Here is a 120,234-nt window from a genome sequence, read left to right as displayed (position 1 = left end):
GAGGGCACAGGGGAGAGCGGGGCTGTCCCGGCCCAGGAAATCCCGAGGGAGAGCAGCAGAAAGGTGCGTCAGGCTTGGGAGAGCAAGCGCCCAATTTCGTGGGGAAACCCCTCCAGCCCCACCCTAGGGGAGCTGGGCAAGGGAGGGTGGGGCAGCAAAGCCTTTGGGGAGACCAAAAAACCACCCTGTGACCGCCAGGGTGAGGCAAAGCCCCCCCACCTCGAGATCTGGGTGCCCTGGGACCCCCCCAGGGGTGACATCCTGGTGTTGGGAATGGGTTTGGTGACACCAGGCCGGTGCCAGCACATGCCAGCACACGGGGAGGAGGCCTGGGATGGGTGCCAGGGGTGGCTTTATCAATTAGCAGGTGGAGGTAAATAAACAGCACAGGTAATTACAGCCAGGGAGGATGATGCTAAACTGGGAAGGTGTCACCGACACCGGTGAGGACAGGGATTAGCCCAAAAGGAGCAGGGAGGGGGAGGGCAGGGCTGCAGGGGGGTGTCAGTCCCCACCAGTTGTCCCGTTTTGGGCCGGGATGGGGAGAACCAGCTGGAGGGATTGGTGGAGAGGGGAGGCTGCGAGGGAAAGGGGTCACTTTTTGGGGTGCTGGTGGGGTGTCAGGGCACACCCCGAGCCGAAAGGATCCTACTGCATCCCCCTCTGGAGGGAGTTTGGTGCCAGGAAGGTTTGGCCGGTGGTTCCTGCTGCTCCTGGCTGCCACCCCCACTGTGGTGACCCCACCTTGGGGCGCAGGGGACGTGGCAGAGATGGCTCGAGCTGATCCTGGATCTGTCATCCCGATGGGGCTCCGGGAACGTCTTCCATGGAGGCTCTGCCTGGTGTGTCCCCCCGTCCCAGGCACGTGCTGAGGGGGGCAAGTCTGGCCCCTTCCCCCAAAACACTCTGGCCAGGGGTGGGGAGGAAGGAAAGGGGTTCCACGTGGCGCTGGCACAGGAGGACGAGGATCAAGGTGATCCAGAACCATCCAGACCTTCTGCCTCCTGCCAGGCAGCAGAGCTGGAGCTGGGAAGAGCAGGGAAGGATCCCACCAACATCTGCAGCGCCAGCTGCAAAACCAGGAGCTTCTGGGGCGAGGGTCCTCTTCTCTCCTTGACCCCAGGGACGGGGTTCTCGGCTCTTGGTGCTCCTCCTCAGCAGCAAATCCCATCCCGTGGAGAGCTCTGGGGTTCCCCAGCGTCCTGCAAGGCCCCGAAGACCCTCAGCGGGGACCCCCCGGCCGTGCCGTCGAGGAGGGGAGAGGCAGCAAGTTGTGCGGGGCTGGTACGTGACTGGGAGCCCTTCCCTCCTCCCCAGAACGCAGATAGCCCAGAACGGGGATGGAAAGTGCCGTGTTTCCGTAGCAACCAACATTTTTCGTGCAAGGTGCCGCACGCGCTCCCTGCGCTCCGCCACCCAAGGGTGCTCCCGGTGCTCCTCGGCCTCCTGCTCCGCTCTGGGGATGGCTGGGCCTGGTTGTGGGGGGGTGGGCACAGCAGGTGCACCTAGTGGGCTCCTTCCCTCCTCCTCTTCCTCGCCCGTGTGGAAGGAGCCGAAAATGTTGGCGCGGCCTCGGGGTGGCTCCTCGCTGTGGCGTCTCCTGCCCGCTCCCGGTGTCTCCGGCGTCTTCCAGCGCGGTGGAAATGGGCACAACCACCACCACCACCACCACTGCAGCTCCCTCGGGTGGCACCGGGGGCCCACGGTGGCTCTGGGTTCTACCATCCACCTCGGCTCACCTCGGGACACCGCGGGGACCGGCGGCTCCAAAACCGACCCACAGCCCCCCCGGGGGCTGCAGGACCTCCTGGAGGGAAGGACGGTCCCAGTTCATCCCAGTCCAGCCTCACATGGTCACCAGACACTCAACCACACGGGAATCCACTCGGAGGCACTGGAGCACCCCCGACACAGCGCCCATGGGCTCCAAAGCCAAGTCCCCAGTGCCAGGAGGTGCCATCCCTGACCGGGCTGGGTGGGCCCCAAGCCACTGTCAGCCCCTCAAATCCTCCCCACATTTAAGCCCCTCCAAGCCAAGGGGCTCAGCAACCCCCCGGGATGGGCAGAGCTGGCCCTGGGATGGCTGGAGCAGCAGCTCCTCCGGGCCCAACTGCAGATCCGCAGGAAACCACACAACAGTTCCAACGCCTCCGTGCCTCGGGAACGCCGGGAAAGACCACAGAGCCAACACCAACCACCAGCACTGCCAGCAAGGCCTCGGCCAAGGGGACACTCCATCCCAGCAGGGCTGGGCCCACGAGCACCGAGGGATCCCCAGACCCCCGGTCTGGGATCCTCCAGCACAGCCCCAGCTCCGGGAGCCCCCAGGTTGGATCCTCGGGGGGGGACGGATCCAACCACCACGCGCGCCGCCATCCCAAACATCCAAAGCGCCTCCGAGCTCCTTCTCCCACTTGTTCCTCGTGCCAGCGCTGAAACCCGGCGGGTTATTTTTATCCCGAGCCATCCAGCCTGGGAATCAAATCCCCTCCGGGCGCTGCCCTGGGGGCGATTTGGCGGGCGAAGGGCACCGGGGGCATTACCGGCTGAAGCGGCGCGATCCTCTTTGGCCCAACCGTGATCCGACAGCCCCTGGAAGCTGCCAGAAAATAAAATAATGGTGGCGACGGGGTCAGGGCGGCGGCGCGAGCGGGGAAAAACCGGGATGCCAGGCCAAGGGCACGCCAAGGACGCGGATTTTGGGGGAGCGGGGCGGGAAAAGAGCGGGAAGGGGGACACGCCGGTCGCCTTCGGGGTCACTCAGCTGGTCTCGCTGTGCCATCCCTGTGAACAGAACTGAAGGAGAAAGTTGGAGGGGGGGATTGGGGGTGCTGAGAAAAGAAGTGGGTTATTGGTTTTTTTTGTCTTTTTTTCTTTTTTTTTTTTTAAATCGTATAAAAAATAGTATTTAAGGAAATACAACGCTCGGAGGGGAAAGAAAATAATAATAATAATAATAATAAAAAAAAAAGGAAAGTCTGTACAAACAGGTTTCAAAGTCGCCCGTGAAGAGACACAGCACCCACTTCCCTGCACGTTTTACAACCCCCTTACACGTTACTGGTTGGTTTCTGTTGTGGTGTTGTTGTTTTTTTCCTTTCCAAAGCAGTATAGATCATTTTTAAGCAAATAAAGATATTTACTACAGATTTTGATTGTCAGCAAACACAATATATTTACTGCATTAGCATTTGCTCACAGTGCAAATGGTACAACAATACATCAGTTCAATATTTCTGATTTTTTCCCTTAAAAATGCTGTATGCATTAACTATCATATTTGCATTACAACATGACAAATGAGCAAATGAAATGTGTGTGAAAATTGTCACCTTTTCACAATATCAAGCATAATTTTTTTTTTTAACCTTAGTATAAGGTACTATAAATCCAAGAAATAAAAACATCCACAAAATATATTACATCTGGTATGATTTTTTTTTTCTCTAAGTACTCAACTTTATACAAAAGTCTTTCAAAAAATATCATTCCCTTAGGTTTGTGTGGTTAAACCTGATTGTGGTTTGTTTGTTTTTTGTTTGCTTTTTTTTTTTTTTTGTTCCTTTCAGTTCACATAAATTAGACTGCATTCTTCCTCTTCTCTTTATTTTTTGTACGTTTTTAATGTGTTTTTTTTGTAGTTTTTTTTTTTCACATGCAGACATCAAACCTGGATAGCACGACCTTTTGGCAACAAAGATTTTTTTTTCTTTTTAAGTCATTATTATTTTTGCTTAGTTTAGCTTAAATGTCTGAGCACAGTTTTATTAAAACAAAAGAAAAAAATCAGAGCAGTCATGCAATGACATGCACATACCAGAAGGAGAAAGAAAAAAAAAAATAAAATAGAGGACTAATTGATTTTTCTCCTCCATAGTTGGGTGGTTGTTTTAAAGTGACCAAATAAAATAAAATAAAAATATCTCACATTATAAAAAGTATTCAGCAAAATACTGGGGTGCTTTTTTTTTTTCTGCATTTCTGTAAAGAATTTCCCTTCTGCTGAAAAAAAAAAATAAAATTAAATAAAAAAAACAAACATAAAAAGGAAAAGAAAAAAAAAAATAAGAAAACAAACCCAAAAGCTGCTGCTGGGACAACACCCCCGAAGTTGGGGGGACCCGCAGAGCCGCCCCCCGCCCGCCAGCCCGGCTTGGGGGGGCCGAGCCCTCTTACCTCCACCACGGGGAGCCGGTGCTTGGGGGGCATGGGAGGGAAACGGGGATGTGGGGGGACAACAGGGGCTCCAGGCCCGGTGAGGGATCGGCTCCTTCCATCCATCCTTCTGTCCATCCATCCGTCTATCCATGCGTCCATCCAGCCATCCCCACACGGATCCTGGAGTCCCCAGCCCTGGGGGAGCCAGGGGGGTCGAGACCGGGGAGGAGGGGGACGGGGGGGCGATCCTGGAGCACCCAGCCCCAGGGGGCAGCGGGCAGCTCGGGATCGAGCCCTGGGATGTGGGTTAGCGGGATTCCCGGGATCCGCAGCCCGGGCAGCCCGGAGCCGGGCCGGGAGAGTGCGGGTGGGATGGCCCCGGGAGGAGAGGGGTGCAGGAGGTGGGGTGCAGGAGAGCTGGAGCCAGGAGAGCCGGGACTGGGCAATCCAGCCGGGATCCGGGCGGTGCAGGTAATCCAGGTGCGGGAGCAGGGATCCAGGAAGAGGGTGCGGGCAGCCCGGCCCCGGGTGGTGCGGGTGTGGGCAGCCGGGATCCGGGAGCTGCGGGAGCAGGAGGCCGGGATCCAGGCAGTGCAGGCGGCCTGGCCCCGGGAGGTGCAGATGGAAGCAGCCGGGGTCTGGGAGGTGCGGGAGCAGGCAGCCAGGATCCAGGTGGTGCGGGCAGCCCCCGGTGCGGGCAGCGCAAGTCCGGGCAATCCGGGTGCGGGCAGTGCGGGTCCCGTCGATCCAAGTGCAGGCAGGATCCGGGTGCGGGCAACCTGGCCCCGCTCAATCCGGGCGCGGACCCGTCGCAGCACAACCCCGGGGTATCCTGAACACCGCGGGGGTTCCCCCCGGAGCGGCGCCGAGAGGGCAAGGGGAGGAGAAGGGGGTGCCACCGCGCCGCCCCCCACAATCCCTCAAGCGCACGTGGTGACGGCGGGGGCGAGGGCGACGGGGGGCGAGGTGGTGGCGGCGGCGGCGGCGGCGGGGGGCGCAGCGGGGGGCTGCCCGCCCGAGCCCTTCTCGGCCTTCTTCTCCTTCTGCTTGAGGTGGATCTTGGCGTGCCGTTTGCGCTCGTCGGAGCGGGCGAACTTGCGGCCGCAGAACTCGCAGGCGAAGGGCTTCTCGCCGGTGTGGGTGCGGATGTGGGTGGTGAGGTGGTCGCTGCGGCTGAAGCTCCGCATGCAGATGCGGCACTGGAAGGGCTTGTGGCCCGTGTGGATGCGCAGGTGGCGGGTGAGCTCGTCGGAGCGGGAGAAGCGGCGGTCGCAGCCCTCGGCGGGGCAGGCGTGGGGCCGCTCGTGGAGCGGCGTCTTGCTGGGCCGGTTGGGGTACTTGCGGGGTCGGATGGGCTTGAGGGTGAGGGGCGGCTGCGGCAGCCCCCCGAAACCCGGGTGGATCTGCTTGTCCTTGAAGGCCTTGATGGTCTCCAGCGGGGTGATGGGGGGCGGGTTGACGCGGATGGGGTCCAAGCTCTGGAAGGGTTTGTGCTCCGTGATGGTGCCCATGTCGTTGGGGTGGTGGTAGAGGTTATAGTCTGGGATCATGGGGAAGAGGTTGCTGTCCAAGGCAGGCTTGGCCGCCTGGTAATCCTGGGGGGAGTAGGTGAGGCCGGGGTTGCTCTGAGGGTCGTGGAAGGAGACGGGCTCTGGGTAGAGGTCACTGCAAGAGGAGTAGGGCGGCAGCGCGGGGTACATCTGGTCCACCTCGCCCTGCGGCGGCCCCATGCTGCCCGCCGAGCTCTGCGTGCTGGTGAGCGCGCCCGAGGACGGCGGCACCCCCAGGATGCCGGCGCTCATCAGGCTGATGATGTTGTCCTGGCACCAGTTGGAGGGCGAGTCAAAGCGAATTTCCCCAGGTAGGTGACAGTCTTGTTGCCCGGGGCGGGTTGAAAAGTGCCCGAGTAGGAGGACAATTCCTGACCGGCCTTTTCGTTCGCTAAGCCAATGTCCATAACATTATCTGCAAAGTGCGAGAGAAGCGGGGCAGGGTGAGCCGGGTGGGCCCGGGAGGGGGAGCACCGGGGATGCACCGGGGGATGCTCCGGGGAGCTGGGGATGCACCGGTTCCCTCTCGCCTCGCTCCCCCGCACCACTCTCTGCTTCCACCCCGCGTATGCGGCGCTGCCTGCCGGGGTCCCGACGATGTGGGGCCGCCCCCGCCGCCCCGCGGGGAGCTGCCCTGGGTGGGTGGGTGGGGGACACCCCACCGCCGCCCCGCCGGGGAAGGAGGTACCTGCGGCTACAGGTAGGCTTCCTCCCCGTCCAGCCCCGGCAGCGCTGGGCACTCCGCGGAGCCGGGGCTGCGGCCGCCGACGCCGCCGTTACCGACTCGCCGCCTTCCCTGCGCCGAGCCCCGGCGAGGAGAAACACGGGGATCATGGAGGGAGGGGGGGGGGCGCTCAGCCTGGCGGGGCTCCGCGTGGGAGCGGGGACACGCGGGAGCACCGCCCCCGCCGCCCTCGGCGCTCACCTGTGCCCCCCAGGTCCTCCCTTCTCCTGTCCCCCCCCCTCTCCTTTTTCCCCTCTCAACCCCGCGCTCCGGGAAAGTCGTCGCCGCGTCCCGGAGAGCCCACGCCGCCGCCGCTGCGGGGTGTGGGGGGGCGGCCGCCACGGCCCCACGCGCGTCCGCGGCGCCTCCGCACCCGCGCGGAGCCCGGCGCGGGCGGGCGGCCCCGCTGCGCGACACCGGGGTGCCCCTCGGCCTTTCCCCCGCGGCTTTTCCACCCGTGTCCTCCTCCCCACGGAGCCCCGGCCGCCGTGCCCGTACCTGCGGCGGCGGCTCGGCGGCGGCAGCGCTCGGCGGAGCCCCTGCAGCGATCGCGCGGAGAACACGGCGAGGAAAGGGGTGGGTGGGTGCAGGGGGGGGGACGCTCCCCAGCCCCAGCTCTTCCCTTCCCTCCGAGGCTCCATGACACCCTACCCACAGCATCCTCCTCCTCGCCCCACCGGCTTCCACCCCAGCCCCCCATTCTGCGCCGCTTCTCCCCATTTTCCTTCCCCCCCCCTTCCCCTTTTACCTGCAGCCATCTGGTTGTAGTGAGCCACCGAGTCGCTGGTGCTGGAGAAGATATTCAAAGAGTTGGGGATCTCCTCTGGGTACAGATTGTCAGGCAATTGGTTCATCAAAGTGTTCATGGTCCCCGGCAGCTTCTCCAGTAGTTTGCCTGTCATAGCACTGGAGGAAAAGGCTGGTTCAACGTGGCTCCGAGCTCAGCTCCCGAGGAAACAACATCCAGTGGCAAATCCGTGCGAGGAAATCATGCAAGAAAAAAGTTGGGGCGGGGGCGGCGGGGGAGGAGGAGGAGGAGGCGTGGGGTGGGGGGGGGCCGAGGTGGCCGCGGAGGAGGAGGGCGCGGGGGGCGCGGTCCTCCGTGGGGTCCCTTGGTGGTGTTTCCTCGAGGGAGGGGGCGATCTGGCTGGCAGATGTGATTGTAGAAGCGGGGTTGGGGGGGTGGGGGGAGGATTTAACCCCTCCTCTCTCTCTCTCTGTCGCCGGCTCCCGGCCCCGCTCCCCCCCGCGCTCGGCCCCGCTCCGCTCGCCCGGTTCCTTCGCTGCCGCCCGACTGCTCCGCCGGGGACTCCGCGGGGCCTTTATGCGGGAGCGCTCCGTGACGTAGCTGCCCATATATGGACAGACAAAGCCGAGCCGAGGCCGAGACGTCACAATGGAAGCTCCGCACAATGGAACGTTTGGGGAGAGAGAGAGAGGGAGAGAAAGAGAGAGCAGGAAGCGGCGACCGGCGCGCGAGGGGAAGGGGGGACAAGGGGACAGGGCAAAGGGGGCACCACCGGGGACCCTGCCACTGGGGCAAGGGGGACAGGGCACCGGGCATCCTGCACCGCGAAAGGGGCATCCTGCACCGGGAAAGGGGTGCCGGACACCGGGCATCACGCTCCGGGTACCGGGTGTCCTGCACCGGGAAAGGGGTACCGGGAACGGGGGCCGGGAACGGGGCGTCCTACGCTGGGAAAGGGTCACCGGGAAAAGGGCATCCTGCACCGGGAAAGGGGTACCGGACACCGGGCATCCTTGCATCGGGAAAGGGGTACCGGGAACGGGGCGTCCTGCACCGGGAAAGGGATGCCGGCACAGGGTACCGGGACTCCTACACCAAGCACCGGCCATCCGGCACCGGACAGTGGGTACTGGGCACCGGGTATCGGGCATCCTGCACCGGGGAAGGGGTACCGAGCACCGGGCACCCTCCACAGGGCACCGGGCATCCCGCGCTAGGCATCGAGTCCCGGGTACCGGACGTGCATCAGGCATCCTGCACCAGGCATTCCGCGCTGGGCACCGGGAACCCTGTTAAGGGCACCGGGCATCTTGCACCGGACACGGGGCACGCTGCACCGGGCCGGGGGTTTCCTCCCCGCACTGACATCCCTCACCGAGAGATGCCGGACCCCCGCGAAGGGCGGGTGGCGGCGGCTCCAGCCCCTCCCTGCCCGGATCATTCCCCCCGGGAAGGAACGGGGGCGCGGGGACAGCCCGCCCCCGCCGTGCCTGACCCTGCGGCCGCCCCCGGGGCTGCTCAGAGCCAGGCTCTTACCGGGAGGGGTTTTTTTCCCCGACTGGAGACCAGGAGCGCGGGGGAACCGGCCACAAACCCCATCCCGCAAGCCGGGATGGGAGAGAAACGGGATGGGAGCTGTGCGTGGAAAACCACAGCGCCAGGCAGTGGAGTTTGGTGGGAAGGAGAGGGTCAGCGGGGGGGGCTGCAGAAGCCTCCATCTCCTCGCTGTGGTGGCAGCGGTGACAGAGGGGGTGGCTCTGCCCCGAGCCGCCCCCTCCCCATGCCCCGGCTCCCGTGGAGAGCAGCGCTTGGAATACTTTAAAAACAGGTAACACTTGTTGGTCGCCTGTGATTTTAACCTCACCTCCCCCCTTTAAAAGTTTGGCACTTCCAAGGCGTCAGTAATTAGGTGGTTTCGTGCTAAGTGTGCCAACTGATGCTATCTTTAAAACCCTCCGAGTTATATAGCAAATGTATGGAAAAATGCTGTGTTGCAATAGCTCCACTTACCCAATTCCTGCAGGGCCGGCTTTGCCATGGGAGTGAAATCCGGGCTACGGGAGGGCTGCGGCGGGAGGGGACCGGGCACTCGCTGTGGGGAGAGTGGGATGGACACACCAGGGGGGCTGGGGAGGTGCTGCCGGGCTCGGGGTGTGTCGCCCCGCGGTGCCGGGGTGGGTGGGGGGATGCTGCGGAGCGCAGGGCGGGGGGAGCGTGTACCGGGAGCGGGGGGGGGCAGCGAGCCCTGACTTGGCTGTTTGTGAGTGCGGGGGGAGGAGTGGCCTGTGTGCTCTGTCAACTTCAGGGTCACCATTCACTTCAGGGCCCCCCGCATCCTCTTCAGGGTCCCCCATTCCCTGCAGCCCCCCAGCCACTGCAGCCCCAGCCACTGCAATGGTGCCCATCCATCGATGGACCCCGATTTCATTAGAAGCCTCCCCCTTCCACTACTTAGAACCCCCTCTATCCTTGCAGAGTCCCTTTACCTTGCTTATATCACCCCCTTATCCTTGCAGAGCCCCCCACCCTGCTTAGAACCTCCATCCTTCGCAGAGCCCCCCCATCCTGTGCAGATCCCCCCCACCCTCGCAGAGCCCCCTTATCCTTGCAGAGCCCCCTTATCCTTCGCAGAACCACCCCATCCCGTACAAAACACCCCCACCACCCACCCTGTACAGAATCCCCCCATCCCTGCAAAGAACCCGCGCAAAGCCCCCAACTCTGCAAACAGACCCCCATCCCTCTCAGAGCCTTGCACCCTTATCACTCCCATCCTTTGCAGGGCACTCTCCTTCTTTACACCCCCTCTTGTCACTCTCCCCCACACTCGCCCCCATAGCCTCAAGCCCCCACCCTCCCCATCACCCGCCCCGCCCGTGGCCCGGCGCGGCCCGGGGAGCGCGGCGGCGGCGGCGGGAGGCGGGGACAGGGGAGGGGAGAGGGCGGCGGCAGGCGGGCGGCCGAGGGGAAGCGCCATACAAGGCCTGGATCCGGCCCCGCCTCCGCTCCCTTCTTTGGCCGCCGGTTCCGGCGCCCCCGGCGCTGCCGAGGTGCGGGGCGGGTGCGGGGCGCGGAGGGGGATGCGCCGCCCGCACCCACCCTGAGCAGCACCGCCGTGGCCCGCGGGGGTGAGGAGGGGATCCCGCCGACCCCCTTTTTACTCCTCCCCCGCGAAGTGCGCCCAGCGCCTTTCCCCGTCCCCGCGTCCCCGCGGCGGGAGCGCGCCCGCATCCGCCGTGTTGGGGATGCTGCGGGTCCGGCTCCCCGCAGCCCCGCGCGGGTCAGAGCTGAGACCCCCCACCCTCTCCTCCCCAAAACCGAACCGCCCCTCCTCGGCCGTCAGTGGTGTCCGGCACCACCACCTCCACCACCCCGTTCCTCCAGATGGAGAGTGGAGGGGTGTGGGTTTGCTCGGCCTTATCGGCACCCACGGGCGAGGGTCCCGTGGGGAATTCCTGCTCCGGAGCAAGCAGGGACTGGCCCAGCTTCTCACCCTGCGCTGGAAAACCCAACATTCCCCACGAGTGCCAGCCCCACACTTGGCTCACCCCGACCCGGGTGGGCATCTGCCTGCCACGGGTGACAGTGCCACGGCACTGTGAACTCTCATCTGTGTGTTGTCCCCCTCCTCCACGACACGAGTGGCGTCTGCTTCCCGCTGGGAATGCAACTGTTCCCTGCCGGATCGGGGCGGCTGGGGCTGTGGGTGCAGCGATAACACCCCACACCCTCGCGGCGGGGTTTAGGCTGGGCTTAAAGCTCCTGAGTCACCCGGACCCGCCGTTAAACCCGACCAGGGAGAGCGGGACAGCTCAGTTACTAACAGTGGTTTGATGCCAATTGATGGGGAACGGCCCGGAGCCAAAATAAACCAAGGCAGCCTCAGACTGGCACGAAAACGGCCGCATGGGGGTTGGACTGGCTTAGTTACAGCTCAGCTTAATGGGTCGGAGCATCCCGAGCAGTTTTTTACCCAAAGGAAGGGGAAAGAAAAGAGAGTCTCACCTGGGATGCTCTGGATGGTTTTAAATAACAGCTCGCGCTGGATGGAGTCTGCAGCTGAGAGGTTTCACTTTGTTTTCATCATCCCACACACCTGCCTCGCGTGAGCCCCATCCTGATCCGGCTGTGCCAGTTAACTGTCGTTGCTGCCATCTGTGATTCCACGGGGCTTCATGCACATGGATCTCCTCTTCTGCTCCACTCAGGTGGGACCCCACCTGCAGAGCTGCCTCCAGCTCTGGGGTCCAACATCAGAAGGACATGGAATGGCTGGAGTGAGTCCAGAGGAGGCCACGGAGATGCTCCAAGGGCTGGAGCCCCTCTGCCCTGCAGCCAGGCTGGGAGAGCTGGGGGGGTTCACCTGGAGAAGAGAAGGATCCAGGGAGGCCTTAGAGCCACTTCCAGGGCCTAAAGGGGCTCCAAGAGCTAGAGAGGGACCTGAGATAAGGGATGGAGGGATGGGTCACAGGAAATGGCTTCAAACTGCCAGAGGGCAGGGTTAGATGGGATACTGGGAGGGAATTTCTTGGCTGTGAGGGTGGGGAGGCCCTGGCACAGGTTGCCCAGAGAAGCTGTGGCTGCCCCTGAATCTCTGGAAGTGTCCAAGGTCAGGTTGGATGGGACTTGGAGCAACCTGGTCTAGTGGAAGGTGTCCCTGCCCATGGCAGGGGGTGGAACTGGATGAGTTTTAAGCTCCCTTCCCACCCAAAGCATTCCAGAGTTCTATCAAATGCTGCCATACCCTCCTCAGTGCCAATGCCAAGTGCCCCACACCACGCATCCCCCCTGTTCCTCCCTCACCTCAGCTCTCCCCCACAGCCTGTGCAGGGGTTGTGACAATCCCTGTGACACCCACCCAAGTTTTGGCAGCCTCCCCTCAGCAAGGAACTGAGAGCCCCCAGCTCCTGCTGCTCCCACCCCAGTCCTGGGGCTGTGGGATGCTGAGAGCAGTCCTTTCCCTGTACCAACACCCTGCTGGTCCCCCGTGGAGCTGCGACTGTGTCCCTCCGGATGCTGTCAGATGATGAGTGACTTCTCACTGCTCTCAGTCTTGTGACCGGGCCCTGACTCATGTGCCGTGAGCCCTCCAGGGACCACCGGCGCCTTCGAAAACGGGAACTCCTCAGGGTTTTTCACCTAGTTAACGGCGGTGGAAATGCACTTACAGGAGGGGAGTGTTAGCCTGGGTTTTGTGCCTCGTGGTGAGGCAGATGGGATGCTCTAAACCTTGCTGGTGAGCTTGAGATGCGGGAGCCGAGCCTTGGAGGCTGAGGGTCATCACGAGGTGCTCATCGCCGTGGTTTTCAGTGTCTCGGGAAAGCTCTGCTGTGGGTTTCAGGCTTTTAGGACTCACTGGTGGTGCCTCTGCTCCACAAAGAGAGAGGTGGATCACTGGTGATGATGATGATGATGATGATGACCATCATTGTCACCTCATCCTGGATCACAAAGGATTCTCACACACGAAGCCCGAGGCACAGACTTACCAGCCCACGGTGGCTTTCCTCCCCAGGCCCTTGGATTCGCTGGAGATGTAGATCTGGGGCTGGTAAGGTCACAGAGTCGTAAACAGAGTGTGGCTGCTGGGGACCTGAAAGGTCACCTACCTCCCACCCCCGGGGACGATTGTGCCAGGGCCATGAGTGTGGGCGGCTGCCTGGACGGTCGACGACACAAACCCTTCTCGAGCAGCTTGGGAGAAGGGAAAAAACACACCCCGAGCCACCCAAACCACGGGTGGGTGTCGCAGGGCTATCTGATGAAGCCGCCGTGGTTTCTCAGGGCTGTGAGTGTTTTGTTTGCGAGTGGTGAGGTGGGATGTGGCAGTCCGGGGGTGTCAGTTCCCTCTGGCAAACAGCAGCTGCCCAGATGTGGCTGCACCTGCAGCAGTTTTATTCTCTGGGCCTCCCGTGGCCTGGGTGTGAAGAGATGCTCAGCACTGGCAGGGATGGGGTTCAGGGCAATCCATAATTTCTGGAGGAGGAGGAACTTTCTCCGCTGCTCTTGGGCGTGGGAAATCCTCATTTTCGGGCCAAACTCTGCCTGAGAGAACTCCAGCCAGGAGAAACTGCAGCAGCCTTCCTGATCCTGGACCAACACCCTCCCAGCACGGGCTGTGTCCTTCCACAGCTCCGGCTCCCGCCTCACCTGGGTTTTCCTGATTTGCCTGTGAAAACTCCACACCCTCCTCCTCCGGAAATATTCAGAAAGGCTCGCACTGAAATATGCATGGAAAAGGAGACGTGCATGTCCCTCCTGGAATAGGAGACGTGCATCTCCCTCCTCCTGCGGGGGGTGGAGGGACCCACGGGCAGAACTTGCTGCCCTGGGGTGTCCCTGGGTCGATCCCAAAGGACAGATCCCCACAAGCCAAACCCCAGGGAGGCTGGTGGGGGAAGCCAAGGGAGCGCCGTGGGTGGCTGTGGGAAGCCCTTTCCTGCCTCAGTTTCCCCTGTGGCAGCTGGAGAGGGATCAGCCCTGCCCTCACCCTGCAGAGCATCAGGATGAAAAGCTTGGGGTGGGGAGAAAAAGCCCTTTCGGAGCAGAGAGCAGCTGCAAACCCATCCTGCTAAAACTAAATATTAGGCCCAGGAGTGAAAGCCCTGGGAGCCCGAGGGAGCAGCACCACTGGGAATGATGGGGTTCCAGCCAGGGATCGGGCATGGAGCAGGCTGCAAAACCTGGGATGATTTCATGGGAGCAGCAGGAACCTCAGCCTTGGTGGCCCCAGGCAGGAGCCCCGGAGTGACCCCAGAGAGGGGTTTGCAGAGAGGTGCCACGAAGGCTTTTTTTTTTTGGATGTGAAACCAAGAAAGAGAAGAGGAAACAGACTCTTGCATGTCTGAGAGCTGTGCCATGACACCCCACTCCGGAGACGTTCCCTGACGGAGAGGAGCAAAGGAGGGCAGGACTCCCCGAATCCACTGCGTCCCACGGGAAAAGGGCTCAGTTTGGTGTGAGCACAGCTCAGAGGCCTCAGAGCTGGGGCAGGGGTGGATCCAGCGCTGGGGTATCCATGTCATGATCCCGTGTGAGGGGTGGGCGTCCTCCCAGCCGGCGAAATCCGAAGGCTGCGTGCCTGGGAACGCGCTGCTCCCAAGGGCTGCGCTTCAGCCGCCCCAGAAACTGGTGGGAGGCCAGAAAACCAGGGATCTGTGAGCCATTGAAACCGGCCCGGGGGGAATTAGCCATTTCCTAGCAATGAGGAAATGTGAGGTTGGCTGAGGACCCGCGGGGCTGCGGGCAGGGAACGGCAGCGAGAGCTGCTGACAAGTGAGGACAAGCCGGGCTGAGTCCATGAGTCCATCCATCCTCAGCCCTGGTGGCTGCAGGGGTGGCTGGCAGAGCCATCCAGCACCTTCCACCACGCCTTGGGATGCAAATCCCTGGAGGCATCCACCCCAGTCCTGCAGGAGATGGGATAAAAGGGCAGCTCAGGCACAGAAGCTTCTGGGCAGGAGCAAAGCTGGTGGGCCAGGACCACCATATCAAAAACCTCTTTTTTTTTCTGTTCTGCTGAGGGTTGTTTTGGGGCAAAACCACATCTGAAGGTGCTCCTGCTCCCGGCGGAGTGGGAGAGGCTGGGAGCTTCCCACTGGCTGTGGACAAACCCAGCCCAAACCACCTCGGGGAGCAGCTGAAAGAGGAAACAAAACCTGGGCAGAGTTTCTCCCAGCTGAGCATCCCTTGAATGCTCATCCCGGGATGTCTGGTCAGTCTCTGGGTACAGCCAGGCAGCTGCTTTCCCTCAGGAACACTTGGAATTTGCATCCCAGGATGCTGCAAGAGCCTGGCTGAACGGTCCAGCCCCAGTGAGGGGATGGAGGCAAGGACCCCCAAACCAAGCAAGCTTTGGCAGGGCTCCCAGACAGCCCCACAAAGCTCCTCTGATATTCTACAGCATTTTGGAGGCCCAATAATGATTAATTACTACTAATTAACGAAGACATCACTCAAGGACCAGCCCACGTGCCCCTTGCTGCCCGCTGGTCCGCTCTGGGTGCTGGCACGGACACAGAGGTGGGGACACATCCTCTCCTTGCCTGCCTTCCCTATTACTTCAGGAGCCCTAAATTCCTGCCCCAGCCCAGCAGCCTCTCCCAGGGCCCGCCCGGCTGCCAGTCTGTGGATCAGCAGGGAGGCAGCTGCTGCATTTGGCAGCTCCCAGTGCTGGCACCCACCCCCACCACCAGCCCACGGCACTGGGGACCCCCGGGCTGGGGGCTTTGCGTGTCCCCCTCACGAGGATGAGGGACGGGAGCAAAGCACCGGGAATCGGAGCATCCCACCGTGGCTGATGTGGAGGGCAGGGTGCCTTTGCATCCCACAGGGATGATGCTGCTGCTGGAAGATCTCCCACGCTGGCTCCCCAAAAACGGGCAGCCTTGTTTATCCCCGCCTTGCGCCGCCGCGTCCCCACCGGCACATGGGGATTATCCGTCCTGACCTATTTCCCGGGGGGTGCAGCAGGGCTTAATTCGGTGGCTGCTTTGAGGAGCGCAGAGATGTGCAGATAGAGCCACTCCAGGGTGCGAGATATCATTAATTAATTCACAGGTTGATATAGTTATGCGCTTAGATCATCATCAGCTGATCCTGCTAATCCCTTCTTGAGCAAGTCCCCGGGTGAGGGGGAGCTGCTGCCTGGCACTGCTGAGCTCCTCCAGAGCTGGATCGTCCCTGTGTCATCCCCACATGGCACTGAATCACTGGGGGTGCAAGGGGTGACCCCCAGACCCTGCTCCTTAACACCCCCCACTCCTAAATCTGCATTTTCCCACCAGAGGGGAATGAGCTCTCCATCGGGTGATGAGATCCAGGGCTGCCTCCCCTCGAGCCAGGGGCTGAGACTTTCTCTCATTAGAGTAATTATTTCAATGATTATTAAAAATAGGTAATTGTTACCCTGCTGATTTAGGGATTGTGTTTAGCACAAGCTTCTTCTGGCCTCCAGCCCGGTTTTGGGAAGAAACAACCCCCTATGCTCTGCTGGGCGCTGCCACTCCTCACCAGGAACATCCAATTTTCACAAGTTCACTATCAATTTTTCAGACTCCAGGTCCTCCTCTTCCTCAGTGATCCCACAGAGTGGGTGGGTTTGCTTTGGGAAAGGGCTGGCAGCGCCCACACCCACCCCATAACACCATCCCGTGGGAGCAAAGGGGAGCTGTGTCCACCCCACAGCCACACCAGGGCTCAGCTCAACTCACAGCCCCCCAAAATCCCTGGGACCATGTGTTTCCATGGGCCTGTGGCCTTTGAATCCCGTTGGGCCCTGCAAGGCTGGTGAATCCCTGCTGGAATTCCTGTGATATACTGGCAACATGGGTGCCACTGACCCCAGGCACACCTGAGCTCACCCCGCCGTGTTTTCTCCCAGCCCTTCACACGAAAAAACAGTCGAGAAAGCCACGGCAGTGGAAATTCGAGGTAACAAATACAAATAAAACTTCCTCTGGAGGCTAAAAATGACACACGTAGACAGAGAAAAAAAAACTTCCCTGGGTGACAATAACAGAGCGTGGAGCTATTTCAGTGCTGGGCTGTTCCATTGCAGCGCCCGGCGCTGGGGTTGTGGCTGCTCAAAACCAGCCACTTCCCCAGGGACGTGACGTGTTTCCTTTCCATCACAAACTGATTTAGAAGCAAAACTTTCTACATTTAGGCAGCGAGAGGCTCAGCTTCTCTTTTCTCTCTCACAATCGATGGTGAGCGAATGGAAGGAGAGAGAGAAAGGGGGTGGGACCAGCACGAAGTGACTGTACGTGGCTTCCTCCTTTTTTGCCTTTTTTTTTTTTTTTCCCCCCTTTCATTCTTTCTAAATCACCAAAAAGCGAACCAGAAAACCACAATTAATATTTTCCATGCCGTGAGGGCCCTGGGTGTGCATCCCAGTGAGGGTCTGTGGCTCGGGGCTGGCCAGGGCTCCTGCCACACTGGGCGTTTGCAGCCCGGGATGGGCCCCAGTGTCTGACACAAGGCCACTGGTGCTTCATCCTGTGTCCCAGCAGGAACTGTCCCACCACCAGGACACTGCAGACACCTGGGCAGAGTCTTGATGCACACCATTCCCACCCCTGTCCCTATCTCCACCTCCAGCCCCATCCTCATCCCATCTGCATCCTCATCCCATCCCCATCTCCATTTCCATTCTGCATCCCCATTTCTGTTTTCCCATCCCCATCTTCATCCCCATCTCCATCCTTATCCCCATCCCCATCCCTGTCCCCATTCCCATTTCCATTCTCCATCCCCATCCTCACTCCTACCCCCTGTTCCCCATCCCATTCCCACCCCTATCAGGGTCACACAGGTCAGTGGATCAATCCGGGCTCTGGCACCCAGCGATCCCAATCCTGGCTCATCCCCTCCCCTCCAACTAAACCCAGGGACAACGGTGCTAATTTCCTAGAAGGATAAACATCCGATGGCCTTTTCCCTCCCCTTCCACCAAAAATATCCCCCCCCAGGCCCTGCGGAATTACAGGTGGGGAGCAGAGGCCGCCGGGAGTTTGGCTGCAGGATGTCAGCAGAGCGTGACCTCTCATTTACACCAGTCCCTCTCACGGGCCAATTACACCCTCCTGCGAGGGCAAGGAGAGGAAAAGAGCAGGAGCAATCCAACTTTAGCAGACTTCCATGACACGGCGCCGTGTCACTTCCTCCGCTGCTAATCTTGGTGCCGGCGACCGCGGGTTTGCTGTTTTTTTTTTTTTCCCTGGCTTGTGGTGTTACCCATCTTCCTTTTTTTTGTTGCTTTCCTTCCCCCCCTGGGTCCTGCAGCTTCACCCAGTGTGCCCACAGGGTGAGCTGGGCCCCTGCTCGTGCATCCCTCTTGGATATTCCCATCATCCCGATCTTTCCTGGGGATGTGGGGCCGTTGTGATCCCGCCCCTGGGAGGTGAACAGCCTGTATCCTGCTGGAGGGGAAGTCCCAACCACATTTAACCCCCCACGAAGGAGTGAAATCCACTCTCACTGCTGGGGAGCCAGGGAAGGTGACCAGCAGGATGTTTTTTTCACAGGAACAGGTTGCTCTGGGATAAACCCAGGGAGTGATGCAGCAACAACAGCATCATTGCCACCCCCTCGGAGGGATCCCAAACCTCCCTGCGTGGCTGCCAGCGAGTCATTCCCTCGTGCCTCAGTTTTCCCTGCCTGCTAAATGTCCCCTCGTCCCGGGATCTTGCTCCCCACGGTTTTTCCAAGTGGAATATTATTCCTGGCCACGGGCAGGACAGAGTCAGCTCTGTCACAGCGCAGACACCGGGACACACTTCAAGGAGGACTTGCAGGCGGGTGAATCGGAGCCTCAGAGAAAACCGAGTCTTAGATGAAAGCCTAATTAAGGAGCTAATTACAGGGGAGGTCCGGCTAAGTGGCCAGTAGGCAGAGCTCTGCTGATTTATATGCCTTTCATTTCGGTTTTGCTTTCCAAGAGGAGCGGGCTGAGGGCAAAGGCAGGGCAGGGATGGAGTCAGGCCGGGGCAGTGCCCGGTTCCCACGCTGCGTGGTGCCGCTGAGAGACCCCCTGGCTGGGCACCACCATCCCATTCCCACTCCTGGGTGACACTGGGAATGCCTGGGATCACCTAGGTGAGGGTCCTGATGGCAACACCCCCCCATCACCCACAGGGGGTCTCATCCCAGGCAGTGGGTGCAGACACCAGAGCAGCCGGATCCACCCTGCCAGCAAGGAGCCTGAGACTCCCCCGTGTGCTCCATCCATACTTTATTCTGGAAACTGCAGGCATTAAAACTACTCAAGGTCCCCAAAGTGCAGGCGGGACATGCTGGGGGTAAGGTCTGGAAAACGGGGTGAGGGGAGGAGAAGAGGTGATGCCATCCCTTCCCAGGATAGCCAGGGGTGAGCTGGGACACCGCTGGGGATGGGAAAGGGGCTGGGGCTGTGGATCTGGGTGGGGAGCAGGGTGGGTGCACCCTGGGTGGGTCCTGGGGTCCCCTGAGCTCCGGGAGGAGGTGGCTCTGCGGTGTGAGGGCGTGCAGGGGAAGGACGTGGTGTCCGGAGCTAATCCTCGTAGTATTTGGTGAGGAACTGGGTCTTGGCCACAGGGTAACCCAGCCCAAAGTCATCCACGAAGCCCTTCAGGTCCCAGGAACCTGGGGAGAGAGGGAAAGGGGGTTAGCCAGGCTGCAGGGTGGGGATGCTCTGGGATCAGCTCCAGGCTGGAGTTTAACACCCTGTGCGGCTGCTGCTCTGCCCACACCACATCCTGCACCCCTGGGAGGCACCGGGGCCAGCAGGGAGCCCAGGGCACCCCAACCCTGAGCATCCCCAGGGGGCACATGGGGCTGGTTCCTCTCCTGCCTCCCTGGCCTTCGGAGCAGACCTTTCTGTGGTTTCCTACGAGCCCATCCCAGGGGTGGTTGGGCTGGAAATCCCCTGAGAGCATGTGGGGGTGATGCAGGAGATCCCCGTGCCCCTCGCTCCTATGCACCGATCCACAAATTGCAGGTTCTTCATTCCTGACCTTCCTCCTCTGCCCTGACCTGAGGCTGCTGGAGGTCTGGGGGCAGCCCGTGGCTGGATCCAGCTGTGGTGTTTCCTACGGAGGTGGCAGGGAAATCCTCTCCGGGGCAGGAGGGATTCCCTTGTACCCTTGTGGGCCAGAAATCCCCCTGCACCCTGCCAGGGCTTGACACCCAGCGTGGGTCTGGCTGGTGGCTGCTGGAACATCCTGCTCCCAACCAGAGGGGCTTTCCCAGGCACCAAAACAGCTCACACTGCCACCACTGCCCCTCCCTGTGGGACACTGGATGGGACACTTGGGCCTTGGTGTCACGGGGCGGGAAAAAGGGGCCCATTGTTTATCTGAAACCTGCCCTCTCCTCTTCCTGGCTGCTCTTTAATGTCACACCACAGCCTGGCAGCCCTTTATCTGCCGTCACATCTCAGCCCCAACTGGAGCAAAGCGTCCTCTTTGCTCTTGCAAAAGTGCTGAGCAAAACCTGAGCTGCTGCATCACCTGCATGGGGTGGGTGGGGGGGTGGTGGTGGCTCAGGGTGCTGGTGGAACTCCCACCTGCTCCCCATCTTGGGTTCTGAGCTCCAGGAAGCTCTGGAGATGCTCCTAGTGATGGTACTGCACCCTGCAACCTCGTGGAGCCAGAACAGGCCGTGGCTGGGATACTCCAATGCCCAGGAAGGAGGTCACAGGATGCTCAGGACAGACCCTGCACCCCACATTCCAGCTGGGAGAGGTGTTGGAACGCATCAGGCTGATGCTGGTGTCCCCACATCATCACTGCCACCCTCTGAGGGCCCAAACCAAGCCGAGAGCAAGGACAGTCCTGACGTCCCGCACTGGTGTCACCCCCAGCCGGGACACAGAGCCACAAACACCTCCATCCCCAAATTCCACCCCTGGCAGGAGGGGAAGCTGCTCACTTCAGGGTCTCAATCCACCCCCTCCCTTCCGTGCCAGGGGGGTCCCAGCGAGTGTGGCACCAGGGAAAGGGGTCTCCAGGGGGGACGCTCCCACTGCGCCCGCAGCCTCTGCCGGGTGCCTTTCATCCAGCAGCTTTCAAAGCGCTTGGAAAACCCCGGGGGAGAGCAGCCCATGCCCCCTGGGACCAGGGTGGGAGCGAGACGAGGCACCCCCCGACTCCCAGGGGGGGCTGGAGCTGCCACTGATGTTCGTGGAGCCCCGGGAGAGGCGCGGGATGAAAGGAGCCGGAGGAGGCAGAGCCACTGTGGGGCTGCAGGCGCTGGCCCCGGCTCTCGCCCCGCGCGTGGGGCCGGGGTTTTTCCTGACCTACTTTCCTACCTGCCATGGCACTGGTTGTGCCCGGCCCTCTTGGGCAGGGAAAGCCCCGGGGCAGCCACTGGGGTGGCAAAGGGGATGATGCACCGGCAGGATACGTGGTCTGGGGTCTGGACACCCCCCACACCCCAAATCCAACTGCTTGGGAGCGTCCCCGAAGCGGGTGCCCCATCCTGGCATGACCACCAGGGTGACATCTCTGTGCCAGCCATCCCAAATCACATCAGCCGGCTCCCAGGGCCGGGGACTGTGAGTCACCGGGATCACGGAGCTGGGAAGGGAGCAGGATGGGCCAGGGGGCCGGCCAGGGAGCTGAGGTCGTGGTGCCACTGTCCCCTCTCCCTGCCACAACAATCCAGCGTTTCATCCGTGGCTTGGTCCGTTTTCAAGCTCGTTTCCCGAGGATTATATCATCACACTCGGCCCTTATCTGAGCGGCTGCCGGAGGAAGGGGAGTGCCCGCTGACACCCACACGTGCCTGGCCGCCTGATCCCAGAGCACCAGCCAGGGAAACTGAGGCACGAGGCACCCTCTGTGCTTGGGGAGCTCAGCATCCCTCTGACCCCGCGGCTCTCACTGCCCCCTGCCCCCCCATTAAACACTGGTGCCCTCCTCCCCTGACTGTAATTTATCAGCCTCATCAGCGGGAATGTTCTCTTGATAGGAGCCCTGATGCTTCTCTGCCAAGATTAATGATGTCCCGGCAGAGGTGGGCGGGAGGGAGGGAGGGAGGCCGGTGGCTGCTGCACTGGTCACCATTAAGTGACAACCCGGGGGCTCAGGCTGGGACCGTGAGCTCCCCTCGCAGCCCTTCACCGCCTCCTGTCCCAGCCACAGCTTTCCCTCCCTGCTGGGTCCCAGTCCAACCCGATTTTCCAGCTGGGTGGATCGGATTTGAGGAGCACAAGGTTGGCTCATGAGTCAATGCCGTGGCCCTGATCCCGAGCTGGAGCTGGAGAAGGGATGGAGACATGGGGAGAGCGGCTGGTCAGGCTCATCCCAGTGCCCGGTCCCCAGAGGGGGCTCACTGCTTCCCTGAGGCAAAATTTCCAGGAGGAGAAAGTCCACATTCCCAGCTGTAAAATATCTTTCCAGGGCGGGAGGAGGTTTGGGATGCTGGAGCATCTCTCCAGGATCACCGGAGCTGGTGGGCACCAGGACAGGGTGGAAGCAGAGGGAGGCACTCGGGGACCAGCAGGTGCAATTAAGCCTCGAGGTTTTGTGCTAATTAAAGCTGCCCCTCAATGAAAGCACTGAAGGGACTTCAATTCCCCTGCACCGCAGCCGGGGTCTGCCGGGTGCCTGAATTCCCCAGGCCGAGGGATTTTCCAGTGGCAGATCCTGCCGCCGGATCGAGAGCTCACGGCAGTGCCCCCGCCCTGGGGATGCCACGGGTGGCTCTGACATTTCACACACACCACCACAGACTCTTATCTTGCATCTCCCCAAAAATGCAACCGAGGCCTGTGACACTCCTGGCTGGGAGGGAAGTGGGGAGAGTAGGAGGAACAGCCACAGGGACACCCCAAACATCCCCACCTACGTCCCCAGCAGGGACAGAGCCGGTGCTTGGTGACAATTTAGTGGTCAAAAAAGTGAAGTGGATCAGCCTCCAGTGGAGAAACTGAGGCCCTGAGAGAGCTCTTTGCCCGAGGTCACTCAGAGCCGGCTGGTGCCAGCATCGATCAGAAACGCTCATGGAGAAGGATCAGGGTGGTGTTGTTTTTTTTCTTTTTTTCCCTGATGAAACAAGTGTTTTTTTGCTCAAGAGCCACCCTGGAGAAACTCTTCAGCCGTAAACAACTGATTTCCTCATCACGGGAGGGATGTGAGAGGGAGCTGCAGCCCTTCCAGCTCCACCATTGCCAGCCTGGGTGCCCTCAGGCACAGCACCCGACCTGTGCCCACCGGTGCCACCCCAGCAGGGACATCCCCACGGCAGGGCGGGCACCAGAGCCACCGTGGAATTGTCCTGGCTCCCTGTGAGCTGCTGGCCTTGCAAAGCCTGGCGGTGGGGCAGGAGGAGGAGCACGGGTTTATTTTTCACACTCGCCGCTGCCCCCTCGCCCTTTTGAATTCCCAGGGATCTTTCCCGGGAGCGGGGACAGGCGACACGGGCAGGTCCTGGTTTAGTGCCCTCTTCTGGAGGCTCTGGCTGAGCTCCTGCCATCCCATCTGGCACATGTCACCTCCCCCTCGCCCCCCCCACCATGCCCTGGCCACGCTTGGCCCAGGACCTTTCCTGGCTTGGCCTCCAAAACACACCCCGTGCCAGGAGGGAGTTTTTCTGGGAGCTGAGCGGTGTGAGAGATGCTCTGCCAGGGAAAAAAGCTGCCAGAGGGATGGATGCGTGGCACAGGGATACAGCTGGGTGCATCTGCAGGCTGGGAGGGCCCAGCACCGCTCCCTGCACCACCAGGAGCTCCGACCAGGACATCTCCCTGCCCGGGGTGGCTACCACCCTTGGCGAGAGGGAGGTGTCGCTGCCACCAGATGTACAACAAAATAAAAGCAAAAAAAAAAAAAAGGGGCTGGTTTAAGGCCAAATAAGATGGGAAGTCCTGCTGCAAACTGTGCCTGCAGCAGCATCAGCAGGAGAACCTGCCTGGTTTGCACAGGAGAGGACCAAAGCAAAGCCGTGGAGGAGATGGCTGGTTTCTAATCCATGATCCATTGGGGCTGGGGTCACCTCCTCCTTATTTCCTACAAGCTGCCAAAGGCATTTGTTCCTCTCCCCTGAGCGCTGCCTTCACACCACAGGGCTCAGCCACACAGGGCTGGATGGATCCACTGGTGTTCATCCCACTGCCAAAGGGATGGGTTTATTTAAAACCCTTGAGACACCAAGAACTCATCCTTTGGCTGGTTTTAGGGCTCATTCCCTGGGAATAAAAGCAACAGGCTGCCAGTGGTTCAGTCCAGCAGCACCCACTGGACAGGGCAAGGATGTGATCCAGCAGTGAAATAGTTAAAAACAACCTTCAAAACTGAAACACCAGCCCCCACCAGACCCCCGCAGCTGCCTGACAAAGGATGATCCAAAGGATGATCTGAACATCCGCTGGGTCTTTCCCAGAAACCTTGGGAAAGGCTGGGAAACTCAGGCTTGGGACGGAGACAGCCCAGGGTGGGGAGTGCCTGGCCACCCCCCTACACACCTCCTCGGGAACAGGGGGATGTGGGGGATTTTCCACAGGGTGGCTGAACTATTTGGGCATGGAATTTTGGGGTTTGGAGCCAGATATCCTGCTAATGAGAGGATTTATCTGGAAAAAGCTCTTTGGTGGGTGCCCCGGTGCCCTGCCTGTCCCTGGGATGCTGCGAGGGGGATGTGGGGACAGCACAGAGCCCCCTCCTCTGACCAGGGTGGGCATGAGGGGCTGGGAAGGGGGGGGAGGTGACATCAATGGTGTCATTAACACGTCGAGCTAATGAGCCAGAAAACAAATCAAAGGGCAGGGAGAACCCGCAGAGAGATTTGCAGGACGAGCATCACAGGGAGGTGTCGGGGTCTGTGCCAGGGACACTGAGCCCCCTCATCAGAGCTGGCTCCCCCCTGCCCCCCCCCCAGGGATGTGCAGTGCAGGGTTAACAGGCACAGGGTGAGTCAGGCAGGGACACACCGCCCTGACCTGCCTGTCGGGCTGTGCTCATGTGGTCCCGGCCGGGAAAGTTTGGAAATTTCCCTTGCTGAGGCCACGTGAGCTGCAGAGCTCCTGCAGGGGGGGAGGCAAGGAGGGAGGGAACCCTCACCCTGGGGGGTCCTGCAGGTTATCCTGTGCCCCAGGGTGAGGCAGCAGGGATGGCGTTCAGGGGGTCTCGGCCGCTGCCTCCATCCCCCACCGTGCAGGATTTTGGGAGGAGGCAGCGGAGGGGAGCTGGGAATTGAGGAGCTGGGAGTTGGCGGGCGTTGTGTCAGCCCGGGGTTTGAGCAATCCCTTGCTAAACCATCCCCACGGCTGATCCTTATCCCAGGTGGGGGTGATGCAACTCCCGCAGCTCCAGGTGGGGAAGGGGGGGAAGAATGTGCCAGCTGGATTTCACAGCCCAGATCTCTCCCTGCTTCCGATCCCGCTACCCAGGCCATCACCAGAAAGAGTTCCTGCTGCTCTGCAAGGGTTTAACACCCCATCCACGTCCCGTGGAAGGATCCCAAGTCCCTTTGCACCAAGGGAGCATCCCCAGACTGGTGCTTCTGGCGTGGCTGAACTCATGGCACTATCCATACCCCCGGGAAAGCCCCGGATCAAGGGCCCAGTGGATCCTTACCCAGCGAGGCGTCCTCCTCGGGGCTCAGGGAGATGTGCTCGTGGGCTGGCTGTGCGTACAGGCGGACCTGGTAGCGGTGGTACCCGCTGTGGGGAGGGGGCGAGGGCCGGACGTACCCTGGGGGTGCAAAAGGTGATGGCTGAGCATCCCCCTGAGCCGAGTGGGACCTGCTTGCCACCGTAACCAGGCCCCCTCCATCCTCCTCCAACCTGGGGTTGCTCTCCCACCCAATGTCCTGCACCCTGGTCAGTGGAAACTCAACCCCTGTGGCCACCCAAACCCCCCCCCCTCATCCCCTCCCTGAGTGCCCAGGGCCCAGATCCTGGTTTTTGCCTCTCCTGAAACAACCTGCCCCAAAACCTCCTGCTTCGCCAGCCACCTCCCCCTCTCCTCTTTTTCTTCCTCCTCTTTCAACTTCAGAGCCCCAGGGTGCTCCTTGTCATCGTGCCAGGTGCCCCAACCTCTTCTCCACCCCCCTTCCCATCCCTGCTCCACCCCACCAAGCCCCCTCCCCATGCTTGGGGCAGCACCCCCTGGGTAGGGGACCCCCAGCACCCCACCAGTACATGCCCACCCCTCACTCTCCACCAGGGACAGGAGGATGTGACACCAAGGGCCAAGAGGCCAGAGCTCCTGCAGGGCTCCAGGAGAGTCCCCCAAGCCCCTCTCCCTGCTCCCCCCCGGGGTGTGAACTCCCTGAGCCACATCTGGCCCGTTTTGAGCTGGGAGTCTTTGTTCGTGCAACATCACAGGAGTTGTCGGGGTTCACCTGCTTTTATCTCGTGTTTTCCTTCAGGACTGAATCCCTTCCCCCCACCCACCCCGACTTTTTGCACTGGGTTGGAGCGATTCCAACCGCTGGGGAGTTTTTTTTAAACCACTTTTGCCTCTAGGAATTAAAAAGAAGAGAAAAAGTGGCTCCTGTTTCAGACAGTGCCCAGCTGTGCCCCGAGGAGCCCCTCGTGTCCCTCCCTCGTGTCCTGGTGTGCCACCACCTCCTCCCAGCTGGTGGAGACCCCATCCCCTCTCATTTGGGGTCTGCACTCACCTGACAGCACACGCCCCTTGACCTTCCCAACTCTCAGATCCGCACCCTGAAAGGACAAGGAGAGGGGGGATGAGCTGCTATCGGGACCCTTGGGGTGGGGATGGACCCCTCCTGCCCTCCCTGCTGCACCCACTGCTCCCCAGGGATTCCCTTTCCAGCATTTTGTGCGTTTTCCTTGTGAAGATCATTAGGGAACAACTCCTCCAGGATGGATGCTGGGCTGGGGTGGGTGTGAAGGGGCACAGCAGGGATTTCCTTTGGCTATTTAGGGTTTAGGGGCTCGATCCACAGCACACAGAGGGTGCTGTCACCCACAATGGAGCCCATCAGTCATCAGATGATCCAGGGCAGTGATCCAGGCTGTGGCCCAGCAGGAAAGCCACAATACCCCTGTGAAAAGCCTCGGTGCTGCTCGGCACACCCGTGCTCAGGAGGGGTGGGAAGGGATGGGATGAGGTGATTTGCACCAGCATTCCCGTGGCAAAGCTTTGCTCCAGCCTGGTGGTTTTACCCCTGCTCGGAGAGCTGGCCAGCAGGCTCTGCTCTCCATCCCCAGCCTGGGATGCTCCCCTGGAGGAGCCAGGCATTGCTGGGACACCCAGTGGGATGGGGGTTGATGGCAAAGGGGCAGTAACGGGAGCCTGGCCCCGCACAACCCACCTCACCCCTGACCCGCTGTGCCATTCCCAGCCAGCCCCAACCTCCCCAGCGCTCGTAAATCCTTTCCTACGGCACCCGTTATTCCAGTCCTGCCCACGCACGCTGAGCTGCCAGGGCTCCTCCGTCCTAACCTGCCCTGGGAGTTATTATACCCCGAAAAAAAAAAAAAAAAAAGATGCATCAGATAAAAACCGCCGGCAAAAGTGCACGAGGGGAACATGGTCGGTGCCCCGGCTCCTCGGGATCAAAGCTTCCCTTTCCCTGCAAAGAAACCTGCCCTGCACTGAGTCACAGCTGGTGACAGCCTCCTGCCAGCTGCCCAGAGGTCACGGGGAAGCCAAGGGCCCGCTCAGATCCTCGGATATCGGCTCCCCAACGCTGCCTCGGCAGCCGGAGTCGAAAATATCCCGATGACAGGGGAGGCGATGACTAAGAGTTTGGGATGCCTTGGATCACAAGGCAGAGGGATGGATGTGTGCGGGGAGAGAAGCACCCAAGGGTGCTGGAAGGGACAGATGAGGCCAGATGTGCGAGCATCCCTCTCCATCCAGATGTGCCCAGCCCTCATCCAGCTGTGCCTTACCAGCCCACCCACAGGGGGCACGCCCGCCCCGCCCAGGCCACGCTCTGCTGCCTCCTCCATCCAGATGTGCACATCTGCTCTGCCCAGCCCCTCCAGCTGTGCCCATCCCGGCCTGGCACTGGAAGCTCCCGGCGCATCCCCAGCTCTCTCCGTGAGGCCGGGCCGGCTGCCAGCCCCCCGCTCTTCAAAGGCAGGGACTGAGGGGTTTTCTGTTCCTGGTTGGAAAGCTCCCCGTGCGGGGACCTCGCTGCTATTCCTGGCTTTGCCATGGGCTTATCGGGAGAGGCCAGGGCCTCCTCCCTGTTTTCCTGCCTGCTGATGTGGGTTGCCTGCTCGCCCCGAGATGCTGTGGGTTCTGGCTTGCCCCAGGGATGGGAGAGTCAAAGGATAAAGCTCCTTTTAAAAGGCGAGAACAGGAAGAGGGCGGGAGGGAGAAAGTAGCAATGAGCACTCCAAACCCTGCCTTTCTTTTTTTTTTTTTTTTTTTTTTTATCTTTCGTAGTAAACAGCTACCCTGGGAGCAAGGAGCAAGCTCTGGGCACGGAAGGATTGAAGGTGTAAAGCCCTGCTTGCTCCTGCGAGCTTTTCCTCCCTGATTTTTTGGGTTTTTTTCTGTGGAGGGAATGGTTTTCATGAGGAATAACCCCCCTCCAGGCCTTTTCCCCTTTGGTGAGGGCGAGGGGAGCATCACACTCTGGCAGCTCCCAAAGATCCCTGCCACGAGCGGAGCTAATGGACGCTGATGAGCTGCCGTGTTTATTAATGCCCTTTTATGAGGGCATTAATAGTTCCTAATGACACCATTTGAGCTTCCCAGCCTTTTATCTCCTCTTTCTCTCTTTCCCCTGCCGAGGACACAGTGTAGGAGGTGGAATTAGATATTTCCACCCTCCGGTCTGTGCCGTGTGGTGTCAAGTGCTGGCGAGGCACGGGATGCTCACGCAGAGACCTGGGCAGCCTGAAAAATCTGTACCACACAGTTATCTGTGTGCCAGCAGCTCCTCTCTGAGACCTTTTCCTTGGCCAAAAGAGTGGAGAAAATTATTTCAACCCCCCCCAAATTCCTGATGCCTCAGACAATGACCAAGGCTCCCTGGAAGATCACAGCCAGCACTCGAGGTTGTCGCAGCGTAGGGGAGTAAATAAATAAATACAAATAAATTAAAGGCACTGAGTCACATTTTGTTTTGCTCTTGATCTTTTTTTTCCTCCTCTCTCTTTTCCCCCTCTTTCCTCTCTTCCCCCTCTCCAGAACGTGTCTGATCCCATCGGAGAGGAGGGGAAAGGGATGGGTGGCGAGCTCGCCAGCGATTCGCCCGGGCGAGGACGGAGGGTTATGGAAAGTGGGTGTGGGAATCGGCACAATCGCTGGCAGGGGACCAGGACAAACAGATGACGGATGGGACCCAGGGAAGTGCAGCGGAGCGGGGCTGGGTTGCTGCTGCCTCGCCGGGAGCGCGTCCCAACCCGGCCCCGCAGACCCCGGGGACACCGGGGGGGAGGAGGGGGAGCACAGCCAGGGGCGGGGGCTGCATCCCGCAGGGAAGCAGCCGAGGTGTCAGCCCCGGCATCGCGCTGGAACGATTAACCAGCAATTATCCGAGCGGGGAAGTTAATCCCCAAACAACCAGGGCTCCTCCTGCGCTGCCTCTTACGGCTCGACGGGGGCAAGTGCCTTCAAAGCCGGCACAGCCGGGAGCCCAGATTTGTTCTCCTCTCTCTCTGTGATCTTTACGGCGAGGTCAGGATGCAGGAATTGGCTCTGGGGAGCATCCCGGGAAGGGTAGAGCTGCCGGGATGGCAGTCCAGCCTCCCTCGATCAGAGTGGAGCGGAGGCTGGAACAGGGAATGAAGGAACAGGATGCTAATTGCAGGTGGATATGGATCTGTTCCACCGTGTCCTTGCAGAGCAAGGTGAACGTTTTGGGGTTTTCCTCCTCCCCACCAAAGCCAGCACCAGCGGTGAGCACCGCTCCTACCCCAGCTCCCAGCAACATTCCGGCTCGTCCTGCTTTCCAACAAAAAAGCATGTGAGAAAACACCCGCTCCAAGAGAAACTCTCCCTCCAATTATCCCTGTGTGCAGGGAAGGGAGGCCATGAGAGAGCAGGGCAGGGCCTGGGCAGCTCCCAGCACTCCCAGGTTCGGCATTCCCCAGCTCAGCTGCCCGTTTTCCTGTCAGATGGCTTCCACACCGATCCCAGTGCTGGATTTGGGGCATGGGATGCTCCCAAACCGCTCCTGCTCGCCCACGCCACGCTGACCCTCTCCCTCCTGGCACGGCTCCAGCCCACTCTTGCTCTTCCCATCACCATCAAGCCGGGGTTTTGTGCCTTAAGGAGCCTGTCAGCCCCCACCCTGCAAGTCCCATTTTTTTTTTATGATAAATGTCACATCCCGTTATGCCAACCTTGCTATGCCACTGGATCGTGTTCAGTCCACCAGGAGAGGATTTAGGAGGAAGAGGGAAAGATGGAGAAATGCACAGGGAGCTCATGGAAGAAAAGCCCACCAAGGTGGGAATGTCAGCTCTGGCTGGGACAGGAAGGGCGTGGTGGGGAAGGGTCTCTCCTGGTTGCTGCATTACCCCAAAAAAAGTGTTTTAACAGCAAATTCCCAGGGCAGGGAATGACTTAACACAGGCGATGGTGGGACAAGACCCTGACGGAGGTTGGATCCCATCACACCCCAAATCCAGAGAAACCTCCCCTTGCCACTGGAACCAGCTCAGCTTTCCCAACCCCAAACCTCATCCTCAGCCTCCGGTGCTTCCCTGCAGCCCCGGTTCCCGGATCCTGGGATGACTCAGGGCCCTGGGCTTGTGCTGGGAGCCGGTTTCGTTCCCCAGGCACAGCTGGAGATAAGGCCCAGGCCATCCCAGGCCTGGGGCAGAAATGATTCCCAGCATTTCCCTGCTCCAAAATGTGGGTACCCCCGTCTCCAGCCAAATTTCCCAGTGGATCCTCACACCCCAGACACTTTGCTTTCTGTGCATATCAGTGACAGGAGGGTAATCCACTTTCCAGAGCCTCCTGCTCCTCCTGTCCCCGGCTCCAGCAATGCACAATCCAGCCCCGAGGTCCCCAAGGAGGGGATCCATTGAGCAACACAGGGTGGGATATGTGGAACACCCCCATCCCTGCCTGACAATCCCCCTTACCCACAGCCCAAACCCATTATTTTAATTTATTAACATTTATATGAATGGAATTTCACCATTACAGGTGATATTTGACTGGTTTGGTCTCAGCCTGTGCCTGAATGTTTGATAAATCACATCTAAGCCACATCCAGGCAGAAAAAGAGCTTTTCCTTCTGCAGGGAACTTCTCTTTAGGGCTGATCCAGAACCTCAGTAAAGCTAAACCTGGGTGGATTGGGACCACACAGCCACTGGATCCACCTGTTTGGGGACTGAAATGCATCAAAATTGGGTGATTTTAACACCAGAATCATTCCAGGATACCCTGTCTGACCAAAGAGATGGTGCTACATAAATATGCACCGAAGCAATACACATCCACATCCCAAAAATTTGCCTGAGGCTCATTAGAACTCCTGGGAAAACTCACTGTGAGGGTCCCCAAGGACATGAGGGGTCCCATTGTCACCCCTGGGTCCCTGTTGGAGGCTCAGGTTGGAGCAGGACAAGGTGGACACATCGGGATATCACACACTGGGACGTCACAGCTCCAACACAGCTCTGAAAAACCTCTCCCACCTTCCTGGGGTCTGAACTCGCAGTGATTTACCCCAAATTTTAGGATTATCAGGGAGCTCTTGCAGCCTCCTGGCCCTGCCTGTTTTTTTTTTTTTTCCCTGCCTTACCATAACCGGGGAAGGCGACCATAAAAATATATTAAAAAATAAATATCGGGCACGGCTGCAATTTAAATGCTGCCTGTCTGATCCACCCTAATGCCGCAGGGAAGGACGTGCCACAGGTTATTAACTGAGCCAAATAAACATAAATCACCTCAGCCTGTGGCTCTTTGTGAGTTTGGTTTTTTTTGTTGTTGTTGTTGTTTTTTTTAATCTAAGAGACAAAACTCTGCCCTTCATAACCCGAACCGTCCCGGATCTGAGACCTTCCCTGGGGGCTCCTGCCTCCCTCCTGGCATCCCAAGGAAGGCATTCCCGGTGCCAGAATATCCCCTTTCAAAAGAGGGAGGCTCTGCTGGGTGGATTTGCAGTGAGACACAGATACCTGCCTGGCTTAGGCGTTGCTGGCACGGGCTCTGTGCCTCTCTGCGCCTTTCCTTCAGGATGTAGGTGAGGGGTCCAAGCCAGCGGGGTGGAGGCTGTGATGACACTTGGATGGTTTTGAAACCTCAGACAAAACACTTGTGTTGAAAAAAAAGGTGTGTGTGGGGGGGACAGGGTGTTGTTTTTCTTGTTGTTTTTAATTTTAAAACACCTGTGGGATTACAGAGGCAGATGAGGGGAGGGGGGTGGAAATGGGATGCAGGGTGCTGAGCTCCATCCCTGATGTGTGCACAGGGCACAGGAGGATGTGGCTGCCCCAGGACCCTCCAAGAGTGGGTTTAAGGGGTGGATTTGGGAGTCCAGGTTGTCTGCTTTGCCAAAAAACTTCACGGAGGAGTTTTTCTGCTCCTCCTCCTCTTTCCAGATCCCTGGCACCGGGAGTTTGTTTAAGTGAGAAAGTTGCACCGGTCGAATAAAATGATGGTGGAATAAAATGACGGTGGAATAAAATGATGGAAAGAGCTGTGCATGCTTTGATTGCTGCCCTGAGGTGCTGGGAAGCTGGAGCAGCACCAGCAGCACCGGGAAGGGGGTGGTGGCTGCACCCCAAAGACCCTTTTGGGGCGCGCTGCAATCGCGTCCCGTGCGGTCACGCCCCGTCTCCCAGCCCTCTGTTGTAAACCGGGACGATAAATGATGGATGATGGGATTGCTAAGAACAACAGGGATGTTGGTAGCAACCCCAGGGGCGTGTTAGGAAGCTGTGTGGATGCCGGGCTCGGGCTGGCTGGGTTTTACATCCCCGCGGTGTCGCAATTGTGGGCGAGCTCACGGCGGAGCTGCTGCCAGATGAGTCACCCTGACCCACTGACCTGGTGCTGGCCCGGCCAGGGCAGGGCTGGGCTGGGCTTTGTCCTGCTCAGGATCCAGCCAGGACCCCCCTGTGAGCATCCTCTGCCCCCTTAGTGCCTGCAGAATAACGGTGGATGCTGCAATGCTGGGGTGGGAAGTGAGGGTGGATGAATTGCTGGGTGAGGAGGAGGAGGAGGAAGGCCTGAGGACGGCCCAGACTCAAGGGGCAGAAGGAAAAAAGGGCACTTTTTTTCCCAGATTGTCTTGCTGTGACAGGGTGGCACCGCTCCAACACCACTTGCGACACCCATTTTCCCAGCAGCTGCTGGACCACACCTGCCTTTGCTTCTGCCTTGGTCCTTCCCAGGAATTCCACCAGCATCTCCTCCCACTCACCCCATGGGATCCGGGCTCCCTCAGTGCCCCCATCACCCCCAGTTTTCATTGGGCATCTCCAAAACCCTGCAAAACCTCCCCAGGAAGGTGCCCCACGAGAGCTTTCCACGAAACCCCCGAGGTCCCACCACGAGGAACAACATTGAACCGGCCAAAAAAAAAAGGGCTAGGCATTTCTTGAGAGTGGGAAACTTGTTTGCTCTGCATGCCGTGTAGCTTTAAGATGAGCTTGCTTTTCCAGCAGCAGATTTCCGGAGGATTCTTGGAGAAACACCAAATTTTGCCTAATTCAGGCATTTAAAGGCCCTTTGCCTGATTCTGTGCAGACGAGAGCAGAGCCTGCACTGGGAACCTCCCCTGGGATGTGTCTGTGGGGAGACTCTGCAGGTTGAGTGGCCTCTGGGGACAGGGATATGTTTCCTTAGGGGGTTGGAAAGCGCCAGCACATTCCCAGTGCTGCCACCATCCAGCAATAACCGTGTCCGTGGGGCACGTGGGGCTCAACCTCACACGCGTGAACCACCACGAGGCATAACCAAGCTGGAGTCATGGAATGCTCTGGGTAGAAAGGGAGCTTAAAACTCATCCAGTTCCACCCCCTGCTATGGGCAGGGACACCTTCCACTAGCCCAGGTTGCTCCAACCTGGCCTTGGACGCTTCCAGGGATGGGGCAGCCACAACTGCTCTGGGCAACCTGTGCGAGGGGCTCCCCACCCTCACAGCCAGGAATTCCTCCCCAATATCCCATCTAACCCAGCCCTCTGGCAGTTTGAAACCATTCCCTGTGTCCTGTCCCTCCATGCCTTGTCCCCAGTCCCTCTCCAGCTCTCCTGGAGCCCCTTTAGGCCCTGCAAGGGGCTCTCAGGTCTCCCTGGATCCTTCTCCTCTCCAGCTCTCCCAGCCTGGCTCCAGAGCAGAGGGGCTCCAGCCCTGGGAGCACCTCCATGGGCTCCTCTGGACCTGCTCTGTGGTCAGACACCTTGCCCACCACCCCCCCAGCAGCCCCGGGGGTGCCGAATCCCACCCTGGCAGCCGGGCTGGGGCACGCCGGGGCCGCGGGGTGTCCGTGGGCCGCGCGCACGCCGCAAACCCTCCCCTGCAAATTCCTCCTCCCCTGGGGTGTCTGATCCCGGTCCCAGGCACCTTCCCCGGGCGCGGGGGCGGATCAAAGCCCGCGCGTGCCAGCCCTGCTCCCGCTCCGGGCCGGCTCGGCTATTTCGGCTCCGCTAATCTGATGGGAGCGCTGGGGCGGCGGCGGCGCGGAGGGGTGGGTGGGGAACGGAGGGGAAAGCGACTTATTCCTAATTTTATTATTTCATTTTTGGTTTTTCCCCCCTTCCTTCTGCCGGCCAGAAAGTCTCCCCATCCCCTCTGATGACGACACCGCCCCCCTCTCCTCCCTGCCCTCCTCTGGACCTGGTCGGGAGGGGAACGGGAGGGGAACGTGATGTGTTTGGGCCCCATCAGAGTATCCGGACTCGGCCACCCCATCGTCCTCCCCCCTCCCCACGCCGCTTCCTGACGGCAGGATTTGGCAGCACTCGCAGGGAGAGTCCAGAACTACCCTTGGGACGGGAGAAACTCCGACCGGAAACATCCTTCTCTGGGGCAGCACAAGTTTTCCTCACACTTCCCTCCTGCTCTTGGGTTTTGTTTTTTTTTTTTTAAGGGGAGGGGGCGTCCTGGGAGGACGGGGAGCTTTGGGATACTCTGGAGCACTTTTGCACTGACTTAGGTGGTGAGAAAGAGCCAAATGCATCTTCTTTATGGAGTTTTTTTTTTGCTGCTGAGCATCCCACGGCCCCCCAGGTTCCTGGCAGAGCCGCAGTGGGGCTGCTGAGCCCCTCTCCCTGCCCCTAAAACTTGCACCCCAGCAGGCAGGAGAGGTGCAGGCAGAGCTCCTACCCCGAGGATTAGGGGTTAACAACCGCTGCAGCTGCACGTCTGCCAAAGCTGCTCCAGCGGTGCCATGGACTTCCCTTTCTTCCATAAAAGTCCACCGGATCCGGGCTCCCGTGGGATGCTCTGGGAAGGAGGGAAGGAGGGAGGGGGCTGAGCTGCCCTACCTGGGGCGCGTGCAAGCGCCGGGGGCTGTTTGTGCAATGCCCCGTGCGCCTCCCAAAATAAAAAAAAACCACCTTGGGAGCCAGGAACCAGAGCTCACCCTGCTTCCCTCCCCTGGCTTGGGCTCCAGCGAGGGAAAACTCATTTTTTTACATATTTTAGGGGTGGAGGTGCTGCCAGAGACTATTTCTGTACCATCTGCCTTGCACCCCCAGCCCCTCCAAAATACCTCCCCCCTCCAGCCCTGATAATTTTAGGACACTTGTGGGTGTCAGTGCAAATACAAAGACCAAGAGGTCTCTTCCCAGCCCTCCTCCCAAGCCAAGGGGTCTCTCAGAGGAGCTCTGGCTGCCCCATCCCTGGAAGTGTTGAAAGCACTTGGAACAACCTGGGATAGTGGAAGGTGTCCCTGCCCATGGCAGGGGGGAGGGTGGAACAAGATGAGCTTTAAGGTGCCTTGCAACCCAAACCACACTGTGAATCCATGAAACTGCATTTTTCCCAGGAACTTGGTGGGAGCAGAAATGGCATAAACAAACATCCATGGGGATACTCGACCTGCCCCTACAGCAGTTTGAGTTCAAACTCCTACAGTGGTTTGAGTTCAAACCCCGCAGATTTAGGATTGGCATCCTAATTCCTGCCCAGCTGTAACCAGCAGGCCCCTAAATTTGGGCGGGCGATCCTGGGGCAGGTTGAGAGGGGGATCCCACCCTAAGCCCACCCCCTCACACACCATCCCACAGCCTCTCAGGCAGCTCGAGCCCCGTATCAGTTACAGCAGCAGACGAGATGTCATCACACCGAGAGGCTGGGGCTTGCATCACGAGTGTCTTGTGAGGAGAAGAAAGCCCAATTTTTACAGGAGAAGCGCACACACACACACACACACACACTCTCTCTCTCTCTCACACACACACACACACAGAGCCTCGGTAATTAACTTAATAGGTTTCTTACAGAATGCCCCGTGAGTGATGCTCAACATATTCAAGTGTTGACAAGACGGCGCTGAACCCGACGCCTACACAGCGGGCAAGGCAAGCCAGGCTCGGAGCGCAGACACACCTTCATTGTCTGAAACTTGTAGTAAAAACTCCGAGCCCGCCCTTGTGAAATGGGGAGCCGGAGCAGATGGGGCTGAGTAACCCTTCATCTGCTGGGGGAGGGGACATGTAGCGGAGAGGTGGCACCGGCTCGTCCCCAGGAGCCAAAAATCAATTTATAAGGTGGAAATGGCTGCAGGTGCTTCCATAGGTGTTTGGGGTATGCTGCTGGAGGGGTTTTAGCCCACCGGGATTGTCACCAAGGAGCTGGACTTGATCCTTGTGGATCCCTTCCAGCTCGGGATGTTCCATGATTCTATGGCTTGCTGAGCACTGGAATGAATTAGCAACTTCTCACTCCCCTATAAAAATGTTCACCACTTGGAAATTGGGGATGAACGTTGTGCCATCCTCTCTGGATTTGCTCCAGTTCAATACTGGACCATTAATATAAAAAAAAAAAGAGTTGAGGATCCCTTGACACTGCTGGACAGTCCCTCCCTGTGCCTCACTCATCCAGTTCCCAGAGGAGTCATTCCCTTCCCTCCTGCCTCGGGAAAATCTTTCCAGTAAAAGACACAATTTTGGCTTATCTGTGCTGGGTGCCATGGGTGGGCTCAGCCCCCCACCCATGGAAAGCCAAGACAGCACCAAACACCCTCCTGAAGATCAAACAGCACCTCTGGTCACCCAAAAAAAAAAAAAAAAAAAGAGGGAAAAAAACCCTCTGGAAGAGGGATTAATGGGAAAACCAGTTTGGATGGAGCTGTGTTGTAAGAGGCAGCAGAGATCCCTCTCCCTCTGGCTCGGGGTGGGATCTTGAGTCAGGAAAATTGCTTAAGAAAGGGTGGTCGTCCGTACAGGTTCCACCAGGTTGGGAAACGTTCTCCCAGCGGATGGGACCCACATGGAGCAATCCCAATCCCTGGAGCTGTCATCGCTGTGCTGACGAGCTCCCAAACCCGTCAGGCTCCCCCTGCTCAGGGCTCTGCAGCTGCTCCCTCTCCCTGTCACATGGGGATCGGATCCGGCTGGATCGGGGGAAAGTTCTGTCAGCCAGAGCAGACATTGGGATCATTCCAGCACATCACATCCAACATGTTTTAGGGGAAGGGAGAGCTGGGACCCCCCCAAGTTTGGTGTCTCCTTCCCCGTCCCCCTGCCCAGGGCACTTCAGGGATGCAGGATCCCACTTGATTCCTATTTTTAAGAGTAGCAAAAGCATTCCGAAAGTTTCCATCAGCAGAGCAGAAGCACCACAACCCGGTGCATGGATATTTTGGGGAATTTTTCCCTGTGGAAGCTGCAGACCTGGGCTGCAGACAGGCGAATCCACGGGGCCACAGTGCACGGGAATTAGGGATTTAGCTGGGAGTTAGCTCGGCATTGTCAGGGAATTAAAGGTTTACCTGCGCGTTGCAGACAGAGGCTTAAAGATTTTACAAACCCATTAGATTTACAGCTCTCCCAAATTTCGACACCCTTGGCTTTTCCCCCGCCAGGGAGGATTTTGACCGGGTCTGGACTGTTCTCCTGATGAAACGTGTGCCGGTGGGGAGGGTGGTGGGAACCGGGGCTCAGGCTTTACCCACGACCACGTGGCATCCCAAATCAGCCCCAAACCCCGCAAAGAGCCTGTCTGGGCTCTCACAGACACAGAGCCAAGTGGGGTCAGACCCTAAAGCGAGCCTTGTCCTGTGTAAAGTGTGAAACCATTGGTTTAGCATTCACTAGAGAAGGAATCTTAGCACTGAGGTCTCTTTTCTCTCCCCAGAAAAACCACAGTGGCACCCTGGAAGGCTTGTGGGAGCTGGAGTATCCCTTCCCCCAGCCATGGGTGGCCCTTGGAGCACACCACCACCAAAGGGAGAAACAGAGGGGGCTGCAGGGCAGCGAGCCCTGCACACCCTGCAGCACCTTCCCAAGAGTCCCGAAAGGTTAATCCTGGCACGACACGAGGGGAAATACATCCCAATCACCCTGCCAAGCCGGGCTGCACGCTCTGGAATTGCACAGCAGTCCATGCATGGTGCAAGGCAGAGGGGCAGGAGCTGTGCAATTCCCAGCCCGGGGCGAGCAGGCTCGCCCACACGCTGGGAACGGGAGCTCGAGGACGGGCCCCGATGGCAGCAGGATAAGGCTGCCCTTACGTAAGGCCCAGGGGTTGCGTGGAGGATCCGTGGCGGGAGCAGACTTGCTCTGGGGCTGCTGCTGCAGCCCGGACTGTGCCGATGGCTCCGGGATGGATCCCGTCCCGGACAGCGCAAGATATCCCGCCGGGATACGTGTGGTGCCGTGCAGGGAAGGAAATCCCAGCCTCACGCCCCCACCACGCTGATGGGGGTCCCTTCCTGGCCCCTTCCCACTCCTTTGGTGCAGAGAGGTGCAAAATAGGTTGTTGTTCTCGAGGGTGCTGGTGATTATTAATAATAACTCGGCTCCCGGTGCTCCAGTTTTCCCGGGCGCCTTGGCAGCGTTCCGCCGGGGCCGGTGATTTAGTGCAACTTAATTATTCCCGGCGTTTCATCACCTCTTGTTTTTGATGTCTGTGTCTCTGTCAGTGCCTCACCTTCGTGACTAAGAGAGCCGGGGAAACAAACCGGCGAAAAAAGGGAGAGAAAAGGGGAAAAACCCCAAGACACCCCTGTTGGGTGGCAGGGTCGGGCTCAGGAAGGTGTTCCGTGGGGATGCTTGGGATGTGCGTGTGGATGCACTTATGGGAGCCCAGCCACGGGGTGTGGGGGGGCTTTCACCCGAACCCACCCGTGTTTTCAAGCCTTGGCTATCGCTCCCAGCAGCAGAGCGGGCAGCATTCCATGTCTGCTGCTTCCCAAAGGGAAAGGACAGCATGGGACCTTGTGTGCCCCTTTAGCATCTCAGCAGGGACTGAGTGCCCTCCCTGGCTCTGGGAAGTGTTGGATTTGTTGGATTTGGCTCCTGGGGGCTGTCAGAGCGGGGCTGGGATAGGATTCCTGTGGCTCCCAGTCCCCCATCCCTGCCACGGGGGCTTGAGGAGACACCAGCAGAGCCAGGATCAGCTCCTGGGATGGTGCCTTGAATCCACCTTGCTGGTGCCACCAAGGGACACCAGGGGACATCAGGGACACACAGAGGGACGTGGGAAGGATTCAGGGAGTAAGTTGTTCCAGGGAAGGAGAACTGGGGGCTGGAAACCCACGGGTGGCAGAGGGAGCACCCTGGATGGGGACAAGTCACTGATGGATTTCCTGGAGAAGACAAAGCCAGGGGCAGGTGGGGTGAGGGGACCACCATCACCTGCCACTATGGAAAATGGAAGGAGACTCCTGGAATGGCTAAAGAGTCACTTTAGGGTGCCTCACTTCCCTCACTCCCAGCGAACCCCTCCCAGCAGGAGCTGCTCTCAGCATGGATAAAGCAAGGATCACAGGGAACCCAGAGGACCCTACACCAGGCAAAGTCCCTGCTGGGCTAAACTCTGTTTTAAGGAGGAAACTTCCTTTTCCAATAGTGTTTCCCATCCCTTCCCTCCCAGTCATACCAGAGCAAGGGGTGGGTGTCAGGGACCACATTTACAGGGGCAGAAATTCCACCTGTTCATCCCTGAGCTGGTGGCAGTGCTGGGATCAAACACTTCCCATGTTCCGATTCCTATCCCTGGGGTATTTCCATGCCCATATCCCATTGGGAATGGGCTGGAGGGCTGGAAAGGTGCTGCTCTGGGAGACTGGGGGTGCTGTGTCCCCATCCCATCAGGCTGGGCCAGCTTCCATGGGAGCTTCCATGTTCAAGCAGGTACCTTCAAGAGGCTTCACGCTTCCAAAGGGAGAGCCAAGGGATCAAGAGCCGAGGGGAATTCTGCTGGGGATCCCTGACTGCCTGGGAGAGCACCTGCAGGATGTGGGATGGGACAGAGGACCAGGATACAGGGCCAGGACACAGCACAGGGATGCAGGGTTGGGATGCAGTGCTGGGATGCAGGACCAGGATACAGGGTTGGGATTGGGATGTAGGGTTGAGATGTAATATTGGGATGCAGGGCCAGGATTTAGCACTGGGAGGCACAGCTGGGATGTTGTACTGGGACACAGGGCTGGGACGTAACAGTGGGATTCAGGGCTGGGATTTAGCAGTGGGATGCAGGGTTGGGATACAGCAGTGGGATGTCAGGGCTGGGACATAGCAGTGGGATGCAGGGCTGGATATAGGGTTACTGGTCTGGGATATAGCAGTGGGATGCAGGGCTGGATATAGGGTTACTGGTCTGGGATTTAGCAGTGGGATGCAGGCTGGGATGTTGCCTGGGACATTCACCCTTTGGGGCACAGCAGGGCAGCTCAGCAGGTGCCCATCCAGAGCAGAGGATGCTCCCATGGAGTGGCAGTGCCAGCCCTGGCTCAGCATCCCTGGGAGCACCCCAGGAAAACCCAGGCTCCACTCCAGGCCACGCAAAACTCCGCGAAGCGCCAGCAAACCGCCGGAGAAAGCCAGGAATTTTCATTAAAGATGGGATTGGGGGGGGGGGAGGATGAAAAAAAAAAAAAAAACACGCCTTCCCAGTATTTCCCTGTGTGTCTTTGGCCTGGTGCAGCCCTTCTGCTCACGGCTCTGTTTATCCATGACAGACAACTAATTAACATCGGAGCCTCTTGAAAGGTCTTTTCAGAGGTAATGTACTGACAGAGGATGTCAGTGAGGAGCAGTGATTTGTCTAAGCAGTGATCACATTGTTTCAGACTGAATGAGGTGAATATTAAACTGCTTTAAATGCACTCTTCATAAAGCACTAATTACATACTCCCGGGGGAGTACGGGCAAGGAATACTAAACAGCCGAAAAGTCAACAGAGTGCTTTTTATAGTATGTTGCTGGGTTCTGTGTTTTTCTGTCTTTCTTTCTCTCTCTCTCTCTCTCTCTCTTACAGTAAAATCACAGCACGCTGAAGAATACACATTTATAGCACAATGGTTCACATCTAATTATATGGCAATCATTAGTTTTAACCTGGGTGTATTATATTTTCTTTGATATATGGTGCCCCACGGCATCTCTTTGCACAGAACACTTCCAAAGGCATTTTCTCCCCTCCCTGGAAAAAAATGTGCCTTTTTTTTTTTTTATATCCCAGCATTAGCATTTGCTTATAATTTTTTTTTTCTTCTTCTTCCCCCTAAACAAAATTTTTTTTTTTAAAATTGGCAGGAATAAAAGGGGTAAGGAAGGCAGGAGGAGAAATCCGTTTAATCAAAATAAAAACCTGTTCCCTCCCTCCTGGAATTGTGCACTTTATTATTACCAAGGTAACTCCACTGGGGTTTTAAAGGGGAAAGGAAACACAGAATGGGCCATTAATGAATTCCTGCAGATCCTGCTGCACTCCTGGTCTGGCTGGGCCCGAATTCCTGATGGGGCGAACAACTACTCCATGAATTATTAATTTTTTTAATAGCATAACTTTTGGGGGGGGGTTAAGGGGGGGTGGAGACTGAAGTAACCACAACCCAAATCCTTCCCACAGAGAAAACCTCAAGATCCTCTTATTCAAGAAGCGGAAAAAAAATCAAAGAGCAGCATGTGGCAGGGCCCAGCATCCTCGAGGAACCTGCTGCTTCCTCCTGGGAAGCAAAGAGAACTCCAGGAAGTGATGATGGGGACAGGGATGAGGGGAACAGTGGCTGTTTGGCCACCTAAAAGCACAAGGTCTGGCTTAAAAGCATGAGGTGTGTCTGGAACGTGTAGGATCTGCCTCAAACAGCAGCTTTCCTGCCTCACAGCACCTTCCAGCGCCTGAGGGGGCTCCAAGGAATTTGGAGAGGGATGTTTCATCAGGAATTGAGGTGGCAGGAGAAGGAGCAATGGGTTCAAACCGAAAGAGGGGAAATTTAGGTGAGATATAGGGAAGGAATTCCTGGCTGTGAGGGTGGGGAGGCCCTAGAATGGATTTCCCAGAGGATGCCCCATCCCTGGAAGTGTCCAAGGCCAGGTTGGGGGGGCTTGGAGCAACCTGGGCTAGTGGAAGGTGTCCCTGCCCACTAGATGAGCTTTGAGGTCCCTTCCAACCCAAACCACTGTGGGATTTTATGGTTGTAAATGCACAGGACGGGTTCCATAAACGTGGGGCTCGGCTCAAATGCCCAGGATGGGATTCATAAACGAGGGCTATGGCTCAAATGCACAGGTCATGGTTCAAAAACACCTTGAGGAGGATTTGGACACACAGGTTATGGTTCAGACTTTGCTCAGTCCCTGCCCAAAACACCCCATCCCTGGATCAAGAGCCCCTCCATATGGCACCAGGAGCCCATGGATCCAGGTGGGAGCCTCGTGTGGAACTGGTGCTGGCTGGGCCTTTCCTTGGAGGTGCAAACTTCCTCGGAAAGGAAGAGTCATGCAGCCTTTAGATTTTTTTTTTTTTCCCCTTTTAAAGAACATGAAAGAATCTGATAATTACTTCTATCTACCACCCAACTGTACTAATTACCAACCTATTTCTTCACAGTATGACAGACACAGGCTCTCCAAAACACATAGAGATAAATTAGCACTAATTGGTTTTCCTCTGGCTGTTTGAATTAGTATTTAAAGCTCCAATTACAAAGCAGAATAATTACTATTAATGTCCTGTCGCAGTACAAAAGGCAGATATCTCCAGAACGAGTCCAGGTGTATTATTACACTGATTACAGAATATTTAACCTGGCTCGTTAAGACAAAGACACGGGGAAACTTTAAAAAGAGAGGGATAAAAAAAAAAAAAAAGAAAGGGAAAAGAAAACTGCAGATGGTGGCAGGTCCCTGCAGGGGATGGAGTGGGGGGGTCTTTGAAACCTGGGATGAGAGAGGTACGAGGAGAAGGAGAGAGGGAGAAAGAGCAGGAAAGGAAAAGAGGGGGGATGAGAAAAGAGAAATTCTGTTGGAAAGCAAAGGAGATACTGGGGGAGTGAAGGGAATACTGTCCCCAGCAGCACTAAAGGTGCTGCAGTGTCTCCCAGGGGTCATGACCCACTGCCTTCCTCCTGCTCCACGGGTACTGGAGGTTCTGCATCCCTGAGAACAGGATTCCCTGGGAATAGCCAGGATTTTTCTGAGTGCTGAACCTGTCTGACCCTTCCCCAGTTCCCTGCTCAGAGAAGCTCTGGAGCTGGACCCACACCAGGGGATGAAGAGCTCCTGCATCCCCTGGATGGAGGTGGGAAGAGGCAGAGGCAGGGCGGGCAGAGCCATTCCCACTACCTGCTCTCATCCTCAGCACCAGCCTGGTGATCCTGAGTCAGGAAGGTCAGGCAGAACCAGGGTGGAGCATCCCCTTCCCAAGCAGCCCAGCTCCTTGCACACCCCCTTGCCAGCCCCCATCCCAGACAAGCTCCCGGAGAGTTGGGATACGCTTCTCCCGGGGTTTCATCACGGCGGGGAAGGCACGGGCAGACAGACCAGCAGTGCCCTCTGCTGCTCCTGGTCCCCTGCCACCAGCCTGGGGGTCCCCACCATCCATGGAGTGTGGGGTCCCTCGGGTAGCCACCTGGGGCTGCTCCAGCACGAGGCCTGCAGGTGACGGGAAACGGGAATCTTCTCCGGCACGACCTGTTGGGGCGGGGCGGTGCTTCCCGGGCACCCTCCCACGGCACCCCCACCCCGGAGAGGGCATCCCAAGAGCGGGGGGCAACACCCTCCCGCGGGCAGGGGGGGCCCCGTGGGTGTGCGGAAAACGGGGGAGGACGGGGAGGGATTTCTTTTTAAGAGCGAAGGTGGGTGGCGTGCGGGGATGCCAGCTGGCGATGGGCTCTATTTCTACTGACAAGGCTTTACCCTGTAGGTGTGAGGAATTCCAATTAAATATTCAGCCTATTTGTCTGTGTGTGGGAGAGGGTTTGCTGTGCAGGAGGAAAGCCTCACATTCAGCTCCGGAGCGAACCATTAAGACAGAAATTAGCTCAGTTCATCAAGGGAAGCCAGCGGAGGGTTTTCCTCGCTCTCCTACCTCGTTCCATCCCTCGCTCGGAACCAGCAGGGGATAAACCCATTGCATTTGGCAGGGGAGCGGCGAGGAGGCTGCTGAGCCTGCACTGAGAGGCAGGAGCAGGTCCCAGCCTGGGAAAAGTAATTTTTCCCAGTGCCAGGGGGATGAAATCCTGGCTCAACTCCCCCCCAGAGGCGGCTTGGGGGGGGATCGATACGACGGGCGAGGGGTCGGAGGGGTGTGGATTTAATTGCTCTCGCATTTACCGGCCACCTCTGCTCCGAGTCATTTACAGCACACTAATTAATCATCAGGTACCCAAAGCTCTCGCTTCCAGATGATCTTTTTAAGGTGGCCGTGCCCCGAGAGAGTCGATGCTCTATCGATGAGGGGCCCTTTTCCCGGGGCAGCAGCACGTGGGATCGATGGGGCCGCAACGATCGCCCCTTCCCACCCCCGCGGATTTGGGGTCGGGCTCGAAGCTACAGAGAGATCCCAGCACTGTGGTGGGCTGCAAACCCCTGGGAGTACACCCAGACTATCAGCTGGGGGAGAGATTGGGGTGAAAAACGGCGTTTTGGTGCCAGGAAGCTCCTTGAGCAGCACCGGGGCAAGGGCAGGATGGAGCAGGATGGGGCTGGATCTGGCACTGAGGGAATTTGGGGGAGAACTGTGCTTCCAGAAAAAAGAAAAAAAAAAAAACACCACAGAGCTGATTTCACCATTTTCTGGTGCTTGACGTGTTTTTGCCCTTTTGAAATAACTTTCCATCTCAGAACACCCAAATTTTAAATAGAACCTAAAGTGACGAGAATAAAAAAAAAAAAAAGATGACTTTTTCACGAAACCACAAACGATATCCTGTTTTCCTCCTCTGTTTTGGGGAAGAGAAGCTGTCCCTGATGGGAATGAAGCCATAATTTCCCTCTTCTGAAGGAAGGTAAAGCTCAGGCTCCCCCAGGTGATGGTCAGTGCTGGGGACTCAGCTCCTGGGACCCACTCATTGCATTTTAAAAATAAAATACCCAAAACTAGAGCCCAAACATCTCTCAGAGGAAGATGAAGGTGAAGCTGATGGGGTTCTAGGAGAGAGGGGACACAGGTATGCCCTCCTAAGGGGGTCCCAGTGCTGCACTGTCCCCTTGGCTTATCAACCTAGGCCTGGGTGCTTGGCCCCACAGGGAGGAAAAACTGCTTTTAAACAGCTTAAAATCCTCCCTGGAAGTTTCAGGAAGGAAAATAAATCCTTTGCTCAAACTCCAGCCCTGCCTCCTCTGGGTGAATTAACCCAGGCACGGGGACTGCTGTGGGGACAAGCCCTCCCACCCCTGGGACAGCCCTCCCACCCCTGGGGATGTGGTCACCAGTGACTTTCCTGGTGCATCTGAGACCGTTCCCAAAGTAATCAGGGAGGAAAAGCCTTGTCTGGATCCCATGGGATGCTCCCGGCCATGCTGAGCTTCCCTGCTCCTTCCACACACAGGATGCAGGGAGGAGCTTTCCTACCCCCTTTTCCCAACTCCAGAATTCAGGGATGGGCTTTCCTACCCCCTCCCACACACGGGATACAAGGGAAGAACTTTCCTACCTCCTCCCATGCACAGGATGCAGGGATGAGCTTTCCTACCCGGGAAAGCTCACGGGATGCAGGAGCCTTAAAGGAGTTTCTTACCAACTCCAAACCTCCTTCAGCTCTGCTGTCAGGGCACAAAACACTTTTGTGGTGGCCAAACATCCCACGGGAGAGCAGAAACCTCCCCCAGAGACCAACCCTGCAGCCTCATCCCCCTGGGGGAACATCCCAGCAGCACCCTCAGCTTTGCCATTGGGACCACTACATATATATATATATATCTCTAAATTTTGTTTCCCCCCTTTCCCTTTCTTTTTAAAACCCAACTCCAGAAACTCCATAGCAACCCGCAGCTCCCGGGGTTCTGACTCCAGCGCTTCGCTCGGCACTGTCACTTCGTTTCAGGCTACCCCCGGGTAGGTGTGAGGAACTCCAATTAAGCATTCCGCTGGCTCCCTGTGTGGGGGGACAGGCTCTGCCTGTGGAGGAGGGAAGCCTCGGCGGTGACTAATCGCTCAGACACCGGGTGTCTGTGGCACCAGGGGAGGGCAGGCAGAGGGTTTTCCTTCGCCGTGTGTGCAGCTGCCTCTGCATTCCCTTTTCGGGAGATATTGCGGCTCCCCGCCGGGCTCGGGGGCTCCCGGGCGGAAGTTGGAAAGATCCCAAGGATCTTTCCGGCGTGGCTGGGGCTCCGTGGTGATGCTGTCGCTGCTCTCACTGCTGCAGCTCTCACTGCCACAGCCCTGGGTCTTTGCTGCTCCCCCCTGGCGCAGCCCCGGGGTCGCGTTTTCAGAGGGAAAACCAGATTCCTGAGGTTTTTAAGGAGCGGTTGGTGCCTCTGCCTGTGCATGTGACTTTTACTCCCTTCGGATGAGCATCCCCTAAATTTGGGTGAGCACTATCAAATTTGGGTGCCAAGCCCCGAAACAAGCAGTTGGCCCTTGGCTGAGCTCCCAGGAGGAGCGGAGCAGAGGATCCCACCCTCAGCCACGAGCCCATCCCAGGCAGAGCTGTTCCAAACCAACCCCAGTGCGAAGCATCACATCCCCATCCTGCCATTCCCTGTGTGAACAGCCTGGCTCCATACACCTGCCTGAATGAGGGTGATGCACTGCACACATGGGGCACAACCACCCAAAAACCGCCCCCCTTTAGCCAGAGCAAGGCCATTTTCCCGCTGACACTGTGCCTGCGTCACCGACCACCCTGGAGAACAGTGAGCCAGGGCAGGGGATGCGCGTGGTGGTCCCAGCCTGGGGATGATGCCCCACTCCAGCAGGGACACCCAGGCATTTCCCAGGCGTTTTTAAGTGGCTCTGTGAGCCGGGGCAAGGGGAACAGCCCAGCCGGCGGTTCGCCCCCGCTCCCCAGGGAGGAGGGAAGGGGGCCGGCGGCCGCCCCCCGCCACCACCGTGGGCAGCGGCAGGATGTGCTGTCCCTCCCCTGCACTTCCCAGCGAGCACTTTACATAACTTCTGCTGCTTAGTCACAGCTTCGGCTCTTTTTTTTTTTTTTTTTCCCCTCTTTTTTTTTTTTTTGGAGTGATTTTCTCAGCCGCATCAGAGCGCGAGTCATTTCGGCAAAGGGAAGTCCCTTCCTTTCTTCCGTTCCCTTGGTAACTGCACAAATTTGCTCTTCAAATGATTCATGACCGGGGTGCTGTAGGAGTTCCCTCCTCCAACACAAATCGCTCCCACACAACCACACATGCCCGATTAATCACTGATTAGCGTCTCTTCCACAAGGTAGACCCGGAGAGCGCACGGGATCCACCGCTCTCCTCCGGCCATCCTCGTGGGGTCCCGGACGCTCCCGGGGGTCCCCAAACGCTCACAGGGGGACACACACAATGGTTTTCAAGAAATCCCTCCCCCAGGACACGTTTTATGGGTTACATATGAAGTGTTCCCGTGGTGGTGGGATGGGAGCTGAGTGCTCTCCGTGGAGCCAGCAATGGAATCAGAGCTTGGCGCTGGCTGACGCTGATGGATAAACCTTCCCTAAACTCCAAGTTGCACCAGCACAACTTTAGTCTTGTTCTAATTCCTGTTTTATCCCCTAAACTGCCATAGGTTAAACAAGCAGAGGGAAAACTGGAGTACCAGGGTGTTGCCTGGCATGCTGGAAGGTCAATCCCTCCCATGAGCCAGGCTGGAGGGACAGAGCCCCACAGTAAAAAAAAAAAAAGCCACTAAAGGGCCACAAAACAGCCAGAAAAGTCCTTTTTGCACCCAAAATGCCACAAAGCAGAGCATCATCCCAGTGCCACAATGGTCCTCCACACAGCTATACCTGCACCACCTGCTTGGGCAGCAAGTTGGGATGGAGCAGGGAGTCAGTGAGCACTTGGTTGCCTGGAATATCTCAACTGGAAAACAAAATTAATGTGCAAAGTATCTGCCTGCCGTTTTGGTAGGGTTTATCTGATTTATTCTCTCCTCGTTAAGAGGAGCTAATTAACAAACCATCGTTTAAATAAACAGCAGTGAGAGTGTTTGCAACCTCGGCTTTATTGAATTGTGACAAATTATTAGCCTCTGCATGTTAAATGAAACAGAAACATCAAGGGGGAAAAAAAAGAAATGAATTCCCATCAGGATAACAACGGTACCTGTGAGGAGACGGAGCAGAGGGAGCGACTCACGGCACAGCTCCTGGTCAGTGCGACAAGAGCGTGGAAATATCCCAAACAACCCCAAAACCAGGTGGGTTTCTGGGTGCTGAATGCTTCAGCACTGTGGTTTCACCCCTAAATTCACCGCTGTGGAATGGCAGGGCCGGGAGCACCCGCGGGACAGGGCTGGGATGAGCTGGATGGATCCAAGCAGCTCGCGGCTCCCGAGAATCTCTTTGCAGCCGCCGGTAATCACCTCGCTCATCACGGATCCTTGGCAATATAATGATAATAATCATATAATGCACGTCTGTGCCGAGCCTGTCAGCCCTGCACAGCTCCCAGAGCTCCGTTGGCACCAGGGTGGGGGACTCTGGGGAGGGGTTGGCACCTCTGGGGGTGACACCGTGGCCCGTGACCTGTACCGGTGCTGCCCTTCCAAGTGTGGCACCCAGAGCAGGTGGAGGAGGTTTTGGGATATTTTGGGGTCCCCCCTCCTTTCTCCAAGCCCCAAAATGGGTGCAGCAAACGCACTCAGCCCTCTCAGCAGAGCCCTGACTCTGCTGCATCCAGGATATGGGGCAGCAGTTCCCAAAATAAGTGAAGATGTTGCACGTCCACCACGTGCTTTTAGATCCTGCTGTGCCAGGGGGAATTGCTTAGTGGCAGCTCTTCCAGGGCTTTGGGAGTGTAATTACCTGGGAGCATTAATTACGAGGCAGGTGAGCATAAAGCCGAGTGGCAGCTCACGTGGGGTGGGGATGTTGGGGTTGGCAGGGATGCAGCAGTGGGATCAACCCCCTGCCACACCAGGGCGAATTTCCCCCCAGACAGAGAACCCCAGGACTGAGAACCATAGAATCATGGAATCATTTGGGTTGGAAGGGACATTAAAGCTCATCCTATTCCACCCCACCTCCCACCAGCCCAGGTTGCTCCAAGTCCCATCCAACCTGGTCTTGGGGGCACTTCCAGGGATGGGGCAGCCACAGCCTGTGCCAGGGCCTCACCATCCTCAAGAGAGAAGAATTTCTTCTGTAGAACTTGGAGTGCAAATCAAATTTCCCCAGAACAGCAGCCTCTTTACTTATTTTGGTTTTTTCTTAGTTCTTTTTTAATTTTTTTTCCCCTTTTATTAATAAAGGCTTCATTAACAAGCAGCGACAGAAACTCACACCAGGGATCTGACTATTCCAAGGAGCCAAGTCATCAATTAAACCAACATTTCTCTCTGTTCTTTCCCTTTCAAACCCTCGGTTTCATCACCAAAAAGGAGAGTCAAGAGGGTTCCAGCAAGGAGGAACAATACCATGGCACCAACGACTACATCTGCCCCTTCTCCCCCTCAGCAAGGCAGCAGATCCCACTGGCACTGCAGGTTTTCAGGGGTTCCACAGTGTCACAGATCCATGGGAATCAGCACACAAACCTTACCCTAACCCTAACCCTAAAACTCTAACCCTAACCAACACTCCAGCACCTCCCAAAATGTAGATTCCTCCTATCTCCAGGATACCCAAAAGCAGGGGTTTTTTTCCTCCTCTAGCATCAATTCACCCACTAAGAATCATTCCTTGCTCTGACAAGGTGTTTGTCCTGCTGGGATGTGGTCACGAGTGCTCTGTAAAAGTGTCCCCAAGGTGTCCCTACAACTCTTCACGCAGCAGGAATAGCAGCAGCCAGCAATTAGCAGCTGATGTCTATTATTTTTGATAAACCCCAGCATTTTGGATAAGCTGGAGCCACGTGCCACGTGCTAGAGAGGAAAAGTTTCCTGTGGAGCACGTCCCTTTGGGATGGGCACAGGGACACGGGGCAGGTCGGACGAGCAGCCGGCCCCCCACAGCTCCATTTCCAGCCTCTCCTGGTGCAGAAATTCCATAATTTTTAAGGTTAATAAAGCCCTTGTTTGCTTAAGACAGCACCTGTTTCTATGGTGACACTTGCAACCCGGAGCCTGTTTATCAACCGGTGATGAGAACCGCGCTGACAAACGCGAGCGCCGGAGAAGACACCGCCGTGTCTGAAGACCAAGAGTGGTGCCAGGACCTCTGGGAGCGGGGATGCTGTGGTCCCTGGGCACCCAAACCTGCCAATCCCGCATCCACCTGTTCCCCGCTCCGCTCTACAAAGCCGTGGGGGCGATTGGAGCAGCGGGAGCTGCACCCAGAGCACCCACTGTGGGGGAAAAGCCATTGATGGGATGGGTGATGGGTGGGAATGGCTCTCCTTCAAAAACATGGGACACAGGTCCCATCTCCAACCCTAGACTTGACTCTGACAGCTCCGTGCCTCAGTTCCCCCATGGCCTGCCCTGGGAAGGGGTCTGTGGGGGCAGCTGAGCCGAGCTGTGCCGGTGGCAGCAGCGCCCGGCGGGTCCCGCTCCGCTCCAGCCTGGCGCAGGATTTCTCCCGGCTGGCAGAACCGGTTTCCATAACGACTTTCTGTTACAAACATATTTTGATAAAAATAAAGTTAAAGCAGCGAGGCTTTAGTGGAGTACAAATTCACTGCTCTCGCCCTCCCCCTTCCTCCTCCCCAAGGAGGGGGAATAAAGACGGAAAGCTTTCCATTTGAAGGGCAGTATTTTCTCCCTTCTTTTTCTTTCCCCGCTGAATACAAAATGGAAAACCTTGTTTACTGGGTTTCGCTGTAAACTGGTTCTGACTCTGCCTGGTTACCTGATGCTCTACAGTATATACAGGATAATGTGATAAATTCATTTCCAATTCACTGCATTATCCTTTGAATATTTTAATGACTCATTGAATGGAGTAAAAAAAAAAAAAAAAAAAAAAAAGCTATTTCAAATGAACAATTATGCTGCATTAGAGTAAAGGCTGATTATATTTAAACACTGCTTCCATGGATAACGGGACATATCGACCTCCGCCTATAAGAGCTAATTTGGCTCTTATCTCTAAATAATTTTACACTGCAAATTACCATGAAAACCTAAAGGGTTTTAAAAACATTCATCAAAAGATATTATTCCACTTTGTAGCAACATTTTTATTTAAATTATTTTGAATAGGAGTGAAAGCATCTCTCGTGTTTGACAATCGGAGCAGCGGCGGAGCAGCGGCTGATAAGGAACGGCGAGTGGCACCGGCGGGATGGGATGTTCCACCCCCAAACCCCACCTTGGGAGAGCGAATTCGGAGCCAGATCCCAAGCTTGGTGGCATGCCAAAGTACTGCAGCACCCAGAAGTGGCATTTTAGTGCTGCTGGAGCTGCTTCCTCCAAGCTGGGGGATTGCAAAGCCGGGGTGATGCTGAGGTGATACCCGAGCGATGCCGGGATGATACCCAAGTGATGCCCGAGTGGTGCTGGTGGTCCTGGGGGCACGCTGGGCAGTGTTGGGGTGATACCCAGATGATGCTGGGGTGACACTGGGTGATGCTGGGGTGATGCCAGGCCACTGCCGGGCGCGGGGGCTTCGCCAGCCCCCAACCCTCGCACCGGCCGCCCCGTCCCTCCCCGCAAGGAAGGCACTCGAAAGCCCCTCTTTGCACCAAAGCAACAGAAGGTGTCATGTAAAGCCTACACGGTTATTTTAGAGCCAGTGTGCAAATAAGCCTGTCAGCTGAAGCTCCTCGGAGCCAAGACTCCCATATACCCCCCAAACGATCTGCATTTCAACGAGACACCATGTGTGTCTGAGCCCGCCGGCTCCGCCGCAGCCATTTGGGGCCGGGGGCTTGGGAAAACTCCCACTGCAGCCCCGGTGGGATGCACTGGGACACCCCCCTCTGCACCCCCAGCAGCGGGCACCGCGCTCAGGGCTGGGCTCAGGTGGTTTTGTCCCGGTGCCCTGCCAGGATGGTGCTGGTTTCGGGTGGTTTATAGTGCAGAGGGGATTTATACGCGTTTCTGTGTGTGTGTAGATGAGAGATACGTGTACACACACCCACGAGAGATAGATGGGATATATATATCCCATCATTACAGAGATCGTATCAATATATGCATTTTATATATAATATCACCTAGAATCATAGAATAGCTCATGTTGGAAGGGACCATGAGGACCATCGAGCCCAAATCCCCACTTATATATGCACATATATATATATATTTATATATATTTATCTCATGATAAGAAAGCTTAAGGAATAGTTGGGGTTGGGATTGGCCCCATCCCTGCCAGAGACAAATCACCTGGGAATGGGAAAACCCTTTCCCTTCCCAAAAATCTCCTTCTCCCGCCCCCCTGCGTGGCCTGACAAGGAATTCCTGACCTTACATACCACAAACTGAATTTCCCAAATGCCAAGGGGGAAAAAAACTGAAGCACCTTCCGTTGGTGCTGAAGGTTTTAATCCTGCAAGTCCCTTCTTTGCTTAAATGATTTTATACTCCGAAAAAAAAGAAGAAAACCACAATAATTAGCAAGAGAGAACGCCTCGGAAGGATCTGCGTACAGAAGGAAAAACAAGAGCTTGGGCTCCTTTGCGTTCAGTAAATATTAAAATTAATGAGGGACTTTCAGGACCCTGTTGTTAGAAATGCAGAAGGGTTTCTGTGAAGGATTAAAACACAAAACAACAACAACAACAACAAAAAAAAGAAAATAAGCCCTGTACACAAATTCCTGCAATTATTCCCAACGCTTTCTATTTTTCAGCCAATTATGAAATTCATGGAAAGTATTAATATCCGATTTTAATTTGCTTAATATTCCCATTAACAATAAAAAGTCTAATTAAGGTATCTGTACAAAGAGCCCTCAGCAGTAATTTCAGAGAATAATAGAGGAAAACGACGAGATATTTCTTGTTAAATGCACGCTGCAAATTAATTGATATCTTAATTAGGCTTTAGTACTAAGATTATTAGTTAGATTGATTCAGGGCTGAAACATCTTCATTTTTTAAGGGATAAAAGCAAGCAGAAGAGGAACAAACTGATTCTCCAAAATATTTCTGGAAGCAAAGCAGCGACACACCGGGACATTTCGGGAGCAGGGGTGAGGACTCATCCCACAGACACAGAGTTAGGAAGCACCAGAATTCAGCCCAAACCCTTTTTTCCTCCGGATTCGAAATCTTTTCTCCTCCCCAAAAATATCAAAACCAGAAAGGGAATACAGATTTTCACCCAAACCACTTTTTTAACCACAAAATCCACCCGGCAGCAAGAGCTGTTTGAAACGACGCGTTGTCTCCACACAGAAAACCGGTGGTGGGGAGTTGTTGGCAAAGTGGTTTTTTTTTTTTTTCCCCAGCATTTCCTTAGAAGAAGAAGGGAAAAAAAAAAGGAAAAAAAAAACCCAACAGCAATATTTTTGGACCAGCCTGGCTCTATATAGCCTGAGGAAGCACTTCCCTACCTACACGCCCAGCACCATTTACATTTCTCTGGCAAACACTCATCCCTCGGGATTTCGCTTGAGATGCTGCTGCACTGGGAGGGATGTGCATCCTATGGGAACCCAGCTCTCTGAGGCAGCACCAGGATGTACCCCAATGTTTGGGAATGCCCCAAGCTGCCTGGACCCCACAGGGGACTCACCAGGATGTCGGTGACCACCCAGTGCCTCCAGTACCGGTGCCGGGGGTTGGCTCTGTTGGGAGCGTCGGGATCCACCATCACCAGCACGTACTTCTTGTGCTGCAAGAGAGGAGAGCAGAGCACTGTGGGCACAGTGTATGGAGCAAGGAAGAGCCCCCCCAGGGGTTCTATAAGCCCCCAAATCCATGTTTTTCCATGCTTTCCCAAGAGCTCTTTGACGGTTGATCCATGTAAAACACGCAGAGGTGAGCGAGGAACGTGCACCAGGGCAGGCCACAATCCTGCCTTGGGAGGATTTATTTACTCCTCGTGGTCTAAATCTCTTTAAACACAGGAAAAAAATGTGTTTTCTGCCTCCTCTAAATAAAAGGTACCAAGGGGGAATTCCCTCTGCTTCCAACCATGCTCTAACCACATCCCACTGCAGTGCAGGGCAGAGCAGTGTGCCACAGACACAATCTCTGGGAGAAGGTGATGGGATAGTTTTGGGTGGCCAGGGACACCCAAATGTCCATGAGGGTGGTTGTGAGGAGCCCAACTCTACCTCACACGCCCTAAAATAACTAAAATGTGTTCCAGAGATGCTGCAAGAAGGCAAAGCTGCTGCCTCACCACACATCCAATGGGTCCAGTACCACTCCTGGGTGATGGAAGTGGGCAAAGTGAGCTGGGGTTTATGGATGATACCGGCTCAGTCCCCAGGAAATCCCCACAGCCCACCCCAGGTCCCCACTGCAGGCGCCCAGCACCCAAAGGTGCCACCAGCACTGAGACAACGTGGATATTTTGGTCTGCTGAGGATGGAGCTGGGTTTGAAGTGACCTCTGGAGGGAGGCTGTGGATAGAAAACCTGCTGATCTCCAGGGATTTGGCAGGACCTCAGGCACCAGATTATCCTGCAAGCACCCAGATTAAGGGATCTATATCCTAATAAAACCTCCAGGTGCGTCTGTCAGCTCACCAGTGGCACCACTCACCGCTCCAGGGCGGAGCTTTCACAAACAGCTGTGGGATTTAGCCGTGCAATTCCCACTGAAATTAGCTGGAGCTCTGTGGCTGCATCCCCTGGTTGCTTGTGAAACCAGGCTGGGATTCTCAAAGCGAGGTTCTTGGGGCTGACACAATAGTTTTTTGCTCTATTTCCCAACCTTTGGTTGGGGCAAATGGGGCAAGTGAGCCCCGGGGTGATACCATAGCCAGAGACCTCCTGTACCCCCTTCCCTGGGCATCCCACCAGAGCCATGCACCCCTCAGGCCCCCTTGCAGACTCCACCTCCACGAGAAGTACCAGTTTAACCAGAAAACGTGGATTTCAACCCATTTAGCAACCGACTTGCGACAGTTGCAGAGAAAATCCCAAACTCCTGCAACCACCGCTGCCCCGGCCCATTAATCCCATCCTGGCATGGTCCCTGGAAGGGGTTACACCAACCACACAGATTTGGCACAGGGGGTGTGATGGCATCACCACGTGAGATCCTGGAAGATCAGGACCTCAGGGCAGAGCCACCACCTCCCTGCCCACGACTCCCACAGCTGCAGCATCCCAGAAAACAAACCCCGGCGCCACCACATTCCCTGTGGCGCTGAAATCGGCGTTTAACGGGAAGGAGGAGAAGGGAGGGGAGGGGTGGCAGGGGAGGAGGGGGGAACGAAGAAGCCCAACAACCCAAAAACCCTGCGCTGGAAGTGTGAAGGAATTTGAGCTCTAACTTTGGGGAGGGTGGGGAGCCGAGCACGGCGCTTCTGAATCTCTCGGCTCCGCTCGGAGCCCAGCTGGTGGGAACAGAACGTGTAGTCATGGGACTGTCATCGTGTGCTGTCCAGGTTAACATGTAGCATTTCTATTACTATTAACAGACTTTCTGCTCCTCACTCCATCTGTTCTTCGAAATAATTGCAGTTGTACAGACCATGCCTTCGCTCCAGGCAGGCTCTGGGGAGAGGATAGTGCTTTTATGCAAAAAAAAAAAAAAAAAAAAAAAAAAAAATTAAAAAAAAAAAAAAAAGGGGGGGGGGGAAAGGAAAAAAAAAGTGTTAAAAAATAACAGCAAACACGAGAATAGAGTGCAAGTGAAGCTAACAGCAGGCTCGGAATTGGGGACAGATTGTGGCCTAGAAAGGTGACAGCGCACGCGGCCGGGGGCCGGCGAGGCCAGACCCCCGTGGGGACGGTCCCCGGGGTCAGTGGCCCCGAGCTGGGCTGGCACCGGGATTTTTCCCTCTCCTTACCTGCTGGCCACCCATAAGAGGCACAATCCCTCACCTTCCACCTAAAGATAGCAAAGCCCTCCACGACCCGAGTTAATCCCAGCCGCTTAGGTGTGTCACAGCCCTCGCCAGCACCGGGAGCTACTCCGGAGGCTGCACCAAAACCACCCCAAAACCCCCTCCCCAATGCCCTCAAAGCACTGCTGTGCACCCCAAACATGGGTTAGGTGTGTTTTTCGCTGCTTGGAAGCAACAGCAGCCTGAGTGCTGGTGATTTTTGGGGGTTTTTTGATGCTGAAATCCCTCCTCGACACAGGCTAACAGCATTAGCTGCTGTCAGGGCTGCAGACGGGAGCCAGCCCGGAGTGACACGGGAGCTGCTCAGCTTTACAAGCATGAACCAGCCCCGGGGATTTTTGGAGAGCAGGAAAAGTGGCTTTAGATCAGAAAATTCCTCCAGTGCAGAAGAACGGGCGGTGTTTTACTGTGCAGAGGGAAGGGAGGAAGGGGGAGAGGGAAGATAAAGCCACTTTGGGCTGCCACAGATGAAAATTCAGGGTAACGAAGCACTCCAAAAACCTTGTCACCCTTTCCTGCTCAGCCCAGGCCATGGAGGACCTGCTGGTGTGAGGGACCCAGTGTCATGGTTTGGGTTGGAAGGGACTTTAAAGCTCATCCCATTCCACCCCCTCACAGAGGGGGAATTCCTTCCCAATATCCCATCTATCCCTCTGGCAGTTTGAATCCATTTCCCTTGTCCTGTTTCTCCAGGCCCTTCTCCCAAGTCCCTCTCCAGCTCTTTTGGAGCCCCTCTAGGCCCTGGAAGGAGCTCAGGGGTCTCTCTGCAACCTTCTCTTCTCCAGACTTGATGTGTGACACCAGTGGGCTCACCCTTCCAAGGGTCACCCTTCCCTGCTCCCCGGGCCGCTCCTCACCCTGGGGCACATTAAAATTCACATTTAACCACTGCAGGGATCTGCTGCCTTCCCGAGGTCTTGGAGCCGTGGCTTCACCCACCTCATCTTTGCCCTCCACATCCCTGGGAATGGGCATCCTGCCCTGCTCCACCACCTGACACGGAGCCAGGGCAGCAGAGCAGGTGGCAGGTGACACCAGCCCTGCACTCCAAGTTTTCCCTGCTGATTGTTTCTGGAGGGGAAGCGGCAGCAAAACACCCAGCTCCTCCTGCAGAAAGCATTAACCGCTCCAATTAGGCACAGGTTTAGGAAACTTGCTCGGAGACTTTTCCAAGAGGCAGGCAGGCAGGCAGGCAGGCAGGAGAGGGATTTGTGTGCCGGGAATGCACACACGGAGCTCAGCAGATCCCGCCGAGCCCGGGCTGCACAGGAATTAAAGACTTATCCAAATGAAAGCAAATAGGGTGTTAAGCGACACACATGTAGAGCGAGCGGTTTCCTTGGAAACCAGCGCACATGGAAGCACCACACGTGCAGAGCTCCGGCGTTTTCGGCAGCGCCGGGGTGGCCGTGGGGCTCTGCCCTGCCAGGGGTGCCTCTGCTGGGGCTGGGCATGCAGCTGGGAGAGCCCAGTGGTGCCCACTTTTGCATCTCAGTCCCCTTGGCAGCTGTTTCTTCAGGGCGTGTGGGAAAAATGGTTCAAAATGTGCTTTCTCCCGGGTGTGAAGGGGAGATGGATGGGGCTCAGCTTGGCTGGCCACGCTTGCCTTAGGAATTCCACCTCAAAAATAAGGGACAGAGCCCCAGCCAGGCCCCCAGCCCAGCACCTGCTTCCCAACAGGCAGGTTTGGATGGTTTTGAAAAGTCCACCTGGATCCTCCCCAGCTCCTCCATCCCTCAGAGCTGTTCCCTGTGTTGTTCCCCCCTGTAAGCACCCGACCCCTCACCACACAAGGGGTGAGGTGGTGAGATTTCCAGCTGTCCTATTGCCACCCACACATCCTTTCCAGCTCCTAAGGAATGTCCCCAGGTAGGGAGCTGCTGTGGAAGCAAACCATGGCACCAACAGGTATGTGAGCTGAAAGGCCTTCTACCTCCCTGAGAGCTCACAGCCTAGCATGGCACCATCCCATATTACCCTGCTGTAAAGAATTTTGGGGTGACAGATGGCACGAGGTGATCCAGAAGAGTCCCTTAGGTGTGGGGATGGGATGGGGAGATGCATCCCAAGCATGCAGCGCCCACACTGGAGCCAGGGAAGAGCTGAGTTTATGTAATTACCAACCAAAAAAACTAAATACACCCAAAACCACTTCCCAGAGCAGAGCACGAGCTCCTGGATGGGCAGGGAAGGCGGGAAAGGTACTCAGAACCTTGGCAAACATTATTCCAGTTCTCCCAAGGGATGCCTCGAGGGTCCAACCCATGTCCCACCAGCGCAGGAGCCGGAGCGATGCCGCTGCTCCCACGAGGTGGAAGCACCACAAGCACCAGCTGAGAGTCAATCTGGGCTTTTTTCTTGGCTTGTCCTCAGTACTAAAAAGTTTCTATAACAGGCACTGAGCTCTCAATTCTACTGCTGCTGCTGCTGCTGCTTCGCCAAAGAAGAAATTCCAGCTCCTTCCTCGGCGGGGAAAAAATTGTTTGCAACCGAGTTGTTGTGGCTTCGGGAAGGAGATGCTGAGCGTGGCAAGGATTTCACCTTCTTATTTTAAACCTGCCCCTCACCACTTCCCCGGGCAGAAATAGGTCAGCAAAATGAACCCTCGCTCCCCAGGACTTGCCCAAGGGAACTTCATTGACTTTCCAACACGCTGCAACTCTCCCCGTCCCTTCGCTCTCCCTCGGGACTCTCTCACTGGCCAAATATTTATGGAGCCTAATGTGCTAATGAGAATTGATTCATCTGGGGTTGTTAAGGAGCGTGTTAAAGGTCTGTTCCCAGATTAAGGCCTTAGGATGCTCTAAGGGATGGATTATTTGCAATGAAAGAACAGTTTGTTTTCCCCTTGTGGCAGATTAAACCAGCTCCGTGCAATAAGACTGCAAGGCGTGTGTTGCACACTCGACACAAACGGGGCAGAAAGTGGGATAAATCTTCCAAGGGGACGCTGAAAATACAGGTGATTGTGCCTCTGGATTGTTTTTAGGGAGAGAGGAGAGCAACAGGCTGTGCTCCCTCGCTCAGAGACCCCACTGTGGCTCACGCTCTGAGTTTCCCCAGTTTAAAGTCCACCTCGACCATCATCAAAGGGGGCCATGGGGGGTATGGGGCAGCACATTTCAACCCCATCTTGCATCCAGAGGAGAAATCCAGGAGGGAATTAACACCCTGAGACCATCCCCCCCCACCCCAGCTGCCGAGCTGCTGCTCCATTCCCATCTTTTTTTTTTCCCAGGAGCATTTATTTACCAGCCTTTGGGCAGCACCCGCTAATGAGCAGCACGCAGGTGTCCCCAGGCTGGGGACAGGGACACCGAGGCCGCTCCGCAGGCAGGGGAGCCGGGATGAGCTCGGGAAGCCAGGAGGAGGAGGAGGAGGAGGAGGAGGCGAGCGGCCGTGGTGGCAGAGCACAGCCTTCCAGCCCAATTACCATCACGCGAGGGGACACATGGATTGGTGACATTTGACATTTCCTACACGATATTTTGATGCAAAATGGCACCTCCGTCACAAATTATTTTCCAAAACTTGGCTTGGGTTTCGGGTGGTGTTTCTTTTTTTTTATTTATTTTTTTTTAATATTTTTTTCTGGGGGAAAAATAATAATAATAAAAAAATAATTAAAAAAAAGAAATAAAAGGATTGCACAGGGTGGTGTTTGCAACCCAGCAAAGGGAAGGGTCATTGTTCCACTTCCATCCCAGCCCACTGAGTGTGCAAAGCAAATGGTATCAAGGGGGGAAAAGTGCACCCAAAAATTCCAGGCCCTTGGAGACGCTCAAAAAGCTTTTTCCCTGCTCCCTTCCCATCCATGCAGCAAACGGCTCGGGAGCATTAGGGGCTCGGACTCCTCCTGGCAAGACAGGGGTTACCAGCCCTGGGAATCGCTGAACTCTGTGCTACCAGACACCTTGGGAAAGCTGAAATGACTTTAAATGCCTAAACATTTTAAAACAAACCCTGGAACAATTCAGCTCCCAACTCCTCGCCTGCTTTCTCTCCCTCCTCACTCTCTCTCTCCCATTTTTACGGTTTCCAGAGCTGTTTTACGCCTCATTACCTGCACACTGTGAGTGATGTCTGTCGGTCCTAGAGCTGTAAATACCTTAAATCATGCTTCATTAAGAATATCTCTGGTGCTATTAAAGAGCTATAATAGACAACGAGTTAACAGATGATTAAATATGAACTCCATTTGTGTCACTCACCGCGGGCAGGAAGAGGCTTTAAGTTTTTTAAACTCGCTCTCATTATCTGGGGAAGTGGGGCTGCAGCTGGCAGGGATGGAGGGGGATGGAGGGATGCTCCCTTGGAGATGGAGGGATGGGGTGGAGAGATGCTTGCATGGGGATGGAGGAATCCTCTCCCATGGAGACAGGGGGTGTTCACCTGGGGATGGGGCACAGGGATGCTCCTGCCTCAGGAACACCCAGGAGGGACCAGCCCCTCCACTTTGGGACTCTGAGCTGACAATCCTGGCAGCCCTTTGCTCACATTTTCCCACCTGGAGTCCGATAATAAGAGACTCCAAAGCAGGAGGAGGACAATGAGGAGATGCTTTGGATGGGATGGGGTTGGGGAAGGGATGGGTAGCTGGGAGAAGGCCGGATGGGATGGGGGGATGCATGGATACCTGGGAGGAAGGGATGGAGCTTGGCAGAATGGATGGAGATGCCAAAGGGACCAAGCGTTGCTGTCTCTCCAATAAAATAATAGCTCAGCACAAGTGCCAAATTGCCAAAGCGCAAATTAAATAATAATTAATATCATTAAAATCCCATGAGCACAGAAAAATACTGGGGAAAATGAAATAATGAGTGTTTTCTCCTTTTCTGGATTAAGTCTTGCTCTGTGACAATAAAGAGCGGTTCCAGGGGCAGCTCCAGCACAAGGGGATTATCCCACTGTCACAATCCCGGCTCCCTGCCGGGCTCAGGGCTGTGCATGGTGCCAAACACCTGGCACACGTGTCCCAGTGACAAACTGGCCACTGTGCAGAGAGGGAGACAGGGGCACAACAACCCCCACCACCACCCCAGTCCCAAATCCCGCTGCTGCCTCCATTTCCCCCGTGCTCCAAAGGGAAAATCGTGGCCTGATTCCCTACAGGAGCAACAGCAGGAGAAACTCACGGGTTGCCAGCTCTCACACTGATCACGTCTCGACCCCTCGATGCCACCTCCGACCCCTCTCCATCCCCTCAGGGACCCCCGGCTGCCCCGGGGCTATGCAGGAGGCCGGGGGGGTGCAGGGGGAGGGTTGTGGCAGCGCAGGGGAGGGACAGCAGCAGGCAGAGGGGACACAGTGCCACGCTGCTCCCGCGGGGCCGCGCCGGCCGGGCCCGTAATTGAATCCGGGCGCTGCAGCTCGGCGGTGATTAAGTGAACTGGAAATGCCATTTCCGCCTTGGCCAAACTCTTTAAGCGCCCCGAGCTCCTTATCAGCGGCTGCCGCTCCCCTCTGCTCCCTCGCCGCGACCTCACCTCCCCTCCAGCTCCGGGGTCAGCCCCCAGGGTCACCCGAGGAAATTAATCCTGGAGCCCCTTGGGAGCTGGAGAGGGAAGAAGAGCTCTCTGCTCCGTTTGGGGGGGAATTAAAGCGCTTCAGGAGCTGCTCTGCCCGGCTCCATCCCCATCCACCGCATCCATTTACCTGCTGCCGTCCCCCCCTCCCACCTCCCAGCACCGGGAATTTGCTGCTTCCGAGTTGTGAGGATCCAAAAGCACAGGCAGGGCCTTCTCCCCACCCCTATGCACCATGTGTAATATATCAGGAATGTATAGGGAAAATGCATATCTAAATGTCTTATATACATATAAGATATAATGCAATATATTATATATTCTATATAATATATATTCTATATAATATATATTCTATATTCTATGTAGACTATATAGAATATAGAATATACAGAATATATAATATATATAATATATATTATGTATATTATGCATTTCCATGTAGAAGTATATTTCTATGTATATTTATCTATATATTTCTATATTTCCATATAGAATACACTCTCTATAGATTCTCTATATATTTTATATATATCCTTATATTTTCTGTGTTCTACATGTATCCTACATATATTCTACATATATGCTCTCTATGTCCTATGTTTCCATATAGAATATATATTTCTATGTTTCTGTATATGTATATACATATGTATATTTGTGTATATATATATATGTATACATATATATCTATACATGTATATTTCTGTATATATTCCAAATATTTCCATATAGAATATATTCCCAATAGATGGATAGATAAGTAGATAGATAGATAGATACTGGAAATACAGATACACTCCAATTATTACTTAGGCATAAGACCCTTCAGTGAGAGCTCATTAAAAAATGCCTAAATTTAGGAATAATGGGGGAAATCCACACCCATCTACCCCCGGAAAGTGCTTTGGGAAAACAACCAAGAACTAACCCACCCCGCACACAAACTGCTCTTGCCAGGAACAGGAGGGAAAAGATGCTCAGCTCAGAACTTCCCTCCCTAGTCAAATATTTAATAATAAACTAAGAAGAGAAGCCAACTGTCTCCCTTGGATGTGGTTTTCATTTGGAAGTTACTAGGAGTTTTATTTCCATCCAAAATATCTTCTTTTTTTTTTTTTTTTTAATTCCTAATGTGTGTTTTGTTCTGATAAATCTACCTAAATAAAGTACAAATGGGATTGATGTGGCGATGACACGTGTGTCGCATTCCAAGCCCTCCAGCCCCCCCTTTCCCAAGGCTCCCGATCCCCAGCACTTCGTTAATCGATCCCCAGCTCGAAAGCTCTCCAAATAATATCTGAAATACTCCAAAGTGAGGGGAAAAAAAAACCAACCAAAAAACCACACAACCCCGTCCACGTTAATGCGTTAATTCCCACGACGCCTTGTTGCTTTGAAATCCCGGAAAAATGGGAAGCTTAAATGAGTCCTATGAAAAGGAACAGGGGCATCATTAACGCAGCCGGATCCGTATCACAGACTGCAGCAATTATTCCCTGGTGGAACACGGCAAGCTGGGAAGAGCTTTCATTACCAGGGGTTTCACAGGTCCTTCACCTCTGGCCAATCTCACGCTAAAACAAGCATTTTCTGCTCCACGGATTCCAGCTCCATTTAAATCCATAATTGCTCTGATTTGGGTACATATGGAGCACGGGGAATTCATGACTAAGAAATCTATTAGTCAATAAGTCCTTTACTTTTTAAGGGACCTTTTTGTCATCTTGCCTCAATTTCTTCCCCGGGTCTTGGGGTGGAGGGAGACGCTGATTTCCACGGCAGGTGGGATCTGCCCCGGCTCCCCTCTGCTGCAATTACCTTCCCGGGTCACCGAGGGGGAATTCAATCAGGGAAGAAGCCCATGGGATGCTGCCTCTGCCTTGGAATTTCAATTCCCTACCACCAGCAAACAACCCCTCTCCAACCGACAGTGGGCATTGGATGGGTTTTCATTATTTCCCAGGCCAAGAGAGAAGGTGTTTGGTCCAGGGATGCTCAAGTGTGGATCGGGCACCATCCTTCCATCTCATTTCCCGCTTTCTTGCACCCTTCATTTGGTACAGGGACGTTCAGGCATGGGTCAGGTGCGATCCCTCCGTCCCAATTTTCCCCTCTCTTGTATCCCTCACTCAGTACAGGGATGCTCAGGTGCAGATCAGATGCCATCCCTCCATCCCTATTTCCCTTTTCCTGTATCCCTGATTCGGTCCAGGGGTGCTCAGGTGTGGATCAGGTGTGATCCCTCCATCCTTATCTCCTGTATCCCCCCCCAAACAGCCCTTTGGCGAGCTGCAGACAAACCAAAAGCGATTTTTCTACCCTTTTTAATTACCTCTTTGCATCAAAATGGGGCGCATCCACCACGGAGGCACCGGAAAAACTCCCCAATTTCAGAGCTGCCATTCCCACCCTCATCTCAAACCCCGGGTGGATTGTGTATCCCGGGGTTATCTATTCCCCCGCGGGTGCCGGCGGAAACGGGAGACAATAAGTCTATTCTCCTCTTCCTCCCCATCCCTGTATCCAAGTGCCTTGCAGGAGTGCATTAAATGATGCGATTAACATCTGTCACATGCGCTTCAGTCTCTCTTTCAGTCTCTCCCGGGGGAAGGAGCCGCACGTGCAGGGAAAGGGTTTGTTTTGGTGGATGTGGCTGCTTTTCCCGAGCACTCGGTGAGAGGGGAAATGCATCTCCATGGGTGAAGTGTCCCATGGCAGGAGCATGGGGCTGGATTCCCACAGCCCTTCCCGATTTACACCCAAACAGGGCTGGATCCCTGCAGCAGGATCTCCCTTCCCTGTTTCCACCCCAAAAAATCCAAGCCTTGCTCTGTATAATACACGTTTCCTGCACGTTTCCATTTGCTCCTGGCAGGACCTGAGCCTGGCGCCTGTAACCAACCACCCGACCTGCTGCAGCTCCCGAAAACAAACCCAACATTCCACATGGACATCAGGATGCTGCCTCTGCTCCCCATCCTGCAGCACCCAGGGTGACCCCTCTGCTCCCAAAACCCACCAAATTCAACACCAGCAGCAATGCTGAGCCATCACCAGGGATATTCCAGCATTCTGGAAACCAGGAAAGAGAAAAAAAGCCCCACTTTGGGACAGGTCAGCCCCCCCTCCTGTGGGTTTTTTTTTTTTGAGGCAGGGGGAGAAAAAAAAGATGAAGCAGCATCTTAGTAGGACAGGTAGGAGGCTGGGATGCTGCTCCCACAGCCGGGATCCTCTTTTAATTGATTTCTCATGGTTTAGTGGCTCCTGGTTTTAATTACAACACAAATGTTTGCTGATGCAATTACGGTGCACATGAGATAAAGCTGTTAGAGGGTGTCACTAGGTCGGACTTCTTCGTTTATTTTTGGGCTCGGGAGGGAAAGAGAGATCATCCTTCCCTCACAGATCCCCTGGGGATAAATCCCAATCCCGAGGTGGGTTTCTTTGTGGCGGGCTGGGGGTTTTGTTTTTTTTGCTTCAGTATATTAAAAGGGGGAAAAAAAAAATAAATATAAAATGCTGCCTTGCAGCAGCTCGTCTGGGGGTGAAATAATCCACTCAGCATTCAGATTATCAGCTAATGCGCATTTGCATCAGAATGGGTTAGAAGAGCTCCCAGGATGGAGCAAGATCCCTACGGATCAGCCGCTGGCCTTACACAGAACAACCACAGATCCTCGCCCTGGGCACAAACCAGCTCCTGGAAGTGGTTCCAAATGTGTCATTAAATATAGAATATATGTAATATGTTATATATGTTAGGAATATATAGGAAATATATATGTAATAGATATATATTAAACTGGGAATATACATATTAGATATATAAAATGTAGAGAGTGCACGTAATAAATATATAATATATGTTATATATATTGGAATATATAGGAATACATACTATATATAATATATTGAGATTATACATATTATATACAAAATGTAACTGGAATATACATACATATAAAATGTATTGGGAGTATACAAAATATAAACATACATATAATATATTATAATATATTATATATATTAGGAATACATAGGAGAGATATATTATGTATAATATAATGAAACTGTACATATTCTATATATAGAATGTATTGGGAATATACAGAATATATAAAAATATATTGGGAATATACATATTCCATATATAAAATGTATTGGGAATATACATATATATAAATATATTGGGATTATATATATTATATATAAAATATATTGGGAATATACATATTCTATATATAATATGTATTGGAAATATGCATATTATATATATAAAATGTATTAGGAGTATACATAATATATATATATATATGTCACATTAATTGGAATATAAATATATTCACAATATATTCCCCCTGCCCAGGGGAGACATGGACGAGCTAATGAGGATGTGACAGAGTTTATGGGTCGGATGAGACTCCTCTTCCCAGGGGCTGCGCTCGGAATAAACCTGAGGGTGGAGGGAGAAGAAGGGAAGGCGAGGGTGAGGGACGGCGAGGGGTTTGGGGAGCGTGTGTGCTGGCCAAAAGAGCAATCCTGTACTTGTCAGCTTCAATCAGGCACGTTGGACAAGCAGAGAGCGCTCGGCCCTGCCAGGAAGGGAAGGGAAGGGAAAGGAATGAAACCCTTGTCTCCTCGCCCCACGGATGTGCCAGGAGAGGGTTTGCAAACACATCCTTATAGCTCTCCTGTTTCGTTTCCCTGTTGAAAAATAAATAAACAGGATTGTTCTGGGGTTTTGTTGTGGGTTTTTTTCCTCTCTTTCCCCTTTGTCTAATCTGGGAAGCAGTAAACTTCCAGGAAGAAGGTGGGATAGGCCAGAGGCATCTCCATCTGGGACTCGTTGGGCAAGGGGCACCTGGGGAAGGGTTTGCACCCCAAAAACCCATGGTGCCTGAAACATGGAGCATCCACAGCCCTAACCCAGGCAGCTGGGATTTGGTATCTCTTAAAGACACGTACAGAATCCAGCTGATCCCACTGGAAATGCCTCTTCCAAAAACAGCCCCTACAGCAACCTATAGATATAACCCTATAGCCATGCCTGGAGGGAAGGGGACACCTGTGAGCCCCTCTCCTCCCATCAAGAGCCTTTGTGGGGAGCAAGAATCTCAGGGAAGCACTGAGAGGGTTCCACTTGAGGGCACCTATTTAATCCCAACCCCTTAAAACCGAAATAAAGCTCGAAACAATCCTGAACCAACCCCTCGAGCCCAAACAGCAGCGAGATTTGGGAGCCAGTCCAAGCTCTGCAGCTTAGGCCCATCTCCAAATATCTCCCAACAAGTTTATTTATGGAAAATAAAATCAGTCCAAGATGTTCACAGCTCAGGAATATTTAATGCTATTTGGTGAGAAAGTATTTCCAGCGAGGAGGGAACCGCACGGCTCCGCGGGCACCGCACCAGGGACGGTGGCTGGCACCGACCCATCCCAGTCACCCCACGAGCTCTGAACTGGTCTGACTGGACCAAACGCCTCCCTAATTTAGTTCACGGCAATCCTGCCTAATTAACTGGCTCTGGAGGCACGGAGCTGGGCTGAGGTGAGCCGTGGGAAGAGGAAGGTGCTGAGGCACCTCCGAGGGGAGCGTCGCCCCCGGGTGCCACCGCATCCCTGAGGAGGAGCTGCCTGGGGATCCAGCCAGACCTGTCCCCTTCCCGTCACCCCAGGGATGGGAAGAACAATTTCCCTGGCTGGGAGGAGGAGGGAACAGCAGCAGAGAGAGGGATAACCTGGGCAGTGTTCAGACACAGCCCCCCTCTGCTGCCCCTGGGGTGGGCACGGCCCCTCTGCCAGCCGAAATCCCGGGATCTGCGCCCAGCCCGGCACACAAGGAGGTCACACATGACACAGAGCTGTCTGCCAGGGCAGCCCTGGGTCAAGGGCAGGCCAGAGGCAGCAGTGATGGGAGTCACTTTAATAGACACCTGCCACCTGATGGTGAGCATTAATGCATCCCTCTGCTCCAGTGGGACACGGGTGAACGTCGTGGGACACGATGGGCTGTCACTTGGCAGAGGGGGGGGGACACAGAAACAGCCAGGGAGGGAGGGACAGCGCCAGGGCAAAGGCCTGGCTTTTACAAACAGCCCTAATATCCCTGGAAGACGTCTCCGAGTCATGCACCGGGTTGGAAATGTCTCCCATTATAATTATGAGTCATTCGTGACTCAGTGACATTTCTGGAATTATAAAGCAGTGCCTGGCCCAGGCTGTGCTGCCCCGTGCCAGTGCTACACAACTTATTTCTGATGCTATTTCCCAGACAAACAACCCCCCCAGAGCCATCACCCCCCACCCTGGATGTGCAGCCATTCAGGGACAGTCCCCTGGGACGACAAGTTTTGGATTCACACCCCAAGGGGTTCTTTCTGTGTAGGAAAAGCTGGGGCCTGAGTTCCAGGACAGTCCCAGGTGTGCTGCCCACAGCTGGAGCAGCCCAAGGGGTGGGATCTCCTCAAGCATTGTGTTTAAACATGAATTCCTTCAAATAAATAAAAACAACCTGTGAAGTCAATAAAAGTAACTTCCAATAGCCCAGAACTGGGTGCAAAACCAGGGTCACGCCGCTGCTGCAAGACACCTGCACCAAAAAGGGGGCTCAGGGACCCCTGGACACAGCAGGGTTGGGGTGGTCACACTGGTGTGTGCTCCCAGCAACAGGCATTTCCATTAAGGCAGCCCCATCCTCCCAAATTGCTCAGTTTTGCTCTGGGAATGGCCAAATCCAGGGCAGGAAACACTCTTTGAACTGGTAACCCTCAATCACACGATTATTCCCCCCACCCCGTGTCTCCACGGTCCCTTTACAGCCCGAGAGCTCTGTTATTAAAGCACTAGATTTTAGAGGATGGGGATATGGAGCCCAGGGTTCTCAGGGGTTGGAATGTTGAGGGGTCAGAACACTCAAGGATTGGGATGCTGAGGGGTCAGGATTCTGAGGGATCAGGATGCTAAGGGGTCAGGATGCTGAGGGGTCAGGATGCTCAGGGACCAGGATTCTCCGGGGTCAGGTGTACCAGTCACATTCACCAACACCCCAATTGCTCCATGCAGAGATGGAGCTCATGGGGACCCTGTGAGGGCGGGGTTTGGCACCAAAGCAGAGCTTTGGGATGCTGGGAAAACCCAGCAGAAACCCAGAGCCCTCCCTGCACATCCCACTTTGCCACCTGCAGCAGGTGAGGGGCCGGCACAGCTCGGCACAGCTCCGTGCCTGGGGAGCACCCACCGGTGCCAGGACCTGTCAGAGCAGAAATAGAGCCGTCCCCGTCCCCCTCCCCTCCCAAACGCCGCCTTTTTTTACTATTATGTCTGAGAAGCGACGTCTCTGCTGGGTTTTTTCCCGCTGATTTAATGGCTGGGTGGTGAGGGCTGCCTGGCTGGGAGACAACTGCGCTCTGGGCAGCGCCAACAGAGATGGGGGATATAAAAAGAGGAGGAAGCATCAGTGGCAGCGACGCTGATTGACAGTGAATGAAATGAAGCGGCCAAATTCCATTGGCGTGGCTTGAAATCCCAGGACGATGCGGAGAGCTGATGGCTCCTTTCCTTGGGTTTTGCCAGAGCTGGCATTCGCCTTTCATCCTTATTTAATTCACTGTTTGGAGACCGCCACGGGTCTGTGTGTGTGTGTGTGTGTGTGTGTGTGTGTGTGGTGGTGTTTTAATTGTATGTTTCCCTCGTGGAGCAGATTTATTTGAGGTGCAGCTGAGGGAGCAAAGGAAGGGGCGCAAGGCATTCACCCAGCACCTCAGCCACAGCCCTGCCTCGTGCCCCGGTGAAGAACAACCCTTAAGAGTGCAATTTATACCCTGGGTGCAGATGATTTAATGTTTCATAAAGGATTTCCCGCTGCTGAGTGCCAAGGGGGGATGTGGCTCCCATTGCTCAGGTAGGGACCCCACAGGAATCCCCCCCACTCATCCAGCTGCAGGTATCCCTCTCCCAAATACTGGGGTTTTTTTCTGGGAAAACCAAGTGTGTGAAGGCTGTGGTTGCTGCAGGGGACAGAGGGGCTTTGCAGGTCTCCCCTTTGCCACCAGCAGGTCCCCACAGTGACATTCCATCTCATGGATAGCCTGGAAAAGGCCAAACTGGGAGCTGGAGGTGACCAGGAGCAGCCAGTGACACCAAACTGATCCTCTCCCCCAGTGCTAAGAGTCCTGCTTCTCCCTCATGGCCAGGTTTCCACCCAAATTCCCAGGCTTTTCACTCCAGCTGGAAGAAATCTGGCGAATCCCTCAGCTCTGTGTGACCTGCCCCTCCACGAGGAGAGAGAACTCCCCGGAACAACGGGGACAGGAGGAATTCCAGCAGCTGTGCAGCAAACCAGGGTGCTGTGGGAAGCCTGGCTTTTCCTGCAGCATCCCAAAAAATGCAGGGAAACCTCTGGAGAGACCTCCCCTCTGAGCTGGGGTCAGTGCTGGACACACAGAGCACGAGGAGCTGCCACCCTGAGTGTCCCCCATGTGTCCCCCCTGCCACCAGGACACCCCAAAACGCAGCCCTGCCACGCAGCCACTTTGATCCTCTGCTTAATCCCTCCTTCCCATTAATTCCCCCATCAGGCTCTGAACCTTCTCGAGGAGATGCTGAGATCAAATGATTAGTTAAGAGACCGTCAGGCTCGGGGAACATGAAAGGGACAAGTTTTGTTTAAGGATGTTTAACCCTGGCGCGGGGAAGAGCCGTGAGCCGAGAGCTCCCTCTGCTCCCAGGAAACCCTCCACGGCTCCAAACCCTGCCTGCCCTGGTGCCCTGCAAACTCATCACACCCCAGAGGCACCAGCACCAGGGAAATGTTTCCTCCAGGAGAGGCATTGCATGACAAAAAAAGTGACAAAGTGACAAAAAAAAGGGTAAAATGGTCACAAACCCCCAAAAGTCCATCAGCCCTCCTGCAGCAGGGAAGACCCCCCATCCAGAAGTAAAATAAATAATATCTGATTTATTAATTGATTAGAGGCAGTCCAAGGCAAAATAGCAGCACTCCTCCCTCACACAAGCTCCCCTGGGATGGGGGGAAAATGAGGGAGTTGTAGTTCCATCATTTGGGAAGGGAAATAAATAAATGTCTCAGGACAGGAAGGGGGATTTTGGGCAAAGCAGAGCTTGGCACCCAAAATAAAGGGGGGAAGCAGGGAGCAGAAAATTATTTCAATTACAATGAGAAGGTGTTTCAGTGGAAAAAGTGGGTTCATCTTCGATACTTGATCCCAAGAAAAGCAATATCCAGGGCTATAATACCCCATCTCACAGGGAGAATGAGTTATTAAGTCAGAAGATGAATGGTTTGCAGTGCAGCTAACTGCTCCAGTTAAGAGAAAAATAGTTATAAACTTACTCTTTGCCCCAAAACACATTCCTCCCCCTCATCCCCGGGCCTCGGCTCTCCCCTCGGGTGAAGCTTCCCTCATGTGCCTCATTTTTATGGCTTATAAAAATTCCGGAGGGGAAATTTTAATAGAAGTAAAAAAAAAGGTGAATTTAGATGGGTGGATTTTTTTTTTTTCCCTCCTCCTCCTCCTTCCCTTCTCCCACCTTTTATTTTTTTTTTTAATAAAATAAAATAATAATAAAAAAAAAAAAGAAAAAACCACTTGAGGAATAAAAATAACCCGGATAGTTCAATTGTGGGGAAGGGAGGGAGGATGTAAATGAAGGAGCATTCTTATGTATAGCAGCGCTCCCGGTGCAGGGCGACTCGCCCCGCGCCTCTGTTCTGCATGAATAAATCTGGATAAAAATGTAACACTGCAAAGAACTCCAATCCCAGAACTGAGACTGTGGTTCTCGGAGGCTGGAGCGACACAAGCTCTGCCAGCTCTGCCGATTTTCTAGGAGGAAGCACTGAAATGGTAACACACAACTCCCACCCCTGCAGGGTTGCAGCGATGGGTGTGACACCCCCCCTTCTGATATTGAGGTGAATAAGGGTTTTACTGACAAAAATCACGGGATCATCCAGGCTGGAAAAGCCCTCCCAGCCCATGGAGTCCATCCTGTGCCCCATCCCAACCTTGTCCCCCAGCCCAGAGCACGGAGTGCCACGGCCAGGCCTGCCTTGGGCACCTCCATGGATGGGGACTCCACCACTTCCCTGGGCAGCCCATTCCAACTTTTAACAACCCTTTCCACGAAGAAATTCCTCCTGATGTCCAGCCCACTCCCCGAGAGGGCAGTGTGAGAGCCCTGGGAGCTCCAGCAATGCTCAGGACCAGGCCACCCCCTCCAACAAGAAGTCAATGTTATATTTTCCTCGGGTCTCATCACAGCAGTCCCTTTGCTTCCAAGATCCCAAGAAGCAGAGGTACTGGAAAGTCACCTAATGACTTAATTAGTTTAAAATACATGCTGGGGGGGTGAGGTCAGGGCAGGGCAGGGCCCCCATGAGCCCTCTCAACCCCCCCCAGAGAGGCAGCACAGCGGGGGCACCTGCAGCGCATCGAAGCAGGACGGACTTTTCTCGCAGCGCTCCCAACTTTTCCCCTATTCCTCTACCTCGGGATATCCATGATATCCCTCCAGCAGAATCTCCCGACCCCCCCACCCCCTCCCTCTCCCCTCCACTCCACTCCACTCCCCGGCAGAGAGAGCGTGGCTGCCTGTTACACAACCCTGCTCGGGAGATCCTACGTGGGCAGACGTGGGTTTTCCTCGGAATCGACAACAGCTTCTCCGCTGCAGCTCATGCAGAGCATGAGCAGCTTATATAAACAGCCCTCTGAGTTACCCTGCGTGGGGGCTGCACGGAGCACCCCCCTCCCCTGGGCTGGGGGGGGATGCTGGGACCCGCCTTTCCCCCCTCCCCTTCCCCTCGTTGCTTTTTTTCCCCCTCCTTTTCCTTTTTTTTTTTGCCTTCCCCCCCCCTCTTAAACAACCCAAACCTTTGTGGTGGTGGGGGAAAGAGGGAGAAAAAAGGCAGCGAGAGAGAGAGAGAGAGAGAGAGAGAGAAATGACTCAAGTGTTTTGTAACTTGTCACATTCGAAGCTGCAATTTGGAGGCAGGAAGGAGGGATCCAAAATAGTCACCCCAAGCCCGGATTGTATAACCGAGATTCCCCCCACCCCCCGGCCCCTCCCCTCCCGCCGGGAACACAAAAAAAAAAAACCAAAAAAAAAGGGGAATTTCTGCTCAGATTGGCAGCTGGAAAAAGGCAAGAGAGCTCGGGGTTGTTACAGCACAGGAAGGAGCCCCCAAATTGGGAGGAATTACTCATCCATGGAAGAGGCTCCTGTGCTGGCAGGGAAGGCTCCGGGGAAGATGCTGCAGGGGAGGAAGGATCCCGGGGAGGATTTCTCCCGGCTCAGAGCCCCGTGGCGAGGCTGAGCTCCCCGGGATGCTCCCTGCAGTGGGAGGTGACGCTGGGGAAGCACAGCTGGAGTGGGAAAGCAGGACAGAGTAGGTTTCCCTGCAGGAAAGGGACCCTCCGAGGGCTGCTGAGGGGCATCAACCACCTCAGCTGCCAAAACTGGGCTCAGAGCCACCCCAGATTCCAGGCAGGGGATGGGAGATGCTTGGATAACCCCATGGGAAAGCTCCATCAGGGTTAGGGTGGCCAACACCTCTCCCTCACTTCACTTCCCCTCCTGGTTCTCCCCCTCCTCCCGAATCAAAGCCACCAACACTCAGCAATTCCCAGCATTTTCATCCACATGCTCAGCAACTCATCACATCCCAGGAGAGCCTGGCTGCACCCAGAGCCTTCTGGAAGAGCAGGGAGGGCGACACCTGCCTGGAATGGGACGGGTGATGGAGCAGACACTCCCCAAATACACTCAACCCACTGTTCCAGAGGTCCTGGAGCCTTTCCCTGCCCAAACAAAGCCCAAGGTCAGAGCTGTGGAGCAGGACCAGAAACATTCCCAGCTCTCCACAATGTCCCTGACAAGGGGCAGCAGCAGTGGGGAGGCAGGAGGGGTATTTCCCACCCATTCCCAGCCCACCACAGAGCCAGTGCCAGCACAGGCAGAGGAGCTGGGGAGGATTCCAGGGAGAGCAGGAGGATGCCGGGAAGATGAGAAAGATTTTGGGGAGCCATGCCCAGCTCCCCCGCAATTAAACATAACTTCAAACCCCATAAATTCAATTTTCAAGGCACAAGCGCCAGGAGGAACCTGCCTGCTGCCATAAACCCTCCTGCCCACCCAAAATGCCACTAATTCCTTTTGAAGAAGCCCAGGCAGGTCCTGGGAGTGTCAGGAGACACAGTGAGTGTGACACCTCCCCTCGGGACTCATTGATCTGCCATCGACCACCCTGTGGAAGCTCTGAAACCCAGACAGGCTTTGGCATCTGCCTTCAGGTTTTGTGGGGGCAGCACCTCCTAAGGGTGTCCTCAAAAATAAACCTTGGTGAGGGGGGGAGTTTAAAAGAGGGGAAGGGCTGAGCTTTGCAGCCTTTTCTCCAGTGTCACCTCAGCTAAAGGCTCTCAAACCCTGAGTGCCCACGCTGGCACATCACAGGGCAGCACAGGCTGTGGCTGGCAGCCAGAGCATCCCCAAAAATGCCAAACGTGGGGCAGGGGGGAAAGAGAAATGGGTTGTTTTCAACGGATTCATCTGCTTTCTACAACACAGTTTGGCTTTGCAATTAGAAACATAATGTATAAAATCTCTGTTTCTCCATTACAGGCCCACCTGGCAGGTTCATCTCTGCAGCTTTTGGATTAGCAGGTGAAAATAAAGTGGGTATAAAGATGCCCTGTGACCTCAGGGACTTGCCCATGCAATAAACCAAGGGGGGAAAAAGCCAAATTCCCAGCAAATTCCCAACCAGAGCACGATCACACCCTCCCTGGGATATCCCCACTGGAATCCCGGACAGCCCATGGCGCATCCCATCTCCACACAAACACAAGCAACCAGCTCCAATTTGAACGAAAAACGGGATAATTCGACACAAACCCTACATCTGCGGGAGCAGCACAATTATCTCCCGGAGTTAAGTGCTGATGGAGAGAAGTTTTAATTACCAAACCTTCTCGTCCTCCCCCACGCACAAAAAAAGCCCTTTTTTTTTTTTTTTTTTTTTCTGGCATGTTTATTTAATAATAAAATATGGCAAAAACTCTATGTTAGCGGAACGCATGGGGGGGGCGCACGTAAAGTACAAGACGAGCTGAGATCTGTTTTGTCACCGGCGCTGAAAATATTAGTTCCTTTGATCTCTCTGGCTCCAAAGCAGCTCTGGAAGGAGAGGGGAGAGAGAGAGCAGCGCATTCCAGGGCGCATCCAGCCCTCTGAGGGGAATGGGGAGGATGGATCCCAGCTCCTGCCTCTGCACGTGCTCCCCCGCTCACGCAGGGCCCCGGAGATTGACAACCTCCACTCCTGCACATGTCCCCGTCTCTTGATTTACCCCAAGAGAAGAGCAAGCCCAAGCCAGCTGCCTTAATCGCCATGGACAGGGCTAAAGGGTGCCCCTGTCACCCATCAGTATCATTTAGGGCTTGGGAAGCGCCCAATTCCCACGGGGAATGCCCCGTTGGAGCTCCGTGCTCATATCAGTCTTCATTTCACTCGGTCCTTAACACCATTGTCTGGTCCACGTATCCGAGCTGTACAGTAACGCTATCTGATGCATCCCATCCCCTGGCACGGGAGCCACCCTCTGCTCCAAAACCTGGCTGCCAACAAGGAACAGCAGCAGCTCCAGCCTGCTTGAGACCAGCGAGATATAGGTTACTCACTTCCCAACATATAGACATGCGGAGGTTGCAATCGCGAGTGAATCCTCCAGCAGGAATTTTTATTCCCCCCCCTCCCTGCCTCCCCTTCCTTGGAAATTCACAGCCAACCTGCTAATGAGTCTTTGTGAAACTTGTGCCTTCTTACCTCTTAATTTTACAGCCTGTTCGGATTTTGAGCTCTGTGGACAGCCTCACATTTGGTTTGGAATTATAGGCTGAGTGGCTGTTCTCTCCTATTATTGTGCTGTCAATCTCGTATTAGCACATTATAATATGCTACACTGAATGCATCTGTTCCGTAGATCACAAGTCCTAATTGTCATTTGTTGAATCACTTTGTCTTATATGATTGTTAAGCAATTATTTCACCCAAAGCAGCTTAAACTTTGATTACTGTATAGTGTTTACAGGGATCAAAGGGAAATCAGCGGCTGCCTCAAACATTTTGCTGCTGGAACAGTCACAAGCGTGTCCCGCACGCGGGAGATGCCGACACACACACACAGCGACGAGACCGGGTGACCTGTGGGGTTCCTTCCCACCCCTCCTGCCTGAAGGGGGAAGGTTGATTTGTCCGGGGTGGTTAAAGGTCCAGCAAACGTGTAGGTAATGAGGCAAATGGGAAGTGACATTCCTGCCAAGACTGCTCATGGAAAGAGGCTCTCATGGCGTTGTGACACCAGCTGTCCCAAAGGTCCCCTCCGGTGGGGAAAGGGCCCGGTGGGGAATAACACCCCGTGTCGTGTTGGTGGAGCACTCCAGTGCTTTACATCAAGGGAAAAGCACTCCTGGCTCCTCAAAAAGGCTTGGAAGTCAAAGCAATGCCTCGCTCGGGGTTCACATCCCAAAGTGACCCTCCCAAAAAAGCACCGGCACTCGCGGCTGGAGGGTCAGCAGAGGACAGGGCCGGAGCAGCACAGAGAGCCCGCAGCACGCAGCGGTTTTGGCTGTGCCACCCCACACTGGAGCCCTCACAGAGGCACTTTGGGAGCTCACAGCCCTCACACCACCATCCCCCGGCTGCAGAGCCGGTCCCAGGCGCCGGGAGCCGCTGGGTTGGGATGCTGGAATGATGCTGGAATGCCACAGCGGGGTCCCAGGGCATGGGAACCCAAACCAGCAAGGCCAAAGGGAGGGGTTCATCACCAGGGGCTTGGGCTAATCCCCATAATATGGGGCTGACAGCATCGGGAAGGAATGTTGGGCCATTGTTTCTAAGGAGCCCAGACAGGACTGAGAGAGAAAAAAAACACCCTGGTGGCTCCGTAACTCCAGACGGTTCCACGAGCCAAGGAGGATACACAAACTGTCAGGAATCTTCTGCTTAAAACCATCTTCTTTAATGAGCCTTGAATTGAACCTGAGTGCCACCAGAAAGGCCCCTCTCAGCCAGCTGCAAATCCCCTCCTGACACAACTGGAGCACAGGAGATTGAACAGACCTTCTCCTCCCTTTGTTAAAAGTTAATGAATTTCCTCATACAAATGATTTTTTTTCCAAATAATGGGCCCCAGCCCCTGGAGCACAGAAACCTTTATAAATCAGGACTGTCCCCAGCTCAGCCACCAAGTGCTCACAAAAAGGGGAGAACTGGGGACAAGGCTGGGCTATAACCAGCAAGTGCACTTTGCTGTGGGCTCCAGGCACAACCCAAACTCCTGGGAGGGTCTCACTGCCCTGCCCTTCCCTCCCTGGGCATGGCTGGGATCCCCAGTGCCATGGCAGGACATCTCCAGCCCCAGGGCAGCACTCTTGGGTGCTGGTTATAAAGTTTAGGCTCAAAGAGCTGCTGCATGAACCCCTGAGGGCATCACCCCACTATCACACAGCTGGGGGCTTTTCCAGCTGCCTTTTCAGCTCCAGTTCGTTCCACCATGGAAATGGCTTTAAATAAAGTGACCTGGACAGCTGAGAGAGAAGTTGTAGCTCATGGATTGTGGCTTGGCCAGGAGAGGGTTCTCCCACAAACAACTTAAGTTTAGAACATTTGAGTTTGGGGTAGAAACCCTGAGAAAAGTAACTTTTCCTGGACCTTGCCTGGAAAAAAAAAAAAAGTCCTACTCCTTCCCACATATCCTAAACAACTGATGGCACAGCCCAAAAGAAAACCAAGAGAGCCTCTAAGGAAGTTGTCAAACCCCGGGATGAAAACAAATCTGGAGGAGCAGGTAAAAGGTAAGGCCGTAAACTGCGGCCCCGAGAACCCCCGGCAGGTAAATTGCTTTTTAACAAGGAGACAAGTCCCATCAGCAGCATCTGCTGTATGTTTTTATAAAGCCCAGAAATACGCGTTCAGAGGGGCCAGTAAATAAAGTTCCCATCGATTTGATCTCAAGTGTAATCTGTTTTTCTGTCCGCCACCAGCGGCGGCAATAAAGGCGAATCACGGAACGCGGCGTTTCGGTTAATGCGGCGATACATCATCTTCTGGGGGGGATTGCTTAGCTGCAGAATTTATAAACTCGCCCCCAAATTGATGCAACGGCCAATTTTCTTTTCCAATTTATTTTTGGTTGAGCAAAGCAATATCGTGGCAGGACAGGGAGGACGCATTTCCCGTCTCTCCAGATGTTCTCTCGCTCCGTCGGCCCGAGGAAGGGCTTCTGGTAGCTCCTCTGTTGGGGTTTTTGGGAAGGTGCTGGTGGATACTTTAATATTTGGGGCTTGCTCTGTGTTATAACCTTGCAGTGGCACCCAGAGGGTGCATGGGGTGTGCACAGAGCAAGTTATTCAGTGTCCAGGGGGTCTTCCCAGTAAGGGTTGAGCATCCCCAGCATCCCAGGGAGGTGTCTGCCAGTCCTCTGCACACCAGGACAGACCAACTGGCTGCTCTGCTCCAGCACAGGGCTGGGGGACAGGCACTTCCCACCCACCCAAAACATGGGCATAGGTTGTGCCTAGCAGTTAAAGGCTTTCCAAGGTACCCAAACCATCCATAGCCAAACTCCTGTGCATGGCAAAGCATCCCTTGCTCCTTTGCCTGACTGTGCTGCTCACAGAGATGCAGCCAGACACAACAGCTGCCTTCACTGCACCAAAAGAGTCCAAAAATGGGTCTTTGGGGCGGCAGAAGTGATGTTTGACAGAGATGGTTTCAACAGCCCGGTGTTCAAACTGGGTAAGCACCACAGAAAATTAAAAACCACCCTGACCACGCATAAAACAATGTAATAAAGCCCTCCAGGCCAGGTTTTGATGCCATCAGAGCTCAGCTTTGCAAGATGCCACCCCACTTTAAGGCCCTTCACCCAAAAACATCGACATTGCCCTCACCAAGGAGCACAGAGGCTGTGAGGGGAGACCTTGGGCAGGGTCAAACCTGACCCCCTCCCCTCCAAAACCCACCACCAGTATCTGGGATAAGGATGGGAAACATCCCATTCCCCTCCCTCCCTCCCTCCCTCCCTCCTCGGGAACCTGATAAATATTTCCAGGGATAAAAACAAACACTCCGCATTTGGCTTTTTTGGTGGTTGTTTTTCTTGAAGAGACAAAGTGTTCCACAGAAAGCCGACACTTCCTACACAAGTTTGCATCCTCAAACCCCGAGTTTTTCTGCCGCTCATTCGGGGGGAAAAGGCATCTCCAGCCCCTCAGCACCCCATCCAGGGATCCCTGAGCCTCTGGAGTGCCCAGCAGCGTCATGTGGAGACAGAGACAACTTCAGGAAAGTGAGGTTTGCTGTTCCCACAAATGAAGAGCAATCAAGTTTCCTGGGCTTAGAAAACCCCATCATAAAGCATGAAAACAACTCACACACCTCAGCCCTGTGACGCAACTCTTGTTCCCACTTGATTTAGGGTGGTTTGTTTGGGGTTTTTTTAAGGAATAATATTATCCCAAAGCATCCTTATGGGTTCAGGAGTAAGAGAATGAAATATTCCCATAAAGAAAGTATGCAGCAATTCAGATCCAGTTCCCTGGGATGGGTTTAAGGCCAGCCAGCCCCTTGCCCAAAATTAACCCCGGATGAAGCTAGAATATTCCCAGCTGTGCAGAGCTGGGGATGTGTGTGGGGTTTTTTTTTAGGGGGAAGGGCCAGAGGAGAAAAATCAACACAAACCACGGGAAGCAGCAGGACCCGTGTCCTCAGATGCCGCCTCAGCACAAGATGTGCCGAGATGCCTTGGAAGGAAACGGTGCCAAATCCACCAGCAGAGCCAGCCCTGATGCCAGCGGGAGCCTCTGGCCCCCTGGGAGGGGCTCCCCTGGGATCTGCCCCCCTTCCCTGGGCATCCCATCCCAAAATAAACAGGTGCTGCTGACACACACCCACCTCCCGAGCCCAGACTGGGGATACTCACTCCCCTGCCGTTGTTTCTGGGTTCAGGGATGCACAGCCTGCATATCCCCCCCCACCCCAGGGAAGGGTCTGGCTCTCATCCCTAAAATCCTCCCCCAGCCCAGCAGCACCGTTGACCCAACAGAGCAACATCCACCAGCCAGTCCCTTCCCTTCTCCCAGCCGGGCTTCGCTTTCCAGGACTAAAATATAAAGGAAAACAACTGCCCACATCCCCGGGAAACTTCAAACTCCTGGAAAGCGCCGCGGGGCGACGGATGATTCCGTGTGCAGCAGCCTGTGCCAGGAGGGAGGCTTATCTTGGAAGAATCAGACATCTTTAAGGAAAAGTTCTACTTCAAACCATGTGATCCACGGGGAGGGGGGAAGAGACTTCCCAGACGGAGAGGAAGAGCCGGGAGAACGGATTTTCAATGCCCCAAGGCACACTGAGAAGTGAGTTTTCCCTTATCAAGCTGTGCCTGAGACCTCCAGGGCTGGAGCCAGCGATGGGAAACACGGCAATTGTTGGGATACGGGAGTTACTGGGGTGCCAGCAAGGATTTTTCACGGGGATTTGGGAATGCTGAGAGCTGATGCTGTGACATCCTCAGACACCCAGCTGGACTTGGAGGGCAGGATTCCCTCTCCAAACAGCCCTCCCTTGTTCTCCCGCTCCCCTGCCCAGCAGCGCCCCAGTGCTCCCAGTTTTCCCAGTCGCTCCCAGTTTCCCAGTCACTCCCAGTTTTCCCAGTCGCTCCCAGTCCCGGCGGCGCTGGAGCTCGGGAAGTTCAATGCTGCCACCTGGTGGCATGAGGGTGGAACTGCAGCACGGGGGGGACACGGGACCCCCTCCTTCCCGTTCCTCATCCCCAATTCCATCAGGATCCCGCAGCAGATACCAAACCCCAGCCAGAGCCCGGGATGGGCTTGAAAAAATATTGACCAAAAAAATAAAAAATTGTAAAGATAAAATTTATGGTGCACTTTTTTCTTTTTTTCTTTTTTTTTTGGTGGTAAAAAAAAATTAAATTTAAGTGGTCACAGTGCAGGGGAGGGGGAAATTGGTCAGAATATACCAAAAATTAAATGGCCACAACAGAGGAAAAAGAAGATTGAAGTGGTCAAAATATAGCAAAATTAAAAATTAAAAATTAACAGCGGCCCTAACGCAGCAAGAAAATTAGCTAAATTTTTTCTTACATTGTGGTCACTTAATTCATTTTTTACCCATATGTTGTGGCCATTTAATTAATGTTTTAAAAATAGCCACATTAAACAAAAATTAAATTCATTAGGTGGCCAAAACACAGCAAAAAGATGAAATCATTAAGTGGTCAAATATAGTAAAATTTTACATCACTAAGTGGTCACAGAGTAGAAAAAAAAATTATTTCATTTCTTTGCTACATTCTGGTCACTTAATTAAATGGTCACAATATAAAAAAAATTTAATTAATACTTTCAGAGGGCCATAAGGTGGCAAACATTTAAATCGTTAAGGGAATATTATAAGGGGCTACAACGTAGGGAAAATCACGTTTATAATGCAGTGAATATTTTTAATTGAATCTGAAATATGGTGAAAATATTTATTAAATGGCTACAGCGTGGTAGAAATATTTGTTAAAATGGCTGCAATGTAACCAAAATATTTAGGAAATGACAAGTGTAGCAAACAATAAATAAATAAATAAATAAATTTAAAAGTGGTCTCAAGGTAGCAAAAAAATCAGAAGTGTGATTGTAGGAAAAGATGATTTAATGGCCACAATGTAGAGGGAAAAAAAATTAACAATAAATGGCCACGATGTAGGGGAAAAAAAGTTTATCCACACTCAGCCTTGCATGAAACCTCTGAAGCAACGGGAAAAAAAGGCTGGGAAGAGTCACCCCAATCCCAGTAAATTCCTTGAACGTGGAAGTTGGAGCAGGACTCACCTTCTCAGCCCAGGCGTAGCGGACGTGGGGGCTGCCCCAGTCCCGGCTGATCTGCCGCCGGTAGCCGTGGCACTTGGGGATGTAGGAGCAGGACACGTCCCCCACGTTGGGGTAGATCACTTCCAGATCCCCTCTGGAAAAGAGGGAAGGGCGTGCGAGGTGAGGATTTCCCAGGGGATGCCCCATCCCTGGAAGTGTCCAAGGCCAGGGCTGGGCAGGGCTTGGAGCAACCTGGGCTGTTGGAAGGTGTCCCTGCCCGTGGCAGGGGGTGGAACAAGAGGATCCTTAAGGTCCCTTCTGACCAAACCGTTCCAGGATTCTATGGAGTTTTCCCCAGGAAACATCCTGATTCTGTAAAAGCCATTTTTAAAGCCCCCCACGCAACAGGCCAGGGAACACCTGAGGTGTCCAGAAACAGCCCAGATTCCTGGGAAAACGGGATACTGGAATTACTGTCCCCGGGGGGTGACACTCTGGACACTGAGGGCAGCCCGTGATGGGATGTCCAGGGCTGGTGCAGGTGAGGAAGGACACAGAGCACCACTTACTTGCAGAACCCCTTGTCCGAGTCGTTGAGGGTCTGGAAGATGCAGGTTCGGGAAGTGTGGTTCCCCCGGACACCGGTGAGGAACAGGCTGAGAGCCACCAGCACGGCACTCAGGAGCCTCATCCTGCCCTGGGGGACAGAGGCACAGGCAGGGTCAGTCCCACAACCCCCACCGCACTCCAGTTCAGCTCCCAGCCCAAAACCAGCTCCAGGAAAACTCCTCACGCTCCGCTTTCCTCTCCGGCTCCACAACTTTTATCCCGGTTACCCCGCTGGCAAACAGCGAGCCCCCCAGAAAGGCCCTCCCCAACACCTCAGAGCACTCATTTCCACAAGGCTGGTGCATCATCAGCCTCCACGTGGCGCTGGGGATGTGCCCACGTGGTGACACAAGGCTCAGCACCACAGTGACACCTCACTCCGAGCCCAGGCAGCTCCAAGAGGGGACACAGCCCCTGTCTCCAGGTGCTGGCCCTGCTACTCTCCCTAACATGATGGAAAACTGGGATCAGGCTTGCTCATGGTCTATCCAAGGCCATCACCAAGGGACACACAACCAGTCACCACACCCTGACACCTCCCCCACCCCAGGCAGGGTCTCTGCAGGGGGAGCAGCCCCAGGGTTCACCCTGAACCCACCCACGCCCTCCAGCACCAGGGCAGAGCTCTTCCCGCACGAGGCCAGCCATGGACAGCCAGGTTTAAGCCATACAGAGCCTTGAGGATGAGGAGGGATGGGGTTTTATTCGCCCACCCGCCCTGCCAAGCCCAGCTCCAGCCCTCACCTCCCCAGGCCACACCAGCCTGCTGGACCCAGGGGCCAAAAGGGCCACCACGACCGGCCCTGCCCGAGCCACTTACCGGGGTCCCGGGGATGGCTGAGCGGCTCCGAGGCAGAGCCTGGAGGTTTGAGGTTGCCGTGGAGATGGTTTCCTTGGAAGGAAGGGAAGAAGGGACTGGGAACTGAAAGCAAAAAACCCCCCCCCCCGAGAGAAGAAGGGGCAGCTGTCGGTGCTCGAGGTCTGCCAACGGGTTTCAACCCCCCAACGGCCCCCAACGGACCCAACAGCTGTGGGGTCCTCACCGGCCCCAACCTCCCCCCCCTCCACACACCCCCCCTCAAACACTCTAGAAGCTCCCAAGCTGATTAGGAAGGACGTGACCCAAACATTCATTTGCCAGTCTCCTCCATTGCCTAATCAGTTGTGGATGAGGCACATGCAGAAATCCCCCAGCCAGTTGGGAATAGGGATTACACCACATACTGTATCATTACATAATGAGGCGCCGGCACGCAGAGCGAACACGAGCGAGGACCAGCAGCACTGTCATCCTGGGGAGAGAGAGAGAGAGAGGGAGGCACCAGGCTCCAACTAATTAGAAACATTAATGTATTGGGAATGGTCTGGAGGGTTTAGGGGCTAATGGCTCTGGTTCCCACGCTGCAGCCCCGTAATTAGAGCCCCGATCCCTGCAAACAGGCTCACGTGAGTAATGCCTTTCCCAGCCGAGTCAGGGGTGCTGGCTCACGTGAGTCAGGAGAGCCAGGGATGGGGCAGCCACAGCTTCTCTGGGCATCCTGAGCCAAGGCCTCACCACCCTCACAGGAAAGAATTTCTCCCCAGTATCCCATCCAGCCCTGCCCTCTGGCAGTGGGAAGCCATTCCCTGTGCCCTGTCCCTCCATCCCTTGTCCCAAATCCATCTCCATCTCTCCTGGAGCCCCTCTAGTCCCCTTGGCTCCTGCAGTCACTTGGCAGTGGCTACCTGGGGTAACCAGAGGTTCCCAAAACAAAGAGCAAAAGAGAAGTGGGATGCACTCTGAACAGGGATATTTTATTTCAGGGCTAGAGGCAGAGAAAAGCCCTTCACACAGAGGCCTTATCAGCCACTTCCACCTGGAGATCTCCTGAGGATTAGCACAAAATGGGTTTGCCAATAGACAAGGTGCAGAGGGATCCCCCAGGGACGCTTTGGAAGGAAAACCCCTGGGAGCAGCAATTTTGCAGCATCTCACACAGGATGAACTCTGGCTTTCTCTCCCTAATAAAAACCTTTTGCAGAGTAATTACGAAGATCTTATTTCCCCTGCTCGGGGAGACAGAGTGTGAGAGGCAGCAGGATAAAAGGCAGGGATAAAAATCCACGGGGAAGTGCTGCCAGAGCCAGACATCAGGTCCTGGGTGATGTTCCTGAGGGTCAGAGGGGCTCCTGAGGGGCAGGAAGCTGCTGGACTCTTTCCTTTCCAAAGCCATGCACCGAGCAAGGTGACTCTGAGCTGTCCCTGCCACAGCCCTGCCTGCACAAACGCTCCATTCCTGCAAAAGCAACACCAGGAATGGGTAATTTCCACTGGCATCATCCATCTCCTCGGCTCTGCCGGTGCCTGGAGCTCCAAGAGCTGGAGAGGAGCAAACAAAGAGCCTGCAAAGAGCAGCTTCCCCTTGGGAGAAGGATCCTCCCATGGGAAGACACGGATCCAGAGGCGTCAAAGCAGGGCTGGAGCATGAGCCAGGCTCCTCTCCCAGCAATCCCAGGGTGTTCCCTCTCCTGACTAAGCAGTGCAGGACTGCAGGAATCCTGTCTTTCCAGCTGGGAAGCCTCTGGTGTTGTGCTGTGGACGAGGCTCAGGCCTGGGGAAAAGGTGTTCAACCAGGATTTACCCCTGAAATGAAAGGGGGGGTGAGATGAGATAGGAGGAGATCCTGCCCTGCACCTGAAATCCTTCACACTTTTTCCTTGGCAAAGCCATTACTGAAAACCCCACACTTCCTGCTCTGGTTCTCCCAGCTTCCAGGAGGCTCCCAATATTTGGGAATCAAAATAAAGCTTTCAGAGGTGCCAAGTGCAAGATTGATTTGGTTAATCAATGATGTGAAGGCCAAGGAAGCAAAGCACTGCCTGTATCACCTCATTTGGGAGGAGATTATTTAAATATATACATAAAAAATATACATTGCATTGGTCCCAATATCAATTCATTTGGGAGGAGATTATTTAAATATGTACATAAAATATATATATTGCATTTGTATCCGCAGCAAACAGTTCTAAAAGCCACTGAAAAGCCTTTCACAGCTGGGCAAAACTAAGAATATAGGTCAGGAAATTATTTTCCCATTAATTTTAGGGATGAAAAGGCTCTCAGTAAAAGGCAACCACCTCAAGGCAGGGAAGGGAGGGAGAAGTCTGGGCCTTGTTTTAACAGCAACAAAGCACCCGTGAAAGCCAAAGCACCCGTGTGGGAGCCAAATTACACATGGGCTGATCCGTGGGGCCACGAATGGTGCTTGCAGAGGAAAAGACACTCTCCCACAGCCCCATAAGATGCTGCCAAGGTGCCAAAAATATTTCCCAGGGTGCACAGAGAGCCTTAGGACAAAAGTGGAGCCAAAAACACAAGTATTGGAGGAACCCCAAGGCCATCAGATGAATCTGATGGGCTCTCAAAGCTCCAACATGTGCAGAGCCTCCAGCTCTGCTGCAGTTTGTTTACTTAATCCCAGGGTTTTAATGCAAAGCAGGTGCTTCCAGATCAGAATCTCACTTTAGAGGGTCAGAAGAAAGCTGCTTTTGCTTCCGACACGGGCCAAGAACACATTGTTTGCAAGCTGTGCAACTTCCCACCCCATCCTGCAGCTTCCTGCCCGCTGCTGGTTCGAGATAAACCAGTGCAGGAGCGATTGTTTCATCTTCTCCCCCGTGGCAAAGGCAGTTTTCTTGGAATCCAAGCTTGCTTCCATCCCGTTCCATCAGGTGACCTCAGCTCTCCCCAGACAATGATTGCCTGCGGGGACAGGGAGGAGACGCCGATCCTGAGCTGCCCCAGTCCCGTGACACAGGAAGCCTGGCACTTGGAAGGTTGGGGGGGGTATTTCCTCCCAGAGTTTTAACTCACCACTGAAGCCATTTAAAAACTCTATCCCTTTCTTGCCAGAGAGCCAAAGCTCTTGGCAGTGAGGGTTTATTCTCCTTTTAGAGAGCAAAAGCATTTCTGAGTGATAAATATGCTCTTTTTACTCCCACTTGAGACCCCCAAGCATCAGTTCAGCTCAGCTCTTCCTTCAACATCCAGCATTTCCCTCTGATTTGGGAGAAAAATCCCAGTTCCAAGTGGCACCTCCCTGACTCAGTTTCCCCCTGGAAGTGCCACCACTGAGGGACCTGCGAGCAAAGCACCTGAAGAGCTCCTACAAACCAACTCCTCCAGGCTGAAAAAAAAACCAACTCACTGAAAAAAAAAGCAGTATTTACACTGTTGATACCAACCAGCAAGAGGGTAGAAAGCAAAGGACTTGGCAGAGCCTCGGTGGCCAGGGGAATTCCCTCAATCTTGGCCTTGCAGGAAGCCCATTTTTCAGCCCTTTATTCCATAGCAATCAGAAAAGGAAACAGAAAACCACATCCTCTCTCTCCATTCATAACCTGCTGCACCTCCACTCGTGCCCTGGCCTTGCTGGGCCTCTTATCTCCCCTCTCCACAGGTTGCCCTCACATTTCCCTCCTTGCACGGCCAACAACTTCATTCCCTGCTCCAACTGAAGGACCTCAAGGTCACCTTCACCTTGTCCCAGCCAACCCTCAGGGCAAGAGCTTTGTGAGCTCAAAAAACCCGTTTATCCCAGGACAGCCCGTAAATTTGCATCTGCACTGATTTGTGGGGCTGAGTCTCCTCCTTGGAGAATTTTAAGTGGATTTAAGGGATGGGGCAGCGTCTGTCTGGTGCCACGCTGGGGTCAGGGGTTAAAGACCCCAGATCATAAAGGGTTCAATAGCTGAGCCTGGATTTTTGTGTCTTTACAGCATTAACAAGATTCTGAGGCAAAACACAGAGTGAGGGGGTTGTATTTATCCCCACACTTTCCCCCAGCCTTCCCCCTGTGGGCCTGCAGGTTGGAACAGCAGAGCTCTGCATTGTGCAGAGCACCAGGTGCAGATCCCTGGTGCAGCCTGGCAGATTAGCACAGAAGGATTTTTGGCTTTTCTCTTTATACCTGCCAGAGATCCAGCCCTGAACTCCCCCCACCACACACCCCCTTCTCCTGCCCCATTTTCCTGGCAGGAAGCTGTGTCTGGTCAGGCTGGATTAAACATCACTGTCACAGTGGGAAGGTCATGAGTGGCTGAAGGGGAAGGGTCAGAGACCCAAAAAGAAGGGGTTGGACCCGCAGCATCCACCTCCTGCAGCACCCTCTGAGCAGGAATCTCTGTGGGATCAGGGAGAGGACGCTTTTTACCTTCAAGCTCCTCACAACAGAAGGTGCCAGTGCAGCACCAACCAACCACCAGCACAGAGCCAAGGCTGCTGTGACCCCCAAAAACCTTCCTTGGCACCAGGGCACCAGCCCCCCTCCCTCTGCCTCAGCTGTGCATCACAGGAGCCCTCGGGAGAGGAGGAATACGCGATATTTTCCAGGCGCCGAGCACACAAGCAGGGTACAGTCCCCTGAGCCTGGCAGCAGCCCACAGAGCCACCCCCACGCTGCATCACACGGGGAATCACCCCTTCTCCTGCCGGCCCCATCCCAAACCTCAGCTCCAGCAGCACCACGAGCGGGGGGGACACATCCCATCCCCTGCAGCATCTGACAGCACCCCCAGCCCGGCACGGGGGGGGCCACCCGCCTCCCAAAACCCCCGTGGGCGCCCTCCCCACCGGTGAACTCCTCTCCCAGAGCAGCATCTGGCACCCTGGAGCGGTTGGCACGTTCGGGGAGGTCACCGGGAGGACGCAGGGCCCGGGGGAGGTGACCTTGGTGGCAGCCGGCCGGTCCCACGCTGCTGGACGTGCAGCGTTGCACAACCAACACCTGGCAGAGCCCACCGTGCCTCGGCAGGTACCTTGTGACTGCTCCTGCCGGAGCTGCGGCTCCTTCTGGGGAAGGTCTTCTATTTTGGGAAGAATGTTTTCACTTGGCCTATATTAAGCACATTCATTTCGCAGTCACAAGGCAGGCGCAGGAGCGGTGCGGGAGCCTCTCCTCCTCCAGCAGCTCCCTCAGCCTGGCAGATCCCGGCTCCCAGCGGTGCTGGCACACGCAGCCCAGCCCGCTGCTCACCGGGACGCTGCCAAATCGAATCCCGCTCGCATTCCTTCCCATCCGCACCGGCGGAACTGCTCGGCACCTCTTTAGATTCCTGGCTCAAATTCCAACCCCCCCGCCCCCGATCCTATCCCGCTCCTGGAGACGGGAAAAGCCACTGAGCGTTGCTGCAACAGCGACACGCGACAGCAGCGCGGAGGGAAAGCGTTGAGAAACCCTCAGGTGTGGCCTCCGCTCCCCAGGGAAGCTGTGTGGGCAGGGTACGACAGCGGGATTGGGTTAGGGAAGGGTCAGCCAGGCTTTTCCACCTTTTACCCCTCCACACACACACACGCTCTTTCTCCGGGACACTCCAGCCCCGGTGAGGAGGTGGATCTCTGCCCCGTGCCTCGTGGACGCTCTAATTGTGATTACAGCCCTTCGGGGAATGACAGCGGAAAAAAAAAAATAAATAAATAAACAAACGCCTCCTCCAGGTCTCGGGGCCCGGCTGGATGAGGCTCGTGGGAAAGCCCTGGGGCAGCGGGTTAATGAGGAGCTGCGGATGAGGAAGGAGCATCCTCTGCTCTGACTCAGGTGGGGCTCAGCCCGGCCCCACGAGCCGCCCCGGCCAGGGGTGATGGGCAGGGCAGGACCCCCTCGGCTTGGCCCCCCATCCTGCTGCTCCCCCCACCCCCCTTGCCAGCTGGGCTTGGGGACCTGCGTGGAATTTAGGCCGGCTGGGCAGAGATGGCTATAAATAGCATCGTTTCAGATTCAGCCTGCTCATCCCCCCTTCAGTCTCTGGGTTATTTTCTCCCTCTTTCCACAGCTCTCTGCAGGCTGGGATGAAGTGGAAGCACAGGCTGGACCCTCCCTTAAGTCACACAGGGAAAACAGGGAGACAGAACAGTTAAATTGGTTCAAATCCCCGCTGTTGATGCACTTATACCAGATTAACCTTTGCATCAATAGACTCCCAAATCACACTAAACTGGCTTAACCCTTCCCTAAATGGGTTTAACTGGTTTGCAGCAGGGGTTTGTACAGGTTTAACGAGCTCAGCTGAGTCCCAGCTCCTTGCAGAGACCAGCCCCAGGCCCCCCCCAAAACTGCTCTGTGGGCTGGAAGGAGTGGGGGTAACTCCCCTGAGCATGGATATCATGTCCAGAGGGTTCTCCCAGCCCCCAGTCGTTTTTCCCAGCCCCTTGGCACCCTGGCCTAGGAGGTGACCCGAAAACGCCCCTTATTTCCAGCTCCCCACACCAGCAGGGTTACAAAGGCCCTGCCCTGACACCCCAACAAACCAACCTGCTGCAAAGTGAGAGAAAACAGCCTGGCACCCCCAACGCAGCCAGCAGCTCCCCCCCTTTCCCACCTACCCCTCCTTACAGCAGCAGTATCCCCGGTGCCGGAGGAGCCAGCAGTGGAGGGGAGCCCGTGCCCAGCCGGGTCTGGCACAGCCCCAGCCCAGGACCAGCTTCTTGGCAGGGCTGAGCCCTGGACCCGGCTCAGAGGCTGAGCAAAAGCTGAGACCCCACCCCGGGCGACCCTCCCAGCAGGGAGAGAGCGATTTTGGGACATCAGGGCCATTTGCAGATGCTCCAAGCAGCACAGGGGGCAAAGCAGCTGCAAACGAGCCATCGCTCCGGGCGGGGAACGTTTTCTTTGCTCTGTGACCCAGCAAAAGGGGAGCTTTTAAGTACCTGCCGCAGAATTAGGCATAAAACCCCCCCCTCAGTTCCCTTCGTAACTAGAGCCGGAGCAAGTGGCTGTGCCCCCAGAGGGGACAGAACATACTGGAGGTGTGAGTAAGCCCCGGTGCCAGCCCCGCTCCGCGGCAGAGGCGCCCGGGGCGCAGCAAGCGCCTCAATTAGGAGGTGAGGTGAGGCAAGACCTGGCCCGAGCGCCCCGTGTGTGCCGAGCAGCACGTTCTCCCGCTCTTATCAGCTCCATCGGTACCCGCAGCCAGCATTTCTGCGGCCGCGCTCCCGTCCCTCGGAGCAGAGCAGCCAAAACGGAGCCTTTCCAGCACGAGGGCCTCCTCCTGGGTCCTTCAAAGCCCACCAGCCACCTGCAGCTCAGCAGCCCGTCAGCTCCCTCCTTTCCCATTGAGTCACAGGCTGTTCCCACTGATTCAGCCACCTCTCCTTTCCGTGGCCCGTGGCCATTTCCCCGGTCCCCTGGTTCCCATTGACTCACTGCTCCAAAGCTCACCCTCCCTTTTCCACTCCCGTCCTGGTCATCTCTGGTCACCTGGACTCACCGTGCCCTGGGATCTGCCTGCCTTCCCACAGCACCACGCTGGCAGCATCCCTGGGGAGCCGTGAGGAGCATCCCAGTGCAGGACCCACACAGGTTGGGCAGCTCCAAAAACAAAACACCTCAAAACCTGGTCAGAAGTACCATTCCCAAGCCCCAAAGCTACAAGGGAGCACCCTTTTCCAGGAGCAAAGGATTCCTCCCTGTTCCTCACCCTGGTTGGCATCTTCTGCTGTGTTTTCTTCCAGGGACCACGGGAAAAAAAATAACAAACGCTTTGCAGAACTTAAGATGTAATCAGTGCCTCAAGCATATTCCTTCACACTTCCCATCCATCCCTCCATCCTGGAACCATCCCACGGGTTGGTTTACTCCGGCTGCAATACAGGAAGCACTTAGGAACGAGTCTGGAAAGACTTGGGAAGCGCAGGGCGGGTGGATTTTGGGGAGCAAGGGAGATGCAGGCCCCGGCGCGTGCCGCGCCGCCGGCGCACCCAGAGCGGCTCCGGAGTGGAAAATTCCTGCCCCGCTGAGCTCGGATTGTGGTCCAACAGGTTTCAGTCCCAGCCCCTTTCCTTGTGTCAGTGCAAAAACTCATCCCTAGGGCATTTGTTTGGATCACATGGGCGAGCGTATAAAAATGGGTCCTACCTGTCCGGGCCAGTTAGCACCTGGAAAGGGAAGGCGGCTGCTGGAGAGGAGGGAAGAGCCGCGGGACGGGACGGCGCAGGGCCGGTGCACACAGGTAACCACGGGGCAGATCTACCCCCCGGAGCAGATCTACCCCCTCCTCATTTCTCCCCAGGGATTTGCCAGGGCTGCTCCTGGGATGGCGAGGCTGGGGGGGGTGGTTCTCCACCGGGAAGTTATGGAGGGGGGGTGTAGAGGTGTGTGGGATTTGGGGGTTGGGAAGTGGGTGGGAGAGGGGCTGGTTCATGCACAGGAGGAGCTCTGAGTGTCCCCGAGGCTGTTTCCAGCCCCCGGGGTGATGCAGACCCTCCAGCCCCTCGTTCCGTCATGGTCCCTTTGCTGCCCTTTGAGCTGTCGGGATTTGGGGTGTCCGACCCCAAGAGGCTCCTCTGGTTGTGCTGGTGGCCCTCAGGGCTTAACAAGTGGCCCGTGGGTAGCGAGGTGGGTGCTCAGGCGGAGCCACGGGTGACACCAAGCCGTGGGGGCACAGAGCTTCCAGCGTGGGACAGATCCACCCTCCTCTCTGCTCCCGGGGAGCAGCGCGGATCGAACCAGAGGCTCTCTCCCGTTCCAATAAGGGGTGTTGATGTCTCCTGGCAGGTCGTCAGGACGTCCCTGCAGCCACCAAGGGCTGGTGTCACCGCCCTCCCCGAGGCTCCTGCCAAGGCAGGGTGACGGGCGGTGCTGCCGCCGCTTCCTCCGGCCGGGAGCCGTTAGGGTAGGAAGTGGTTTTGGGGATTTGGGAGCTGTTTCGCAAGCAAGGGTACAAGGCGAGGCCGCCCTCCCTCAGGCCAGGACTTGCAGCCGGGCTCTGTGATGATGGAAGAGGGTGATTTTCCCACTCCAGGGGCTCCTGGCCTGCTCCCAGTGCTGCCTGACACCCCGTGTTCCCTCTTTTCCAGCCGTTCCTTCCCTCCCTCACCCCAACAGGAGCTCTGGGATCCCCACGAATTTTCTCCCCCCACCCAGCATCGCTTCTTCCCCTTCTTCTGCTCTCCATCCCTTCTTGGAGACAGTTGCTTAGAAACAGACTCCTCGTTCTTTGATGTTTTAATTCAGTTGTGGTGGTTTTTTTTAAACGGGGGAGAGCAGTGGGGGTGAAAGGAGATGGCAGGACCGGGATGTGCTGGGGAGCAGAGTGGGGAGGAGGGCCCAGGAAACAGCTGACACCTAGGGAAAGGTCTAAAACAAGCAAACCCAGCATTTCTCCTCCCGTTAGGAGACATGCAGCCCCCCCAGACCTCACACCACGCTCTGTTCCGGGACCCCACGAGGGTCCCATTTTCCCCCTTCTCATTGACCATCAGTGCCCAGGCACCCACCCCCCACCCACAGCAGCTCCCTGGCTGCAATGTGAGAATGAATTCCCTGGGGGGAAGCTGCTCGGAGAGTTATTTTCCTTCTCTGCTGAAGAGCCCAGGCTGGTTGGCAACATAATCCGCCTATTTTTTTGTGCAAGAGAACCAGGAGAAAAGGGAAACAGAGAAGCCACAGGATGCACCGTTATAAGAGGAACTTTCCCCAAATAGAAGCTTTTCACAGCTTTTTCACGAGGCGTCAGCAGCTCTTAATACCGTATGAAACTGTGAATGCTGCATGAGGCAGCCGGGCCGGTGGGAGCCTGTCAGTGCTCCGGGCTGCAGCTGCAGCCTCTCCCAGATTGTGGGGCCGGCCCTGCACCCCAAAACCCTGCCGAGATGTCAGGAAGAGGCAGCTGGAGGAGCAGCCTCAGCTGTGATTCCACCTCAGCGGCGTTTCCTGCACCCACCAGGGTGGTAAACCCAACATATCCCAGCTGGAGGGCTCAGAAATCCCGCACACGAGGGCCAGGAGCTTGGATTTTGCCCTGACCTGGTTTTCAAGCTGCGAAAGATCCTTCTGGAGAGCCCCAAATGTTCATTAGCTCAGCGCTGGGGCGAAGGGAGGCTGTGCTTGTGTAATAAGTCGCATTTTACAGGAGTACACGGCTCCTTCTGGGTTTAAATATTTATAAGCTGAGCGCTGAATCCCTGAAGTTGTGCAGTGGTGTCGATGGCGGGGTGACTTGTCACCCTGGGGAGGATCAGGTGGCTGATTCCAGGGCTGGGAGACAGGATCCAGGTGGGCAGCTGGGCCACAGTGAATTTCCAGAGCACCCCAATCTCCTGGCTCGGGGACAGACCCTTCTGCTCTGTCAGAACAGGGGATGAGAGGTGCAAAAATGTTCTTTTTCACTTGTTTTAGACCTCTCCTTCTGGTATCAGCTGTTTCCTGGGGCTCTCCTCTCCGGCCTGCTCCCCACCAGTGTGTTGGCACATCCCAGTGGGCCATCTCCAGTGGTGCAGGGTCCCTTTGTCCCCACTCTTGCCCCATTAGGGTTGGGGTCTGCCATTTTTGCAAAGTGCTGGTTGAAGATTTCTCCTTCTTCCTGGCTCCCAGTGGATATCAAACCCACAAACCTCATTTTTTTCTGACCTGGCACCTCCCTCCCTGGCTGCTGATGGGGCTGGGCAGCCCACAAAGACGCCTCTGGCAGCTGCCCTTAGCAAGGAGATCCCAGGAAGGAAAAAAAAAAATGGAGATTTTGGGTTTTCAGAGCAGCAAAACGGAGGATTGACCCTTATTGCTCCTCCTGGTGAATCCATGGAAGGACCCAGCGCCGTGGTGGTTCCCTGGAACCCAATTCCCAGGAGGAGCCAGGCGTGAGCCTTGCCAGGAGCAGAGCCCAGGCTGGACTCTGCTCCAGCCTGACGTGGGCAGGCACTGCTGATGCAGTGACAGGGGAAGGAGGGACAGCCCTGCTGCCCTGCCTGGCTCCAGAGCTCCTGGGAGGGGAGCCTTGGGCAATCCAAACATGCTGGAGGGCTTGCTGCTCTGCTGGCCACCCCAGGGTACCCGTGCCCACAGGGAAGGCCCTTAGCCCAAGGGTAAGGTGCTTGGAGCAGGGGTGGGAACTGGGGGACCCCTGGGGCCGAGGGGAGGTTGTGACTGTGAATCCTGCAGTGCTGGGGCTGTGTGTGCCTGTTGCACAGATCTGTTTATTCAGACTGCTCTGCACGGTGAAATGGGGTGGCACAAGAGGAGGGCAGACCTGGCAGTGAGACATAGGGACGGTGAGAAGAGGAGGGACAGCTCTGTCCCCACACTGGGACACTTCTTGGCGAGGACTTGCCCTTCCCAAAGGCTCCCTGTCCCCAGGGTCACGGGGTGACACTGTGCAGAGGGACGGGGTGGCTTTAGGGTCTGAGTCCGTGTTTGGAGCTGTTTTTACAGATCCTTTCTGCCCTCTCCTTTCAGAATCTGCCAAGAGAAAGAGATGGAAAGCCAAGGGAAAGGCAGACCCGCCGGGAAGATGACTGCCATGGCTCACAGCCTGTAAGTACCCTCCTCCCCTGAGCTGTCACCTCCAGCCTCCCCACTCCAGCACTTTTCCTCCAGCCACTTTCTCCAGGGGACTTTGCTCTTTGCTCCCCTCTGACGCACTTCACTGTGATGCCTCTTTCTCCCATGGATAAGAAGGAAAACTCTGCTTAGGGCATAGCTCAGCTTGAGTTGGGGGTCAGGGAAGGGGGAGCACTGGTGGGGGCAGAGCAGGGAAAGCTCCAGAGGTTGCAGAGCATTTTCTGGCTGCTCCAAGGAGTAAAAGGGTTTGGATTTGGATTCCTGCATCCTGACCCTCAGCAAGGCTGGGCAGGGGCCTGGCAGCACCTGGGAGGGGTGGAAACGCCCCATGGGCATTAAATTAGAGAGTCATAAAGTTTACTGGGGAGGGCACGGCTGGAGCAATGTCTGCTCATGTCCTGGGGGCCTGGGGAGCAGCAGAGGAGGCAGGAGGACGCTGTGGGGTGAAAAGGGGTGCTTGGTACCAGCAGTGTGAGCTCCCTGGGGTGACCCCCAGCGCTCAGCCCTCGGGTTTGGAGCTCTTTGCCTGCCTGGGAGGGAGGGTGATTACAGAGCTGGACAGATGGGAGGCCCTGGGGACGAGTGCAAGAGGCTTAAACCAGAGAGAGAGATGGGAGCAGGGAGGAAACAGCCTTTTAATCACAGCCCTGGCAGAGACAGCAGTGCTGAGGGAGGGGAGATCTCACCTGGCAGCTGTGCCATGCCATGCCATGCCATGCCATGCCATGCCATGCCATGCCATGCTGTGGGCTGGCTTGTTGCAGCAAAGTCAGCTGAGACTCGTGTTCCTCCTCCCACGGAGCAGGGGGGCTGTGAGTAGCATCCACGTGCTCCACAGATGCTCCCCAGCCCTTTTCCCTGCCTGGTGCCCTCCCCAGGTGCCTCCAGCCACCGGCTCTCTCTTCCCGGGAAACCCTTCTCCCGGGAAAAGGGGCCGGTTCGAGCTACGCAGCCCCGGCGTGTTTCGCCTGCGAGTGACAATTGTGCTTTTGTTTTGCCTGGCTGGGAGGAGGAGGGCAGTCTGCAATTTGGCTGCCCTGAAAGCTGCCGGGAACCCTTTCTGCCACAATTAAGCACCTGCTACAAAGAGAGCAAATAAGCCAAATCATGCGGCTGGCAAACAAGCTCTACGTGTTCCTTCCCCGTGACCCACTCCAAGAAGCAGAGGGAGAGCCCCGGGCTGCGGCTCTGGCTGCTCGCAGCTCCCGTTGCAGGGAGGGGGGGATTAAATAGCTCTGCGTGGAGCCAAAAAGCTCCGCCGCCCGCTCGCGGTCCCGGCGTGGGCACAGGAGGCAGCGCCGCGAGCTGCGTGTGCCATCTCCAAAGCCTACAGGGCTTCTCCCTCCCTAAATTAGCGGCTCCATCTCCTTCTGCTATGGAGAGGCAGATCCCCGTCCTGCGCGTTAGGTGAGGCGGGGGGGGGCGCTGGCCGGGCTGGGGAGGGGGGGAAGCTGCGGGGAGAAGGTGCGAGGTGAGGGGAGCGCTGCGCTTCGACGCCCGGGGTTGATGCGGCGCCGCATCAGCGTCGGGGCGGCCGGAGCGGCTGATCCGAGCGGGGAAGGAAGGAAGGAAGGAAGGAAGGGATCAGGCCGCTCCTAAGGGAGGGGGGAGAGCCCAGCGTGGCTCAGCGGAGCGGAGAAGGCAGGCGAAAGGCTCGGGAAGGGATGGCGAGGATCACATGATGCGGATATTGCGGGGTCAGAGCAGCGGGGCCGGAGCGCTCGGCGCCTTCCCGGCAGCCGCGCTGCGAAGATGACTCGGAGTTTTTTTTTTGGTTGTTTCTTTTATGCCCTGCGGGGTTCAGATTTAGGGGGGGCTGAGGGGGATGCCCCCAGGGTGAGGAGGGGCGCTGCAATAAGTAGGATAAAAAGGCAGGAGTGCAGCGTGTGGCCTGTGCTTGGAGAGCGTGGATGGATGGATGGAGCAGCTTTGCTCCCCCCCTTCCCACTCTGGGAGAACCGGCCCTGAAAGGGTTTTGGGGGTGGTCTGAGGGGTTGTGAGGGGTCTCCTCTGGCACAGCCCCAACCACAGCCGGGCTTTTGGCTGGGGAGCACCACCAGGACCCCTCATGGCCCGGCTGGGAGCTGGCAGCCCTGTGCGTGCCCCATGAAACATGGGGAGGGGGAAAGGTGCTCAGAGTGGGGGGCAGGAGGGGGTGCACTCCTTCCCCGGATCAGGACTGGGGGCTGAGGGGAGGGAAGGATGCAGAGGAAGGGTGGAGGGGAGATGCAGGGGGAGGATGAGGGTGTCATCACCCTCCCACCACCACCCCTATGGATGTCGCAGATGATGGAAGGTGTGGGGGAGGGGTAAGGGTACAGTGGGGGTCTCATGCAAGGTGGGAGGGATAGAAATCCATACAGTGGTGGACTAGGGGCCAGGACATGGGGCAGGATGGGTTCCCATGGAAGTCCGGATTTGGGGGGGGGGGCACAACGGAGTCCCCTGCGAGGGAGGGTAAGGCAGGATGGGGGTCCCATGGAAGTCAGGATTAGGTGGTGGTGGTGAGTGTCACGATAGAACCTCCTGCTGAAGGACGGTAGGGCAGGACGGGGGTCCCAAACGCGGCAGGACGCGCCCGCATCCCCCCCCCTCCATCCCCAGGACACCCCCAATGTCTCCCTCAGCCAATGGGCGGTGTCGGGGGAGGGGTCCGGGGCGGGGCTCCGGCGGGGGCCGCTTGTTTTTTGTGAATGAAAGGCGGGGCGGCCGCGACTGCAGCGCGCAGGGCAGCGCGCAGCGCTCCGCGCAGCAGGGCCGGGACCGGCGCAGGGGGGATCCGCGCAGCGCAGCGGGCCGCGGATGCGGAGATCGGGGCGGCCCGGCCGCCGCCATGGGCCCCCGCGCCCCCGGCCCTGAGCCGCGCAGCGCGGCCCCGAGCCGTGCCCCGCCGAGCCGCGCAACCTGCGCCGTGGCCATGTCCGGAGGGGCGAGCCCGGCCCCGGCCCCTGGGAGCCGCCGCTTCGTCTGTGTTGGTGTAAGTACCGCCAGGGGAGGGGGAAGGAGGGCGATAAAAACCACCCCGAGCGCTTCCGCCCCGCGTCTCCCGCTCCGCCTCCGCGCATCCTGCCCGGCCCGGCCCGGTGCGGGGCGCGGGGGGCAGCGAGGGCCCGGCCCCTTCGCCCTGCACCCGCCGCCGCCTGGCAGTGCCCCGCACCCCGGGCCGGGCTCTCCGTGCACCCCCGAGACCCCTTGCGATGCCCCGCACCCCTGATCCCCGGGTGCTTCCCGTCCGTCCCCTTTGCAATGCCCCACGCCCGCTCCCGATGCTCTCCAGCCCCCTTGCGATGCCCCGCACCCGCGATCCGGGTGCTCCGAGCACCCTGGCCTTGCGATGCCCGCACCCGATTTGGCTGCTCCGAGCACCCCTGAGCCCCCTTGCAATGCCCCGCACCCCCGATTTGGCTGCTCCGAGCACCCCTGAGCCCCCTTGCAGTGCCCCGCACCCCCGATTTGGCTGCTCCCAGCACTTCTGAGACCCCTTGCGATGCCCCGCACGCCCGGCCTGGCTCCTCCCCAGACCCTTTGCAATGCCCCGCACCCGCAGTCCGGGTGCTCCGTCGTCCCTTTCCAAAGCCCCCGCATCCCGTTGCCGGTTCTCCCCGACCCCTTTGCAGTGTTCCTGCTGCTCCCCGGCCCCTTCCACAGCCCCGCACCCCAAATCCCAGTGCCCCCCACCCCCGCCCGCCGCATCCCCCGGCCCCGGCCGTGCTGCAGCCCCGCTCGGGGCCCCGCTCCCGCACCGCCTCCCGCACCGCCTCCCGCCGGCCTCCACAGCCCCGGCTGCCTCCGGGCCCCGTTTCTCCCGCACCCCGCGGCTGCCGGGGAGGTTCACGGGAGGTGCCGCGTTATTTTTGAGCATCGCTGCCGTTTTGGGGCAGTTCCCCCACCCCTCCCCTCACCGGTTTGGGGGGTTCTCCTGCCCTGGCGAGGTGCGGGATGGAGGATTTTTAGCCGGGGAGTTGCTAAGCGACGGCTCCCGGGGTGATGGTGCAGTTGCCTTGGCAACCACAGGCTGGGAGCCTGGAAGGAGCAATTTTGGGGGTCTCCTTGGGGAAGGGTGGGTGTGAATTGGGTGCCTGTGGTTTGGGTGGGGGGCTGCTGGCCAGAGCAGCCCTGCTCCCCGGGGAAGAGCTTTTCCTTAGGGGGGAACTCCGACATCTTGGCATCTCAGGTTGTTTCTTGCTCTCCGGTGGGTTTTGGAGACATCCCTGGGAGAGAGGGGATGGTGAGGAAGGCGGGGAGGGGGCTGCAGCTGAAATTGCCCCTGTGAAAGCCTCAGCCCCTCCTGGGGTGGTTTTGTGGGTGGGGGGCTGTGAGCCCCCCCTGTGGGGCCAACAGAGCTCCCCAGTGTGTTTGTGCTTTCCCGAGAACCCCCATTTTGTGCCCATTGCTGTCCCACCATCCCCCTCCTCATCGCGGGCACTGATCCCGGTAGGACTCAGCCCCGAATTCCCCCAGGGCACCAGACTTTCCCGGCAGGCTCCCAAGTCCCCTGCACTCGGCTGGGGGTGGGCCGAGCTCCCCATCCGAACTGCCAACCGCGGTTGTCATTCCACGTGCCTTCCCCCACCTTCCAAATGAGCTCAGCCGACTTGGGAGCACGGCTGGGCCTAAAAATAACCACAGCGAAGGTCCCTGAGCACTAACCACCCCCCCCCCAACACACACACCCCTGGAGATCTCCTGGATCTCCTGGTCCTACGGAGCAAAGCTGATCCCCGGGAGCAGCAGGGGACTGGGAACAGCAGTGGAGGGATGGGAATGGATTTTGAGGGGGGCTAATGGGGAAGGGGACCACCTGCCTTGATTCCTTCTGAGCATGCTGAGCACAAGGAGGCTGCTGTTCCTGGTTTTCAGTGCCCTCTGGGATGCATTCCCTGCATCCCAAAGGGTGGAACGCGGGCGACAACTACTCGGAGAAGTTCTGCCTTGGGGACCAGCGCCCGCTGGCACCCGAAGCAACCTGGGATTTGTGCCACCTGCCTTTGCCTGCACCTGCCCACGGGGCCCGTGGCTCAATCCCACGCTGTGCTGAGCCCTCCCCCGTGCCGCTGGTGTGTCCAGGTGTGCCCGGGAGGGGGAGGAGGTGCACGGAGGGAGGGAGGTGCTAACATTGGGAAGTCCTTGCCGGGCTCCGGGAGCCGCTGCCGTGGTCCCGCGTGCAGGGCTCGGTTGCCACGGTTACCGGGTATTTTCGCTCACTGCGCCGGTGGTTTATTATAGAAGCTCAGGAGGCTGGTGCCAGGAGGGAGCGACAAGGGGGAAGAGATCTGCGGCTTTGGGGAGTTCAGAGCCGTTGGGATGTGGGGCTTTTTTTTTTTTGTCCATCTCCCCCTTTCCCTCGACCTCCTCCATGTCAAACCCTGCCGTGATGAGTTAATCCTGGCTGGTTTGGACTCTGAGGTGTGAACGGGCAAAGGATGGCACACCTGGGTTGCTTCACACCATCCTCAGGGCACCCATGGCACCAACCTCCCTCTCGGGGGGGTTGGGGTCACACCTGCTCCTGTGTGATGCTGGGAGCCTTCCCCATCCTGATGGCTGCTGAGCCTCTGGGAAACATGAGAAGTTTCTTCTCTGCTGGTCTTAGCTGGGAGCAAATACCTGCTCTGGGAATGGGGTGGGGAAAGAGGGGCAGGTCAGTGTGCCCGCCCCCCGAGACCGGCAGTGCCCGCGTGTGAACTCGCTCGGGCAGATCTGGAAGCTTCGCCTGTGAACGCTGGAGAAGGAGAAAAGGAAAAGGAGGGAGGGAGGGGGGAAAAGAAAAAAAAAAAAAAAAGAAGCCTCATCTCACATGAACAAGCATGAGCCGGAGAGCAGGAGGGAGGAGGGCGGACTCGAGCGCAGGGCATGTGTCTGACGGCACAGCAACGCACGCTGCCACGAGAACATGAAATTTTAAAGGGGCCTGGCGGGGAGTGTGAGCCAGGGAGGGCTGGGCGGCTGCTGCAGAGCTCCTCTGGGCTGGGAGGGAGCGAGAGTATCCCTTTGTCCCCCTCCGGCATCCTGACCCGTCTGCAGACAGCCCTCCCGGCGTGTCCTGGGTGCATCTGCCAACGCCACCCCCTCCCCGCTCCCCCCTGCAGGTCCCAATTAATGGATTCTGACATGGATTATGAGAGGCCAAACGTAGAAACTATCAAGTGCGTCGTGGTCGGGGACAACGCGGTGGGCAAGACCCGACTCATCTGCGCCCGCGCCTGCAACGCCACGCTGACCCAGTACCAGCTCCTCGCCACCCACGTGCCCACGGTGTGGGCCATCGACCAGTACCGCGTCTGCCAGGAGGTGAGGGCTGCTCATGGATACCCCTCGGGGTGACCCCGAGGAGGTGGAGAGCTGTGAATTGCTCCTCCGTGCGCTGCTTGAGCTGGACGGTGTTTCCGTTTTCCCGCAGGTGCTGGAGCGCTCCCGGGATGTGGTAGACGATGTCAGCGTCTCCTTGCGGCTCTGGGACACCTTTGGTGACCACCACAAGGACAGGCGCTTTGCCTACGGCAGGTAGGGAGAGGGCAGAGCCGGGCAGGGCAGGGAGGGAAGGGCGGAGCCGAGGCGCGGGGAGCTGGACCCTGACCCCGCTCTCCCCTCGCAGGTCCGACGTCGTGGTCCTGTGCTTCTCCATCGCCAACCCCAACTCCCTGCACCACGTGAAGACCATGTGGTACCCGGAGATCAAGCACTTCTGCCCCCGCGCGCCCGTCATCCTGGTGGGCTGCCAGCTCGACCTGCGCTACGCCGACCTGGAGGCCGTCAACCGGGCGCGGCGCCCCTTGGCCAGGTGGGACCCCCGGGGCCCTGGAGGTGCCCTTGTCCTGCTCGACTCTTTCCCCTCCTCTGAAGGGTTCCTTACCTCCCCTGTTTTTCAGGCCGATCAAACCTAACGAGATCCTGCCCCCGGAGAAGGGGAGGGAGGTCGCCAAGGAGCTGGGGATCCCCTACTACGAGACGAGCGTGGTGGCCCAGTTTGGCGTCAAGGACGTCTTCGACAACGCCATCCGCGCCGCCCTCATCTCCCGCCGCCACCTGCAGTTCTGGAAGTCCCACCTCCGCAACGTGCAGAGGCCTCTTCTCCAAGCCCCCTTCCTGCCCCCCAAGCCCCCTCCACCCATCATCATCGTCCCGGACCCCCCTTCCAACAACGAGGAGCGTCCAGCCCACCTCTTGGAGGACCCCCTGTGCGCGGACGTCATCCTGGTGCTGCAAGAGAAGATCAAAATCTACGCACACAAGATCTACCTCTCCACCTCCTCCTCCAAGTTCTACGACCTGTTCCTCATGGACCTGAGCGAGGAGGACCAGCAGGGCGCCGCGGGGCACGGCTTCGGGGTGGCCGTCACCGCGGCCGCCGAGCGGATGCTGCACCAGGAGGAGAGGCACCACGGGCGGGATTTCCTCCTCAGGGCCGCCAGCTTCGATATCTGCGAGAGCACCGAGGAGGCCGGCTCCGGCCAGCGCAAACCGTGCCTTAGAGCCTCCACCAGTGACGGCATCCTGCGGGGCAACCGCTACGAGAACGGCGAGCGCGGGCTGCGGCGGGGCAGGAACCTCTCCTCGTGGAGCCGGGCTTTCACCAGCATCCAGGAGGAGATGGCCGAAGACCCGCTGACCTACAAGTCCAAGCTGATGGTGGTGGTGAAGATGGACGCTTCCATCCAGCCGGGCCCCTTCCGGGCCGTGCTGAAGTACCTGTACACGGGGGAGCTGGATGAGAACGAGCGGGACCTCATGCACATCGCCCACATCGCCGAGCTGCTGGAGGTCTTCGACCTCCGGATGATGGTGGCCAACATCCTCAACAACGAGGCGTTCATGAACCAGGAGATCACCAAAGCCTTCCACGTCCGGAGGACCAACCGGGTGAAGGAATGCCTGGCCAAGGGGACTTTCTCGGGTACGACTGCAGGGACCCTGTTCCCCCGTGGGGGGCTCTGAGGGGTGGATGGGGGGCTCCTGGGTTTGCCCTGCGTGTGAGCGGCCGTGCCGTGGGTCAGCAGGTGTTTGCTCTCCTCTCCCGGGATTTTCACACTTCGCTTTTCTGGGACCTTTTACTGCTGCTTTTTTTCCCAAGAAAGTGAGTGTAGGGGCCCTTCCCCAGGGTTTCCTGCTCCCAGCCCGTCCGGCACCTCTGTTTATTTATGGAAGCGCAGCAAAGGCGACTTCCTTCCCTCCCAGCTCAGATTTTTCTCTGGGTCATCTGATTTATCAGGAGCAAGTGCCCTTAGCAGAATTTCCCCAGCTTTCCCCTGAGCACCACGGGCCACCAGCACGGGGTGACATCCCAGGGGGATGTGAATGTCCCAGCCTCCCTCCGGCTGGATTTGTTTCGTGAAGATTCATCCTAATGTGGTCAGGCTGTCACTGTGAGGGGACAGCTGTGTCCTGGCCCATGGCACACCCCTGGGAGAAGCTATGGAGAGCAGAGGAGTGGGGGCAGGAGCTCCCCAGCGTCCTTCCCAGTTCTCCAAGGACTCAAACGTGGGCGAGATGTTTGCTTCCTTGGTTTGCCCTTTGCTTTTAAATGTGTTGTGGAATGACCTGGGAAAATCTCTCAGAGCAGCCTGAGCACTGCTGGGGCTCAGGGAAGCCCTCTGAGCTGGTGGGGGAAGCTGGAAAAAAGGATGGAGATTTTCAAAGGAAAAATATAGGATGTGCCAGACTCCACCCCTTTCCTGGTGCAAGACACTTTGTGGCAGGGGGTGGCTGAGCCACGGGTGATGGAGGCAGCCCCGGTAGCATCGCTCTGCTTGTCCCCAGATGTCACCTTCGTGCTGGATGACGGTGCTATCAGTGCCCACAAGCCCCTGCTCATCTCCAGCTGCGACTGGATGGCCGCGATGTTCGGTGGCCCCTTCGTGGAGAGCTCCACCAACGAGGTGAGGAGGGGTCCTGGGGTTGTCCTGGGAGACAGGTGGGCACGGCCAGGAGGTGACACCACATATGTGTGTGTGTGTGTGTGTATCTCACAGGTGGCACTTCCTCACACCAGCAAGAGCTGCATGCGGGCGGTGCTGGAGTACCTGTACACGGGGCAGTTCAGCTCCAGCCCCGACCTCGACGACATGAAGCTCATCATCCTCGCCAACCGCCTCTGCCTGCCGCACCTGGTGGCTCTCACAGGTGAGCCTAGGGGGGCTGCAGCAGGGCAGTGACCCCGCTGTCCCCAAGCTGGGTGTCCCCCTGCCCCAGCCTCCCTGTGACCCCGTGTGTGTCCCCCAACAGAGCAGTACACGGTCACCGGCTTGATGGAGGCGGCCCAGATGATGGTGGACATCGACGGGGATGTGCTCGTGTTCCTGGAGCTGGCTCAGGTAGGACAGAACCCCGGTGCTGGCAGGGCTGGGGAGGCACGAGGTGCTGGGTGGTGACACACACAGGGGTCTGGCGGCTCTGGGTGTGGGGGTGGGTGATACTGCCCTGGCAAGGGGACAAGCGGGGTCTTGGCTGTCGGTGGAGAAATAGGGGGAATCCCTCCTGCTGGTCCACACTTGGGGTCTCTGACGTGGGGCTCCATCTCCTGCAGTTCCACTGCGCCTACCAGCTCGCCGACTGGTGCCTCCATCACATCTGCACCAACTACAACAACGTCTGCCGCAAGTTCCCCCGGGACATGAAGGCCATGTCGGGAGGTCAGTGGGAGCCAGGGTGGGATGACAAGGGGGGGTCTTGGTGGTCCTGGCACTGCCCTCACCCCCCTGCTCCCCCCAACCATCTCCCTGCAGAGAACCAGGAGTACTTCGAGAAGCACCGCTGGCCGCCGGTGTGGTACCTGAAGGAGGAGGATCACTACCAGCGGGCGAAGAAGGAGCGGGAGAAGGAAGACTACCTCCACCTCAAACGGCAGCCCAAGAGGCGGTGGCTCTTCTGGAACGCCTCCTCCTCCCCTTCTTCCTCTCCTTCGTCGTCGGCAGCCACAGCCTCCTCTTCGTCCTCCTCCTCCTCCTCCTCGGCTGTGGTTTGAAAGCCCGTCCTTGCCCTGGCTCCAGCATCCCTGGGAGGAGACGGGGAGGAGGAGGAGGAGGAGGAGGAGGAGGAGGAAGCAGGGGGTGACCTGCCCCAGCGCCAGGCGTGCAGCGGACGCCGCGGGCCAAAGCCCCCGAGGAGATTGGTGGCCACGGGGGTCTGTCCCTGTTGGGGGGGCTCAGGGCCAGCCCCTGGTGCTCCTGGAGCCCTGCTCTCCCCGCACCGCCGTGCCAGCGCCGCAGGACTGGCAGAGCCCGAGCAGCAGGAGAAACTCATGTTTACAGGAGCACGAGGGCTGTGTTGTGCTTTTGTTTTGGATTTTTCTTTTTTTTGTTGTTGTTGTTTTGTTTGTTTGGAACATCGGCAGCATGAGGAAGGAGAAGAAGAAGAAGAAACGCATCCCGCTTCCACTTTGATTTGTAACCAGAAGCTGTTGGGATATGGTTTGTGTGTCTGATGGCACCTGGACATCTGTGGGGGTCCTGCCACCCCCTTTGACTCACAGCAGGGTCAGGCACAGTGCAGGGGATCCTGGTCCCCATGTGCCTCCAGGCACTGCAGCATATTCCCCTACAAGTGGGGTCTGTCCCTAATTCAGGGCGTGGAGGGGACTGGAGTCCTCTCCTCCCCATTCTTTTTGTTTTAAAAGGAAAACTTAAAGCAAAAAAAAAAAAAACAAAAAACAACCCGATCCCAAACCCACTCCCCCAACCTGCCACACCAGAAACCAACCCCAGGCCCTCGGCTTGGGCTTTTAGCCTGGAATAAATGGTATTTTCAAAGCCCGGCGTGGTCCCTGTGTGTTTGGGAGGGAGCGCCTGGACACAGCACCTCCTTGTGCCCTGCTTGGGGTGACACCAGCACCCCCCTTCCAGCGCTCCTGGGATGGACAGGGACAGGACAGCACTGCAGGATCCATCCATCGAAACCCCTGGTACAAGGAGAGAGAGGTGGCTTTCCCATCAGACTAACTCTGCGTGTCCCACCTGTGTCCCTGCAGGTCCACAGCCCCAGGGCTTTGCAGGGCAGGCCAGGAAGGACCCAAACCCTCCGCTCGCCCTCCCCAGCTGGGATGGGGAAGGAGCACATAGGGATGCTCCCGGTGTGTCCCCTCCCACTCCACCTTGCTCCTCTTCCCAGCTGGCCTCCCAGAGCACCTTGGAGCCTCTCATTTCCGCATGCTCCCCCCTCGGCCGTGGATGCAGGAGCGAGGTGGCAGCTCCAGCGAGCTCACCCCGGGTGTTCTCACCCTCTGCAGCCCCAGCGAGCAGGTAGGACCACAAGTTTCTTTCCCTTTCCTCTCGGGGCGCCCGGTCCTGCGTGCCTCCCCCAGGCCAGGCTCCCGTGTCCCAGCCCTCCATCCTGCATGTGCCTGGCTCTGCAGGAGCTCCCTGCCCAGGTTTGCATGCTCAGCAGGCACGAGGGGGCTGCCCAGGACAGGCCCTTGAGCATGAACCCTCCTGGCAGGGCACTGAGAGCTCCCGCTTTTTGCACCTGCCCCAGCGCTGCTGATAAACCCCGACTGCAGTGCAGGGGCTGGTGGGCAGCCCCAGGGGCTTTTTTTGGGGCCAGCAGAGCCCTCTTCTCACTTAAAGCACTGCATGGATTTGCCACACAGCTATTGCAGCACACAGAGCCCTGGCTGGGTGGAGCCGGAGCAGCTCCGGCCCCGGGGTCAGCCCCGGGGTCCCACCCCCTGCACGAGGGACAGACTTCACCCTCCTATCCTTGCAGGGAGCAAAGAGCACAGGACTCATGGTGTAGGGGTAAAGGCAGAGGCCAGGTTGGCTGCTGAGGGCTTTTTCCCCTGGCAGAAGCGTCGCTGGCAGGGAGCGTTCCCAGTGGGATGCACGAATTCCATGGGCTGGGTCCTTGGCACCACAGGGAGCAGCTGCTGAGCATCTGGTCCAGCTCCTTTGGTGCCCACTGAAACCCTGGCAGAGCACGGGGTGTGTGGGGGGAGGGAGGGAAATAAAACCAGACGAGAAATCAGGAGGATTTTTTTTTTTTTTTTTTTAAAAAAAAGTTAATTCTTCCTTCATAAAGAGAAATGTAAAAACTGGATATAAACAAACTGGCTGGGCCAGAGCTCTGTATAAACACACACAACCATGCATACCAAAATACCAATATTTTTATATTAACTTTTAAGTTAACATGTAAACAGTTGGTAAATAAATACATAAATACACAACTCCTGCTTGTGTCCACGTGGTTTTTTCAGTGGCACTGAGCAGGGGAGAAGGAGTGGGAGCAGGAGGTGTGAGTGATGGGTAGCAAAGGGCAGCCCTGGGCTGCTCCCACCACTCTGGGGAAGGTCCTGATGGACTGGGCTGTACTGGGGTGGCAGCACATCTAGCCAGCTCAAGTAATCCAGTATTTTTTCCAGCTAAATTGTCCCTGAGCTATGTGTGAGAGGGGAAGTGCTTGAGAAGCAACCCATGCAGCTGGGGGATGGATGGCAGGTACCCACGGTCACTCTCAGACCTTCAGTGCATTCACCTTTCCACGCTGCCTGGAGACACAGGGACTGCAAAGCCACCCCACAGCCAAGGGAACGGAACTAAACTGCCATCAGCAGGTCCAGGGAGGTGATTTTTTTCCCCTCTATTCAGCTCTGGTGAGACCCCACCTGCAGCTCTGGGGTCTCCAACATCAGAAGGAGGTGGAGCTGCTGGAGTAAGTCCAGAGGCCACAGAGATGCTCCAGTGGCTGGAGCTCCTCTGCTCTGGAGCCAGGCTGGGAGAGCTGGGGGGGTTCACCTGGAGAAGGGAAGGCTCCAGGGAGACCTGAGAGCCCCTTCCAGGGCCTAAAGGGGCTCCAGGAGAGCTGGAGAGGGACTGGGGACAAGAGCCTGGAGTAACAGGACATGGGAATGGCTTCATTCTGAAGGAGGGTCCAATTAGATTAGACATTGGGGAGAACCCTTTTCAAATGAAGATGTGGTTAAACACCGGCACAGGTTGCTCAGAAAGGTGGTGGCTGCCCCATCCCTAGAAACATTCAAGGTCAAGGCTAGACAGGGCTTGGAGCTACCTGGTCTAGTGGAAGATGTCCCTTCTCGTGGCAGGGGGGTTGGACTAAATGATCCCTGCACTGTCCCTCTTCTTAGGCTACCCCAGTGATTGTAGTGCAAGTAAATCGTTCCCACTCTCTCCTCCAAGTCCACTTTCAAACTGGTTCCTAACAGCAAGCAGAACCATTAACGTAACTGAACTTAAAACACAACTTAGCCAACAGAAACTAACCAGTGAATCATCCAGTGCAACCAAGAAAGCACTTGGAATTTCTAAGGAAGCACCGACAGCGAGCCTGGAGCTGCAACAGGGGGAGGACCACGAAGTTCGTACTTCCCGAGAGGATCAGCTCCTCCTGGCTCAATTGAAGTCTACGACGGCTTCCAAGAGAGAAGAGCCGTGGCAGAGCTACAAACAGCTAAAATTCATGTCTCCTGGGAGGTATTTCACGGCTTTAGGTCAAGCAATGGAGACGCAGGACCCGCCTTGCTCTTCGGCTTCTGCGGGTTTAAATAATCCCCTCCTGACCAGTTCAGAGGAGATGTCGTCTGCAACCCCACTGAGATCGAGCTGGTCCAGGGTCTCCAGCAGCGTGTTCACAGAGGCCTTGGAGCCTTCCCTCTCCAGCCACTTGTTGAGCATTTCATAGAAGGAGTCCTGGGTCCGGTCTAAGGGCAGATCGTTCTCCTGCACGTCGAGGCTCCGGCCGAATTTCTTCCAGTAGATGGAGTTGATTCCAGCAAAGATGTAGAAAGTGCCTCGCAGAGCTGGAGGGGAAGGGGAAAGCTCAGAGAACGGGTCAGAAATCCCACCCCCTCTGCCCCCCCAGCACGTCCACTGGGCCCCAGCACTTACCCGGAATGGGCTCTTTCCCTGTCTGTGGAACCAGATCCCTCCTGGGTCTCTCCCTGGGACAGGGGGCACTCTGCAGCATCACCTGCAATGGCAGTGTCTGTAGCACCCACCAAGCCCTGGCACAAACACTGTCCCCAAGCCTCCCAGTGTGGGGACTGGAGACCCTCTCCCTCTCTCCAGGGGCTGTTGGGGCAGGACACCCCCCTCCACCCCCAGGACATCCAGGTTTCCTAGCTCTGGGATGGCAGCAGGCCACAAGCAGGGAGATCTGCCTCGTGGAGCCCTGGCCAGGGAGAGGAGAGCTGTTTGCTCAGCAGCAGCCTTAAACCCACAGAGGGCTCTGGCAGTCGACTGCAAGGAGCAGGTTTTGCAGCTCCGAACCCAGAACAAGGACAGGAGACCCCTCGTGACCTCCCTGAGGATAACGTGGTCCAGCCCTGGACTCCCCCCAAGCTGATGAGCCTGGGGAAGGCAGAGGGAAGCATCAGAGCTTGGCCAAGCAGGGCAGGGCAGGGCAGAGGGTCACTCTGTACCTGGGACTCCACGGGGAGCGGCTGGTCCCGCGAGCGCTGCTCGTTGAGGTCGTTGTCCTGTGTCCCCACGTTCACCCTCCTGTACCAGCTCAGCCTTTGAATCAGGTAGTTCTGTGGCAGGAGAGAAGCACAGACCACGTTGGGTGGCTCTGCAGGGATTCCAGCTGCAGCACCTGCCCTGCCATGGGCTCAAGGGAATGGCCTGCTTGCTTATCCCGAGCTTGAAGGAGCTCTGGCACAGCACAGCCCTCCCTTTACCCTGGGGTCTCCACTGGGGACCCTGGGTGTGCCAGCAGCTCTGCCAGGGGAAGAGGGACCACTCTGCTTGGTCCCTCTACCGCATCCCTGCAGGAGTGAGACTCATCCCCCTGCTCCTCCAGCCTCCCCAGGAGCTGCAGGCCAAGTGGGGAGCAGAGGCTGGGGGAACCTCACCCCAGCCCCACAAACAGAGCCACCACCCTGCTGCCATCCCAGCAGCTCACCTTCAAACTGGAGGATTTCGTGCTCAGGCTTCTCCCCTTCCCTGGAAGATGGAAACAGTGCTGTGAGTCCTCTTTCCCCAGGCAGGTCCCTTTTCCCACCCAGCCCACGCCACTGCAGAGCCCCCGGCCGAGGCGAGTGCTCTGGGGGTCCCCTGCACCCGGTGCTCACCTGGGCAACAGGAGAGGTATTTATAGATTAAGAGCCCAATCACGACCAGGATCACCACCGGGATGATAATCCAGAGGTCTAAAGCACAAAAAAACAGGTGTGGGAGCTGCTCCTGGTCCCCTCAGCAGCAGCTCCCACCTCCATCCCCCAGCCCACCCTCCCTCCTCTACTTACAGGAGGAGCCGGTGCCCGTGGCAGGACCACACTGGAGATCCCTGTAAGGAGTGCAGGGAGACAGCACCACCTGCCCCTCGGGACACCTGGGAAAGGAGGAGACAGGGCAGGCTCAGCAGCTGGAGCCGAGCTGCCCGCACGGACCCGCCGCGGCCACCCCAGCTCACCGGGGCTGGCACTTCTCGCACATCTCGCAGGGCAGGTCCGGGTCGCAGAAGGTGCCCTCCTTGCAGGCACACTCCGTGTTCCTGGTGGCCTGGCAGGGACTCAGCTCCACCTGATCTGTGGGGGACAGCAGACACGGCTCTGTGCCGGCTCCTCCGACCCCGAGCTCCCAGCCAGCCCCTGGGGACACCACAGGGGACCCTCCATCAGCCAGCACTGCCCCCTTCCCCAGCAGCTCGTACCTTCCCTGCACTTCCGACACTCATAGCAGGAGTGGAAGACGTTGGGGTACTCCATGAATTCCTCCCCCTTGCAGGGAGAACACTCGCTGGAGCCGTTCGGTTCTGTGCAGAAATCTGCAAGGTGGGTGCCTGCGAGAGGAAGGGCAGCTCTGAGCACACAGGGCAGGGAGGAGGTGTCTGAGCAGAGAGGAGGGGGGTGATTTGCCAGCTGGGTGGCCAAGAAGGCCAAGGGCACCTGGCCTGTATCAAAGCCAGCGTGACCAGCAGGAGCAGGGCAGGGATTGTCCAGCAGGAGCAGGGCAGGGATTGTCCAGCAGGAACACGGTGAGGCTGCACACGGAGGGATCGCTGTGAGACCACCCTACCTGCGGGACACGGCTGGCAATTGAGACCTTTCTCTTGCACGTAGTACAAGTCTGTCCCTCCCCTGCTTGGCTCCGAGGGATCCAAATGGTCCCTTCTGCTCAGTGCTGCCGCATCAGTTCCAAAAGCAGCTCTCTGTCAAAAAACGCAGAACAACCTGGGTTAGAAACCACCCCAAGTCCATGGGGAGGAGAAGAAAGAGAAGGGCCAGAGTTGCTGTGCCCACTGTGCTTGGGTGAGCTCTGGGACAGCTCTGGGGCCAGTGACTAAACCTTGGTGCAGGCAAAGGGCACCTCCCCTCCACCAGGGAGGTATTTCCTTGGCAAAGCGTTGGCAGGGGGATTCCCCCATGCCAGGTTATCAGCAAGGCAAAGCCTCCCTAACGCTTCCTTAGTATAACACCAGACCCCTTTTCCTTCCCCAATTTCTGAGCGCACCAACTGAGCCCCAAAATCGAGGGAAGGGCAGGGAAGAGGAACAGGTCTGTGGGAGGAAACCGGCCCTGTGTCAAGGCTGGTCCATGGCTCCTGCGCCCACAAGACTGCTGGAGGCTCCCAGGGGACATCACTGCCTCTTTCTGCCTTGTTATCCCTGTTATCCTGCAGCGGATCAGGAACACAACAGCCACGTTTCCGCCGGCTCTGCCCGCCCTTTCTGCCGGCTCAGCTCTTCCTGCCCTGGCTGGGTCGCTCCAGCTGCAGTGAGGACAACCCTCAGCATCTGGGAGGCTTTTAGGGTACCCCAATGTACCCTAATCCTAACCCAAGGGGGACGATGCCCTTGGCCTCTCAGCCAGCACAGAGCTGCTCCACGGGCATCAAGGGGTATGAACCTGCCCCCACCTCCAGCCTTCACCCCCTCCACAGTGTGCAGGTAATGACATATCACGACAGTGACAGCCTGGAAGAGGCACTTTCCCCTTCCCCCCTGAAGCAGGGAGCACAAAATCTGCCTCTTCCAGCAAATATTTCTCCCGTGAGTCAGAAGTTGCCTGGAGAGGCAGAACAATAGAGACGCCAGTCCCGGTCCTGGCCTGTCCCCTGCGCCACCAGCCCCCACAGCACAACAGCTCAGCGCAGCTCCTGATCCCTCACCTCCGCCCCGGATGCTTCTCACACTTGGACAGCGAGAAGGAGGAGTGCCAAAACCACCCTCAGCGGGTCAGGTGGTCACGGGGCTGCAGAGGGTGATCCACAAACAGCACCACTGAGAACAGCCTGGCCATGGGCAGGAGGACAGAGCTCCACCAGCACCACGGCACAGATCCCCCCGAGCCCCGGCCAGCCTGGGAACGGGGTCATCTCCATCCCTGGCCTTGGAGGGATCAAATCCACATCTCTCCAGCAGCTTCTGGCGCTGTGTCCGAGTTACAGGGGCCAGGACCAGTGTGTCACTATGTGGGTATAACCAAAAGTGTGTGTTCTACCCCCTCTCTGCCATTTCTGATGGATCATTCCCAGCAGCTGCCCAGGGCACACCTGGCACCTCAGGCTGCAAGCTGGGAGTTAAAGAACTCTGCCAGGAGTGTTTCTTTGTCTTCTCACTAATGAGTGAGCTGTGATAACTCCCCTCAGGGGAGGCATCAGCACCTTCACCCCCAGCCTGAGGAGGCATCTCTGCTAATGGGCTGTACTGGACTGGCATAGCAGGCAGCTGTAAGGTCCAGACACCCAAAATTCCAAAAATATCTCACAACTCAAAGAGTTAAATCACCCACTGTAAAACTCCCCGCCCTGGACATTCCCACCTGAAGCTGGGCATATATAATCTCAGGGTTTTGGGACTTCTGGCACCAGAACTCCAACAGGACTGCCTGTGATCATCACTCCAACAGGACTCTGACCATCACCTGGACCAACAGGTTTTCCTTTGCTTTTACTCTGCACCCAGGGGTGGCCATGTGGTGCTCAGCACAGGGGTTGACAAACACCACCCTGTTCTTGTCCCAGGGTGCTGGGTTATACAGTTGTTTAGGGGATTAAAACCAGTTTTTCTCTGCATCATTGTATTTATTGTAATCTTTTTAGTAAATTGTAACTCCTGACTTGTGATCTCTCTCGAGTTGGGTTCATTTCTCCCACTGGTTTGCTTTCAAACCAGCACACTCTGCTTCTCCTTTCTCCTGCTGGGAGGCTTTGCAAGTTTGTAAAGTGCTTTTTTTTTTTTACCCAATTGAGCAGCTCCAGCCACAAGCAGCTCTCAGGCCTTCACCCACTCTGGTGGGTGGAAGTGAAGGACAGGACAACCTGTCCCACTTCCATGCTGTCTCCACAGGGAAAACAAATATCTTTTCTTCCCCCCCTCGAACTCTGCCAGGCTGTGAGGGTGGTCACAGCAACAAGGCAGTGTCATCTGCTGTCTGGAAAGGCCCCTTAGACACGGGATTTCATTGCTTTACTTGTAAGAGCAACAAGTGCTCGATAAGGTTATCAGCCCCCAGCACCTTGCTGCCCTGACCAACCCGTGGGGGAGAAACCAGCCATGGGCAAGACACAACAGAACTCAGGAGAATTCAGTTTTCACCCACAGTAAACAACGCCAGGAAAACCACGTTGCCTCGAGGCAGAGGAATCACCAAGCACAGGAATCCTCAATACCCGCCCCCTCAACCTCTTCCTTCTGGATGATCAGGCTCTGAAAAGCATCAGGCTTTGAGCTTTCCCTTCTCCCATCCCCCACTTTTCTCCTGAAGTGATCCCAGGAAGGAGCTGGACCCTGCAGCAGAGGACAGGACCCCCCTGGCTGAACTCCTGAGCATCACTGAACATCCACAAAGCATTAACCCACAGCCCCTGACGGCAGCAAGGCAGGCCTGGGGACAAAAGACATGCCAGGCCCACACACAGACACCTCTGCTCCAAGGGCACAGGTTTGACTGACGCAGGGATTTTCCCCTGGACTTCCCCCAATGGAATGTGAGCTCCCGGGATCACAGACGCCGATATCCACCCGCTCATCCCCCTCGGACAGGCCGTGGTCCGGGTCCAGCATGATGCAACAAAGGCCACATGGCCACAAGTGTCGTATGATCACCCCTCCCGGTCAGCTCCCCTCCCCTTTTATTAAAAAAAGGGGATAGAAAGTTAAAAAAAAAAACAAGAGCGTGCCCGCGTGCCCGTAGCTGATGGGTTTGGTAAGGCCTGATTTTATGCAGCCAATCAAAATAAACTCTGAGAAACAGTACAGGAAAGGAACTGGATGATCACTTGATTCTCCTTAAAAACCTGTTCTGGGCAGTGGTGCTGTCAGTGGGAACAATTCCAGGGTGGGAGCAGCTCCCACGTGTCCACTGGGAGTGGGATTACAGGCCAGCCCCGGGATCAAACTCGGGGCAGGACCCCCCTGACTCCAGGTGAGAACAGAGTTTAGGCATTTCAACAGCAGCAAGCGCCCAATCCATATGTGAGGGAATTTGATACGCGCAAATGGGATTTTCCGTCTTGAAAGACGGCGGTGCCGAGGGCTTGGACATCACTTGGGCAAGTCGGAGAGGCAGCATTCCTGCCCCGGGCAGCCCAGAGCCGCCCGCCCCCGATGCGGTGAAACATCCCGGGACGGTGAACGGCACAAGGCTCGGGAGCGCGGCGCTGGAAATCCCCTGTGCTCCCGCTCCGGCTGCCACCGGTGATGCCTCCCGTCACCTCCGAGGGGCAGCGCCAGGAGTACGTGCCCTCCGCTGCCCCGCACGGCTGAAATCACCCTCTTCTCGTTCCCCCTTCACATCGTTGCTTCCTCCGCGCCCCCACCCCCCGTCCCGGCCTCAGCCCCACACCTGCCCTGTGCCCTGCACGCCCCCGAACCTGCTCAGGTGAACGCCCTCCACGGCCCTGCTCCCCTCCCCTGGCCCTGCACCGTGCGAAGCCCCCCTGTCCACCACCTGTGCCCCCAGGGCACACCGTCCCCCTCGTCCCCCCCGCCTCCAATCCCCTGGACCAGGTGAGCCCCCACGCACCCCCCGGTTTTCCCCGTAGCCCCCAGAGCAGGTGAGCCCCCCGCGCTCCCGCCATGGCCCCTGGAGCAGGTGAGCCCCAACGTCCCCCCGACTCGTAAGAACCGCTCCCCCCCCGACCCTCCCCGCACATTCGCTGCTAAAGAGACACCCCCTCCCCATATCCGCTGCTCCCCTGGGGTAAACCCGCAGCCTCCTGCTCCCCACTATTCACACAGCCCCTCCCCTCCCCCGCGGCCGGCTGAACCCTCACCCCGGCCCAGGGCAGCCCCAAAACACTTTTCTCCCCCTGTTTCCCCTGGCTGGACCCCGTCCCAGCCCGGCGCTCCGTGCCCCTCGACGGCGCGGCAAGTCCGGGCATGTCGCCGCAGCACCGGGCAGCCCCGATGGGGGTCCGGGACCCCCCTAACCCCCTTCCCGGGGGGTCCCCACACCCGACCCCCGTCCCCACGTACCGCGAGGAGCAGCAGGAGGAGGAGGCAGAGCCGTCGGGGGGTCCGGAACATCGTGCGCGGTGGGAGTGGAGCGGGATGGACGGGCATGGGGCTGGCAGGAGGCGGACACGGAACGGGACAGGCTCGGGAAAGGCTCGGGAGCGGCTCAGCCAGGACGGGACAACCGAGCACCAGAGTGGTGACTCAGAGAATCGATGAGAGGCGGCCAAGGCAGAGCTTATAAAGCCCGGGGAGGGCCGAGAGCGGAGGAGGAGGAAGCGACTGGGAGACACTCCCAGCACAGCTTCGCCGGCGAAACCTCCTCGTGACCGAATCGCGACGGAGTAAACCACAGGCAGGTTCTCCTGTGTGGTTTGTTAACAGCCTGGTCTGCCGGGGACCGGGCTTTCTCAGAAGCAGCTTTCTCAGAACTTTTAGTTTTTACCGCCTCTTATTTTCGCCGTTCGTTCTCTTCAAAATCGGTTTCAAAAAGTCCTGGTGTAGGTAGGAACCCTCAGGAACTGTTTTCCCAGGGGTGCTCTGGCTTCTCCATCTTGCATTTTTTCCCCATTAGTCAGCATCCTAGAGGGAGCAAAGCCGCAATCTCTTACGATATTCCGGCGGCTCAGGGTGCAAAAACAAGGGAAAGTGGTAAACCTTTGGACTACTTTCTGCCGTCACACAAACTGCTCGGCTGCTGCTGGGGCAGTGTAGTGAGAAAAAGGATTCCAGTGGAAGTCTGATCCTACTGGGACGGTGGAGATGTGCAGGGATGGCTGCTCTGAGTGTTGGAATGGAAGGACACGAGGGCTTCAGGAAGTACAGGCACAGGAGACTTTCAGTGCCCTTCAGGCACTGGGGACAAGTGATGGAATGACAGGACAGAGGGGAAATGATTTCCTACTGCCTGAGGGCAGGGTTAGCTTTTATTCAGTTTAAACTTGGGGGCAGATTTTTCAGGAGTGTGCTCCTGTGTAGTTCCTGTGTTGTTCCACATCATTTAGGGTAAGTATTGGTGTAGTGTAGCTCTGGTTTTCATGGTCTGCTATCCTATTTTTAAGGTACAGTAATTGCTTTTAGTAGTTACATACAACCCATTCTGCAAGTCACTCTGGCCCAAAATACAATGGGCCTTAAATGGGCCTTAAATTTTCACCTTCAGTGTGCGGAACAAGATGAGCTTTCAGCTCTCTTCCAACCCAAACCATTTCAGGCTTGTGATTCTATGAAAAAAAAAAACAGCCGAGGCAGAGAAGTGGAGCCCTTGTTAATCTTTTCCTAGTCCTGAACTCTGAGCTAACTAATCCGGGTGTGTGTTCCCTGCCCCCCACCTTCCCCTGTGACTCACCCAGTCACCAGGGGCTGTGTATAAATCACTTTTAGTGCCGCATTTCCTAAGCAGTGCCCGAGGCAGAGGAATCAGCAGGTAAGAGCCTCCAAAGGGGTGCCAGGGCTACAGAAAAAATGCTGCTGAGCAGATGAAACGCTGCTCACCGGGGGGAAGGGCTCAGCCGACTGACAGTCTGGGTGTCAATGGGGCAGCAGCAGCAGGCAGGGAGAAGGGCAGAGAGGCTCCTCACATCCAACAGGATGAGTAGGGTTGGAGTTAATCCACTCGGGATGTGAATATTTGGGAAGCACTTTCCCTTTGGTAATTCCACCTGGCAATGGACACCTGGTTATCTCTTTTCAGGGAGAATTATTCAGCTTGTCCGTGGCCCGAGAGGATGAAGCTGAAGTGTGACTTCAAGGAGAGGGAGAATTCCCGCCTTTTTCCTGGGTGGGTGCTTCTATTACAAGCCCCAAAAGTATGCAGGGCCTTTTGTTTAACCAAAACCATGTGTCCCGTGCTCTGGATACCACTGACTTCAGCTGAGGTCATTTGGGTCCTCAGAGAACAGCTAATTTTTCAGTTAGGGCAGAACTAGAACTAGATTTAGTTCTAGGACTGGGACTAAATGCTAGTCCACTGCATTTGCACATGCAAATGGGACGGGGAAGGAGCCTGTTTGTCCTTTCTCTGAAAAGTCAACCTGATGCTCTCCAGGGAAGTGTCTGTGCACAAACTCAGGTGGGAAGAGGCTCGGTGGGAAGCGGGAACGGGGTATCCCAGTTTGCCCCACAGTTTAAACTGGTCCCTCAGCCGCATCCCGGGGCAGGGGGAGATCAACTCTCAGCCCCCAGGGCTCACCCTGCCGGCCCCAAACACTTGCTAGGAAGCCGCAGTGTTTTGTCCCTCCCTCTCAGCCTCCCCATTAACAGAATTGCCCTGAGTTATCTGCGCTGATAAACCGCAGAGATAACGTCTTTAGGCAGCTCCAAACAAAGGCGGCTCTGTTTCCAGCCCGTGGGGATTTAAGCTCCGGAGCAGGGTCGGGATGCTCCTCTCCCACTCCCCGGCTATCCCGAGGGGTGGGACACCCCCGGGCTGGCACTTCACTGTTCTCCAAGCAAGAATTTCCATCCCGGCAGTGCCAGGGCTTCCATTTAAGGCAGATTTTTGGGCAGGCTCTGGGCACGGGCGAGAAAGGGGTGCGTGTTTATCGCCCAAGGACAGACCTCGCAGCAGCTCCCCATCCTTATCACCCGCAGCCCGCTCATCCCACAGCTCCCTCCAAACTAGGAGGCCCTCGGGGAGGCCGCAGCACGACACGAGCACGTTAGGGAGAAGAATGGACCCACCGTGGTTTTTGGGGTACAGAATCCCTCCCTTTGCTCGCTCAGCTCTGCTGCAAGTGGAAAAACAAAACGAAGCGTGAGGGTTTGAGCAGGAGCTTGGCTGGTCTCCAGCTCCCTGGCCGGGGGGGAGAAGGGAGATTGGAGCCCAAGCTGCCCGCAGAGGAGGGTGCAATAAACGGCTGGTGGCTGGGGAAGTTCGGTTTTATCAACCACTGTCGGTGGGTAACTTAACACAAGAATTTCCTGTGGCACGTGCTGGACGGTTCAGAGCCCTGAAATACCCGTGTCCTGTCTGACACAGCATCTGTTTGCTCGTCAAGCATCCTTGCTAGGCACTTTGAGGGGGGGGTGGTGAAGGAGGCTCTAATCTCCCCTCCCAGAGCATCTTCCGTGCAACTGTGACCCTCAGCACACCCCGGGGAGGTGATGGGGTACGTGACTGTTCGTGTTTTATTTCTGAACAACAACGTTCAGGTTTTACCTTCGGGTTTGTTGTTTGTTTGTTTGTTTTTGGTTTTGTTTTTGGGGTTTTTTCTGCCTCTCAGTCTGTGTTTGTGCCTGGCAGGGATCTGAGGCCTCACGATAATTTTGACCTTCCCCCCCAACACACACCACCCTCCCCAACTCTGGCCAAATGAATCATTTGTCTCAGGAATTCTAAATTCCTCTTTAAAAAAAAAAAGGCCTTGCAGGCTGTGAACTTCACGAGAAGACAGCTCAGCTCCACAGTGCACTTGGGCAAGCCTGGGCAAACCTCTCTGCCCCTCCGTGCCTCGGTTTCCCCCATCTGTGGGTATGGCTGCTCAGACTTCTGTCCTCTCTCCCTTTGCCTGCCTTGTCTTTGGGGTTTGGGGGATGCTCAGGGCAAGCAGATGGATCTTGTCACCCTCTCTCCCTTCACTTTCCCTGAGGCAGCTTCTCTGCCTCTGAGAATGCAGAGGAAAGGGTTAAATCCTTCTCCTCCCCCTGGCACAAAGTGAAAATTAGCAGTAAGTGCAGAGTCTCAGCTGAGATCTACCCCTTTCCCTTCCCTCCTCCTTTTCCTCCCCTTGAACCAGGACTTAAAAGGAGCTCTGGGCTGGAGGAGAGGGGTGAGGGTGTTGCAGACTGAAAGCTGCAGCCCAGGTTCTGCATCCAAACCAAGGCCCTGGCCAGCTTGGAAACTGGAGCAGAAACTGGAGCACAAACCTCTGGCTCAGCAGGTCTGAGGGCTGAAATGATGGAGAAAATCCAGCTTTTTGCTTAACCTTGGAGAGTCCCATCCCAGGTTGAATATCTGTGTGGTGAGACTCCACGAAGCTGCTGCTGTTCCACCTCCTCACACAGCTGCAAAAAGCAAATTAAAAAATTGCCTTTCAGGGGTGAGGGCACATCGAATCTTCTCCCCAGGTTTCTCAAAGCACATGGATACATTCTCCAGGCAAATATGCATTTTAATTTCTATCTTGTGTATCTCGTTTTTCCCTCGGCTGAATTTTCCAGTGTGTTGGTTTGGCTGGGGTGGGGTTAATTTTGCTCACAGTGTTTTGCATCTGTGCTGTTAACCCCAAGAAGTTTTCGGTATTGCTGAGCAGGGCTTCACAACCTCAAGGCCCTTCCTGCTTGGAAAGGCTGGAAGGACACAGGAAGATGGGAGGGGACACAGCTGGGACAGCTGATCCCAAATAACCCGAGGGATATTCCAGACCATGCTCAGTCATATAAAGTTAGGGAAAGAGTCATGGAATCCTGGAGTGGTTTGGGTTGGAAGGGGCCTTTAAGAAGACATTATGTCTTGTCCTATCACTCCATCCCTTGCAAACAGTCTTTCTCCATCTTTCCTGTAGCTCCATGTCCATCCTGTGCTGGGGTAGCTCTGCCAGCGGGGTCTGAGGGGGCAGAGGGGAAGTGGGAATGTTTGGAGTGGTGGAATTTGTCTTCCCAAAGCTCTGTGTGCCGGATCCCTGCTTTCCCGGGAGCAGCTGAGCACCTGCCTGCGAGGGGAAGTGGGGAAGGAATTCCTTGTTTTGCATTCCTCACTTTTGTAACTCTCTTTATCTCAACCCAAGATAAAAGTGAGTTTTTTTCTCACTTCTCCTCTCCGGATCTCTCCCCGTCCCGCTGTCCCGCTGTGGGGAGTGAACAAGCAGCTGTGTGGGGCTGAGCTGCCAGCTGGGAGTCATCCACTTCGGGGAGTTTCTCCTCTGGAGAAACTGTGGAGAGCAGGATCAGCTCATGCCTTGGCTCTTTCCCCCCCTGAGCATGTGATGTCCTGCTCCAACCGCCTCCGGTGCCGGTGCTACAGGTCCAAGGCCAAACTTCTCAGGTGTGTAAACACAGCCCCGTGTGGCTCCTTTGAACTCGTGATGCCACCATTTCCCCTCCTGGAGCAGTGTTTGCTCGCCTGGCAGCGGCCAAAACGTGTGCCCTCCTCGGAGCCAGGCTGGGTTTTGGCAGAAGCGATCCCGGGTCCTGGAGGGGGAATGGCTTGCCAGGAGGAAGGGGACGCCGATTTTGGGGCTAGAACTGAAAGGATTAATGTAAAATTTCAAAGCTTGGAAGAAGCTAAAAATAGGCTCTTGCCTGTGCTGAGTCATGCCTGATTTCCGTGGGATGGGTGGGTTGAAAGGGCTGCTCTGCCTTCCCTGTAGAATCTGGGGCCGGCCAGGGGAAGGGAGCCCAAGGTGGTGTTGCCAAATCCCAGGGGATTTGGACCATCACTGGGGTTTTTTGTACCGATTTCAGTGTCCTTTTCTCACCAAGACACTGTGAATCCAACTGACTCTGAATGTGGAACAAAACCTGAATGAAGGGAAGGCAGCAGCTCCCACGGCTACCAGAGCTCTCCTTTATCTCCAGCC

At 56.4% G+C, this 120,234-nt stretch overlaps 4 protein-coding genes across 8 annotated transcripts; 1 reads left to right on the top strand and 3 right to left on the bottom strand.

The window, feature by feature from the left end:
- Positions 1-3,149: 3,149 nt before the first annotated feature.
- Positions 3,150-6,123, bottom strand: EGR3 (early growth response 3). The gene is given in 2 exon segments (XM_050325840.1): positions 3,150-6,007; positions 6,010-6,123. Coding segments are annotated over 2 exon segments (1,035 nt in total). The 5' UTR covers positions 6,116-6,123; the 3' UTR covers positions 3,150-5,078.
- A 12,774-nt stretch (positions 6,124-18,897) lies between these two features.
- On the bottom strand, positions 18,898-98,319 carry PEBP4 (phosphatidylethanolamine binding protein 4). 4 transcript variants are annotated; one of them, XM_050325849.1, is made up of 9 exons: positions 98,272-98,319; positions 83,280-83,347; positions 82,876-82,977; positions 82,016-82,143; positions 81,468-81,600; positions 53,729-53,827; positions 26,285-26,330; positions 25,237-25,353; positions 18,898-19,303 (listed from the first exon to the last, which is right to left on the bottom strand). In XM_050325849.1, the coding sequence occupies exons 4-9, from the start codon at positions 82,135-82,137 to the stop codon at positions 19,212-19,214; spliced, it is 609 nt and encodes a 202-aa protein (XP_050181806.1). In that variant the 5' UTR covers positions 82,138-82,143; positions 82,876-82,977; positions 83,280-83,347; positions 98,272-98,319; the 3' UTR covers positions 18,898-19,211. The 4 variants fall into 4 exon arrangements, with proteins under 4 accessions (XP_050181806.1, XP_050181804.1, XP_050181803.1 ...); XM_050325847.1 differs by lacking the exon at positions 98,272-98,319 and adding an exon at positions 90,513-90,539 and having other exon boundaries at positions 83,291-83,347; XM_050325846.1 differs by lacking the exon at positions 98,272-98,319 and adding an exon at positions 88,073-88,129 and having other exon boundaries at positions 83,291-83,347.
- RHOBTB2 (Rho related BTB domain containing 2) lies at positions 95,639-106,526 on the top strand. Of its 2 annotated transcripts, none has more exons than XM_050325830.1 (10): positions 95,639-95,776; positions 100,459-100,660; positions 100,770-100,873; positions 100,965-101,150; positions 101,239-102,263; positions 103,127-103,245; positions 103,339-103,489; positions 103,592-103,680; positions 103,893-103,998; positions 104,092-106,526. In XM_050325830.1, exons 1-10 carry the CDS (start codon positions 95,745-95,747, stop codon positions 104,328-104,330), a joined length of 2,253 nt encoding a protein of 750 aa, XP_050181787.1. In that variant the 5' UTR covers positions 95,639-95,744; the 3' UTR covers positions 104,331-106,526. The 2 variants fall into 2 exon arrangements, with proteins under 2 accessions (XP_050181787.1, XP_050181786.1); XM_050325829.1 differs by lacking the exon at positions 95,639-95,776 and adding an exon at positions 97,177-97,346.
- Positions 106,527-106,598: 72 nt separating this feature from the next.
- Positions 106,599-115,039, bottom strand: LOC126645436 (tumor necrosis factor receptor superfamily member 10A-like). Its single transcript, XM_050325841.1, has 10 exons — positions 114,737-115,039; positions 110,335-110,467; positions 109,970-110,098; positions 109,730-109,844; positions 109,563-109,648; positions 109,389-109,466; positions 109,220-109,260; positions 108,738-108,848; positions 108,205-108,286; positions 106,599-108,116 (listed from the first exon to the last, which is right to left on the bottom strand). Exons 1-10 carry the CDS (start codon positions 114,821-114,823, stop codon positions 107,809-107,811), a joined length of 1,170 nt encoding a protein of 389 aa, XP_050181798.1. The 5' UTR covers positions 114,824-115,039; the 3' UTR covers positions 106,599-107,808.
- Positions 115,040-120,234: the final 5,195 nt, after the last annotated feature.

Source organism: Myiozetetes cayanensis, unplaced genomic scaffold (genome assembly GCF_022539395.1).
Source record: "Myiozetetes cayanensis isolate MyiCay16 unplaced genomic scaffold, myiCay2020 scf30, whole genome shotgun sequence".
Classification (NCBI taxonomy): Eukaryota; Metazoa; Chordata; class Aves; order Passeriformes; family Tyrannidae; genus Myiozetetes; species Myiozetetes cayanensis.
Note: the sequence above shows the minus strand (reverse complement) of the source record. Positions and strands in the feature narration are given on the sequence as shown.

Bases quoted from the DNA above. Each gene is read 5' to 3' on its own strand.
- PEBP4 (XM_050325846.1), bottom strand. From the start codon at position 88,114: ATGGGAAGGAATGCGAGCGGGATTCGATTTGGCAGCGTCCCG. The intron at 83,348-88,072 runs GTGAGCAGCGGG...CTCTCTCCCCAG, and splicing joins TTCGATTTGGCAGCGTCCCG to GATGACAGTGCTGCTGGTCC. The intron at 25,354-26,284 runs GTGAGTGCAGAC...TTGCACCCCCAG, and splicing joins CAAGGGGCGTGTGCTGTCAG to GGTACGTCCGGCCCTCGCCC.
- RHOBTB2 (XM_050325830.1), top strand. From the start codon at position 95,745: ATGGAGAGGCAGATCCCCGTCCTGCGCGTTAG. The intron at 95,777-100,458 runs GTGAGGCGGGGG...TCCCCCCTGCAG, and splicing joins ATCCCCGTCCTGCGCGTTAG to GTCCCAATTAATGGATTCTG. The intron at 100,661-100,769 runs GTGAGGGCTGCT...GTTTTCCCGCAG, and splicing joins AGTACCGCGTCTGCCAGGAG to GTGCTGGAGCGCTCCCGGGA.
- LOC126645436 (XM_050325841.1), bottom strand. From the start codon at position 114,823: ATGCCCGTCCATCCCGCTCCACTCCCACCGCGCACGATGTTCCGGACC. The intron at 109,845-109,969 runs GTACGAGCTGCT...TGTCCCCCACAG, and splicing joins GTGTCGGAAGTGCAGGGAAG to ATCAGGTGGAGCTGAGTCCC. The intron at 108,117-108,204 runs GTAAGTGCTGGG...CTTCCCCTCCAG, and splicing joins AGGGAAAGAGCCCATTCCGG to CTCTGCGAGGCACTTTCTAC.